The sequence below is a fragment of the Castanea sativa genome, chromosome 3, assembly GCF_040712315.1.
Source record: "Castanea sativa cultivar Marrone di Chiusa Pesio chromosome 3, ASM4071231v1".
NCBI classification, from domain to species: Eukaryota; Viridiplantae; Streptophyta; class Magnoliopsida; order Fagales; family Fagaceae; genus Castanea; species Castanea sativa.
Window position 1 is genome coordinate 27217924 of NC_134015.1, and position 144179 is coordinate 27362102.

The 144179-nt window shown below is 34.5% G+C and overlaps 3 protein-coding genes and 3 long non-coding RNA genes across 8 annotated transcripts; 4 read left to right on the forward strand and 2 right to left on the reverse strand.

Moving 5' to 3' along the window:
- The first annotated feature begins 13604 nt into the window (after window positions 1–13604).
- On the forward strand, window positions 13605–47193 carry LOC142627330 (protein transport protein SEC24 C-like). Of its 2 annotated transcripts, none has more exons than XM_075801170.1 (24): window positions 13605–14551; window positions 15072–15302; window positions 15526–15600; window positions 15744–15842; window positions 16511–16622; window positions 17222–17349; window positions 17805–17924; window positions 21625–21714; window positions 24622–24699; window positions 24859–24951; window positions 25926–25980; window positions 28524–28600; window positions 30212–30283; window positions 30424–30507; window positions 32037–32156; window positions 32285–32353; window positions 32996–33073; window positions 33216–33354; window positions 33923–34087; window positions 34719–34864; window positions 34952–35131; window positions 36031–36119; window positions 36268–36299; window positions 46714–47193. In XM_075801170.1, the coding sequence occupies exons 1-24, from the start codon at window positions 13937–13939 to the stop codon at window positions 46821–46823; spliced, it is 3057 nt and encodes a 1018-aa protein (XP_075657285.1). In that variant the 5' UTR covers window positions 13605–13936; the 3' UTR covers window positions 46824–47193. The 2 variants fall into 2 exon arrangements, with proteins under 2 accessions (XP_075657285.1, XP_075657286.1); XM_075801171.1 differs by having other exon boundaries at window positions 21625–21705.
- A 13277-nt stretch (window positions 47194–60470) lies between these two features.
- LOC142628765 (uncharacterized) lies at window positions 60471–61199 on the reverse strand. Its single transcript, XM_075802807.1, has one exon. The coding sequence runs from the start codon at window positions 61197–61199 to the stop codon at window positions 60471–60473; it is 729 nt and encodes a 242-aa protein (XP_075658922.1).
- Window positions 61200–66153: 4954 nt separating this feature from the next.
- LOC142626816 (uncharacterized) lies at window positions 66154–66922 on the forward strand. The gene is made up of 2 exons (XR_012842671.1): window positions 66154–66369; window positions 66789–66922. It is a non-coding gene; the product is annotated as an uncharacterized LOC142626816 (long non-coding RNA).
- Window positions 66923–67033: 111 nt separating this feature from the next.
- LOC142626817 (uncharacterized) lies at window positions 67034–67372 on the forward strand. Its single transcript, XR_012842672.1, has 2 exons — window positions 67034–67104; window positions 67187–67372. It is a non-coding gene; the product is annotated as an uncharacterized LOC142626817 (long non-coding RNA).
- A 20357-nt stretch (window positions 67373–87729) lies between these two features.
- On the forward strand, window positions 87730–92352 carry LOC142629602 (uncharacterized). Its single transcript, XR_012843083.1, has 3 exons — window positions 87730–87940; window positions 90401–90469; window positions 92005–92352. It is a non-coding gene; the product is annotated as an uncharacterized LOC142629602 (long non-coding RNA).
- A 34739-nt stretch (window positions 92353–127091) lies between these two features.
- LOC142626836 (subtilisin-like protease SBT4.4) lies at window positions 127092–140257 on the reverse strand. Of its 2 annotated transcripts, none has more exons than XM_075800545.1 (9): window positions 140104–140257; window positions 139514–140002; window positions 136442–136563; window positions 135827–136364; window positions 131922–132007; window positions 131642–131833; window positions 131436–131568; window positions 131130–131328; window positions 127092–129415 (listed from the first exon to the last, which is right to left on the reverse strand). In XM_075800545.1, the coding sequence occupies exons 2-9, from the start codon at window positions 139529–139531 to the stop codon at window positions 129384–129386; spliced, it is 1320 nt and encodes a 439-aa protein (XP_075656660.1). In that variant the 5' UTR covers window positions 139532–140002; window positions 140104–140257; the 3' UTR covers window positions 127092–129383. The 2 variants fall into 2 exon arrangements, with proteins under 2 accessions (XP_075656660.1, XP_075656659.1); XM_075800544.1 differs by having other exon boundaries at window positions 127092–130809.
- Window positions 140258–144179: the final 3922 nt, after the last annotated feature.

Consider the following 144179-nt stretch of genomic DNA (forward strand, 5'->3'; position numbering starts at 1 on the left):
GAAGAGAAATTTTAGCAAATTTGAGAGAGGAGAGTCATCTAGGTTCACAAGACAAAGACGCAATTTGAGTTCCCATAATACAAGAAAAGGTACGTAAAATCATTTAGAGGATATCCGTGACAAAACCCAAGAAGAGCATATTGGAAGGGACACATGAACGCGTCGTTATATGTAGTAATTATATTATTTCCTTTTAAATAGTGTGCCTATATATAAGTGTGTTTTATTTTACTTTTTAGTTTTATTTTCCAGTTTGGTGTGTTTATATTTGACAAAGACAATATAAGTATTTTTTTTTAGAGAATTTCAACCTATAGAGTCCGCTCTTAATAATAGCTCTTTATTATCAGACCAAGACACCAATCAGTTTTTGGTGTAGGCGGGAATTGTACTTAATTTGCTTATATATTAAAGATTTTGGTGTGTTTATTAGTTTTATTTTGTTATTACATTAAACACATTTTCAATATATTTCTTGGGTGCTATATTTACTTTGCCATGACAATAAAAACCTTATTGGATTCTAATCGTATTGAAATTCTTAATGACATTAATTTCCGATTATAAAAACGTCATATAAAATATGTATTGATGCATGAGAGGACTTTATATACATTGTCAACAACAAAACCCATACTAATAGATAAAAATGACAATGAGGGAATTAAACCCAAAGATAATTGGGAAGTGGATGACTCACTTGCTAAAGCTTCTATGTTGCACCATATGAAAGACAATATAATACCTTTATTTGAAGATAAAGAAACTGCTAAGGAATTGATAGAAGCATTAGGCTAAATATGGACCAAGATCTGACATGTGTACAATTATTGTTGGATAAATTTAATAGTACACAAATGAATGAAAGTGATTACATAGGTGATCATATTAATACCATGGAACTTTTAGCCAAAGAATTGGCCGATGCAGATAATCCTGTGTCAGACAAAATGCAAGTAACAACCAATGCAAGTAACAACCATATTAAATAGCCTTCCACCATCTTGGGATCATATAATTACCACACTCACACATAGTGGTAAAGAAGTCACTATAATATCATTACCTGTTTTGTTAGCATTTGAAGAAAAAATACTGAAAATCAAAATCACAATTTGTTAATGACTCAAACAGTTCCTAAATCTAAACCCCCTAAGCAACAATGGAAAAATACATCATTTCCATATAAGAAAAGAAAGTTTCAAAAACAATGGCCAAATAAGCAAAGAAATAATGGAAGACAATAATGCTTGTCATCATTGTGGAAGATTTGGTCATATTAGGAAAATTTGTCCTAATTATTATAATAGTAACAAAAACAATGGAACAAAGCAGATTGTACTGACCATTTATGAAGCAATGATAATTGAGCCATCATCAGACAATTGGTGGATCGATACAGCCGTGACTCGACATATAGCAAGAAGTAAGAATTGTTCGTTGATCTGAAGGAAAAGAAGATAGAAGAACATAAAGTCTATATGGGAAATAACACTTATAGTGATGTATTAGGTGAAGGAAACTGTAGATTATCTATTAATGGTATTGTTGTAATTTTAAGTAATGCATTATATGTACCAAATGTTCATAGGAATCTCATTTCTGTTTCTATATTAAATAAAAAAAGTTATGAAATTAAGTTAAAGTCTAGTTGTGTGACTATTTGTAAGGGTAATATAAAACTCAAAGGAGTGATAATTGATGATATGTATGCACTTAACAATAATATTTATAATAAAGATTCAGTTTGCTATTACTCAATTGTGTCAAATTCTTCTTATTTATGGCATCTTCGATTAGGACATATAAGTAAAAATAAAATAGAAAAAATGAGTAAAACTGGTATATTACCTAATTTAAACAGTGAAAATTTTGATGCTTGTGAATCATGCATCAAAGGAAAAATGATAACAAACCTTTCACTAAACAATGGCAGTCTTCAGAGTTATTAAAACCAATCCACTCAGGTATTTGTGGACCTTTGAGAACCAAAACACACAAAGGAATGAAAAGCTTTATCACCTTTATTGACAATTATTCTCGACATGGATATGTATATCTACTCAAACATAAATCTGAAGCACTCGATAAATTTAAAAATTATAAAATTGAAGTAGAAAAACAATTAGGACGACGAATTAAAAGTACAAATAATGATAGAGGTGGTGAATATGAAGCTTTAGATGAGTTTTGGAAGAGGGAAGGAATTAGGCATATTTACACTATGTCTCATAAACCTCAACAAAATGGTATTGTTGAAAGATGCAATAAAACTCTAATGGAGATGTCAAGATCAACGATGGCACATTCACAACTTCCACTTACTTTTTGGGGGGGAAGCTTTGACAACTGCCAATTATTTAATAAACAATTTAATACAAAATCCAAAGATCTTACACCTTATGAATATTGGACTGGTCACAAACCAGATTTATCAAACTTAAGGGCTTAGGGATGCAAAGCCCATGTTCTAATACCAAAACCATTAAGAGATACATTAAAAGGGAAGACATAGGAGTGCAAATTTATTGGATATGTTCAAAATGGTAGTGGTTATAGATTTTATAATCAAGAAATGGGATTAATAGAAAGCAGAGATGCTATTTTCCTTGAAAGCACCAATCAAATTACACCACTTGAAGAGATAAGGTTACAAGAAGACCTTGATAATGAAAATCAAAATCACTATAAGGATGCTTCTGAAAGTGGGAGCAAAAGAAAATTTGATAAATTGGCACCTGATCAACAAACCTTTGATCCTGAGAACAGTGAGTGTAAAAGGATTAGATGTGCGCCAACTGTGCCTAAAGATTATCATTTGTTTAACATAGAGGAAAATTTAAGTGAGGACCCAACTAATTATAGACAAGCAATGTCACGCAATGATTCAAAACAATGGCAAGATGTTATGATAGATGAATTAAAATCCATCAAGAAAAATAATATTTGGAAATTAACATCTTTACCAAATGGAAGAAAGACCATTGGCTGTAAATGGGTTCTAAGCAAGCAATTTAAGGCTGACGGTGGTTTAGATAAATATAAGGCAAGATTGGTGTTTAAAGGGTTTACTCAAAAACCCGGTGTAGATTTTGTTGATACATATTCACTAGTAGCTAAATTTGCTTCAAATAGAATAAATATGTTTTTTATGGCAAGAATGGATTTAGAGTTGCATCAATTAGATGTCAAGACAGCTTTTCTTAATGGTGATTAAAAGAAGACATATTCATGCTATAACCAAAAGGTTTTGAAATAAAAGGACATGAAGATAAAGTTTACAAACTAAAAGATCCCTGTATGGACTCAAACAATCTTCTAGACAATGGTATTTAATGTTCCACCAAGCAATATTAGAGATTGGTTTTGAGATGAATCTACTAGATCACTGTGTTTACATATGGAGATGCTACAATGAGTTAACAATACTATCATTATATGTTAATGATATATTATTAGCTGGAAATAGTCCAAATATGATGCCAAAGACAAAATCTTTCCTATCATCAAGATTTGATATAAAAGATATGGGCCTTGCTACATATGTATTAGGAATTAAAATAACTAGAGATAGAAATACAAAATTATTATATCTGGATCAAGAGAACTATTTGGAGAAAGTACTTAAGAAATTTAATATGACAGAATCTAAACCCTTGAGTACACCTATAAGTAAATGAACTATATTAAGTAAAAATATGCGCCCTAAGGATAAAGAAGAACAAGAATTTATGGAAAATGTCCCCTATGCCTAAGTTGTGGGCAATTTAATGTATGCAATGACAAGTATAAGGCCAGACATTTGTCATGCAGTAGGATTAGTAAGTAAATATCAATCTAATCCTAGAATGGCACATTGGCAGGTAGTCAAAAGAACTTTTAGATATCTTCAAAGCACCAAAGGTATAAAATTATGTTTTGGAAATAGTGGTCTAGAAGTAATAGAATATACATATGTTGATTTTGCAGAAGATGTAGATGATAGAAAATCTACTAGTGGTCATGTATTCCTATTTGGTGGAACAACTGTCTCTTGGTTAAGTAAGAAGCAAGGTTGTGTTGCAAAACATACCGTGGAGACAGAATGCATATCATGCAGCACAGTAGTAAGTGAAGCAATCTGGATTAAGAGATCTGCTAATAGTTTAAAATTAGGTATACCAAATAGACCAGTCGATGTGTTTTGTGACAATAAGTTCGCTATCTCGTTAATAAAAAGTGGAGCAAATAATGATGCAATCCATTTTAAAATCTATCTGTTACTAGCTTCTGTAGTATAATAAGTAATTTTTTGTTTTACTTTTAATAGCCTTTATCACTTGTAATAGAAAGTTAGTTAGCTGATAGGTTGTTAGTGATAATTGCAATAGCCTATTAATTAGTTAGAGAAGTTAGTTAGGCTTTGGCCAAATCACATGGCAGCCACATGGTGGGTTCTTGTAACTAACTTGGCAGCTTGCTTATGTAACTATAAATAAGCAAGGCTGCCTTCATTGCAAGCAATTGAATTTGAATCCAAGAAATCTACATATGAGGTATTATTCCAAGAGTGTGTCTCTTGAAGAGCTAGTTAATTCTTTCTTTCTCTAAACAACTTAGCTTTCTAAAACATCTTTCCTTTTCACCATTATTCCCTCCATCATAATTTGGTATCAGAGCTTGAGATCCTTAGGATTCAAGTTGGTTTGCAATCTGTTTCTTCATTTCTGTCATCAAGAACCTATTAAGATCCTATCTTGATTTCATTTTCTTACCCTCTACTAGTGAGCCTAAGAATATATGAAGATGGCACCAATATTTTACAACAAAAGGAATAAGAGAGGAGTTGTAGTACATGAACCTGAGATGCAGGTTCAACCCAGGCAGCAGCCGCGACCACACCAAGAAGGAGAACCCCAAGTGACATTAGAGCAGACTGTGGAGTTGCTAAGGGGGCAGCTTGCTGCCTTGACTGAGGAAGTGATAAGAGACCGGCGTTATCATCCTAGAAATGATGATGAACCTGCTGAAGATGCTGAAACTGACAGTCACAACAACTTTATTAACCCATTTGGTCAGCCTAGAGGAGGTGTTCCAAGGCAAGTGCCTAGTCCTCCAAGGAGAGAACCAAAATGGGAATCTAACGTCAAGATTGAGTTACCTGAGTTCTATGGTAGCTTGAATCATGAAGAATTCATGGATTGACTTTACCAAGTGGAAAGAATCTTTGATTTCCATGAGGTGCCAAATTCCAAGAAGGTGAAGTTGATCTCTATGAGGGGGAGAGCTTCTGCTTGGTGGAAACAGCTCCAAGTTCAAAGAGTTAGGAGAGGTAAAAGAAAGATCCAAGATTGGTGCAAGATGAAGAAGAAAATGAGAGACCAGTTTTTGCCTTTCAATTATATGCAATCCTTGTACAAACAACTACATAATTTGAGGCAACATGGCAGTGTGGAAGAGTTTACAGAGGCATTTTATCAACTGGTAGTTCGATTAGACTTGAATGAGAGTGAAGAACAGATGGTTGCAAGGTTCTTGAGTGGTCTTAAACCACCAATTCAAGATGCCTTATCCTTGCACCAACTATGGACTGTTTCTGAAGCTTACAATAGAGCCTTGATGTTTAAAAAGCAACTTGCAAGAAAAGCTTTTGTGCAGTTCCAAGCTTATGGTGGTAGTAGAAGCACCCAAGTCAACACTCAAGGAATGCCAACTACTAACAGTGCACAACCTTTCAAGATTGAGAGTGCAGGCCTACCTTCAATTTCTGGTGCAGCCAAACCAGTCCCTAAAGCAGCACTAAGTTTTATATTTAAGTGCTACAAGTGTGGAGAAGCTGGGCACAAGGCTGTAGATTGCAAGAAAGAGGGAGTTAGTGCTCAAGGCAAGGGTAAAGCTTTGATGATTGAAGGTTGTGAAGACCAGGAAGATGAAGAATTTCCAATGTATGAAGAAGAAATTGTTATAGGTGACTCAGATGAGGAAGAAGGCTTGGCTTTGGTAATGAAGAAGACCCTATTAGCACCAAAACAGGAGGAGTAGAAGAATTGGTTGAGGAGCAACATTTTTCACACCACTTGTAATATTGGTGGCAGGATTTGCAACTTTGTTATTGATGGGGGAAGCTGTGAAAATGTGGTTTTTGAAGAAGTTGTTGATAAACTTGGTTTAAAGACTAAATATTATCCTCACCCCTACAAATTGACATGGCTTGAGACAGGCAATGATATAAGAGTTTTCAAGAGATGCATAGTCACTTTTTCAATTAGGAAGAAGTTCCAAGATTCAGTTTTTTGTGATGTAGTGAAGATGGATGCATGCCATTTGCTGTTGGGAAGGCCTTGGCAGTATGATAGGCACACCAATCATGATGGAACGAAGAACACCTACAACCTATACAAAGATGGACAGCATTACACCCTACTACCCATGAAAGAAAAGGTGGTTCTTAAAACTCCTACTTCTGTACAGCCTAATTCTTTGCATATTGTCAAGAAATTTGTACAATAAACTCTAGCAACTAGTGTGGTTTACATGTTATTGACTGCATTAGAGTTAGATGTTATGATAGTGCCTCAATTTAAAAAGGAGTTGATCAAGTCATTTGAGGATGTCTTCCCTAATGAATTACCTACTGAATTGCCTCCTATGAGAGACATTCAACATGCCATTGATCTCATTCCAAGTTCTGCATTACCTAATAGGGCTGCCTATAGGATGACACCAATGGAAAATGATAAACTTAATAGGCAAGTGAAAGAACTATTGGACAAGGGATATATTAGGCCAAATATTAGTCCATGTGTTGTACCAACTCTCTTAACCCCTAAGAAGGATGGCAGTTGGAGAATGTGTGTTAACAGTAGAGCTATTAACAAAATTACAATCAAATATCGGTTTCCTATACCTAGGCTAGATGATATGCTTGATTGTCCAGCTGGTTCTAAAATCTTTTCCAAGATAGATCTTAGAAGTGGCTATCACCAAATTCGGATTAAGCTAGGGGGTGAGTGGAAGACTGCCTTTAAGACTCATAATGGGCTATATGAGTGGTTTGTCATGCCTTTTGGTCTTACTAATGCACCCGCTACTTTCATGAGAGTAATGACTCAAATGTTGTAGCCTTTGCTTGGTGTATGTGTTGTAGTTTACTTTGATGATATATTAGTATATAACAAGACTTTGAATGATCATGTGAATCATTTGCAATCTGTGTTTAAGTTACTAAGAAGGGATAAGTTCTATGCAAATACCAAGAAATGTACCTTTGCAGTAAGTAAGGTAGGTTTTCTTGGGTATGTGGTGACTGATAAGGGAATTGCAATGGATGAGGGGAAGGTTAAGGCCATTCTAGATTGGCTTGTTCCAAGATCTGTGGGTGAAGTAAGAAGCTTCCATGGGTTAGCAACATTTTACAGGAGATTCATCAAAGGGTTTAGCACAATTGCAGCACCACTCATTAATTGTCTCAAGCTGTCTACTTTTGCGTGGGATGAGGCTAAGCAGCAGAGTTTTGAGTCCTTGAAAGCTGTCCTTATTGCAGCACCAATATTGCAGGATCTTGACTTTGAAAAGATCTTTGAATTGGATTGTGATGCTTCTATAGTTGGCATAGGGGGTACTCTTAGTCAAAAGGGCAAGCCAGTGGCCTATTTCAATGAAAAACTCAATTCAGCCAAGCTCAACTACAACACCTATGATGTGGAATTTTATGCCATAGTACAAGCAATAAAACATTGGGAGTACTATTTGGCTTACAAAGAATTTATACTCCATATTGACCATGAGACTTTGAAACATCTCAACAGCCAAGCAACCCTCAACAAACGGCATGCCAAATGGGTTGTCTACCTACAACTGTTCAACTTTAGCTTAAGGCACAAAGCTGGAGTCCTTAATAGAGTGGCAGATGGTCTTAGTAGGAGATCTTCCTTATTAGTGCTGATGCACAACACAGTTGAGGGCTTTGAGGCATTTAGGGAGCAGTATAAGGAAGATTCCCAGTTGTTTCAGATTATTCAGAATTTGCAACAAGGCAATAGAGCTACCTGTCCTGGATTCAACTTGCAAGATGGCTACTTGTTCAAAGGCATGCTCCTTTGTATTCCAAAATGTTCTCTTAGGCACAAGATTCTGCTTGAAGTGCATAACTAAGGCCATTTTGGGAGAGAGAGGACACTGCAGTTTCTAAAAAAACAATTCTATTGACCAAGCATGCTTAAGGATGTGGGAAGACTAGTTCAAAGATGAATGATCTGTCAGCAAAGCAAAAGGATAACCACCAATGCTGGATTGTATCTCCCCCTTCCAATGCCTAACAAGCCTTGGACCAACATTAGCATGGACTTTGTGCTTGGATTACCCCCTACTACTAGAAGATCAGACTCTATTCTAGTGGTAGTGGACAGATTCTCCAAGATGGCCCATTTTGTAGCTTGCAAAAAGACAAATGACGCCTCCAATATTTCTGGTTTATTTTTCAGGGAGATCTATAAGTTACATGGAGTTCCAACTAGCATTGTGTCTGATAGGGACACCAAGTTTCTTGCCCATTTCTAGAGGACTTTGTGGAGGAAAATTGGTACTGACTTGCAGTACAACACCAGCTTCCATCCTCAAATGAATGGACAGACCGAGGTGGTCAATAGGAGCTTGGGCAACCTCCTAAGGTGTTTTGCAAGGGACAAACCTAAGGAATGGGAGAATGTTTTACCTATAACAAAGTTTGCCTACAACTCATCTACCAATAGAACAGCTCAACACTCTCCCTTTGAGATTGTTTATAGGATGCAACCAGCTAGTGTTCTTGACTTGTCAAGCTTACCATTACCCAAGAAGGAGCATCTGAAAGCCACTGAGTTTGCTAACTTCATACAACAACTACATGCAGATATTAAGAAGAAAATAGAGGCCAGCAATGCTAAGTACAAGGCATAAGCTGACAAGAAGAAAAGGCAAGTGATTTTCAAGGAAGGTGACCTAGTATGGGTGATCCTGACCAAGGAGAGAAACCCTGCTAGACCTAATACAAAGTTGCAGCAAAAGAAGATTGGTCATTGTCCTATACTACATAAGATCAATGACAATGCCTACCAAGTCAAGCTTCCTAATCATCTACGTATTTCTAACATGTTTAATGTACATCACTTGCTGCCCTATCATGAACCAAATCAGCTTACAACAAGCCACACTTGAGGACAAGTGTGTTCCAAAGAGGGACAGTCCTTATGCATTCCATTTTAAAATCTATCTGTTACTAGCTTCTGTTGTATAATAAGTAATTTCTGGTTTTACTTTAATAGCCTTTATCACTTGTAACAGAAATTTAGTTAGCTGATAGGTTGTTAGTGATAATTGCAATAGCCTATCAGTTAGTTAGAGAAGTTAGTTAGGCTTTGGCCAAATCACATGGCAGCCACATGGTGGGTTCTTGTAACTAACTTGGCAGCTTGCTTATGTAACTATAAATAAGCAAGGTTGCTTTCATTGTAAGCAATTGAATTTGAATCCAAAAAATTTACCCATGACGTATTATTCCAAGAGTGTGTCTCTCGAAGAGCTAGTTAATTTTTTCTTTCTCTAAATAACTTAGCTTTCTAAAACATCTTTCCTTTTCACCGTTTTTCCCTCCATCAAATAGCTCTAAAGGCAAACACATTGAAACAAATTATCACTATATTAAATATATAGTGGAAAGGGGCGAAATACAAGCCTGATTTATCTCCTTAAGCGAGATGGTGGCCAATCCTATGACCAAGGGATTGACTTTAGATAAATTTATAGTACATGTAGGAAATATGAGACTCGTGAATCCAAAAACCTAGGTCGGATACTACATGTATTTGCATAGATGGAAGAACTGGGAACGCCCAGAGAACATGACTATGCAACTTTTGCTTTGAGGACACAATCGTTTAGTATTAAGCAAAATAGCATTGTATAAGAAGTTAGTGTATGAATGTAAATTCCACTAATGTGCATTAACACAACTTGTACAATGAAAAGTCGTTGAAGTCGTATGAGAAAACCTTCAAGATATTGGCTTAGAAGAAGTATTAAGCGATTCAGTGCAGGTCAACACATGTTTGATATGTGTGGCTAAAGGACGTCGACTGGTAGTACTGGTGTGGACTAAGATTCCCGTCTATGGTTGGTAACAAACGTTTCACATGTTCAATGCCATTCATTTGAAATAATAGTGAATAATAAGACATCCAACGTATACTACAAGAGTGGTATATAATGAAGGGTGGGGTTAGTGGTGCATGACAAGATATGTACACAGTTTTGCCAGAGTTAAACACTGACATCAATCTATGAAAAGTACAAATGAAAATCAACATTGGGCAATACTGCGATGACATCATAGTATATGTTGATTGTAACTAACACCATTTATTATGGTGTGATCAAGTGAGAGATGTTAGTATATAATACTAATAGGCGATCACATCATAATATGGTGCACCCTCACCTATATAATAACACTCACTTGGTGGATGGTGTTGCTTCACCAACCAACAACAAAGAATTAATTAAGCATTAAAGTTATTTATTTATAAAAGTAGTGTGTTTTTTAGATAAGATACAACTTGTTGACACCCCATTTTGCAACTCGCATTTAACCTCACATGGGAGGTAAAAGGGTAATTTTGCCTTGAAAATATGCATCTTGATTCTAGTCATTAGATCGTTAATCTCATGTCATCAAAATGATCTTGATGTTGTAACGATCAAATCGACTGGTCATAAGCCCTAATCGGACCATCAGATTGAAAGTTATCATCAAATCAAGTTTTAATAGCCGAAGTGTACTATCACAAATTGAGTCCAACTAGATGTGATTATAAGCAATTGATTCCAATTGGTTATAATTATAATCAATTTGAGAATAATGATGTGTCATAATTTGATTGGTTATGACTACATTTCATAGTAAGGTTGCACACACTTAATTAATTAGATAGTTAAACATTAATTATTCAATGAGTAATTTGTGCAATTATCTTTTAATTAGAGTAAATTTAAAACCAATTAAGTCTAAAATGGGAGTGATTTGAGCCATTTAATGTTAATTGGGAGCTAATTTGGGACCTATTAAAGTTAATTGTGCTGAAACCATTTTTTTAACGAATGACCTCTACTCACTATTTCATCAATATCTCTCAGAATATTTTGAATCTATGAATGAGGTTAATTGTCCCAGAACCTAGACATCCGGAGCTTCAATTTGAGCACAAGAACTAGACAATTTTGATCAGAATTGAGTCAGATATGATTTTTTGAAGTTGGCTCTATAAGCTGTTATAGCAGTTACGGGAAAACTGAATTTTGGCTTCCTCCTCACTCTCACCAATCTTTACATTTAATGCTTCAGATTTCCCCCAAGGCTAAAATGAGGGTTAGGTTTATGATTCTTTGTCAACCCTCATTAATGGCCTTCTATTCATATTTTTTTCACAACTACTATATAAACCCCCTCTCTCCTTCATTCCAGGATACACAAAAATCCCCTCTCTTCTCCTCTCTTGAGTTCTAAGAAGTTGAGTAGTCTTGTTATATCTTGGTCTTCTTGAGACTCAAGGTATTGCGTGAGACTCACTCTTACTCTCCTAACTCTTTCTTTCCTCCATCCTTAGGACCTCCCTCAAGAGTGTCTTCATCCACCATATGGATCTTACATGAAGGTATAATCTCTTTCCCTAATTATTTTTTGCGTTGCCATGATGAGAATTTAGGATTTAAACATGATAGTAATTATTTAAATTCTCTTGAATATTTTTGAATGTTCTTAAATGTTCTTATGTGTTATTCACATGTTCTTGGTTGTTCATCACATGTTCATGCATAAACACTAGTTTTGATCTTAAATTCACATCAAAAATATGAAAAACGTGTTTGTTTCATAATTCTTTCAAATCCTTGAATCTAGGATATCACCATACACACACCTTCACTAGAATTTATTTTTCAATTCAAATAAAATTCTTAATAAATTGAATTAGGGTTTATCACATGCATACACATTAAATTCAACATGCAAATTGATTGATAACATATTAGATGATGTGATATGAATGTTGGTCACTATAGTCTAAAAGATCGGTTTCACCGGGCAAGGTGGGTGCCTAACACCTTCTCACCTTGTAACATAAACTCCGAACTTAGATCAAGAGTTAGTAGATCCAATGCTTATCAATGTAATTTTTCAATTTCTAGATTATAACTTGGAAACAAAGCCATGTACTTTATCTTAGATTGTACTTAGGACCAAAGTCATGTAATTTCCTACGGACAATGTAAATTCAATTTCAAATTAATAAAGTGAAGAATTTTTCAATTTTGGTTTTCTTATTTATTCCAATAATTAAATAAGTGGCGACTCCATTATAAAACCCTTAATCTAAAAGGGAAAATATAACTAGTTGAACCTCCATTTTGAGAGGCAATAACACGACTCCATCCATTCACGTGGGTTTGGGCTAACATTCCATATAAAAAACGGGTCGGGAGCACGGTCTCTCATGCAACTCTTGGTAAATAGACATATATCTTCCCAAGAAATATGAGGATTCTATAAATATTGAGACTCCTCATTCATTGTCACGTTACATAATTTTATTCTCTCTGTTTATGTTGGTGATTCCCAGTCTAACGACATCACCATACACAATAAGGGACTAACAAGCTCACCATCACTAGTGCAAAGAGATATGAACATTTATGCCAAGTTGCTAATCAGTGATGCAAACATATGGTAATAGGAAACTCACTTGTGATGCTTCTAATGTCGTTTCGAAAATCTCATGGACCAATAATATAGTAGATTGAACTCAGAGTTTTTGTATTTATGTTACATCTAGGTCAATAAACCTATTACGTAAGTCCTAGTACCATATTTTTTTTATTCCAAAAGAATATAACCAATTTTTTTTTGGAGAAGGAAGTATATAACCAATTTAATTCTCTAATGCATTCTAAAAAAAAAAACTCTAATGTTTTAACCTATGTTTGTGTTAATGATATTTGTGTGTCGTGTCAATGATATATCTGTACATAAGTGATGTTACTCTACTCGCAATTTATCAGTATTCATTAAAAAAAGGTTAAAATGTAAAACTGACCCTCTAATTTTTTTCAGATTTCATTTCAGTCTTCTAACTTTGCTTTCGTTCATTTCAGTCCTCTAAGTTTCAGATTTATTCAATTAAGGCCTCTTCGTTAAATTTTGTTAAGATTTTTAGGAAAAAAAATTTAGAAAATATTTTTCAATCATTAATTGAATTTTTTTAATTTAAAAAATTTGAAAAAAAAATTTATAAAATTGAAAAATTAACCCTAAAATATAACAAAAGTTGATGAAAAAGTCATAATTAAATAAACTTGAAAGTTAGAGGACTGAAATGAATAAAAACAAAATTAGAGGACTAAAATAAAATAAAAACTTAAAAAATTAATTTTGCATTTATTTTACTCAAAAAAAAAAAAATCAGTAGAAAGTAGAAAAGAAACGTTCCAAACGGCTCATTTTTAAAACGTTTCCATATGCATTTTGTAAGAATTTATGTTCATTTTGTCTAGTTGCACACGACAGTACGACATCACTGTAGTTACTACTTACTCCAAAGTCGAAAGTCCAAAGGTCTAAAGTCCAAATAGAATACTCTGTCTAATCAGAGACAGTCAACACAGTTCGCAGATTATACATACAATCCTACTATTCCAACCATCTCCGATCGCTGGTTTCACTCTAAAAAACTTCATTACCCATCACAACTTAAATTTATGCACTACACGTTTGCTTTCTTTCTCTAATCTTTGCTCCATTTCTGAAAGCTTAGTTTAGTTTTATCGTTGTTATTATTATCACTGTCATCACTGCTCAAATTTACACAAGGGTTTATTGAAGAAGAACAACAAAAAAGAAGGGGGTTCTGGGTTTTGTTTTGATTGATCAATGGCCTCTCATGTGCCTCCTGGGGCACCTAGACCTGCCAGCAAAGCCAATAATCCTCCATCATCACAACCACCCACTAATTTTCGGGCTAATCCCGATTCATTAGCCGATAATTTGCACAATTTGAATTTCAATTCTGCTCCCCCTAGAGCTCCCTCCCCTTTGCCAGGGACGCCATTTTCTAGACAGGCCACCCAACCACTACCTCCATCAGTGTCCCCATTTCCACCCACTTTTAGTCACCCTGCGCCTTTTGCCTCCAGACCTCCTCTTGTTTCGAGTGCATCAGGTGGTTTGGCGAGTACCGGGCAGCCGGTGTTTGCCTCAGGGGCATTGCCGGGTGGACAGCAGCGGTTTCCTCCACTTGGCAGTGCACCACAGCCCCCTGTCAGGCCTCCACCAACAATGGCAATGGCAACGGCAACGGCTCGTGCTCATCCTCAGCCTCAGCCTCAGCCTCCAACCACAACTTCTCGTCCCCTTATACGCAGTTCACCGATCAGAACTCCTCCAGTGCAACCAGCATCACCATTTTCAGTAGCGCCACAAGCCAGACAGCCACCTACTACTGCTTATACTTATGGCCAGCCAACATGGCCCTTGCAACCTGGGCAGGTGAGCTTTAAAAATTTCATCTCAGTGTGTTTTTTTTTCAAGATTCTTAGAAGTTTATTATGCTTGATGTCTTATAGTTTTTTTTTTTTGATTGGTAATAAGAATTTTATTAAAAGAAAAGAAGGGCAAAGCCCAAGAAGGCATGCAATGCCAAAATTTTTATGGCTAGGATTTCATTTTCAGGTGCTATTTTACTGCTTATTATTAATTAGGGAAGCAGGAGTTCATTTTTCATGTAAGATTGAACTTAAATGTACATTCAAGATAGTGCTATCTACTTAAAAGGCCTGCAATGCTAAAATTGTTAACTTGTGCTTATATTTGCTCTGTCAGGTGATTTGTGAGTTGGGTATATGGCTTGAGGTCCTTTTTCCTTGGCATAGGTAGTAAAGGCTTAGGGTTCAATTTTGTAGGCTTTAGGTTAAAAAATTATGGTTCTATTGAAGTAATATTTCATGAGATTTATATGTTCCTCAATAAACCTAATGATCTTGATTTAAATTTTTTTTAATTGCTTTAGGGGGCTCCACCTCCACCAATTACTGGTTCTCCACAACCGCCTAGAATGTATGGAATGCCCCCACCCCTACCAAATCAGTCTATGACTTCTGTATCACCTGCTGTGCGTCAAACTGGAGCACCTGTGCCGGGGGCTTCAAAGATTGATCCCAACCAAATTCCTCGGCCCATTCCAGGTTCCTCAGTGATCTTGCATGAAACTCGTCAAGGCAATCAGGCCAATCCTCCTCCGGTAATATTTTTGTTGGAGCATGAACTCTATTTCCTTCTTGCTTTTTGTATTTCTTAATTTTTTTTTTTTGTTCCTGTTATTTAACTTGTGTTGCTTCTATACATTCATCTTATAAGGTCATTTAAACTGACGTCTATAGGACTATACATTGTTTATTTTTTATTTTTTCTGACTTTTTGTTTCTATTCTAATTTCATGTTTTTCTTTTTGCTTTTTTGTAAAGCCTGCTACAAGCGATTACATTGTTAGAGACACTGGGAATTGCAGTCCACGTTACATGAGGTGTACCATCAATCAGGTTGTTACCAATCACTTAACGAGATAGATTGGCAATTGTGTTTTTTTTCATGAAGAAATATTTTAGCAGACTATTGGATGCCTATCTCATGGGCATTATTATTATTTTTGTATCATTATTGATTTTTTCTCCTGACATTTCAGATTCCATGCACTGCTGATCTTTTGACAACATCAGGGATGCAGTTGGCTCTGATGGTCCAACCATTGGCCATTCCTTGTCCATCTGAGGAGACTGTCCAAGTAATGCATGATTATCTCTATGTTAAACTTTCTGTACTTTTATCTTTTTCTTCTTCTTCGATAGGTACTTTTTTAATTAAGGAATACAAATAAAATGGGTGTATCCCTAGTAGACAGGAAGTATACAAGAAATTTCTTGGTAAGTACTTTTGTTGTATTTTTATGAATTTACTTTAGGTTTAATTGTTTGTGGAAAGCAGTTACTAAGGGACAAAGGAAGCCTGACTTGTTTGGTGAAGCTCGTGAATATTTTATACATTCTGCTGATGTAATCACTTGCACAAATTAATTATCAGGTGGTTCTTGTAGGTTTATGATGTCAATTTCTGTAGAGAAAATGTTGACCTGGTTCACTGTTTGCCAGCATGTTTGCTTTGAAATGTAGATCTGAGAACTTTGATGTAGGATAAAAGTGGACCTGACTACTTTACACAAATGTGTGTGTGTGCGCCAAGTGTTCATATTTTCTTTCTATTCCACTAATGTATTCTGTTTTCATACAAGGGAAATGAACATCATAATATTTTTCAAGTATCTGGAATCTCTCATATCCATGTAGTAGTGTTTGTAAACTATGCCACACTTCTGTCTAATTTGGGTATCATTAAATTCCAGCAAATAAAAGTCTAAACATTTATCTGGTTTTCAAAAACATGAAACTTTTATAGGTTGTGGATTTTGGGGAAAGTGGTCCTGTTCGGTGTTCTCGTTGCAAAGGCTATATAAATCCTTTCATGAAGTTCATTGATCAGGGAAGGCGGTTCATCTGCAATTTTTGTGGTCAGTATAAATTATTACTGTATTTTTTTGTTTTTTGTAGAGTGATAATTATTAATTCTGTTTGCTTGTTTATATCTTATATAATCTAGAATCTATCCTCAATACTGGGGAACATCTTCACCTTCTCCCCCCTATTACCAGCTTCTGGAAAAGGAAAATGAGAATTATGTTTTGTTTTTTCTTTTTTTAGTCAGTTTTTTTCTTCCTGACATAGCTCACATTGTTCCATGGAGAAACTGTCCTTTGCCTGTTTTAATTCTCTGTTAAAACTATGTGGAAGTTATTGGAATTGCTAGACATTATTTATATTATGAGTTATCATAATGTAACGGAGTCTTAATTATGGTCTATGCTAACCATGATAGCCTCATGGGTTTTCAGCAATTTGACATTGATTTAGTCTTTGACTTATTGAAAAAAAAAAAAAAAAAATTGATGTAGTCTTTAGCATCCAGAAAGACCCTATATAATCAAGTCAATCTCATTATTTATTGCTGTCGATGTCATATGATTTTGGCTGTAGTTTGCCTTCATCACATGATCAACAGTCAATATAGTCATATCTTTATGACATGTCACACGTGCCGTTTCTTTTGTAGGATTTACTGATGAAACTCCCCGTGAGTACCACTGCAATCTAGGTCCAGATGGTAGGCGTAGAGATGCTGATGAAAGGCCTGAACTGTGTAGAGGAACAGTTGAGTTTGTTGCTTCAAGGGAATACATGGTTAGTTAATATATATATGATCTGCTGAATTAACATGAAGTAGTAGCTGATTTTAACTTTCTCTATCCTGTTTATTTTTCTACTGTATGTTGAACATTCTGATCAGCATGTCAGGTGCTTGTAAGTGTGCCTGTTTTTATGTTTCACTTGCACACCACCTTAGTTTATAGTAAAAGGAGGATTTTATAAAGATGATCTATCATGGTTCTCTTCTCTTCCCTTTATTTATTGTTTTTCTTGGTATTGCACAATTTTTATCCACTGAGTCTTCTGTACATGCAAAAAGAACACTGGTTTATTTGTTCAAAATATCATATTAAAGAACACATGTAACAGATGTCCAATAATATGTGTAACAGTGCCTGTGTCTAGACCTTGGTGAATTTACATTGTAATTTTTTTTAATTGCAAGTAATTTCCATTATAACTTTATTTTTCCTTTTATTTGATTCCAGGTGCGTGATCCAATGCCAGCTGTGTATTTTTTTCTCATTGATGTATCCATGAATGCCATTCAAACTGGTGCAACTGCTGCCGCTTGTGGTGCAATCAATCAAGTTATTGCTGACCTTCCTGTGAGTTTTATGTCTATATTATTTTTCAAAGGAAAAAAAATCTGGAATAAAGTTTTTTGTCTATTTTCTGAATGTGTATTTGATTATAATAGTGCAATCAATCAATTAGTTTTTAACATAATATCCTTTCACATACATCTTACGTTTAGCGCATACCACTCTGGAACCGCTTCAATATATTTTTTTGATAAGTAAATATTTCATTAATTAAACGCAAAAGGGATGCCACCTATGTACACAGGATGTGTACAGCAGTGACACCAACATTAAGAACTAAAAGTAAACTCCCAAGCATCTCAGGCAGAATAGCAAAAAAGAACAAACCTGAAGCATTTTTCCACTCAAATAAAGTATTGAGGAATAAAAGCTTCAGATCATGTACACATTTTTCACATCCTTCAAATTCCTGGAATTCCTCTACCACCACTTGCCCCACATGAAACAATTGAGGATCTAGCTCCAAATCACGACATTTCTTTATCTACCAAACTTATCTTGCTAACTAGCTAAGAAAACCACTTCAATTTATTGTCAAGCATGTTCACAACGGCACTGTTGAAGCAAAGATAATGCTATTAAATTGTGATTTCGTATGCCAGGTCCTGTTTGAACTCCAATTCCCTTAAGCAATTGGGTCGTGAAAGCAGTGAATGTTCTCTTATATAGATTTTTGAACTTCTTTTACCTCACATTGTGCATGGTTGTCCAACATATAGTTTCTAAATCTCTATTTTGTAGTGGTACTTTGGGTTAAGTAATGTGTTTGAGCTTGGTGAGAGTGTAATTAAAGTGTGTGCGTGTGCGTGCGCGTGTGTTTAGCAATTAGTTTGTTTCTCAAAAAAAAAAAAAAGCTATGAAGAAAAAAAAAATACTTACCTTGGTACAAAACATTGGCGTAAATGTTAATTGACAACAATAAGTCTTGATGATTGACATTTATAAAATGAACCAACAGATTTTGCAGTTCTTTTTCTTTTTTACTTCAGATCTTCAATTATATGTTCGATAAATTTTCAATGTTGACAGTTATTTTATTTTAATTTCTCCAGCTGCAAAAAGTTGGCAAACCTACAAGCGTAAATTACAGAACAACTTTTGGTATTGACATGAAAGACAGAAAAACTTGGTTCATAGATAAAGTATGAAAAATGAATTAAAGTATATCATATACTTTACAAAGTGTATCTAGAAAATAAATAGGCAGTATATAGTGGTACTGTGGTAGCAAACAATAAGTTTTAAAAACAAACATATAAATAAGGAAAGAATGCTTCTGAGATTGAAAGTTTTAGGGTATTGATTATTTTGGTTTGCATACGGAATGAATGCTATTTGCTAACATCCTCCTCCATCACCATCAGCTGCAACCACAGCCTTGTGATTGGGAGCGGCGTCAAGTTGATTCCTTAGTACATGGGCACATGATTAATGCGCACAAGCTGATTAAATCTGAGACAGGTCTATAATGTGAGAGAAAGGGAGAGAACCAAATGTAGGATTTTTATTTATTTGTAATTTGTAAAAGAAAGGCTCCTCCTGGGTCTGCATTCATTGCCAATGGGTTCCTACAGGCTACAAAATGGCAAACTGAAATGGAAGAAGCACATGTCCTGAACAATGATGTATAGTATATAGTTGAGAATCCCAAACAATGAACGGAAGTATATAGCTGAAAATTTTAAATGATGCAAATGAAAAGTGTTTAATTCAATATAATATAGTTTAAAAATCTTTGAAAATTAAGATGTTAACTTGGAGAAGCTAGTTATTCTAAAGCTTCTGTGGTGGTAGTCATATAAAGAAAATCCAGAATAAGCCTATTGCTGCCATTTTACTATTACCAATAGGTCATTCTTGTCTTACTAGACGTTATAAGTATACAAGTACTTCTATCTTTTTTCTTGAGCTGAATACCTACCCTGCTTAAACTCAATAAAATCATTGCTTGCTTCTAGCCTTAAAATAATGTAATGTCGAATTTCCCTATGAGTCTTCATTTGCTAAAATTAGATCAGACTGTATATATCTTTCCTTAGTTGTCTTAGAGTTCCAAAATGATTTTAGAGGTGTACCAAGTCATTATTGTGGTGTTTCCATGTATTGAGGGTCCAGATAGATTGTGATGGTGTTTGAGAGGCATTTGGGTGTTTGATGTTCTATCTTCTATGGTTTGTTGTGAGGTGGCCCAAGGGAGACTTCTTTTCCCTGAATAGGAATTTGGTGTACCAAAACACTAAAGCAAGTAGCTCTTTTTTCTTATGTGGACTGCAGCATGGGGGACAATTCTAACCAATGATACCCTCAAAAAAAAGGGCATCACTTTGGTTGATTGGTGCTACATGCGTAGATGTAGTGAGGAGTTGGTGGATTTCTGTTACTGCACTGTGATTTTGCTTATGTATTGTGGGGCTATGTTTTTGGCATCTTTGGAGAAAACTGGGTGATGTTGCATAGACTGATTGATCTGCAAGTTCATTGGCGGAATTAGTTTGAAAAGCATTCTTCTGTTGTGTGGAATTTAGCTCCTTTGTGTCTGATGTGGCTTTTGTGGAGGGGGCAAAACTCTTGCCCTTATGAAGATGTAAAAATGTCAGAAGTGCAGTTGTAGCTTTCTTTTCTTAGATTACCCTGTTGATGGTCCACTGTCATGGGTCTCAATGACTGTGGTATCCTAATAGAATTTGCTAATTCAATTTCATTCTGCTTGTAATTCTTTGATAGCAATTCTTTTGGCTATTTTGTGCTTTGTATCAATCATGATGGGTTTCATTGCGGTGAAGTCTGTTTATTATAGAAACAAAAGTTTTGGGGGAAGATTTTGACTAATGATATTCTTAGAAAGAGAGGAATCACACTAGTAGATTGATGCTGTTTATGTGTAGTGGGGAGTTGGTGGATCATTTGTTGCTTCATTGTAATTTTCCTGTGTTGTGGGGCTGTGTATTTTGTCTTTTTTGGAGTTAATTGGGTGTTGCAACATAGAGTATTTGATTTACCGGTTGGGTGAAGGAATTGTTTTGGTAAGCACTTGTCTGCCCTGTGGAATTTAGCTTTTTTTTGCCGGGTGTAGCTTTTGTGGCGTGAGAGGAATTCTTGCACCTTCGAAGCTGTGGAATGTTTGGAAGCACAGTTGAGGCTTTCGTTTCTTAGATTACTTGGTGAATTGTAGATTGTCCTGGGTTTTAGCAACAATGGTTCCATCACTGAGTTCACTATCAGTATCCTTTAATTTATGAGATAATTTTTTTGAAATAAAACCATTTATATATATATATATATATATATATATATATTTGTTGAAGGGTCGTCTTTGCCTTAGTTGTATGTCCGTCGACTGTTTGTTATGTTTAATCAATTCTTGCACCGCATTTTGATTGTCTGATTGATACAGTCAATAAGGAAAATAATGGGAGCTTATCTCTGTAGCTTGTAATGTTCTCGTGTTACTATATAATATCATATACTATTGAAAATGTATCTTCTTGCTTGTGAGACTTTTCTCCCCCTTATTGGTGTAGTCTTGGCAGATATTGTTGAGTGTTATTTGTAGTCGTTTCAAGAATCTATTGTTCTTTTTTGGTTTGCTTTAATTGAAGTTTATTCACACAATTGTAAAATAGAAGAAATTTTTTGTGACTACTGTATTTGTTCATTTATTTATTGATTGATAATTGGTGTATTGATGATTTTCTTGTTGCAGGAAGGTCCGCGAACAATGGTGGGAATTGCAACATTTGACTCAACAATCCATTTTTACAATTTGAAGCGTGCATTACAGCAGGTTTATAATGTAGTTGCAAGCCTTCCAAAACTTCAGTTAATGGATTGAAAATTAATATTTTTGTGATATAAAATTATTTCTTTTGTTCTTATATAAAAGGCTTTATCTTTGTATTGGACTTAAATGATTTTATGAAGAGAAGAACGCACACTCATTATATCTGCTTGGTATCAAAAAAAAAAAAAAATTGTGGTTGCAATCAACTTTATATATATGCATGTGACTGCAATGAATAATTATTTTGCACCATAATCTGTATGCATTTATTTGATTTTTGGGACTGCGTTCGGGGGGAGGTGGGGGATGATACAAGATAGAAGCTTTAATGGGCTCCAGTACCAAAGTTGATACAGGATCTTTAGAAATTCAGCCCCAAAATTAGGATTCTTGATGACATGTTGAAGGGTTCTTGAATAGGGTTTGATTTTTAAGGGGGTTAGGTTGGTTTAGGCAATAAAGGGATTGGATTTTGAATGATTTTGATGGCTGTTGGTGTCAAACAGTAAATAGAACGAAAAGCAAAGAAAGATAAACCTTAGGCAATCACACCTAGGTTCCCTAAGCAATCACATTAAGGAAGTAGAAGGCAGCTGAATGTGGATGTGGTTCCAAATATAGGGGAGCTGGTTGATGTTCTAGGGTGTAAGCAAGGTTTGCTCCCAATCAAATATTAGGAGTTTGCGATGTTTTAATGAAGCCTGTTGGGAAAATGGTTGTGGAGATTTGGAATTGAGAAAGAGGTGTTGTGGACAAGGGTGATTTAAGTATGGCTGCGAGGGAGGTGGCTGGTGCTCTAATTCTGTTACAGGTCCTCATGGAGTGAGTCTGTGGAAGACTATACGATGTGGTTGGCCTACTTTTTCACAATACATTTAGTTTGAGGTTAGGGATGGGTTTGGAGTGAAGTTTTGGCATGACCTGTGGTGTAGGGAAGGCCCTTGAAGATGCATTTTCTAGAGTTATTCAGAATCAGTCGTGATAAAAAGGCTTATGTGGCAACTGTTATGAAGTTCCCCAAAGGTCCCATCTAGAGTTGTTTTCTTTCCAAAGGTATCTTAGTTTTTTATCTGGCTGCATGCATTTCTATAGAGTGCTGAAAAGTTAACATTAATTTTTTATTTCAAACATGGTCAAGACACAATGCAGACACATGGTCAAGATGCAGCAGAAGCATGTTCATGACATAGTATTAACGTGGCAACTAATGATTTTTTTTTTCAAGAGAGAGAGAGAGAGAGAGAGAGAGAGCGAACGGAAAATGGGTCAAAACTGATGATCAAGCAGTACGATGATTGCTCAAAGCTCATTGGTGCGCTCTCTCTCTGGTGATCTCTTGCTTCTCTGTGTTTTATGCGCTTTAGGTCCATGAGTGTTAGTTATGTACACCGTCACAGCCAACCACTTCAGTAATTGTGAAATTTGTTGTGAAAAAAGTTGTGTCCAAAGCATTACCAATTTTACCAGCCCTCCCAAATGGCTACTTAATTTTTTCTTTTATATTTTGAAATGTTATTATCCTTATTCTTTTGGCTACGATAATTTGTTTTAATTTCTTTTTTCTTTCTTCTTTTATCTTCAATACTGTCATTAAAATGTCATTGCTCTTTTCTTTTTCTTTATTTTAATTTCTCTTTATTAAAATGACATTATTATTGTTTTAAAATTAATTTCTGTTTTAAAACATTTTGATGGTTTTTAGAACCTAATTAAATTTAAATATGCATAAAAATATATTCAATATACATAAAAATAGATATTAAGTAATTAATATATATGTCCCTTGTCAGTGTTGGTGTCCTTGTTTGTACTTCTTTTTGTTATCCTTTTTTTAAATTTGTTGTGGCATAAAGTAATGTTGTTCAACATGTGCGTCACTAGGGCCTAGGTGAATCATTTTGAGATGTATTTGTTTTGTTTTTTTTGTTTTTTTTTTAATGAGTGGAGAGAGAAATAATTACACATTAAAGGGGAGGAGAGGAAGCCAGATAGTGACACTGTGAACCTTCTCTCAAATTGTAAAAGAATGACTGGCAAGTTAGAAAAAAGGTTCCAAAGTAGAATGGGCATGAAAGGAGGTGAAGCTGCTTAGTGACTCTATTGTACTATTGTTGCTTGTGAAGAGATTGGTTTGCAGTCTTTGAACTTAGACATCCTTCTGAACCTTTTTCTGCCCCACACCCCCCCTCTCCCTTCCCGGCCTTCCTGCCTCTGCTGCTAGCTAGATGAATCATTTAAGATCTATTTTTTTGTTTTTTATTTTTCATGAGTAGAGAGAGAAATCATCACATGTTATAGGGGAGGAGGTGAAGCCGCATAGTGACTAAAAACCTTCCCTCAAATTGTGAAAGAATGACTGGTAAGTTAGAGAAATGTTCTTACACACTTATTATTACCTTTTTTACCTATCAAAAAAAGTTAGAAAATGGTTCTAAAGTAGAATGAGCACAAAACAAGGTGAAGCTGCATAGTGACACTATTGTACTAGTGTTGCTTGTGAAGAAATTGGTTTGCAGTCTTTGAAATTAGAAAGCCTTCTGTTATATTGTATATTGGCAAGTGGCTAAGATTGAAAGAATGCTGATGCTTTGATGAGGCATATCTGGGTGTTGTTTGTGTCTGTTGGTTGGGCATCTTCTCTGCCTTTTGGATTATTATAATTTTAGTACCATGAGGGAGATTGATGGGCTTGAAGTGGGGGGACCTAGGCTTTATTTCAGTTTTTTATACGTATATAGTTAGCCCATATCATTATTTGCCATTGTGACAAAATTTAGCACATTTTTTATTTATTATCTCAAATGTATTTTGATTGGACTACTGTTTCTTATATGGTTTATTTACTAAAATTTTGTACTTATGGGTAGCTCTGACTGAAAAGGTTTGAGACAGATTTTTATGTTCAATATGTGTTTGCAGCCACTGATGCTCGTTGTTCCTGATGTACAAGATGTTTATACTCCTTTGCAAACCGACGTTGTTGTTCAGCTTTCTGAGGTTAGACTTTTATCTGTTAAGGTTTTTTTTTTAAAAAAAAAAAAAAAAAAAAAAATTTAAAATGCACTACGTTGATGTGAGGCAAGCTATTTACAATTACTGGTATGTCATTTTATTTCACGTTTTTACTAAGTTTGTTTGTTTATTTTGTGGATTCAGTGCCGCCAACATTTAGAGCTACTTCTAGAGAGCATTCCAACCATGTTTCTGGAAAATAGAACTGCTGAATCAGCCTTTGGTGCTGCCACCAAGGTATGTCAATTTATATGAGGCAAGTTTATATACAAATGAAGCATGGAGTATGCCATTCCCATTCAAACCATAATAAAGTCGGATATGAATATGCTACTGTGAAGCCTATTTTGGCTTTGAATAGCAATGAACAAGTATCCAGACATGCTCATCCAAGCCTCCTTTTGGCTCTTCTTGGGTCCATGATCCATTTATAGAAACTAATCTTCTTGCAAAGCATATGTGGCAAACAGTTGTACTCAAACACTTAGATATTGCAATATGCTAGTTTCTTAGATTATAACAGGAAATCAGTGTTTTCTGACTTTTATGTTTGCCAGTTTTAGTTGATTTATATTTGGAAAAAATAAATAAAGTAGAGATAATAAAATAATGAAATTGGAAATGATATAATAGAAAAATGGACAAGAATTTGAAAATGTTACATTGCAATCGTCAGTACATCTTAAGCTTTAAGAAAATATATACTTTATACAAATAACTAATTTAAAATATTGTAAATGTAACATTTAGCTCTATATTTGATGCAAGCTTCAGTGACTGTTTTTCTTTCGTTCTGGTCAACTTGGATTTAGAATAGCGTGCTTGCTATGTTAAACGGACATGCTATAGGTGCTAGTGTTAGACTCAAATATGGTGTTTAGGAAGGAAATCTTAGAAGTGAATGAGAAGAGATCTGGATGATAGTAATGAAACAGTGTCTGACACAGTTATTCAAGTGTTTTGTTACATTCTATGCTCGCTGCTTTCTGTTCTTATTTTATATACACAATGTGCTGAATGAAAAGTGCATTTTTTGACTGGTGCACATTTATACACAAGGAAAAATTTTCAAGTAATAAAACTTTTAGTGAAATGAAAAAGAGGATGCTCCCCATGTACACAGGCAGTGTACTGGAGGAAAGCGTTATGCTGATTTTGATGGCAAACATTGTAACAATTGTGTTATTTATACCAATTTCTTGCTCCTTTAGGCTGCTTTCATGGCAATGAAGAGTACTGGAGGAAGGCTTTTGGTATTTCAGTCAGGCAAGCTCAGAAACTCTTTTTTACACAAATTTTATTAAAAAGCACGATCTGGTGCAATACCGGTACACAGGAAGTATACAATAGGTACACCTACAATTAAGCACAGAAATTACAATGATTAATTAAATGTGAAAAACAAAATAGTCCTGACATTGTCATCCACTCAAAATTTTTATTTGAGGAATGAAATTTTCAGGTATGAATGGATCATTCACACCTCCGTTCAAATCTTATTATGTTCTCTCCCCAAATGCACCACTTGAGAGTTGAGACATTGAGGAATTCCCTTCCAGATTTCTACATTCCGATGTCATCCAAACCAGCCTTGTCAACAATCTAACAGCTCTATTACACCTTAAGTATGACTTATTGGAACCCCAAAAGAGGCTCAGAATCATAGTCCATAACTCTCTAGCTATAGAACAATTAAGAAGCAAATGATTAACAGTGTCCCCACTCATTTTTACACATACAACACCAATCTACAACCATGATATGGTGTTCCCTCAAATCATCTATTGCTAAAATTTCTCCAAAGCTGTTGTTCACAAGAAGAATGCCACTCTAGTTAGGACCTTAGGCTTCCAAATGCTTTTTACGGGGGAATGTTATGTCTCCATTAGGAGTTAAAATATTTAATCTCAAACCCCCTATGATTAGATGGAGTAGAAAAAGCTTATCCTCTCCACTACCACTCACTTTAGATTAAATCTATGAATGAAGATAGAGACTTCAGCTCCAAATCTTGCATTGTTCTAGTAAAATTTAGATCCCAGTGGATAGTGCCATTACGATATTGCAAATGATCTGCCACTGAAGCTTCACTATAACATGCAATACAAAATAGTTCGGGCAAAGCCTCCTTCATAGATTGATCTCCATACCACATATCATGCCAAAATTTGACACAAGTACTTTCACCCACCTGAAAACTAATAAATTGAGAAAAGCAAACACCATAAGGCCCATTAACTGTGTTAGAGAACCATTCTCCCCACATACTACTATACTTTCTCTACCGCTCTCCACAGACAGTCTTATCAAGATCTTCACCATAGACAATCTTATTAAGAGGGGATTCTCATTAGTTAATTGGTGGTGCATGTGTCGGCAGAGTGGGGAAACAGTAAATCACCTATTGCTACATTGCAATGCTGCTTATGCTTTATGGAGTGAAGTCTTTAAGGCATTTCAGGTTCATTTGGTAATGCCGTTGACTGTAGAATCTCTTTTATTTGGTTGGAGAAATGGGTTTGGGAGACACTCCTCAGATGTGTGGAATCTTGTACTGGCATGCATCATGTGGATAGTGTGGAAGGAAAGGAATCACCACACATTTGAGGATGTTGAGATATTGCTTGAGTATTTGCAGTCGCTATTGATTTGCACCCTGTTGAGTTGGTACCGGGCACGGGGTTTCTCACAGTATACTTCTATTATTGAGTTTCTATATTCTTGTAGACCTACTATCTGATTTATTGTAATGTTATTTTTAGACACTTTGTTTTCTTCATCGTTGACATAAAGTCTGTCTTTTCTTTAATACAAATCATTACTTATATAAAGAAATAATAATAATAATAATAATAATAAAGCCTCTCTCTCTCTCTCCCTCTCTCTCTCTCTCTCTCTCCATAACAAACCTCAAAAATAATTTCCCCAAGAACCACGGGCTTTGTTGTTGGGTGGTGTGTGGTTTGAGTCTACTCTTTTTGCCACACTCTGCCCCTTTGATCTCTGATTCATTCCCATGCTACTCCCCTACGACTTGGCAAATAGTTAAGATATAGCCCATGGAGGTAGGCGAACCTGCGATGGATAAGAGTGACTTCCTTGTTGACTGGTGCTTTGCTGTTTAACCTCCACTATATCATTTATCACCTAGCTGAAATCTTTCAACCCCCATCCTGAATATTGAACTTCTGGTTCTATCACCAAATCACAGTTGATCTTACCTCAATACTCCACTACATATAAGAGTCGGCCGCAACTGTATTTTTGGATCTGGTAAACCTTGCCTGATTCCATAAAGTTTCCGAGGAAGCTCTGTTTTGAAGGTGTAGTGACTAAATCTGATAGGTGTTGAACGAAGCCAGGTTGCTTCTCCTCCTAAGACTATTTCAAAGGATTTGGATTCAATATGAAAAATCTTTCAGCCTTCCTTAGGTTCTGATCAACTACCACTCCCACCATTTGGCCTCCCTGTTTTGCCGTTGGAGAAATAGCATAGGAGGTCTGGTGAGGTTCTGGTGTTCCCCAACGCAGGGGAAACTTTTCACTGGTTAAGAACCCAAGGCATGACGATTAACTTGAGTATATCAGCTTGTTCTCAAGAAACAGTTCATTACTAGGCAAGCTCAGAGACTTGAACATGATTTCATATTATTAACCTTTTAAAATATAATTGGTGTCATGTAATTGAAGCTGAAAAGTGCAATTAATTAGGCTGTACCCCATAGATATACTGCAAGTATTAATGTTGTATTATAATTATTAGAATTCATGTGTCAGTTATTTTGATGATTTTTATTTGTTGGATACAGTCTTGCCATCAATTGGCATTGGTGCCCTTTCTGCAAGAGAAGCTGAAGGAAGAACTCACATCTCTGCAGGGGAGAAGGTATTGATTTTTTTTTTTAGTTTTCTCCTCTTGTTTGCATGTTATTGTTGTTATTGTTTTTGTTTTTTTAAGTCAAAAATGCAAAACGCGCCCTCTAACTTTGACTAGAATTTATTTCAAGCCTCTAACTTTGTTTTTGTTCCATCGAGTCCTTTGAGTTTCAAATTTATTTGTCCCAAAAGCTTAAGCTATTAGGAAATAGTGAATTTAATCACTTAACTATAAGTCTAACACTCCCCCTCACTTGTGGGCCTAAACTTTCCATTTATAAGTGGGGACCCAACATGTGGGAATTTAATTTTTTTTAAATGGGAGGTAGAGTAAAGCCAGGAATCGAGCTTAGGATCTCTTGCTCTGATACCGTGTTATATTACCGATTGTCCAAAAAGCTTAAGCTATTAGGAAATGGTGAATTTAATCACTTAACCACAAATTTAACACAGTTAAAGCCTCCATTAGTAATGCTCTGTTAAGCACCCAAAAACGGCGCCATTTTTGCACTTAGGTTGATTTTCTGAATCCATAATTAATATTTTATTATTAGTTCAAAATAATAATAAAAACGGTTAATAAAGGGAAGAACACAGCTTTTTCCCAGCACTTTCCCATCAACCAAACAGGATAAGTTAATTTTCTTCTCACAATCCTGGCATCATCATCTTGAACGCACAATCACTACAACCCAAACTCAAACCCATCTTTTTCCCAAAGACCCAGCAAAAATGGATGAAAACCCAAATAGAACGATGCTTTTGTATTCTCTTCCTAATCAGCTCAGATTCAAAACAGAATACACTTCTTCCTCTTTGTCACAGATACAGCCGACCAGTCCTCTTCCTCTTCCCTCACACCTTTGCAGCTTGAACCGCCACTTGGGGCTGAACTTTGGATTTGGTGGAGGCTTGCTGTTGAACAGACAGAATGACAACACGTTGTTAGAGAAGTCAAAGAGAGAATCCAATGGGTTCTTTGGGTGGGTCCAGTTGAGGGAGAGATGGCTCTGGTGCTCTTGAAACCAATCTATCTAGTGTAATCCCATCACTGGGTTCAGCGGAGGCGGGTTTCAACATCGATCTATCGTTTTTCTTTTTGGGTTATTAACTTCTCTTGCTACTTTTGTTATTGTTCTTGTTGTTAGGTGGTATTTCTGAAATTTTCACTGGGCTTTAGAAGAGAATCAAATCTTTATGCATAGAAAATCAAATTGGCGTGACTTGGCCCAAACGAATGAGGCACAGCCAATGCTCTAAGAACAAACTTAAAATTCTATGTTTGTTCTTCTTTCTCTGTATTTCTTTGGTTTCAATTTCTTCATCTCTTTTTTTTTTTTTTTTGGTATCTTAAATAGTAAATTCTGTATTTTCAAGAAAATATTTTTTAACTAGTTTTATGGACATTTAATGGCAATCACTTAATAGAAAGTGACAGGAAGCCTTAATTGAATAAGTTTGAAAGTAAGAGGTCTCAATTGAACGAATGTAAAGTTAGAGGACTGAAATGAATTTTGGTCAAACTTAGAGGGTGTGTTTTGCATTTCTGCATTTTAGTTTTTATTTTTTTATTATTTTTTATATTATTATTATAATAAACAGCATTATCCTTGATTTTCAGGAGGCCCATAAATTACTTCAACCTGCTGACAAAACATTGAAGGCAATGGCAATTGAATTTGCTGAGTATCAGGTGAACTTTAAGTAATTACCTTTGAACTGGTGATGAATTAGCTGTAATTCTAAGTTCTGCTTGTATTGCTGACCAAAATATAACAAATGGTGTAGCTTTCAGATGTAATATGTATGTGCTAATTGTTCTTATCCTGATAGGTCTGTGTTGATGTATTTATCACTACCCAGACTTATGTGGACATTGCTTCTATTGCTGTCATCCCAAGAACCACTGGAGGGCAGGTATAAATAAATCTCTGGTTCCTAAATGCTGTTGTCCAACTTCTTGTTAACTGTTATTTCTTGAAGCTTCAAAAAGTAAATGAGATATCTTTATTGATTTACCATTCAAGATACCACTAAGAATCCGTTGAAAACCCCCTTTCCATCGCCTTTGATATTAGACGGCTTAGTGCTTCCATCACGAACAAATAGAAGTGGAGAGATGATCTCCCTGTCATAAACCTCCTGAGCTTCCAAAAAAGCCAATTGCCATTCCATTGACTAGAATTGAGAATCAAACTGTGGAAATATAATATGAAATCCAAGTTTCTTTATTTTTCCCCTAAACCTCATCTCTCCCACATGTATGGCAAGAAAACCCAATTTACTTGATCATATGTCTTTTTCAAATCCGACTTACCTATTAGACCTGGTATATCAGCTTTCAATCTACAATCCAAACATTCATTTGCTATTAAGGCAGAATCAGAATTGTCCTTCCACATATAAATATATTTTGTGTATCTGAAATCAATGCTCCCAATACTGTCTTCAGTCTACTGGCCAAAGCTTTTGCCACACTCTTGTTGACACTACTGATGAGGCTAATAGGTCTAAAATCTTTGAGACTTTGATGTCTACAGCCCCTGATTTTTTACTAATGAGTGAGACGAAAGTGGCATTTGGGCTTCTTTCAAACATGCCTCTGTCTCCCTTACCGGATAAGCGAATTAATGGGTCTTTTTTTTTTTTTTGTTGTCTTCGGTGGATAATCTAGGCAGGCAGGATAAGCCCCCAACTTAAGATTCCATTCATAAGGGTAATTTTCTGTTGTTGTGACGGTTCTCATTGAAATTTTGAAAAATCTTCATAATATCCTCTTTTACCACCCCCAACATTTTTGAAAAAAGGCAATAGTAACACCATCTGCCCTTGGCAATTTATCCCTATCCATATTTTTTTTAACTCTTGCAAGACTTCCTCTTCATCAAATGGTCTTTCCAATTTTTTTGCATCCACTAATGTAATTGTAAAATACGCATAAAGTTAAAGGGAAAATCTCTTAGAATTGATTTTAAAAAAATTATAAGGACATTTTATTGGAAAAAGAAAAGACTACTTCATCTGAAGAATACAAAGAAGTCTAAAGAATTACAAAGAATACGTAATCATGTACAGAAGTAATCATGTTGCGTCCATGCTTGATTCCAAAAGTTGGGTGCTTCCCTAGGCAAGGTTGTGCTTTTAAGATATGGTTATGATGAATTTGTTTTACTTATTTTTTGTGGAGAACATTGTGGCATTGTTGTTATAAAATGGATATGAAGCAGAAGCCAGAAATAATGGTTTCTATTTTGCAGAACACTTTTTTTTTTCCTCATACTTTCTCCACCATCGAAATGATTGCTGAAAGATGCAAACAATTGTGTATTCTCAGTTTTCAGGCTGTTTATGCATCTTATATATTGTTCTAGTAGACATCATGCATTTAAGTTTAATTCCTTGGATATTGGGCTGGCTTCAGATTTATCTGCTTTTCACTTTTTCAGGTATATTATTATTACCCCTTCTCAGCTGTTTCTGATCCTGCGAAACTTTACAATGATCTTAGATGGAATGTGACAAGGCCTCAAGGTTTTGAGGCAGTGATGCGCGTGAGATGCAGCCAGGTACTCTCTTTTGGGGTACTTATATTTTTTGTGGCCTCTTCTTCTCTTGCCTGGTATATGATGATTGCTTTTACAGTCTTATAATTTCCTCCATGCTAGTACATTAATTTTGTTTTCATCTTTTATAGGGTATCCAGGTTCTAGAATACGAAGGAAACTTCTGCAAACGCATTCCAACTGATGTTGACCTTCCTGGGGTTTGTATATCCTCTATATAAATATTTGTTATGTAACACACACATACATGCGTATCGTCTATGAATGTTGTCACGGACTGCAGTTTATGTGACTTAGACTGACTGAATTTTTTATTGAAGTTTTGATCTCGATTAGGAATAGCCAAGAGCCTTGTGCCTCAACTAGTCGGTCTCTCCTGATATTTCCAATGAAGACATCCAGCATTCAAATCTTCCTTCCCCCATTATAACTATCGAATTATAAAAAATAGATTGATTCCCATTGTATGTATAGGCTATTATACTGAGATTAGTTCTCTGTTGTTGATTCTTCAATTGTTTTTGTAATCTAAATTCTAGCAATGGACTTGAGTCGAATAACCATCACTTGGTAATGTGTTACTGCCAACAGGAGAGCCCAAAAAAACTCTTTCCTATCACAAGCATTTTTATCTTAATTTTTATTTATTGTGTTTCTTTATTTTGGTATTACTCTTGCTAAAACTGATTTTCATTGTTGCTATTTTACCCTTCCTTTTACTAGTTTTCTCTCTTATTGTGGGTTTTTTTTTTTTTTTGGGGGGGTTTAATTTTGACTGAACATATTTGGTTGCTATGGTATGGTTGTGCAAACTTCAACTGATCATCATTTTTGTTGTGCAGATTGACTGTGACAAAACCATTATGGTTACCTTAAAACATGATGATAAATTGAAGGATGGCTCAGAATGTGCTTTTCAGGTACTAACTAATTTTACATTGTCTGCCAGGGAGTTTATAATCTGCGTATTGCTTCACTATAGGTGATCCTTTTTGTATTCTATCAATTGGAAAATATACCTGTTCCTTTCCGTTTTGTTATGCTGTTCTTTTCCTTGTCCAGTGTGCCCTTCTTTACACCACCGTCTATGGACAAAGACGAATTCGAGTTACTACATTATCTCTGCCATGCACAAGTATACTAAGTAATCTTTTCCGCTCGGCTGACTTGGATACTCAATTTGCATGTTTTTTGAAGCAAGGTATTTTGATTGCATATGTACCAAATGTTTTGTATTCAGAAATCTGTTATGTGCTTTTGCCCATATTGCAACATCCAATTTTCTCATTCTTAATTGATGGATTTCAATTTCGAATTTATTTGCTATATTTGTTCCGCACTGCCTCCCATGGCATTCTCATTAATGGTTTGTTTGGATAAATGAATTTAAAGAGAAGGATTTGGATCTCAATCTTTAGTTTAAATAACTCGAATAGTGTATTAAACAACAATTTTGATCTTTTGATGAAATAGATGGATGAATTTAAGTTTTATTAATATGTGGATTTCAAATTATTTGGTGTAAGATGTCATTTCAAATCCATCATATCATGTGTTTTTTTAAGTAAAATCTCCAAAGTTGACATATTGTGTGTTAATAAATTTATATCAAGAAATTTATACGATTCTTGTTCTTCAACCCCTAGATTTTATATCCTCAAATCCAAACGCAACATTCTAGAATTTTTAGAATGCATGATATCAGTTTTGTAATTTTCTGTTTTTTGAATGAAGACTAACATTTTCTCATTTTATTTTGCTTTCTGAAGCGGCAAGTGAAATCCCTTTCAGCCCACTTTTGCTTGTCAAAGATCGAATGACAAACCTTTGCGTCAACATTCTGCTTTCTTATCGTAAATTTTGTGCTACAGTGACATCTTCTGGACAACTTATTCTTCCTGAGGCACTTAAGCTTCTGCCTCTGTACACCCTTGGTATTGTTCTTTCTGCTATAATTTGGAAGTGAATTATATGAATGTATAATACTATGTTGAAAGTGTAAACTTCTTTAACAGTTTTTTTTTTTTGATAAGTAACTTCTGTTAAACACTTCTTACAACTAACTGTGTTTATGACTTATGTAATTATTCTTTTTCCTGGTGTTGATACTAGATTCCTCAATCCTCAGTTATCAAGTTTTATATCATTAGAATGCTAGACACTTTCTTCGGAGCTAGTTACTTAAGATGACATGTTAGTTTTGAAAGCTCTGCCAGTTGGCAATGTTAAGTATCACATATTTTGTATAAGCAAATGGGTGCGAATGAAGTTTCTCATTGTTGCTTAGTCCAAACAAGGATTCACTTTGTTTCCCAGTGAAGAAAAAGACCGAAAGGATTAAAAAAAAAAATCACTTTTCTTATCTTTTCCAGATTTTCAAAGTTTAAGATAGATTTATTTGGTATAACTTGAAACTAATTTTCCTTTTCACTTGAGAGTTGAGATTTTTTGTATTTCCTGTTACTATTGGTCAATGTTGGCGTCTTGGGAAGTATATGGTTCATCTTTTTATAAAGAAGTTCAGTAAAATGAGTTAATGACTTTCTTTCTTTTGCTGCTTTGCAGCATTAATTAAGAGTAAGGGATTACAAACTGATGGGAGAATAGATGAACGATCGTTCTGGATCAACTATTTGTCATCCATTTCTATTCCATTGGCAATTCCTTTTGTGCACCCCAGGATGGTGGCTATCCATGACCTTAATTCAAAGGTTTGAACTCTGCCATAATTAATTTTCTGGTACTGAACCAAAAAAAAAAAAATTCAAAACAAGTGGTACCTTTTTACTAATTCACAGGAGGGTGATCAACCTCTTGTTCCTCCTGTGATTTCGCTTTCTACTGAACACGTGAATGATGGGGGAATTTATCTTCTTGAGAATGGTGTGGATTGTTTAATATATATTGGGAACTTAGTGGATTCAGATATCTTGCGACAGCTGTTTTGCATTTCCTCAGTTGATGAAATTCCCGCTCAGGTAATTATAATCTTCTTTTCCCCCTTAGTGGTGATTTTTGCCAAATATTATTATTTTGTTTATTCGAACTTCAACCTGATACCTGAACCTGAGGTTTTGAGCACCTGAACTTTACTTTGGCAACATAAATGGGTTTAATATCTACCAGTAGACAGGCCTAGTGGATGAATTTGTATATTTTGTTGGTTATTGGTGTGGACACAATGTACAAGCCCCCAATTATACGCATATATGGGAGGAAGAGCAAAAAGAAGACGGCCCAACTTGTGGCCTTATGGATGGAGCCTGTTAGTAATTGGGCTTGAGATTAAGCAAGCCCGAACATTTAATAATTAGGGTTTTTTTTTATGCATTTTATTGTTAGCTATTTAAGCACATTTTCTGATTATTGTAAGACAGTTTTGAGAATTATAAAAAAAAAACATGTGTTTCTTTTTTTCACTGGTGCCGACTTCAGTTTTGTTTGGTGCTGACTCCAAGGGTTTACTAATTCTATTGTTGTTTGTTTGTTCCATTGAAATAATGTGGTTGTCCTATGTCAGTTATCCTCGTTTACGTTTATTTGCCAAGAGAAATTTCCTATTTAAGGCAGAATAAGATGGTCCAGAGCACCTTAAAAAGATGGTATTTATTTTGGGTCTGGCTTCTTTTTTTATTTATTTATTATTTTTTAATAAATAGCCATGTGTAATATCTTAAAAGGTGCCTTGTAGAGGTCAAAGCATTATTATTTACTCTTTCTACAATCACTATCATTGGGAATTTTGGGTTACATGATTGCTGGTTGAAAAAGCAAAGACTACCTTGTAAGGAATGTGTAGAAAACTAGAAATTCATTTACGGTGATGTCTTTCCATTCATGCAACTCATTATTGTAACTGATACCTTCTCTTGACCAGTTTGTGCTGCAGCAATATGACAATCCATTATCAAAGAAGCTAAATGATTTGGTAAACGAGATACGGCGCCAAAGATGTTCCTACCTCCGGTATGACTGATGTTGGTTCCGTTAGTTTTTCTTGTCTTTAGAACAAATTGTAGCATGCTTGAAATTATTATTTGATACATATTTACCATTTCAATCTTTGATGCCTCAATTTAGTTAAAATGTTAAGAATCTTTTCCATTTCCTGCAGCTTGAAATTGTGCAAGAAAGGAGATCCATCAGGTCAGTACATTAGGATAACCCTTAAAACAAACAAGGGATCTAACTATTTGTGCTGCTAGACAAGTATTTCATATGAAACGAGTCAACCAAAACAGCACCAATTTTATTTCCTTCACGTCTCACATGATTCATATTTGATTTCTACATAAGTGTAAGCATATTTGTCCAATGTTTTATTTTCATCCTAATCTAATAGATACTTTCCTCTGGAGTTTAGAGAGGGAGATTATAAAGATACTTTAAATTCCTTTGAGCTTTTCAATTATTTATTTTTTGGGGGGAAACGATAGAAATTTCACTATCCGGTATACTTCCATTACACCTCACAAAATCTACACTTTTTTGGGGGAGTGCGGTTTCATACCTCAAACCTTTAAAAAGACAAATATCATTAGGCTGCAAAGCCATTTGTAATGAAAGAGATTATAAAGAAGATCCATCTGGTGGAAGTCTTAGGGATGCAATGTGGGCAAAATTGGATTTGATGAGGTCATGGTGGGCTGGGCCTGGTGTTTGTTTGGTGATTTCAAAGAATCAAGATTGGAAAAATCTTAATGGAAGCGTGAAATCAGGAAGGGAGTTAAGTTTGGAAAATCAGTTTCCAAATATTCCTAGGAATATAAATCAGAAGGAGAGTTTTGGGGGAATTCAAGTTTCAAATAAACTTTCTATTAATAGCCGCCCCTTGCATGGCCCTTCTGCCAGATGGACCCAGGCCCACTTTTCCTTGAAAGTTACTGTTGATTTAGAAAGGAATACTCACCGTAAGGTTTGTTGGAGTCACTTTGTTAAACCAAAAGAAGCTAAGTTGGGCCCTGTTCTATTAGAGCCCAGTTTGATTTTAAATCAAGCTCAAGGGACTAATCCCATCAAGGCCCACAATGAGTTCATTAACAATATGTTACGGCTGAATGACAGAAGGTCATGGGAGGTGGGAGAAGGTTCGGGGTCACATGCTTCAGCCAAGAAGACTCCGACGTTGTCTCTGAGCACCGGCGAGTTGGCTGAGGATCTCCCAAGGACCGATAAAGGGGTGGATGAGATAGTGACTCACGTTTCTTCGTCGGAAACCCAGATTGGTGATGGATCGGTCCCCCATGTCTCAGCCGAGAAGCCACTAATGGTGTTTCCGAGTACCGGCGAGACAGATGGTGTCCTTGCAAGGTCTGATGGGTGCGGTGGTGTGGTTGGGGATGTCGGTGGTCACCCGGTGGACCCTAAATCTAGCGGAGCTGAGGTGGGTTGTATGGGTTTTACTGAGGTGATTGCCGATGGTCCGGCGGAGGACTTCCCAAATTCTGGGGCTGTCCTTTACTCCGATGGGCTGTCTGTCATCGCTGAACCATCTGCTTCCCCTCCTCTATCGGTTTCTGGAATTTCCGATATGCTACATCACCAACAGATGCTGGGTAATAATTGTTTTTTCCCCCTTGCTGAGCTGGGTTCTGATTCTAAGGATGATGAAATCTTGCTACTGGACTGGGTCAACCCCATAGGGCCAGGTAGTGATGAGGATGGTGGGAATGCTTTAGAGTGTGTACCTTTGGCTAAGTGGGATCCTCAAGGGGGTATGGATTTAGTTTCAGAGGAGGCTGAATTAGATGATTTTCTTGTGGGGGAGGATCTGGAACCTTCAGTGTGGGTGAAGAGGAAGATCAAAGGCTTTAGTAAATTTGTGGGTTTCCCTATTGACTCATGTGAGCAGCAATGCATTGCCTTATTTCAAAAACTTGAGAAAGTGTGGGAAAAACAAGCCACGGTTGGCAGTGTGCGTCGCAATGCATCATCATCCAAAAAAGGTATGAGAGAATTGAGGAACTTAGTCTCTTCCATTAACTATGAGGGGCATTCTGGTCGACAAATCAGAGAGATTGTGAATTTCTGTGGGGTGGGCTCAGGTAGTTGTCCATGAATTTGAAACTCTTATCTTGGAATGTAGGAGGATTAAACAATCCTCAAAAGAGGGATACGATGAAGAATTTAATCAAGGAGTGGAAGTGTGATGAAGTGTGTTTCCAAGAAACCAAGTTGGATTCTGTCAATTCTGCTGTTGTGAAAAGTCTTTGGAGCAGCCCTTTTGTTGACTGGGAGGCTTTGGATGCTATTCATACAGCAGGGGGGGTTATTCTAGCTTGGGATACAAGGGTGTATAAAAAAATTGATTGTATGATTGGAGGCTTTTCTGTTTCTGTTTTGTTGAAGGGTGTGGCAGACGGTTTTGCTTGGATATGTACAGGGGTGTATGGTCCAAATGCTGATGGTCTTAGGGAGACTTTGTGGACTGAACTTGATAGTGTGAGAGGGAGGTGGAGTGCTGCTTGGTGTCTTTTTGGTGATTTTAATGTTATTAGATATCCAGCAGAGCGCCTCGGTTTTACTTCTTTCAGTCCAGCCATGCTCAAATTCTCGGAATTTATTGACAGAAATTTATTGGTTGATTTACCTTTGGTGGGTGGTGATTATACATGGTTCCGTGACTCAGAGAACCCTTCTATGTCTAGAATTGATAGAGTGCTGGTATCCACTGATTGGGAGGACCATTTTTTGGATGTGATTCAAAGGCCTCTTTCAAGAGTGATTTCGGACCACTGTCCTCTTCTTGTGGAGGCAGGTGGAATGTCGAGGGGAAAATCTTCCTTCAAATTTGAGAATATGTGGCTGAAGGTGGAGGGTTTTGTGGATCTTGTGAGAGGTTGGTGGAACGGATACCATTTTGTGGGGTCTCCTAGCTATGTTCTTGCTTGTAAATTAAAGGCTATTAAGGGATACTTGAAGCATTGGAATAAACATGTTTTTGGGGATATGGCTTTTAAGAAAAAATGCTTGCTGTCTGAACTTATGGAACTAGATTCGAGAGAAGGGATGCAAACTTTGTCACCGGCAGATAGTGCAAGAAGGGCTGAGATAAAGGCTGATATTGAGTATTTAGCTTCCTTGGAGGAAATTTCATGGAGGCAAAAATCGAAGGCTTTGTACTTAAAAGAAGGGGATAATAATACTAGATTTTTTCATAGGCTTGCTAATTCTCATAGACGTACAAATACTACGAGGGTTGTGGAGGTAGAGGGCATTTTGTATGAGGAAGAGTCGGCTATTCATGATCAAGTGGTGGTTTTTTATAAGTCCTTGTATCAAAAGATCGAATCATGGAGGCCCAATATTGATGGGTTAGAGTTTGCAAATCTGGATGAAACTGATCGGATTGCTTTAGAAAGGGAGTTTGAGAAGGAAGAGATCATTGCAGCCCTACGGGAGGCTAAGGGTGATAAGGCTCCCGGACCCGATGGCTTTACTATGGCTTTCTTTCAAAAATGCTAGTGTGTTCTTGAGAAGGAGATCTTGGCTTTTTTTGCAGACTTCCACAAAGAATGTATCTTTGAAAAATCTCTCAATGCCACTTTTTTGTGTTTGATTCCCAAGAAGCTTAGTGCAGTCAATATTAGAGATTTTCGCCCAATTAGCCTGGTGGGTAGTTTGTACAAGCTACTTTCAAAGGTTCTGGCACATAGACTTCGTTTTGTTTTGGATAAACTTATTTCCAACTCGCAAAATTCTTTTGTTGGGGGTAGACAGATACTGGACTCTGTTCTCGTTGCAAATGAATGCTTAGATAGTAGATTGAAGAGTGGTATTCCGGGTGTGATTGTTAAATTGGATATCGAGAAGGCTTATGATCATGTGAGTTGGAGTGCCTTATTTTATCTTATGGAGAGAATGGGTTTTGGGGAGAAGTGGAGGAGATGGATGAAGATGTTTATTTCTACTGCTTGTTTTTCAGTGCTTATTAATGGGTCTCTAGTTGGTTTTTTTGGTAGCTCTCGTGGTCTTCGCCAAGGGGATCCCTTATCTCCACTCCTATTCTTATTGGTAATGGAGGTATTGAGTAGGTTGTTGAAAAGGACAGAAGATGGAGGCTTTCTCAGTGGATTCCAAGCACATCCCAATGCCCGTGGAGATTTGCATATCTCTCATCTTTTGTTTGCTGATGATACTATTCTCTTTTGTGATGCTTCTGAGGAACAATTATTACATATTTGTATGGTTCTAATTTTCTTTAAAGCTATCACAGGATTGAAAGTTAATGTTGGTAAGAGTGAGATTGTGCCAGTTGGTGAGGTTGGGAACTTGGATGCCTTAGCTCGTATTTTATGTTGTAAGGTAGGCTGTTTACCCATGTCTTATTTGGGGATGCCCTTGGGGGCACATTATAAGGATTCCTCAATCTAGAACCCTATCATTGAAAGGATGGAAAAAAAGCTTGCAGGTTGGAAGCAGCTATATTTGTCAAAAGGAGGTAGACTTACTTTATTGAAGAGTACTTTATCAAATCTCCCTACTTATTATTTATCTTTGTTCACTATTCCAAAACATGTGGCAGACAGATTAGAGAAAATTCAGAGAAATTTCCTTTGGGGGAGATCTAATGATGTCTTTAAATTCTCACTTGTTGCTTAGGAGAAAGTTGTGTGGCCAGTGGAGTTTGGTGGCCTGGGGATCCGGAAAATTGGGCTGTTTAACCAAGCTTTGCTTAGAAAGTGGCTCTGGCGATTTGGGAAGGAGGTCACATGTTTATGGAGGCAGGTTATAGATTCCAAAATATGGGGAGGCTAGTGGGTTGGTGTACTAGAGTTGTTAGAGGGACACATGGTTGTGGTATGTGGAAGAACATTAGGAAGGGGGCTGAGAGTTTCTTTGGTCATGTGTTATATGTGGCGGGTGAGGGTTTTTGTATCAGATTCTGGCATGACCCTTGGAGTAGCCCCACTGCCTTGAAAGATTTATATCCGGCACTATTTGATATTGCTGTGAACAAGGAAGCTATGATTTCTAATATGGTTGATTATGCTCCAAATGGGGGTGGTAGAAGCTGGAACTTTCGTTTCCGTCGTGCATTTCAAGACTAGGAGACAGGGATCTTTGATGATTTCTTTGCGTATATCTCCTCCAAGTTACCTAGGGGGGGTGATGATACCATGATATGGCAATTGAATCGTAGTGGTGTTTTTGATGTGCGCTCTTTCTATACTTCTTTGCTAGCAGCCCCGTCTGTGTCTTTTCCTTGGAAGAGCATTTGGTGTGTTAAGGTACCTAAAAGGGTGGCTTTCTTCTTATGGACAGCTGCTAGGGGTGGGCTTCTTACTATAGACAACCTTGTTAAGAAGAAGTTACCTCTTGTGAATTGGTGCTGCCTGTGTCGATGTGAAGAGGAAACTGTGGATCATTTGTTGATCCATTATAAGTATGCTTATACCTTGTGGAGTGATGTCCTTCGTTTGTTTGGGGTTCAATGGGTGATGCCGAAGAATGTTGTTTCACTTCTTACTGCATGGTGGAATTGGTTGGGGAGTCACACTTCAAAAGTGTGGAATATGGTTCCAGCATATCTTATGTGGCTAATTTGGAAGGAACGCAATGCCCGTACTTTTGAGGAAACTGAGAGACTTGTAGACTGTGTGAAGTCTTTGCTACTTAGGACATTGTTTGAGTGGTCCCGGATTTGGGGGTTTATACATTGTCTTTCTTTGTTTGATTTTCTTAATTCTGTTAGTCTCTCTTTTTGATTGGTTTGTATTCTATTCAGTACAGTGAGTTTACTATCGTAAATTCATTGCGCTTTCATTATCAATAAAGCTGTTATTACCTATAAAAAAAAAAGTAATTCTTTTAGTCCAGCTATGTTTAAATTTTCAGATTTTATTGCCAAACATTCGCTGATTGATTTTCCTTTGGTGGGAGGTGAATATACTTGGTTTTGAGACTCTGATATTCCTTTTATGTCCATAATTGATAGAGTTTTGATATTAGCTGATTGGGAAGAGCATTTCTTAGATGTGACTCAAAGGACTCTCCCTAGGGTGGTGTCGGATCATTGTCCTCTGCTAGTGGAGGCAAGTGGTATGTCAAGGGGTAAGAGCCCTTTTCGATTTGAAAATATGTGGTTAAAGGTGGAGGGTTTTGTGGATAAGGTTCGTCATTAGTGGAATAGTTATCATTTCGTAGGACCTCCTAGTTATGTTCTAGCTTGTAAGTTGAAAGCCCTTAAAGGGCATTTGAAGCATTGGAACAAGCATGTTTTTGGAGATGTAGCTTTTAGAAAAAAGAGTCTATTGACGGAGCTTTTAGATGTTAACATGAGAGAAGAGATGCAAGTGTTGACTCAAGAGGACAAGGCTAGAAGGTTGGTGGTTAAATCTGATATAGATTTTTTGGCTTCTTTGGAAGAGATTTCTTGGAGGCAAAAGTCCAAGGCTCTTTTTATCAAAGAGGGTGATAACAACACACGGTTCTTTCATAGAATTGCCAATTCCCATAGGCGAACCAATCAGATTAGGGGCTAGGAAGTACGGGTGCGGCATTTGGGCCGCCATGCCCGCGTTCAACATGGCCTGACGCGGGGACGTGCAGGCGACGCCGCTGCCTGCGTGTCCGTGCTGCGTCAGGCATTAAAAAAATACTTTTTTCGGCGCAATTCGTGCCGATACGGCGCCGATTCGGGCCAACGCATGCGAAATCGGGCCGATTCAGCCCGAATCGGTACGTATCGGGTGCAAACCGGTACCGGCGAAATCGGCCGATACCGGCCGAAATATGCCAATACCGGCCGAAATTCAAAAAAAAAAAAAAAGTATTTCTCTTCAACTAGGCTCTCTCTCATTCTCTGTATTCTAGTTATTATTTACTATTGCTCATAAATTTGATATATATTTATATAATGTGAAAAAGTATGTTTAGCAATATATTAAAAATATAAATAAAAATATTTTTAATAATTTTTTAATCGCCGCACCCCGCCGCACCTGCACCCTACTTTTTCAAAAATTGCCGAGTCCTGCACCCGCTCTCGCACCCGCACCCGAATCTTGAAACGCACCCGTGCTTCATAGATTAGGGGAGTGGAGGTGGATGGCGTTCTCTTTGAGGATGAGTCAGAAGTTACGGATTAGGTAGTGGATTTTTATAAGAGATTATATCAAGAACCGGAAGCTTGGAGGCCTACTATTGATGGGTTAGAGTTTTCTTGTCTAGACGAAACTGAGAGGTCTATGTTGGAAAAAGAGTTTGAGAAGGAGGAGATTATTGAGGCTCTCAAGGAGGCGGAGGGTGATAAGGTCCTTGGGCCAGATGGATTTACTATGGCTTTCTATCAGAAATGCTAGAGTGTTTTAGAAGGGGATGTAATCGCTTTTTTCAAAGATTTTCATAGCCAATGCATTTTTGAGAAATCTCTTAATGCCACTTGTCTATGTTTGATCCCGAAGAAGACTAATGCAGTAAATATTAAAGATTTTTGTCCTATTAGTCTTGTGGGCAGCCTTTATAAACTTTTGGCTAAGGTGTTTACTCATAGGCTATGAGGGGTTTTGGATAAGTTGATATATGACTCTCTAAATTCTTTTGTGGGAGGGAGACAGATTCTTGATTCGGTTCTAATTGCCAATGAATGCTTAGACAACAAGCTGAAGAGTGGTATTCCTAGTGTTATAATTAAGCTGGACATTGAGAAGACTTATGATCATATGAATTGGAATGCATTATTTTACCTTATGGAAAGGATGGGCTTTGGGGCAAGGTGGAGTAAGTGGATTAAGGGATGCATCTCTACAGTTAAATTCTCAGTTTTGGTCAATGGATCTTCTGCTGGTTTTTTTGGTAGTTCACGTGGTATTCGCCAAGGTCTCAACTTTTATTTTTTCTGGTTATGGAAGTGTTGAGTAGACTGTTGAAGAGGACAGAAAATGGAGGCTTTCTTTGTGGCTTTCAAGCAGGGTCCAAATAGACATGGGGTATCCATATCTCTCACCTTCTTTTTGCTAATGATACTATTTTGTTTTGTGATGCCTCTAATTAACAGTTATTATACGTGCGGATGGTGCTGATCTTTTTTGAAGCTATTACGGGCTTGAAAGTTAATGTAGGCAAGAGTGAGATTGTTCCCGTTGGTGATGTTGGGAATTTGAATGGTTTGGCGCGTACCTTTGCTGCAAGGTGGGCACACTGCCTATGAGATATCTGGGCATGCCTCTCGGGGCACACTATAAGGATTCGTCAATTTGGAATCCTATTATAGAAATGATGGAGAAATGGCTGTTTGGATGGAAACGATTTTATTTGTCGAAAGATGGTAGGCTTACTTTGTTAAAAAGTACTCTATCAAGTCTTCCCGCCTACTTTCTATCATTGTTTACTGTCCCTCAAGTTGTGGTAGCTAGAATAGAAAGGATTTAGAGGAATTTCCTTTGGGCGACCTCATAGGATGTTTATAAGTATCCTTTAGTTGCTTGGGATAAGGTATGCTTGCTAGTTGAATGTGGTGGTTTGGGGATCCGGAGGGTTGGGTTGTTTAATAAGGCTTTGCTTGGGACGTGGTTGTGGCGTTTTGGGAAAGAAAATAATAGATTATGGCGTCATAGTAGCCAAATATGGGGAGGCGAGAGGAGGCTGGTGCATTAGAGGGGTAAGAGGTTCTCACGGGTGTGGGATGTGGAGGAGTATTAAAGAAGGAACAGAGAAGTTCTTTAGCTAGATTCTGTATAATGTGGGGGCGGGAAGCCGTGTTAGTTTTTGGCATGACCCATGGTGTGGGCCTACTACTTTGAAGGAACTCTTTCCTACTATGTACGTTTGCTCTCTGTCTAAAGAAGCATGGGTCTTTGACTTGGTTGTATCTACTTCAGAAGGAGGTACGAGTTGGAATTTGTTGTTCCGTCATGGTCCCTAGGATTGGCAGGCAGCCACTGTCTATTCCTTTTTTGAGTTCATTTATTCCTCTATGCCAAGGGGTGAGGGGGATGATCAATTGGTCTAGAGATTGACTAAGTATGGTGTTTTTGATGCGCTCTTTTTATAAGCTATTATCTAGTCCTAACATTGATGCCTTTCCTTGGGAGTGTATTTGGCGTATTAAGGTGCCTAAATGGTTGTCTTTCTTCTTATGGACAGCAGCTAATGATGAGATACTCACCATTGATAATCTTATTAAGAAAGATCAGTCTCTGGCTAATAGGTGTTGCTTATGTTGCTACAATGGGGAATCAGTGGACCACCTTCTTTATTGTAAGTTCTCTCACGCCTTATGGTGTGAAGTTTTTGCAGTGTTTGGGATCCAATGGGTAATGTCAAGGTCAGTCAGCTCTTTTTTCTTTATTTGGAGAAACTGGTTTGGAAAGTATCTTTCAACCATTTGGAATATGGTTCCAGCATGTTTATGTGGTTAGTTTGGCAGGAATGTAATGGCAGCATTTTTGAGGACAAGGCGAGAACATTAGATCATCTAAAATGTCTCATTTTTCGTACTCTGTTTCTTTGGGCTCATATTTGGGGGTGTACGAACTGTACTGCTGTATCTGATTTTTTAGTTTCTATTTCCTATATCTCTTGATCTTTGTGTATTTGTTTACTTGTTCAAAGTGTTCACCATTGTGAACATGAGGTTCAATTTTTTTTCACAATAAAAGTCTTATTACCTATTAAAAAAAAAAAAAAAACTGGTGTTTAGTCTAAAATGAGGGACTCCTGACATTTCACTTCAGATGTTATCATGTGTATACTCATGATAGCTGTTATGGAAATCAACCCCCCCCCCCCCCACAGTTCCTTTTCTCACAACACTTTGTCAAGAATTTCTGGCCTCACCAAAAATTAGGACTTGACTACAAAGCCTGCTAGAAGACAACTATACTGTGTTTTCAATTGTAATTTATCCAATATCACATCTATCGGAGAAAAATTATGTTTTGATTTTCTCAATTTTAGAGTGATATTATCATATTGTCATTTTAGCATTCATTGTTAATGGAACTTTTAGTCGTGATGATGACTTGTATGTATCCTTTTTCTATTTGTGCATTCTAGTGCCCATGCAAAGCAATAGTCTTTTATAGAGAGTAGATTTGGATTTGTCAAATTCCACATGGAATCTGGAACTGTGTACAAATATTTGCAAAAAGTTGAACTAAAAGAGCTGATATATCTTTTAGAAGTTAAACACACGTCACCATCAATCACTTATTCCTCATTGTATATGCACTTTCTCTGTCATGGACTGGGTTGTGCGACATTAACACGCAAATGAATTGCCAATAACCATCACTTGTCAATGGTGCCAATAGTCTTCTGACCTGTAGCATTTTCTCCTCATAGAAACAAGGGGTGGAAGGTGCAGTTTCTTCAGTTCCATCCCATAGGGTGTGTGAGTTCTGTTTGCCTATTAGGAGGAGAGAGAGAGAGAGAGAGAGAGAGAGAGAGAGAGAGAGGGAGAGATGATGAAAAATGAAGAGAACAGAAAAATAATGTTATCCCTTGATTATTTTCTCACTGTCTACTGGATGGTTGAGGGGAGAATTATCATTGCAGGAAATTTCATATAAAATAGTTTCAGTTGATTTTACTCAATCTGTACTTACCTGTTTTGTAGGTATGCAGTTCTTTTCATATATGATAGAAGACAAGAGCTCAAGTGGCCTCTCCTATGTTGAGTTTCTAGTACATGTCCACCGGCAAATTCAACTTAAAATGTCATCATGATCATATTTTGCACCTTTTAGTTTAATTTAGAAGTTTCAATCACCTTCCTCAAACACAGTACAGATAACATTCAACGAAATATCAGATCCTTGCTACACATACTGTCCAATGGCCCTGCCAAGCAAGCTGCACTGACGTTTTGCTTTTAGGGAGTGTTGAAGTGTACAGTTTTAATGGTGGTAATAAATTCCCCTTTATATATTTAGTTTTTATACTCTTTCTTAACTTTTGTTTTTTGGGTACTATAAGAGCCCTTCATAAATGGGGAAGATGTATGAACAGATAATTGAAAATGTAGAATCCCCTCAAGAAGAGGTGAAAGATGTATAAACAGTTGGTTAATTTAGAAATGGATAAGTTTAAGTTGATGATGGTGTCTCTACACAAAGTTAAACCCCATTGCATATCTAAATCCAACCTTGTAGTTCTACTTCTCGAAGATTTCTTCCACACCTCAAATAGCAGTTAGCTTTGCTATGATAGGCTCTCATGATGGGGCATGATATTGATTTTTGGAAGTGCCCTAGACTGCTGCATCGATGGAATTAATTGGGCAGCCTCTCAAATTTAAAATGAATGCACACATCTGACTTGTTTGGCCTTTAGAGGTCAAAGCTGCAGGCTTCTTGTGGTTGCTCAACTCTGTGATTTTAGGAAATTTTACTAACTTTCAAAAAAGGACGGGCATCTGTAAGAAATTTTATTCATTTGTATGGTTAACTAATTTTCAAGTAAGCAGCACACGTCCTTCCTCAATGACTGAAGTATGCCTGGGTCATACAGGATCAATGATCTTTTTATTTACGGTCCATAGTTTATCACACTCCATGAGATTGAGATTTTTAGATGCTCCCTGAAACAGAATAACACACAGATAATGGATAACCTTTTCAGGGAGACGAATTTAAGAATAACTGTCTTGTACAATAAATGAGTGCAAATCTATGAACAAAAAGTTTCACTGGCAAGAACTAACCAGAAACATTAGACCAATACTAGCCTCGTCACATGAGCGAAGCGTGTGTAATGAGGCTTTCTTTTTTAGTGGTCCAATTTTGTAAAAAAAAAAAAAAAACTGTATTTTTATTTTATCTATACTATTAGCTGCCCTTGTTTGAATCGGATTTTTTTTTTTTGTTCCAAAATACCCTTATACCCCTAAGTTTAAGTAGAGACAAAACTAAAGAATAGTTTGGTAACATACATGTCTAACTTGCACTAAAATATTGCCTACAAAATATGAATACTCTTTCACTAATCCACTTCTTCAAAGTAATTATATGTTTATTGCTTTTTTTTTTTTAAATAGAAAAATAAGTTAGACACTCCACATTTATCCAAAAACAAATCTAAATATCCTATAAAAAAAATTTAAATATATAAAAAAAAACTAAAGGACAATCCAAATTCTTTTTATGTTCTAAAATACCCTTACATTCCTATGTTTAAGTAGAGACAAAACTAAATGATAATTTGGTAAAAATATAACCCTAACTTCCACTAAAGCATTACCTAAAAAATATGGTCACTTTCCTATTGATTTTCAATTTTATTTATCCACTTATAAATTAGATTCTCAAAATAAAAATTACATATTTAATAAAAAACATAGATTTTTTTTTTCTACTACCACTAAAAAAAAAAAGCCTCATCTTACGCGCGAAGCGCGTGGGATGAGGCTAATATATATAATTGTTGTTTTGAAAATTTAATTGATAAATGGATAAAATAATTTGAAAGTTACCAAAAAGGTGGTCCTATTTTTTAGACAATGTTTTAGTGAGAGTTAGAATTGTATTTTTACCAGATTGTCCTTTAGTTTTATCTTTACTTAAACATAGGGGTATGGAGGTATTTTTGAACTAAAAAAATGAGGAATCCAAACCAAGGAAGCCCTTTAAATAATAGTATAGATATAGATAATTCCAAAAATTTTGTGCGTACATGAACCTTAGAGATAAAAGAATTAGAGTTAAACCAAGTATTTTCAAAAAAAAATTTAATCAACAAACCAAAGCTAGCGTGCGTGTTATTGAAGATAATAGTATAGGTTTGTTAGAGTTTGTGTTTGATTTAAATTTTGATGAGATAATATTTCCTGAACATCCTAATAAAATTGTTTAGAATAAAGATAAAGATTTTTTAGAGTTTTAACTCTATCCTGGAGTCTTTAAAATCTTGTCACCACATCATCAACTATTTAAATAAATAGCTAATTATTATACGTTTTATCTGAAATTGTTTTAAAAATGTTCATCACATGAAAATAATTAATCTACTGATTGAATCGATAGATTAGCAACTGTAATACAAAAAATAAATAAATAAATAAAATTGTTTATCTCGTTGTTCACTTAAAAAAAATGTAGCGTGTACAAAATATCATTCTAAAAAAAAACAAAAATTAATAATTTTGTTAAAAAATGTAGGGTAAAAAAAAGAAAAAGAAAAAACCCATATAAAATTTCAATCATAGAACTCATAAAACGAAAGCCCACCAGGTTAACACCCACCAGGCACCAGATTCATGTGTAATAATAAAAAATAAAAATTTAATTTAATATGAAAGCAGAGCCAATACCTGGAAATGGAAATATGCTGAAAATCAATAAGTCAATTGTAGAGATAGAAAGGGGTTGTGACAGTCTAGAGTAGACACAGAACAATTAGATAATCAAATAGATTGAGAGAGAGAGTAACATAAGGACAGTTCAAGCACAAACCTTCTTTGTTGAAATTTCAAAGTCAAACACCCTCAAACACCCTTCAATCCCTAATCACATTCACCCAAAAGTAAGTACTCCTCAAACTATGAATAGTTGAATACTTGGCAACTATGGAAGTATGAACTCAAAGAAAGTCAATGATAAAGAAAAGAAAAGAAAAAAAAAAACTTGCAAAAGATGGAACCTGAAAAGCCGTTAGAGCTTCTGACATTGTTTATAAATCAAATCTAAAAGTAGAAGAAGAAAGAAGGAGGATATAGAATGTCTTCAATTTGAATAAGAATGAGAGAAACTGACAAAGCATATGAATAATAGTATAGATAAAAGGTTTTGAATTTGAATTTGACACAAACAATTCTTTTTTTTTTTCTTTTTTTTTTTATAGAAATTGGGCTGGGTTTAACCTAACGCCAATGGATTACTAATATTGATATTAATTGTCAAGATTAGTAGTAAAGTAATTTAAATTTAGCAGTTGAGTAGTTTTAGGAACTACTTATCTAATAGTGGGTGAATCTGTAATTATCTGATAGTGGGTGAATATTTACTAGTATTTAAAGTACCTCAATGCACTGAATGAATATTTACTAGTATTTAAAGTACCTCAATGCACTGAATGTATAGTTTTTCAATGCTCTCAAAATAAGCCATCTCTATGAAGTCACCATATTCTAGTAGCCTCTCCGACAACTTGGAGATGTTCATGTTCCACAAAAGATAAGAGATCGTGAGGAGTTAGTAAAGAAAGCGAAGAACAAGATCCGACAATTTGATGATCCAATCCACTTATCACCAAAGGTATGCATCTGTATGACCGATAGTATTTTTTTTCAACATTGGTATGAGAGCCGTTTTATGCTTGTTACTTTTCACTCTTGAATGATGCTGTGATTTCTTATATATATAATCCTATATGCATGCTAAAATTAAAATTTTAAGTAATTAATCTGTATTTTAGAGGCATGCTAGAGAGAAATAAAAAACTGTAATTTTTTGGATGTTTACATGTAACCCATTAAATCTTGTTTAATGTCAAATATATATATATATATATATTTATGATTTGAAAGTACATTTCATAAGCTTTAAAACGACAGTTTACAGGTTTAATTTAGACTTAAGACGAGAAAGTTGTGGCCTTTGTATTTGATAAAATCTGGAAAAATTGATCTCAAGGTTGAAGAGATGAACCGCAAAAAGAAATACACGCATGTAAAATTGGTTTGTAGCATGCGTGTTTTAGCTAAAAACTTTTGTATTGTGCGTGTCCCACTCGCTTAGTGCGTGAGTGATTATCTACAAATTAAAGAAGAGTCCCACGTGTATTAGTTACACATAAACACAACTAATTATCCTTGTTTCCTTTAACAAGGATATTGCTTAAGTTTTTCTCAAAAAAGAAAAAAAAAGAAAGGATATTGCTTAAGTAATAAGCCGCGCATTGAGTGGCTGTGGGGTCTGTAATATTGCTTACGTAGTAGTAATGAGTTATAACACATATATTGAAAGATTATATGATAGTTCAATGTTATAACATGCACAGCAACGGTGGCTCTTATTTTAATTTAGGGCAAATAACACTCCCCTCTCTCGAGATTTGGAAAAATGACACTCACTCCTAAATTTGAAAGGAAAAAACATTTTTCCCCTTTGACATTCATTTAACTAAACTCTGTTAAATTGATGTTAAAAATGTTGTGTACTAACCTACCATTTAGTTAAGAACATATTTCCAAAATTGCCCTCAACTTATTTTTAAAAGTTTTACAAAACCCAAAATTTCGGCAATCATCCCTTCCTGTTCATCCTTTCCCGCTTCTTTGAAAACCTAGATTGATGTTAAGGACTTTTATTAACAAATTCACAATAACAAATACACTTCAACTGGTCCCCTACAACCTTCCATCCCATGGCTCAACAATGATTCCACAGTGAATACAATAAAAGCTGAATAATAAGGTAAATGTCGACAAAGCCCTCAAATTTTCTTGTATTTTAGCATAGCTAAGCTATGGATTTTTGGAATTTATGTGTAGATACATTGTTATGTGCACAATAGTATAATACTCACAAAACAATTTGTAAAGCTTTAATTTTTTTTTTTTTTTGAAAAAGCTCGATTTTTGTTGTTGTTAATGGGTTTACTTCAAAGTTCAAAGACATTTCCATTGTGGATTTTGTTTGAAAATGATTGATTTGTTTGTTACACAATGCTTTGGATATTTACTCATGCTTTATTATCTTATTTCTTCTGCATTTTTTTCCGAAGATTTTATATTCATTGAATGTCCTAAACCAAAATTTTGAAATTAATATAACTAAAAAAATTAGTTTTTGAGAAGTAGTTCTAGTATTTGGAAAAAGCCCAAACTATTTCCCTTGTGTCTATAATGCTTGAAAGGTAATTTGCAATTCAATAAGTGGATGCTACTTGTCAATAATTTAGCCAAAGAGACAATACTTGGTAGTAAAGAAGTAAATGTAAAAATGAGCTGGAAAGTAGAAACCAATAGCGATTGACACCTCACCTGACTTGCATGAAGAAAAATAATTGATTTGAACTTCTAGAGTTTCTCTTGTACTTTGAATAATTAAAACTAGCTTAATAATTCTATAAATAGATATCCTGTGTGATGAAAATGTGGTCTAACAAAATAAATTGCAATGAAATAAAAATAGAAACACAACAACACTTTGATAAACACACACACACACACACACACACACACACACACACACACACACACATATATATATATATATACATGCACTTATGTAAATTCTATCCAATTTACCCATGTCTGAAAGTTTTTTATATTGATAAGTGACTCTGAAAATTTCAAACTCATTTTTAAATAATAAAAGCTTGAAAGCTTCGAAAAATTGTTTTATTTCATAAATTTTGATCGAAAGTGTTGGAGAGAGGTGTGATTAAAAAATCTAAAATGATCATCAAACTTTAAAAAATCAATTGGAAAGGTGCTAGAAGCGACTAAAAATCCACTTAAGCAACATGTTTTATAATATGCTCTTTTCATTTTTTATTTTATTTTATGTGAATGCTCTTTTCACTAACCATGGTTAAACTTTGGTAAAGAGAATCTTTTAAAAAATTGAAATATTCCGTTACTAATATTAACAGAAGGGGGGGAGTGTTATTTTTTTCAAATCTCAAGGGAGGTGAGTATTTTTTCCTTTCAAGTTTGGGGGTAAGTGTCATTTCTCCAAACCTCAAGGGAGGGGAGTGTAATTTGCCCTTTAATTTATAGTAATATTAAAGATGTTCTTGTTTACATGACTTCAATTTTTCTAGTGTGACATATATTTAATATATTTAATTGTGGTGTTTATCAAAAAGTGTGTGTATATATATAAGTTATTGTGGTGGAATTTTTTTTAAAATGTGATGTTAAAATAAAACTATGAAAATATGAGAAAATTGTGAAATTAGTTTTTTAATTTTTTGTATAATCATATATGGAATTTAATCTTTCAACTAATTTATGATGTCATTTTAACATATTGTGAATGTGATATGATTAAATTGATATTAAATGAATGCATGAACATAATGCATTATGCGATGAATATGTGTCCTAGGGTTTCTGAGGTTCTTTGGCTCATCTCTATTGTTAGAGATTGTGGCGTATCTCTATCCAAAAGCCACCATATATTCTATTTGATGCATGTATGTTTTATAGAGAATTTGAATAGAGATTGTATCGGTAATATGTTATGCAACATGTATATTTTTATTTATTATTATTGTGGGTGGATAAGACAATTCTTGAAAATATTTGGTAACATGGCATCCCCAATTCTAAATTACAAATGGAATCTTTGTATTAGGGTTCTTGGAAATGTAATGTAATTTTTGGGCCAGTGTTTTTTGGCAATATAATTTTAAGGCTATGTAATTTAATTTTGGAAGCCATGTAAGGGGATGTGTTTCATGGTTACCAATAAGTCTCAAATTTTATCTTAGTAAGTTGTATCGAATTACCAATAGGGCTTGAAGTGGAGCCCATGTACAATGTGTTGTGCACAAAGATGTATGGACATGAGTTATATGTATGATTTGATATGTGGATGATGATATGTTTTATTCCTCACAAAATTTTATTCAAAATCAATTAAATGTGTTATTCTAATTTACATAGTGCGAGATGATTATGAACTTAGCAAATTTTTGATCTCACTATGCAAAAAGGAATATCATGCTCTAGTTGGATTTTTGGAAATAGAAGTTTTTTTTTTTTTTTTTATAAAAAGTGTCAGCTAATGTCAATTTATATAATGAATGTAGTGAATATTGCCACTAAGAATGTAGTTATTGATCTAACTAAGGAAGAGAAACTAGATTGAACCAACTATGATACGTGGCATAGAAAAATTCAATATCTTCTTAATGAACAAGAGGCTCTTGAAACCCTAACCAATTTGATCATGCAACCTGGAAATGGGAATATTGCCCAACATTGTCGTGACTTAAAGGCCTATGAGTCTTGAGTTAGGAAAGATCAATGTGCACACTTCACTATGCTAAGTAGCATGCATAATGATCTTATTTGGGAGTTTTAAGGACCATCCAAATGCCTAAGAGATGTGGAACTAGCTAAAGATTGCCTATGGAGGGACTTCAGCAACTAGGTGCGAGCTCTTACTTTGAAGTTTGAGCAATATGTTGTGGATTCAAAGCATAGCATTGTTGAACATCTAAGGACGGTGTTTATATTGATACATGACCTAAAGGCTGCTGACAATAATCTCTTTGATGAACAACAGGTTACAATAGTGATACGTTCACCACCAAAACCTACTTGTGGGCAAATGAAGTTTGTTCTGACACATAGTGAGAATGTCAGGACCATTGTCTAGACTCTTACTTTAGGCCATAAATGGAATACTTAAGGTAGCACACTTTGCGCCCTTTTTCATTGACCTCAAAGCCAATAGGCCGATCCATATAAATCTTTTCATCTAGTTCTCCATTGAGAAATATAGTCTTTATATCTATATGGATCAACCTATTGGCTTTGATGTCAAGGAACAAGGGCGCAAAGTATACCGCCTTAAGCATTCCATTTATGGCCTAAAGCAAGCGTTGAGACAATGGTATTTCAAATTTTATAAGGCTATTATTTTTTAATGATGGAGGAGGACCATTGTATGTATGTCAAACAAGCTAAAAAGAGTTTGCTTATCCTATCTTTGTATGTGGACGACATTTTGTTGGCTGGAAATGATATGCAAATGATTGTCACCACCAAAAGGTGGTTGTCCTCAATTTTTGAAATGAAGGACATGGGAGAGGCTAATTATGTGCTCAGAGTTATGATTTTGAGGGATCGCCCAAAGAAGCTTCTTGGTTTGTCTCAAGAAACTTACATAAAGATGATCTTAAAGCGATTCCATATGCACAATTCCAAACCCATAGATACTCCAATTGAGAAGGGACATACATTAAGCCTTGATGATTGCCCTAAATCAAAAAAGGAAAAGAGAGAAATGACAAGAGTTCCCTATGCAAGTGCAGTTGGAAGTTTGATGTATGTTATGTTGTGCACTTAACCAGACATCTATTTTATGGTTGATATGGTTGGTCATTATCAAAGTAATTCAAGACCTGTTAATTGGCAAGCAGTTAAGAGGATTTTTTGATACCTTCGCGGGACATTGGATCTTATTCTTTGCTATCAGGGTGGAGATTTAAGATTGAGAGGTTATTATGATGCTGATTGGACCAGTGATAGAGATGAAATCAGATGTCCCACGAAGGAAGAATCTTTCATATGAAATCCAATGTCCCATGATGAAATCCAATGAGGCACATATGAGAGATTCCTTCTCAATCTCAAAATGATGATGGGGAATAGTTCCATGTTCATTTCTACATACTTTGGATCCTTGTGTGTCATTATGTAGTGATTTGCTCCCACTAGGAGCCAAGTCATTCCCACTATCTTTGGCAGTTTCAGGATGAAGTTGTGATTCCCCACCCTCGCCCAAAGATGCCATGACACCTTCAAGTTCTTGTAGCTCATAAAGCTGAAGATTTTGTTTTGCTTCACTGATGCTTGGAAAATCATCTTCAATGAAGTTGACATCGTGAGACTCTATCTCAGTCATTCCACCTTCAGTATGTTCACCATACATTACAAACTCCTTTGAGCTTTCTGAATATCTTATAAAAGATTTTCTTTTTTGCTCTAGGGCCTAATTTCCCATACTTATGGGAAGAACTATGAACAAAACTTTTACAACCCCAAGGCCGTAAGTTCTCCAAATTGGGTTTCACACCATACCATAACTCATATGGTGTTGTGGAAACTAACTTAGAAGGCACACGATTAAGGATGTAGGAAGAAATCAACATGCATTCCCCCCAAAATAAAATTGGAAGATTAGATTACGCCATCATCAATCTAACCATCTCTAATAGAATATGGTTCCTTCTCTCTGCAACACCATTTTTTTGTGGAGTACTAGGAATCGTCAATTGCTTGAGTATCCCTTTTTCCTCAGACAATCCCTGAAATTGTTTACACATATATTCACGACCCCTATCAGTTCGAAAAACCTTTAGGTTCCTTTCTTTCTGATTCTCAACCTCTGCCACAAAGTGCTTAAGCTGGTAGGTTCTAACTCCTATAACTTCTTCTTGAGTTTCGTTACCCAAAATATTGTATTGTCTGCTTATTGGTATCTTTTTGTAATTCTCATACCCAACTCTATCTCTGGCTATATGTTTGGTTACGCCTGAATCTACAATCCACCCAGGAATAGTATGATCAACAAAAACATGTGTGCAAACATAAGTAATAGTAGAGTTGTTAAGAATGGATATCTTCTTTTGCTTAATGCACTCACGAAGTGGCCTTTCTTGCCTCAGTTATAGCACTTGAACTTTGCCTTGTCCTTTGTAGCACGCTTGCCTTTTTGGTGCTTTGCTATCTTGCCTTCTTTAGGCCCAAGGTTACCAACTCCTTTGGCATTCCTTCTTTGTCCTTTGTGTTTAGGCTTTATTACCTTCTGCTGCCCAGATTGGGCAACAAGAAGGGTGTTTTGGTGCACCCCTATGTACTCTGTCTTAAGCTCAAGATGACGAGAAATATCAGCAAATGTCTTGATATTCTCATTACGTTTCAAAATAAGTTTCATTTGCCCCTAAGTAGGGTCAGATAGTGAGTATCACTATTGAAATCTACTATTCATCAAAGAGATTATTGCCAGCAGCCTTTAGGTCACGGATCAATGCAGACATCGCCCTTAGATGTTCAGCCATGCTATGCTTTGAATCCATTTCATATTGCACAAACTTCAAAGTAAAAGCTCACAACCTAGTTGCTGAAATCCCTCCATAGGCAATCTTTAGCTGGTTCCACATCTCTTCAGCATTTAGGTAGTCCTTAAACTCCCCCAATAAGATCATTGTGCATGCTACTCAACATAGTGAAGCGTGCACATCGATCTTTCCTAACCCAAGATTCATAGGCCTCTAAGTCACGATGATGTTAAGTAGCATTCCCATTTTCAGGTTGCATCATCACATTGGTTAGGTTTTCAAGAGTCTCTTGTTCATTAAGAAGATACTTAATTTTTCTATGCCACATATCATAGTTGGTTCCATCTAGTTTCTCTCCCTTAGTTAGATTAGCAACCATATTCTTAGTAGTCATTTTCACTACATTCATTACACAAGTTAACATTAGCACACACATTGTTTTTTTTAAATTTTATTTCCATAAATCCAACTAGACCATGATATTCCTTTCTACATAGTGAGATCGAAAATTTGCTAAGTTCGTAATCATCTCCAACTATGTAAATTTAAATGACATGCTAAGACAAAATTTGAGACTTATTGGTAACTGTGAAATACATCCCCTTACATGACTTCCAAAATTAAATTAGATAGCCTTAAAATTACATTGCCAAAAACAATGGCCCAAAGATACATTGCCAAAAAACACTAGCCCAAAAATTACATTACATTTTCAAGAACCCTACTACAAAAATTCTATTTTAATTGAAAATTGGGGATACTAAGTTACCAAATATTTTCAAGAATTGTCTTATCCGTCCACAATAATAATAAATAGATAGAAGGATGAGTCCCGATTTGCGTTCTACACGTCGGAGCTATTTTTTAGAGTCTTCTGGCCTCTATAAATAGAGACTGCCTCTCATTATTCAGCATCTTTTTTGGACCTTTTTCTTACACTTTGAGGGGCAAATGTTTTAAGGCTCTAACTATTGGGGTCATCCAATTTTCTTCACCTTCTATCTGTTGTACCTCTGGAAGATCTATGCTTGGCATGTATTGGACTTCATCAAACTTTTCCACCATTCCATCTGCTGATGCTTCCTTAGCTAAGGTGCCTGCTTCCATGTTTTCTTCCCTTGGGACTTGAATAAAATTAGTTTCTTTAAATTTCTTAACAAGGCATCTCGCCTTATTAAGATATTTCTTCATCCGTCCTTCTTTAGCTTCACACGTTCCATTCACTTGACCTATGACCAACTGAAAGTCTCATTAGACGACTATTGACTCTGCCTCTAAGGACCTAGCTAATTCTAGCCCTTTAAGAAAAGCTTCATACTCAACTTCATTGTTGGTTGTTTGATACTGTAGACGAACCTTATACTTCAACTTATCTCCTTTTGAGGATTGCAAAACAACTCATATTCCTCCTGTATATAGTATAGACGACCCATCCGCGTGGACAACCCATGTTTTAACCTCTTCCACCCCTTCTAAACCATCATGACTTGGAGTGAATTTTGCAATGAAATCTGCTAGAGCTTGAGCCTATATTGCATTTCTTGGTTGGTACTTGATGTCAAACTCACTAAGCTCAACGACCCATTGGATTAGTCGTTTTGCGGCTTCCAACTTGTTCATCGCCTTCTTGAGTGGATGATCTATTATGACATTGATGACAGCCTGGAAGTAATGCCTCAGCTTTCTGGAAGCTATTATTAATGCAAAAGCCAATTTTTTCATCATTGGGTATCGTCCTTCTGCTCCCTTTAGTGTTCGGCTTGTATAATACACAAGCTCTGCACCTTCCCTTCTTCCTTGATTAATGCTGAACTTACCGCATGTGGGGACACTGCTAAGTATAAATATAACTCCTCACCTGGTATGGATGGACTTAGTAAGGGAGCAGTGGTAAGATAAACTTTAAGATCTTGGAAGGCCTTTTGGCACTCATCCATCCATTCGAATGCCTTCCTGAGAACTTTGAAAAAGGGTAAACATTTATCTGTGGCTTTTGAAACAAACCTGTTTAGAACTGCAACTCGTCCAATGAGGGATTGGACTTCCTTGATATTCTTTGGTGGTTCCATGCTCAGTATGGCTTGGATCTTATCTGGATTCACTTCAATTCCCCTTTGTGAAACTACGAATCCTAGAAACTTCCCTGACGAAACCCTAATGGCACAGTTACTTGGATTCAGCTTCATATTGTATCGTCTAAGTGTGTCAAAGGTCTCCTGTAGGTCATCCAGATGTTTCTCTTCATCCAATCTCTTCACCAGCATATCATCCACACACACCTTTACATTCTGTCCTATCTGTGGACGGAACATGTGATTGACTAACCTCTGATAAGTTGCCCCTGCATTCTTCAAACCAAAGGGCATCACCTTATAACAAAATAAACCTTGACTAGTAATGAAGGATATCTTCTCTTGATCTGCCTTGTCTATCTTTATTTAATTATACCCTGAGAATGCATCCATGAAGCTTAGCAACTGATAACCTATTGTTGAATCTACCAACTGATCAATGCATGACAAATGATAACTATCCTTAGGGCAAGCTTTGTTCAAATTAGTGAAGTATACACCTATCCTTCACTTGCCATTTGCCTTCTTGACCATCACCACGTTAGCTAACCAATCTGGGTAATAGACTTCTCGAATAAATTTCATTGTGGTTAACTTCTGGACCTCTTCCTTAATAGAATTGTCTCGCTCAGGAGCAAAGACCCTCTTCTTCTGATGGACAGACTTAGAAGATGGGTGCACATTCAACCGATGAGTAATAACATTTGGGTCAATTCTTGGCATGTCTTCATGACTCTATGTAAAAACATCAATACTTTTCCTTAAGAATTGGACGAGGTCTTGCTTCGTCTTCTCCTCCATATTTGTTCCAATTCTAGTAAAAATCTCGGGATTACCCTCTTCCAGAAGGATGCCTTCCAGTACTTCGGTGGGCTCTACAACAACCCTTCTCTCCTCGATGCTCATTGTCTGCACGTGCTCGTCCATAGCCAACATGGCTAGATAACACTCTCTAGCAGCTAACTGATCTCCTTACACTTGCCCTATCCTATACTTTGTTGGGAATTTGACTGATAGGTGGTAGGTAGATGTTATTGCCTTCTAACTATTTAAAGTTGGTCTTCTAATGATGGCGTTATAGGAAGACAAATAGTCCACCACCAGGAAATTCACTTCCTTGGTTATTTGTTATGGATACGCTCCCACTACTATAGGTAGTGTAATAATGCCCACAGGTTGCACTTTCATTCCTCCAAATCCTACCAAGGGTGAATTTACTAGTTGGAGTTGATCTCGTCCAAGCCTCATTTGTTGAAAGGCGAGGTAACATAAGATGTCTGTCGAACTCCCATTATCCACCAACACCATTCTAGTCGTATAACTTGCAATGAGAAAAGTGATGACGATCGCGCCGTCATGTAAGTGATGGACTCTTCCAGCATCCTCATATGTGAACGTAATGGCTTGTTCATCTACCCCCCTCGTCCTTGGTGGTTGTCTAGAGAGTTGAACATTTTGTACAACTTTCAGGTATGTCTTCCTTGACTTGGAAGATTGCCCTGTTGAAGTTCCTCCTATAATAACTCTTATCTCTCCAAGTGGAGGTCGTGATGGCTTTTCTACCCTATCTGATAAGATTCTCTATTTGCTGTTTTAAGGCATAACACTCGTCTGTGTCATGCCCATGATCTCTATGGAGGCGGCAATACTTGTTCTTATTGTGCTTATTAAGATCTCCCTTCATCTTTTCTGGCGATTTCAAGGATGGGTCATCCTTGATTTGCATAAGCACTTGATCAAGTGGTGTTTTTAGGGGCATGTAATGCTGATTCCTTCCTGAAGACGATCCTACCTTCCTGTTATCTTGATCTTTCTTCTCTCCCGTCCGGGCCTTCTTTGGATGAGGTCCTTGTTCAAGATGGCATGGGAGGTCCGCTTCCATTCGCTCTGCTCTCTTCCTCTTCTTAGCAATGATTGCATCTTCTGCATTCATGAAGTTTTGGGCTGAATGGACAAGTTCAGCCATGGTTTGTGGCTCTTGATCATAGAGCTTATGGATGAACAAATTGGAACTAACACTATTGTGGAAGGCTGCCAATAGCAACTTGTCATCCATCTTGTCTACCATTAAGGCCTCCCTATTGAAGCGAGTGATGAAGGACCGTAAGCTCTTGTTTTCTCCTTGCTTTATAGTCAACAAACTGGACAAGGAGCATTTGTGCCTTTGTCCTCTAATAAAATTATTGACAAACAACTTGCTCAACTCTTCAAAAGACCTAATAGTATTCGGAGGTATCTTGATAAACCACACTCGTGTTGGCCCCTTAAGTGTAGTTGGGAAGGCTTTGCACATTATCTCATCTAGAACTCCTTAAAAGTGCATCGTAGTCTTGAAAGTTGCTATGTGATCACACGGGTCATGCATTCCATTATATCAGTCCAAGGAAGGCATCTTGAACTTGGAAGGCAGGGGGTGACTATTGATGGAAGCCATGAAAGGGGAATTAGTTCGATGAACTTAATCATCTACGTGATTCATCCTTCTCATATTCTCCCTCATCTCATCCATGACCCTCCTCATTTGATCCATCTCCCTCTTCAAGTGTGGCACCCTTCGTGAAGCGATACCCCTTGACTGGTTCTCGTGCTTAGCATTTTCTCATTCTCTAACTTCTTGACTCTGAGCTTGCCCTTCCGTACATCGTTCATGACGTTGCCTCCTTTGGTTGATTTCTCAAGTCAGTTCTTGATTCTGACGGGTCAGCTCTGCCATGGCGGCTACCATAGACTATATTTGTTGGATAGAAGGCAGTTGCATGTCTGGTGTTGATTGATGAACGCGGTTGAGATGACTGAAAGCGTTCCCACTAACCTGTTGGCTAGGACTAGTGGCCATTGACCTTGTCCGGATCATACAGCCTTTTGTCTTAGGAAGATAAATTGCAAATCACAAATTTAAATTTCCCATAGACGGCGCCAACTGATGATGTAAAGAAAATCAGTAGGCTGAATGCTCCGTGCTTCAATGGGCTAGTGGTTGCTTGGAAGGTCTGTAAAGAAAAAGACACAAGATCAAAGGTGACCGGGGTGGACTGGCCAAGAACCCTTCGATACTTAAGTTAGTTTTTCTCTCTAGAACTCAAGAATTCCAACTTTAGCAGTAGTGAAAACTTACTTTCATTTGATGTGAATGAGTCCTTATATAGTGAGCTTTGGAGTGGTTACTTGTTTAGTAACTTCCTCAACGTGTGTGGAAGTTAGAATGTTTAGACTTAACTTCCACAACTGCTATAAAAGTTATTGTATTCAATCTTATCTTCTACAACTGCCATTGGAAGTTAAGTACTTAGTGGGAAGTTATAGCGATGAATAAGGATTTTGCTCATACTTCAGAATAGTAGAACGTGGTCCAAATTACAAGCTTTTGTATATAAATTCATCCTGAGAATTTTCTAAGTGTTGAGGGGTCGTCTAGGCGCTTTCCTGATGGACGACCCTTATGCCCACGGATGACCTTCTGATGATGGACAACCTTCTTATGTCGGGCTAACCTTTTTGGCTCTGAATGACTCTTATGAATGAATTGGAGATGACTTGATTTTTAGTTCACAATCATTAATAAATAAATATTAGACCCTAACTTAAAGTAATGTTTGTAATTGTATTGTGTTTTAGCCTTTAAGAACACATTTTTTTTATCATTAAAAAAACACATATTAATATTACACTGAAAAAATAATGAATTCAATAATTGAAACGGTTGAAAACAAAATTAAGCCAAAACCTCAATTCATTAATGAAAAAATATCCAAAATTTTGAACTTAAAAAAAAATAACGGAGTTAAGTAAAGATAGACTTACATAGAAATTTGGACGGATGGATTCTCTCATATCCAATTTCATGTTTGACAGCAAATTTTGCTTTTAATTAAAGAATATAGATTACATGGAACAAAGTACCAAACAAAAGCTATAACAAATTAAATCCATTATAAAATATTGATGTCAACAACAATTAATCATGTAATAAGAAATTAAAAACATACAAATATAATGCTTGCTATATTTACTTCTAAAAAAACAATAAAAGGTTTGATCAAACATAGAATTTCAGCTTATCTATAAAACTTGTTGACAAAAATCATATTATATATAATAAAAAGGCAACAAATTCACAAAATTTATTCAATTTGATGAAAGAAAAAAAAAATGACCTGCAAGGTTGTAGGTAGGGCAGAGAGGAGAAATGAAGAATATAGCAAATAATTGTAAAGTACATAGTAGAAATAATGAAACCCCAAAAAACTGTGTATATATAGTGGGAATTTTAGGTTGTGAAGAAAATGATATAAACAAAAAAAAAATTTAGGTGAAACTTAAATACACTTTTTTTTTTTACTTTATTATTTGGAAAAAGATGACATAAGATGCAAATTTATCCACCAAAAAAAAAAAGTAGGAAAAAAAGAGAGCAAATTCTATCTTTTTTTCCTTTTACATTTTATAAAGAAACATAGGAAAAAAAAAATGCAAATTTGATCTTTTTTTTTCTTTTACCTTTTTTTATCTCTCTTTTTTATTTAAATTCTATCCTTAGGTAATTTTATTCTATTGATTTTAGGCTTTGTTGATAACATTTTAGATAGACACAACTGTTATAGTTGTAAATCAAATACTACTTTCTTTAATTACTTGATTTGTCATATTTATCCAAAAAATATGTATATCTATTCTTAAAATTTAAAAATTTATTAAAATTTCTGCAATTTGGTGAAGCCATATGGCGTAATCACGGCGTCTAAGTCCAACTTTTTGTTATATATAACAATATAATAATATGATATGATGTATGAAGAGATTCAAAAAGTTAGTTATAACTTCAAAAAATCTCAAAAAAATCCATAATCTAATTAGATAATTATTATTATTTTAAAAAAAGGGTTAAAATTGTAGTTCAAAAAAAAAAAACTATTAGAGAAACTTTTTCCCTAAAAATTAGCACTCTCTATTTAAATATATTTCACGCATGTTTGATATATTTTTTCCTAAAAATTAGCACACACTAAACCTAGTAGTTTACTTCATTTCAAATCCTAAATTTTAGTTTCTTAAAAATCCATGTGTAACCTCACTAACAATATACAAATTCATATTGAAAAATTACATTAAACTCAAAATAAATAAAAAAAGAGCTCATCGCATGTACGGAGCACCTGTGATGAAGCTAGTTTTATTTAATTGAGTAGTTTTTCTCCATCTCTTATTTTTATATATTAAAAAGATTCAAAAAGTTAATTATGATTTTATAAAATGTCAAAAATACCCTTAATTTAATTAGATAATTCTTATTCCTTAAAAATAAAAAATGAGGTTAAAATTGTAATTCAACAAAATTAAAAAAAAAAACTACTAAGAGAAACGCTTTCCTACAAATTAGTACACTCTCTTAAATATAGAGCAGTGCTACGTTCACAATATTTTCATAACAAATCATAGGTGGTAAGTTTTTATTCGTTCTAATTTGAATTTACAACTTAAATTACTTTTTTGCCTACCCATAACAACCAATAACAACCCATCAATTAGAATTTGTTGTGAAAATATTGTAGACATAACATTTCTCTTAAATATATCTTACACACTTTTTTTTTTTGATACCATCACACACGTTTGATATATAGCACATTCTAAACCCACCAGTTTACTCCATTTCAAATCCTAAAATTTTAGGTTCTTAAAAATTCCTTCGTGTGTAACTTCACTAATAATAAATAAATCCAAATTGAAAAATTACATTAAACTCATCACACATGCTGAACATGTGTGATGGCACTAGTATTATATTATTTCAATGAGTTGTATGTTATAATAAAAAAGAAAATGTTAATGAATGTCCTTAAGACTCTATTTGGGAGTTCATAAGGAAATGAAATGGAATGATCATAAGGGAATAGAAAGGAATGGAATAGAATGTAATGTATTTAAGTAAGAGAAAAGAATAGAAAAGAATGAAATGGAATGAAATTAAGTAACTTTGATTGAATGTTCTAAAGTAAAGGAATGGAAAAGAATGAAAATGAATGGAATGTAAGTAATCTTGTTTGGGAGTAACATGGAGGGAATGAAATCGAATCGAATAATTTTATGACAATATTACTATTAGACCCCTATTTTAAAATAAAGGGTTGAATATATAGAGGTATTTTGGGAGTTTAGTATAAAAATCATTAAATTCAATTCTATTCCCTCTCATTCTTTCCAATTTCGAGGGGAATGAAAATTTGAGGTTTTAAGGGAATAGAGAAAAATGAGTGTTCCCTCTTACTCATTCCGTTCCCTCTTACTCATTCCATTCCCTCCTACTTAAACTCCTAAATAAGGAAATGAAATTTTCATTCCCTCTATTAAGGTCTTGTTTGGGAGGAGGGAATGGAATGAAATGAAAATGAATGAAAATAATAATTTTAGAATATTCTTCCATTCCTTTGTTTGGGAGTTTTAATAGAGGGAATGAAAAATCCATTCTTTTGTTTGAGAGTTCAAGTGGGAGGAAATGAAATGGGTAGAAGGGAACACCCATTCCTCTCTATTCCCTTAAAACCTCAAATTTTCATTCCCCCCGAAATTCGGAGGAATGGGACGGAATGAAATTAGATTTAATGAATTTTTTTACTAAAACTCCAAAAATACTCCTATATATTCAACTCTTTATTTTAAAATAAGGGTCTAATAGTAATATTGTCATAAAATGATTCAATTCCATTCCATTCCCTCAATGTTACTCCCAAACAAGATTACTTACATTCCATTTATTTTCATTCCTTTATTTTAAAACATCCAATCAACATTACTTAATTCCATTCCATTACCTTATGAACTCCCAAACGAAACCTAAAACTCTCAAACAAGGGAAGAGAAGAATATTTCTAAAATTATTCTTTTTATTCGTTTCCATTCCCTCATTCCAAACGGGCTTAAGGCAATGATTGACAATCTATTTAAAGAAAATTTTTATGAGAAAAGAAAAAAAATTAATTAATTTTTTGATAGCTCTTTTCATTTTTCAAAAAAATAATGTCAAAAATTTCTTAAAATAAATTGTTAACCATTGCTCTAAAAACACTTGTTAGCGTGACAAAAAAAAGTAATTGAATTATTTTATTATTATTATTATTATTATTAGTTTTTTTTTTAATTTGTAGAATCAAGTAATTGAATTATGTGAATGCATTGAGGAGGGCGTTAACATTTCTCTTTTATTTTTATAGAAAAACCACAAGGGTTAAATTGTAGTTTTAGCCAAAAAAAAAAAAATCGAAGATTGCTTCAACCAATAGGAATTAGAGTATTGAGTGCGATTCGCGTCATTACCCAAAAATACATCCTAGCCGTCCGATCCTCGAGACGCGCACACAAAATCTATATGATTTTCAACCTCTTCAAACATCTACTTTTCTTTGCCGAAAGAGAGACACACACACACAGAGGCGATGAAAGAGAGAGAGAGAAAGTGTCGAATGAAGGTAATAATAATTTGTTGCTTTTAGATTTTTATTATGAAATCAATTTATTTAGGGCAAAGTACGCTGGTTCGCTGTTATAATTTTCGTATTTTGTGGTGTTAGGGTTTTGAAATTTGATGGCTCTAATTGATCTGTTAGGGTTGGTGTGATTGTTTTGTTCTAGGCTTTTTAAAACCATGCTAATTTGTTTATTATCCTCTGCAACAACTAATTATTCGATTAATTTTTGAAGTTGCCGTTAGTAATAGCCACGTGCTTTTGGTTTAATCCGATATTGTTGATGGTTTCGTAATTAGATATGATCAAATTCTTACTTTCTTGTAATTAGTGACATAATAATACTTTTTGTTGTTGTTTGTTGTTTTGCATGTCTGATCATTATTGATTTTTCTGACTTTGTGGTACATAAAATGAATAAGGCGGGGATGAAGGTAGAGGTTGAAGAAACCATGGAGTTGGAGGTCCAACTTCACAAGCGATTCAAGCATGACCCATCTCTACTGGAGTCCATCACAATGGAGGCCGTCACAAAACCATCAATGACCATTTGGAAGTCCATGTAAAAATTGCTAATCCTTAAAACTACTTTCACTTCCTTTTTAATTTTTAATTTTTGGTCTCATCTCACCGTAACGTTAAATCACCACTTATTTTTGGTTTTTTGGTTTTTTTTTTTTTTGCTAAGACGTGATCGGGTATTGCGAAAATCGGATTTACCACTTGCTTCAGAGGAAGGTGTGAAGCCAAGTTAGCCAACTGAAAATTAGATCATATTTGTCAATCTCTTTCTCATCATCCTTTATTTAATTTTTTTCAGGGTATGACAATGTACATATCTTTTATCCTGCCTAGACCAACAGTGACCGTCTTCTAATAAAAATTGGTCAGTCTGGACTTGATCTAAAGGAGGTTGATAGGGAGTTTGCTAAACTGGTGCCACCACCACCACCAGAGGAGAAAACCAACCTTGTTCTTAGGATTTGCTTTTTTGACAAACGCCCAGTACGAACTATTTTCCACTTTGTCACATCACCACCTTCCTTCTTATGAATATACATTCAGCAAAGGGAATTTGATAATTCCTGCATTTTGGACATTAATTCTTGTGTATTGACATAGAGGCATTCATTTACATTATTGCTTTGCACAATTCTTCTAAAGATTTTAATGCCATAACATGATGAAATCTAACTTCTTCTTTTTTTCTTTTTTCCCTAGGAAAAAGACTATACCTTTGCTTGGGTTTGAGATTTCTCAAGTATGATTTAAATAAGGTTTGTTGGTTTTCCTCACTTTTTAATTGTTGTTATCGTAATTTCTAACTTAGCTCATATATTTTTGTTTCTTTGGTTGCCCCTCATTGAATATTTGTACCCTTTAGATTTTGATCTCTTGCATGATGATTATACTCTTCTTGACTTTGACGTGTGTCGGGTTTATTGTAGGTCGTTGGAATGCTGGAGAAGAAAGTTATGATTCTGGTGATGATGATTTGATTGATGATGAGGTTGAGGTTGATAAGGGTGAGGTTGATGAGGTTGATAAGGTTGAGGTTTATGAGGTTGAGGTTGAGGTTGAGGTTGATGAGTTTGATGAGATTGAGGTTGATGAGGATGAGGATGATGATTTTCTATATGCACTTAAATCTGATAGGGATGTTTTTGAGAGGGAAGATTATACTGTTGACAGATATTGCAACTTTCTCCGCACTTATGAGGGACGTTTAGCATTTTGCATCAGAAAAGAGATGTCGATGCGAACAGAGTGTAGGTATGTTTAGCAGAACAAGTCCAGGAAGGGGGGCTCTTTTGAAGGCTAAATTGCTAGGTTTACGACGGATAGATCATTGTCTTAGCTAACAGGAGGAGTATGGAGATTTTATGTATTAAATGGTAGCAGTGCAGATGTTCTAATATCTGAGCTTAAACATAATCTCTTGTCTCCCTAAATTTGTTTTGGACTGGGTAATTTAGCCTCAAAATTTCTGGGTATGTACATTCAACTTGCTTGAACAGTCGCTCTTTCTAGTTTGGTACGTGATAAATTATGAATAGTTTTCTTATCTGTTGTGAACGATGAATTGAGTTCTTTTATTAAGAGGCCATTACTGCCAAATGCATTCTGATTGAGAATCATTATAAGGATTGCAACCTTGTAACCCCACGCAGACACAGACATAACAAACACACACAGATTATAGCAAATTGGTTTATTCTACTATTGTGGTACTAAAGCAATAATTGAGGGAGAAAGAAGCAGTCCCAGAGGACTTGCTTTGAACTTTTTTACACAGTTCTTGCGGCATCTGTAACATGTCATTATGACACTTTAAAAGAGGAGTAAATACGCTGCTTATTGGAGGCAATTTTCCAACTAGCGCAGTGAGAGGAAACAATATAATAAGTTAGTATGCGGCGAAAACGAAACTGAAAAAATAGCATCTTGAGTGTTTGAAGCTCGTGTTTGGTGACAAATTCGAGTTTCAAACACTAGAGTTTTGGTGTAAAAGAATCGTCTGATCTGAAAGAAAATGGTGAAACTCAAGTTTGAAAAACTCGAGCTTCACAGAAAATGCTACCCTGCTCTAAAAGAAGATGGTGGAACTCGAGTCTTAAAAACTCAAGTTTTATTTTGGAACTCGAGTTTTAGATACTCGAGATGCTAGTTTCCCGCATTGTTTTGAAGCCTGACAACTAACTAAATTTTTTTATATTTAAAGTTATTTGGAAAGAAAATTCCTGCTTATTGCACACAAAGTTTGTGTATTTGTTTGTCTGCAATAAGCAATATCGTGATTGTTGAGTTTACTCAAACCATAGCAATGATGCCAATTACCACAAATGAAAATTCAAAAAGAAACTTAAGTTGAACCTACCATTGCAGAGATGCGGATTAAGTGGGCATTAGAATGAACTTTTTGTTGATTTGCTAAAAGTTGTAACAAGTACAATGATACCCAGAACCAGTAAAACTAAAAGAAAAAATTTAAAAATAAACTCTACAGGAATAAATTAAAAAATTAAAAATCTGAAATAAAAAAAAGTTAATCCAAACACATCTTATAATATGAATTTAAAAGGTACGTACCCATCTCCTTATGCATGGAGTCTAGTGTGTTTTTGGCCGAAAGGGGAATTTAGTTAATTAATGAACCAAAATTCTCAAATGCTTGATCAGGCAACAATACTCTTACAACTTTTGGGATTTATCTACTAAACAATGCAGTACACATAATGTCAAACATAAAATTTTTACCTTTTATACCAGTCTAATTGATAAATGGAAGCTGGCAAAGATCAGAGGACCCTCTTAAAAGACCATAGATGGTACATCAGCTCCCACTGTTTAGGAGATTTGTAACAAGATCAGGACCTTAGAAATTCTAAACCAAATATATGACACTGAAGGTTAAAATGACCTCATACTATGGTCAATACTACAAAGGGTACGTATGAACTACATGAATTCTTTGATGTCATTGCAAACAATATAACAATTATGAACAGTGTGCCAACAAATGCCTCCATTGCAATTCTGTTTTCCATTGCTGATCTTGAAGCCAGCACGACTGGCATTAGAATGAAGTATGACTAGCACGTGGATTAGAAGAGGAGCAAATATATGAATGAAAAAAATGGCTGCAGAAACAAGAAGATTTTAGAAACAGAGACTTTGTAGTGGAATATAAACAATTGGTTTTTTGGCATACCTCTCTTGACCTCAGCCATCCATTTTCAATTATGTGGTAGCATTGATTAATCACTAGTGAATTAGTATAGTACCTAAGGAACTATACCTAGGTTTTTCTTTTCTGTTATATCCATATTGCCTAATAATTCTCCAATATGTGTGGTGCTTTAGCTGTGTGGACATCTATGAGCCTTGGTGAGTTTTGTTATCATTCATTAGTCATTGAGGCTGCCTAGACTAGTCACTTGGGATTATTTGTTTGCTACAGGAAAATATTTTTGGCCAAAACTATAGAAAAATGAACTGTAGCTATCAGATTCTTCCATAGTCCTCAACTTGCTTGTAATAAAAGTCAGAAATTTACGAGAACTTGTTCATTGTATTTTGTGCTTTTCATAGTTTTTCTGAACTGGGGTACCATTTCTAGTTCATTGTATTTTGTGCCTTTCATAGTTTTTGGAGGATAAGATACGCATTTGTAGCTCATCTTAAGCCATGACTATTGTGACCGCAGAAACTGCTTGAATTGACAATAGGCTGCCTGGATCTGCGGCTCAAGAATCAAGATACTCTATCCAAAATCTTTGAACAAGCATCATTCTTTGCCACCGATTTGATGTCATTCAAGTATTACTACATTGCATGTGCAACTGCATTGTTTTTGTAATCTCTTGTTCTACAACGCGCACAGAAATAAATGTGAGGCAAAAAGAATAAAAGAAAATAAAAAGAGAGAGGCAGTTCTTGGCTAATTTAGTGATCTAAAATGCTATTAAGTAAGACCATCCATAAACATTGGCCATAACTACATGAACTTGAACAGTAATTTGCAAATTCTATATATTAAACTTTGTGCCTCAAGATTTTTCTTAGCATAATTTGCTTAGACAATCTTTTATTAATCAAAAGACGATAAAAGGAAACCAAAAGAACATAACAACTAACAGCAAGCATATGTTGCTCACGATTTTTATATGCTCAAGATTTTAAAACTCTGCAATACTTCTAAAAAATGACCGCAACCAACAAACCACCCCTTTCTTTCTCTCACTCACACATTCATTTGGGCTGAATTCATGATGAGACAGATTGAATGTACGAATACAAGTTATGTTCAACATGTTTTAGTTTTTGGAACTCAAATAGTATAATGTAGGATTAAACAACAACAGAGTTACAAACACCCCTCTTTAAACCTTAATACATCTGTACTAATTGGGGTAAAGATAGAGAAGGGAAAAAACCAAAAAAACCAAAAGAATTACATCGAAGAGATCATTCACCTAGAAGGTGAACTGCAGTGTTTACTTCCCCATTAGTCCAGCATAAGGAAACCTTCTCAAAATTCTTAGTTAGTTGCTAGACATTTCTTATTGAGGTCTTGAGCCCCCAAGGCAAGTTTGTTGATCTTTTTATTTCGAGGGACTCTATACACTCTTTAGAGTTAAAACTCCACAATGATCCTTTGGAGTTGTTGATGTTCTGCTAACCCTAGGGCCCACCTGACAGCTATGGCTTTATCAACAGCAGGGGAGTGTAAAGGATTTTTTTAGAAGCAGCTTTACGATGTCTTTCTTCCCAATTTCAAATAACTACCGCCGCCACAGTGTTGTTATGTTCAACTGCCGCATCACAAATAATCATATTGAGTCCTTCTGGTGGTCTTAACCATAGTAATGGTTGCTTGCTTCACTCCAAGGACAATTGGATCCATATCCCACCTCACTATGAAGAACATTAAATAGATTGATTTCTAACTATCATCTCTGTTACATTTACTTTCCCTTTTGAAAATAGCACTTTGTTTCTCAACTCCCACATTGATCTCAAATCTATCAGTCATAAGGATGAATTGATCTTTAGGAATGCTTTTGTCCAACATTCCTAGAGGTGCAATAAAAATCCCTCTAAATAACATGGCAATTGGCAAAATAGCCCCATAATTTTGGGAGAAGGGATGCCTCCACACAAAGGAGTCACAGTGACTAGGCTCGGGCAACTGTAATCGTCAAAAATGTTTTAAAAGAATACAATATTAATTCCATATGAGAATCAAAGTGAAAGTCATTCATAGGAAGGCCCCAATCTAAACCAAACAAAACTGCTTCAGCCATAGGACAGTAGTGGCAGAACGGCAAAGCTTGGATCATAGCCTAGAATAGCGGAAAATTCTTCAATTGTGGGACAGAGTTTAGTAGTTTTAAACCGAAACACGTGATCTTCAGGATCCTAGAATTTCACAGTAACATGCAAAAAGTCCCACTTGATTTTGACATTTCTCAAAGCCTTAATTCCCTCTAGTTTATAGGCTGTAAAATTGGTCTTGGTGTTGAAATCAAAGCTACGCACTCATCTGTTGATATCATGAATTGTTGAATGAGAAAATTTTGATTGTTAGCCATGGATGACTTTTGCTTGTGATTATTGAGTTTTACTAACCTTGATGCAGAGATTTGTTTGCAAGGAAGATGTTAAAGTAAGCTACTTCATTCATTAATCAGATTTAAATAGGTCTCAAAGAGTTTGTAGCTAAGTAGGAGAGTGTTTTATGGTCACACACGAAGAAAATATTTAAAAAAAAAAACTTGAAAACACAAAACACACGTTGGAAAAGCGTGAGAAGTCAGCCCACCACGGCCTAAGCCTTGTGGCGTGATAGAGTGCCATTTGACACTCTAAAAGTGCTGATCGGAACTTTCAAAGTTCCAAATGGCACTCAGCCCCACTGATCCTCATTTACATTGTTTTGCGTTTTCAGGCAATTTTTTTAAGGTCCATTTTTTATCTTGTTAAACACTCGAAAAGATTTTTTGGTTAAACTGGGGCATTCAGACATGCCTAACTTATTTGTTTTCAAAAAAATCATCACTTGCATCATTATTTTCAAAAATTGATCAAATCAAGATTTTTCAAAGCTCATGAATACATCTCTCAAACTAGGGGCATTCAACTATGCTTCATTCATTTAAAAAAAAAGGTGTGGGGGGGGGGGGGGGGAAGCAACCACCACCATCATCTTTTCCAAATCAAGATTCCAGGATTTCAAAAAAAAAAAAATCATGCATTCATTTTTAAACTAGGGGCATTCGGTTCTACCTCATTCAAGTAAGTGTAGATTCCTTCAGAGCCGATCAAGACAAGTTTAAATTGTTACTACAAGACCTTATTAGGTGAATTCTAAACTTGTTTCATTATAAAGTTTCTACATGATCAAAGGCAATTCCAAGGATAAAGAGCTAAACATGGAAACTAATACAAGATCGTCTAAGGAGCACTTCTTTCTACTTTGTAGGAAAACTTAACAATACAAATCAAACATCATTGGGACTCCGGGTCCACCTACTTGAAGACCTCCTCGGCCCATCTCGAGAAGAGCCACCTTCAGTATTTCCCTCTTGACTTGCATAGAATTGAGGATTATGTTGCCGGTTCTCAAGTTCAAGGTTTCTGATCCTTCCCTCCAAAGTTCTTCTAGTGGAATCAGCCATTGCCATTCGATTCACCTGAAAAGTCAGCAAAGTCAAGTGTTAGGTCCGTTATCAAGAAAAGTCCAAGCAAAAGACACTCAGAAACCATCATCACATACCCAACTTGCCTCATTAATCACATATTGGGAAGACTGAGTACGAGCCGACAATTGCAAGCCTCCGATCATCTGCATACTTTCCTGCACATGATCAACATCAACCTAAATCACAAATCTACCAGATCATAAGCCATTCAATAAACTAGGAAGAAATGAGGACAAAGAACTAAAAATTCAAGAACACACTGGATCGGACCAAGGGACGTTTGGGGTTTGCTCTGGCCCATCCAAAGGCATGGAACTATATGTTTTGTCAGGATTCATCACTTCATATTGCCATGCTGAAAAATGGGGATAAGTCTCCATGAAAGAACTAGAAGAGCCACCAACATGGTGATGAGAAGGAATCTCTTCATCCTCTTCCTCTTCCTCTTCTTCAAAAGATGAAGCCTGAAAGTTGAACATGCAAATATTGTCACAAAGCATAAATATGGGAAAGGAACATACAAGATGAAAATTTGACTTCATAAGAGAAGGGAAATACCGATCTCACAGAAATGCCGGCCAAACAACCTTGCAATTGAGTTTGAATAAATTCAGAATAAATCCCCAATATCCCTGGAACAACATGGCCAACACTAGCCCGAGCAATATCTTCATTAGTCAGAAGGTTGGCCAACCGAATAGAAGGACAAGGAGGAATCAAAATTGTTGTAGGAGGATACACATATTGAACCTGAGGCAACACCCGACCACCAAGATACTAGTACTTCCCATGCCCACATTCAAATAATACCTGACGGCTATTCAGCTCCAGAGCTCGCTTACACTCATCATACTCTTCACATCCAACCGAAGGATTTAAAAACATCTGAAAATCACAAAAGAACCCAAAATGAGAAGAAGACCAAACCATAATCAAACACCAAAGATCCCACACAAAAAGAGAAAAACTCACATCAGCAACAGTCAAATTGTCAATCACTGCACGCCAACCTCCTTTCGGACTTGAGGACCAACCCCAAAATACTCATACATCCAAACCTGAAAAAATTTCACAACACCATTACAACCTAGCCAAAATAACTTTCCAAAACCCACACAACCAAAAATTCTAAACCTCACCTGCCAGACAAATGGAGCACCACCGAAGCTTGAGAGACTATGCTTGGAAAGTTGAGTAATGAAGTGCAAAAGGGTAGCATAAGCCATACCACCCTAATCATAATTCTTGATCTGTTCAATATTGCTCAAGCTCCACAAATAGCACAAGTTCACAGTACTGCCTAAGTCTGGACATAAGAAAGTCCCAATGAAGAGGAACATGAACATGTGTGTACCCATTGCCATAGTTTTACAGGTCGCAATGTTCTCATACAGCCACATCAAAGGGACATTTTTACTCCTCATTTTTGAAGGCACTACGCCTAAAAGTCTCTTAATTTCCTTTCGAGTAAGGAAGTCATTGACCTTGATTCTTTCACCACCCAATCTCAAGCCGGTGATGACAGAGAAGTCGTAAGGTGTCAACATTACTTCACCAATGCCCGAAAAATGGAAAGTACACGTGGTGTCCCAAAAACGCTTTGACAAGGCAATGAGTAACTGGAGGTCCTTGTACTCATGAGTCTCTTAATTCAATAAAGCCTCAAAGAAAGTATGAAAGCCGCATCATTAATGATGTTCCCGATATCTGGAGACAATGCTTCCCACATGCCTTTCAACATTTGGAGGCTGCCTCGACTTTTGAGGTTCTGCAACACAAAAATTTAGCCCATCATTAGGATGCCAAAGTTCTCATGCCAACCAAAAAAAATCTCATTCTATGCCAAAATTTCCATGCCAACAAATTTTTTTTTCCATGACCAAAAATCATACGTCTAAAAAATCTGCCGCACCAAAAAAAAAAAAAAAATCAATGTCCCACCAAAATTTTTCTAATGACCATGACCAACGAAATTCTACATGTCCAAAATATCCACAAACAATTCCTACATGTCCAAAATAATCACAATATTTTTTTCTACATGTCCAAAATCACAACAAAAAATTCCTACATGTCCAAGATCATAACCACAAAAATTTTCCATGATCCAACGACAAATACCCAACAAAAATACTTCCATAGCCAAAATCTCATGCCCATAAAATTTTTCCATACCCACAACATTCTTCCATACTCATACCCACAAAATTTTGCCATGTTCATGTAAAACAATTTACACATTTCAACAAAATTTCCAACATGCATCATGAATATATTCATTGAAACATACACCAAATTTTTTTCAAAATGACAATGCCCCCCAAAATCCAAGTCAAAATTCATCCAACAATATCACAAATTACCAACATTGCCAAAATTCCATGAGCCACCAACATTGTCCAAATTACACCATGAACAAAAAAATACAACAATTCAAATATGCTCCAAAGCCAAAATTACAACATGATCAATCATACAATGCCCCAAATTCCAATAAGAGCACACAACAAAATGACAATGTCTCAGCATCAAACTTTCAATGAAGCATGGAAACAACATTTTTCCAAACAAAGAAACAAAGAAAAACTCACCTTGAAGTCCATGTGGGAATGTGGAGCATGGGTCTTGTGGTCTTGAAGGAGCCCCTCTTCATCATTCCATTCAAGTGATGGATGATATTTCTTCCCATGAAAAGTAAGAAAAGAGGGTCCATTGGAAGAGGATGACATTATTGTGCAAAGAAAAGAGGAGTTTGAAAATGGGTTTCACAAAAATGGGTGTGTAGCAAAAGTGGTCAAAAACACAAGGATCTAAAAAACTATTGAGGGAGATGAGTCAAGGAAGGTTGAGAAGCTTAGAAAAGTGTTTTTTTAGAGAAGAAATGGTGGGGTGAAGAAGAAAAATCAAGTAGAAGAAGAAGGTGAATAGTAACAATGGTGGAAAAAAGGTGGAGGAAGGAGAAAGCAAAAAAGAAAAAAAGGAAAAGATAAGAAAAATGAGGGTCAAAATTCGACCCCCTCCCCTCCACACTTAAAGCAACTGAGTTGCTGAGTCAACTCCCAAAAAAAAAATATGTTTCTTTTTCTTTTTCTTCTTTTCTTTTTTATTCTTCTTCTAAGAAAAAAGCATGAAAAAGAGAAAGGTTGTATCAATTTCCAAGAAATTCTTGGAGCGGATTAAGGATCAAAGATTCAATTTCAAATTCCAAATTTTCAAATCTCAAATCCCAGATTTTCAATTCATAATTTTCGTTTCCGAGTCTAAAATTCCACATTCTAAATCTCAATCCAAAATTTCAAGTTTCAAATTCCATGTTTCAAAATTTCAAGTTCCAAAATCTCAAGTTTCCAGTTTCAAAATCTCAAGTTTCAGTTTTCAAAATCTCAAATTCAAAATTTCCAGTTTCCAATTCCAAGCTTCAAGTTTCAAAAATCAAATCTTTTTCAAAAAACTACAAAAATCAATAAAAGTTTTCTTGATAAAAATGTAAAATCCAAATCAAAGAAGGAACAAGTGGAAATCACACATCTCAAAATAGTGGGACCAAAAAGCCCTCATCATTTAAAGTCTAATCCCAAATTTTGACTTTTTGCAGGCGACAGCCAAATCAAAGTAGAAAAGCCCTTTGATTGACATTTCAACAGTCCAGATCGAAGTAGAAAAGCCCTTTGATCGAAGTAGAAAAACCCTTTGATCGAAATTTAAACAGCCAGATCAAAATAGAAAAGACCTTTGATCGACATTTCAACAGTCCAAATCGAAGTAGAAAAGCCCTTTAATCGGCATTTCAACAGCCAGATCAAAGTAAAAAAGCCCTTTGATCGACATTTCAACAATCCAGATTGAGGTAGAAAAGCCCCTTGGTTACCTTTCTTCAAGATCGAGGTAGAAAAGCCCCTTGGTCGCCACAGCTCCAATTCCGAGGTAGAAAAACCCCTTAGTTACCTTTCTTCAAGATCGAGGTAGAAAAGCCCTTTGGTAGCCACAGCTTCGGTTCTGGGGTAAAAAAGCCCCTTGGTTACCTTTCTTCAAGATCAAGGTCGAAAAGCCCCTTGGTCGCCATAACTCCGGTTACGAGGTAGAAAAGCCCCTTGGTTGCCGCAGCTCCAATTCCAAGGTAGAAAAGCCCCTTGGTCGCCCCAGCTCTGGTTCCGAGGTAGAAAAGCCCTTTGGTTACATTTCATCAGGATTGAGGTAGAAAAGCCCCTTGGTTAATTTCCATTCAGATCGAGGTAGAAAAGCCCCTTGATCAACCTTCCATATTCAGTCACCTCAATTATCAAGAATCATTTCAAAATTCAGCTATCAAGTAGGTCAAGTATTTACAATTTTCATTTTTGTGAAAAGGCAAGGCACTAGTTCTATGTTCCAAAGTTTTAGATTCGAGGGCTAGGTAATCTTTGAAAATTCAACCTCAATTAAATCATGGTCGCTAAAATCAGTGTCTTTGTTTTACACTAACATTCGCTTTCCAAGCTCTGTCAATGAGAGGCATTCTGTAGACACTCAATTTTGCACCTATGATTTAATCAAGGAAGATGACTAGAGTGACCATCCATGTACTCCAAAATTCATGATCGCATTACATGCATTAATTTTTTCATTGCATATCATAAAAATGATCTTGAGATTTTAATGTTCACGACGGTATGCCCGGTTTTCAAATCAGACTATCGGATTAAAAGATATCGCATGATCAAGTTTGCACGGTTAGCATGCATTGTGTTTAGGTAGAATCAACCATGCATGATTAATTTGAATTAATTCTGATTGGCTAGACAATTAAAATTAATTAAATAATTTTGTGATTGGTTGTTAGTGAGTGTCAAAAATAGGATTGCTTGCATGGGAGTAAAGGGGATAATTGGATAACCATAAAATTGTGGATAATCTAGACTTTATTAAGATTTTTTAGAGTATTTATCTACAAGATGATTGTTACTGAAAAGACCTAAATTATCTAGAAAAGAGTTTAATTTTTAGAATATGGATTAAAAACATGTCGAAGTGCAAGTTCCGGCTCAAAAAATCTCAAAAAAGGAGTCCAAAACGGATTGAAACTCAAAAGCGGGTCTAGCACCAACACTTTTGGAGTGCCGATTGGCACTTTTGGAGTGCCGAATGGCACTCAAATTCGGGCCTTAGCCCGAGGGCCTTTGGATTAACCTGAAACACATCCTTTTCGATTTTTTTAGAGATAAGGATGTGTCCCAATTCGTATTCTGATCATCTAGCTATTTTTTCGAGCCTCCCAGCCTTTATAAATAGAGGCTGCATCTCAAAATTTAGCACACTTTTTCACCCTCTCAGATTTCCCCTCTTTTTGACTCTCCTTTCTATTATTTTCTCTTTTACATTAAAGACGTTCTGGAGGCTTTAGTCTTAAGAATTTCTTTTTTGTAAGCAAGGTATTTTAGGTTTCAAAGATAATTGCACAAATTTCTTTGAACCCTAAAATATTCCCTCAAGAAGAAGAGTGCGTCCATGCAAGAGGTTGTTTCTTCATTACCCTTTTTCTTCTGTTTCTCTTATTTTGATGATGCATGTTTAAATATTCTTTTAGTTTAATTTCTAAATGCTTATATCATGTGTGGTCAATATTTTGTTGAAATATGTTCTTGATGTCTTTATTGTCATGATCTATTTTTTTAGTTTCAAAAATCTGCTTATCATTACATCTTTTTTCAAAATAAAAACGGATTTGCATTTTCATTAGATGTAAATCTGAATTTATCAAAAACCTTAAAACTGATTTACATGTCATTAGATGTAAATCTGAACTTTTCAAAATAAAAACTGATTTGCATCTTCATTAGATGTAAATCTAAATTTTTCAAAAACCTTAAAACTGATTTACATCTTCATTACATGTAAATCTGAATTTTTCAAAATAAAAACTAATTTGCATCTTCATTAGATGCAAATCTGAATTTTTTCAAATAAAAAACATATTTGTATCTTCCTTAGATACCATTTGGATTTTTTTTAACACAAAAACAGATTTATATCTTCTTTAGATATAGATTTGAATTTTCTTAAACATAGCAGATTTTGAAATAAAAAAAGGTCATGAGTAATGATGTTTTGTTTGTTTTGTTTGATGCATGTAGCATAGGTTTATTTCATGAATATAGTCCTCTTCTAAAAAATCTTTTTCTTATTTTGTTTTAGATAAAAAATAGATCTGATTTTTCTAATTCTCTACAAATCTAAATTTTTTTGTTACAAAATAGATCTGATTTATTTTTCATACAAACCAAAACCAATTTTTCTAGTTCCCATAAAAAACAGATCTGATATTTTTTTATAACCAAAAGACTTTGTTTTATTTAATAAACACAGATCTAACTTTTCCTTACGAAAAACTATTTTTTTACATATACAATAACAGATCTGATTTTTTTATTTTTATTTTTTATTTTATGAATCAAATCAATTTTTTTTATCACAAGGTAGATCTGAATTTTAACAAAGAAGAGGACACATTCATTAATAGATTTATGTGACTTAGTTTAGTTAAGTGTTTCATGTGTGCAACATATCATTCATGTCATGCATAAAGGGGTACATTGGTCATGAGAGTCTAGAAGACCAGACTTTATCTGGACAGAATGGGTGCCTAACACCTTCCCATTCCGCAACCTAGCCTCCGAATTTAGTGTCTTTGGATAGGTAGATCTAGGCTTTATCTTTTTATTTTTGGTAGATTGTAACTAGGACAAAAAGCCATGTATTTTTGGTAGTTTGTAACTAGGACCCAAAGCCATGTAATACTCAATTTATCAAATATGTACTTTTTTATACTCAATCAATGAGAATGGAACAATTCAATCATGTATAGTTGTATTTAATTTTTTTTTTCTTATTTTCTTGTATAAAAAAATAAGTGGCAACTTCACACTATTTACCCAAAAAGAGAGATGCTCTTCAAAGCACCCAAAAATCTCTTTTTTGAGAGCACCGAAATTTCCCCGGTCTCTCACAAACTCAGCAGTAATTAAAAGCAAAGAGTAAGGGATAGAGAGAAGCAAACACAAGATAACATCTGCACATGTTATTGAAGAAGAAACTGAAGAACTCGGCGAAAAACGTCTTCATGAATAGGTAAAATGTTATCCAAGCAGTAAAATGATCCACTAGAAAATCAGTTGGGATACATGAATAGCAATAGACCCTCCAAGCCTAATCTACCCGATGCACCTAAGCCCTCCAAGTTTCTTGCTCCAACAAGGTTACACCTAACCGTGTCTTCTCTAGCTTACCAGATCCCGCAATTAGCCCATTGCATCAACCAATATGAGTTGGTTCGCTCTTGAACTACTTCCCAAACACCAAGAACCTTCTCATTGCTATGAATTTGGTGAGGTAAGGATTTGGCTTAAGATCCTCTCATGGGTATGACAATGGAGAGGGTGAGAGTAGAGGAATTTGGAGAATAAAATGTATAAGATTGTGGATGAATCACATTGAGATCCACTAGGAACAAAATTTGAGAGTCGAATGGTCTCAAGATAGATGATGTCGTGCAACTCTAGTCTTTCCGTGTGGACAAAGAAGCTTGCGATGATGCTTCCTCTTCTAATACAAACAAAGGACGGCTCTGTTTTGCGCTTGTTTGGGATGGTGTTTATGAATAGGTTGTGTCTGTTAGATATGGTGGCTCATAAGTTGTGAACATTAATTAAAATTGTCTTTTCTTTTATATTTATTTCTTCTTGAATATAAATCTGTCTTCTTGAAGTTGTCACTATGGGTATGCTTATCATCATATGCATGTAACAATTTAATTTTTGTTTGATAAGCAGTAAATATGTTAATCCTTTAATTCTGAGGCTCCTTTAAGTTCTTTCTATTTAGGATTTAGGCTTGCTTCTTCCTACTCAAGAAATGTAGCAAATCTTTAAATGACTTGATTTTTTTCCTCCTTTTGGCCAAGGATTCAATCAAATATGACAAAGCCAACTTGTTTTATCAGTTTATCTATTGTTGTACCAAAGATATTGTGAGTTTAGGGAATTTAGTTTTTTTTTTTTTGCAATTCTGTAAATTCAGCTTTTATTTCAAGGTTGTAATTCAATTCTTTTAGTGGAAAATTGAGTGAGAGCTTGTTAATTACATTTTACTTAAACGGGTTTGAAATATGTAGAGAGAGAACAAAAGCTATTTTGCAGGATTTTCTATATACAGACTGTAGCAAGATAATTTGAAGGAATTATTTTTCTTTTCTTTTTGGTTTCATATTAAAAAGCTGAATAATCAAAGTACGGATAAGTCTAATATCTATAATAACACTACGTGAGTCTTTTTGCAAAAAGCGTAAATTGCTATATTGAAATACCTAAAACTAAAAGCAATTGGCTTCTCTAAGAAGTTATTATATTCTTAGAATTTTTTTCCAACATTTCTTTTCCTTGATACAAACAGCATGAAAATGTATACAACTAATTTTGAATTTTATGTAGTCATTTGTATTAGTTTTTTTTTTTTTTTTTTTGAGAGAGTTTCAACTTATAGCGTTCACTCTTGATGATAGCTCTTCATTATCAGACCAAGACACCAATCATTTCTTTTCCTTGATACAAACAGCATGAAAATGTATACAACTAATTTTGAATTTTATGTAGTCGTTTGTATTAGTTTTTTTTTTTTTTTTTGAGAGAGTTTCAACTTATGGCGTCCGTTCCTGATGATAGCTCTTCATCATCAGATTAAGACACCAATCAGTTTTTTATGTAGGCGGAGATTGAACCCCAGATCTCTTATACAACCATCAGAGACTTTACAGTTGAGCTAATTGGAACCCACTGTATTAGTTAACCTATCATTGTTTGTTCTAACATTATATACGAAATTTTAATAATGTATCTTGACCATATATTGCTTCAATTTAATTCTAGAAAAATAAAATAGAGTTCAATTTTAATTTGATCCTCATTTGTGTTCAAAGCTGAACCCTATTTGGCACATCAATCAAAATTGATCAATTGGTTTTGATCCCTTCTGTCCATTCTTAGTGAACAACAAAAACGGTTAAGGGGTTTTAGTAGTTTTTACTCGAAAAAAATGTTTATAAAACTAGCTTTTAGGACTTGGAAGATTTAAAGATATTTTGAAATTTAATTTTAAAAAAAAACTCCAATTTGAAATCAATTTTCCTTTTAAAAAATAGATTTGAAAAACTATTTGGAAAGTTGCCTTTGAATCAAGCCTAAAGATTGATGGGATTTGCAATGCTAGATAAAGAGCTAGCATGCAAAGCCGTATTCAAATAAGAGAAAATTCATATGAACTCAAGCTTGTACATGTAGATTATAAACCAAACTTTGAACCCACAATCTTTGTAATCAATATTAAGACTCTAGCAATTCCATTTACTATATATACATGACGCATGGATATCAAATTTACTTCAATTCGATTTAACTCTAACCATACATGTATACATTCAAGCTCATGAAAATAGCTACATGTAAAAGGAATCAAATGATTTATTCATAACCATACCCATCCAAAAATACAAATCATTTGTACCACCTTTCGTGCAACACTTTATACTCAGTGATGACACCAAGAATTTTTTTTAGGAGGTCATTAAGAAACTAAAAAAAAAAATAGAACTTGAATATATCCAATTATCGACCAAAACACACACACAAATACATGAAGCTTTTCAATTTCCTTCTGTGGGTTTTCATATTTTGGAATCAATACAAAATAGTTCCTTATTAGTTTTCATGTTATCAATCAGGTTTTAGTTGCAAACAGGTTTGGGTAAAAAAAAAGGATCATTGAAGCAGGTTAGAAACATGTCGAGTCAATCAAATTGCAGGTGTATTTTTTCACATGAATTTTTTTCTTTTTCTTTTTTTAATATATTCGCCATTTGGTAAGTCATGCAGGAAATTACTTGGTGTAAAATGCATTACTTTGAATTCACCACTCATATCAAGAATGAGTCCAACTCAACAAATTAATACTTATCCAATAATCATAAAATTGTACAAATCCCAACATTGCTAACCAAAACAAATAGCACAAACACAAAGAGGTCTAATCTACCATTTGAAAATCTAATTAGAACAAACACATAAGTTTCACTTCTACACAATACCAACTTCCCAAAACATATAATGAAATTACAAATACCCTATTGGATAGCAAATTTAAAGAAGAATAAAAAAACATATAAGAAATTCACAATTTTGAAAACTAATTTCATAATTTAATATCAATTGTGCATGGTTAGCACTCTATTTCAATTTAAAAATATAGATCAAAATTTGATTGTTTACTTATGTACACATAGTCTCTTTTATGAGTATCATATCATTGTTAAATAAAAACACATACTCCAAGCCTAAGCATCCATAATTTATGCCAATTTCATTGATATATTTCGTCTTCTCTCTTTTCACACTTATAGATTTTTTCTTGTACATGTTTGTAATTTCAAATATATGTTTTTAACTCTTACCATGTACTTTGTTATTTGATCTCTAAAATTTTTTACTTATCGAGTTATTCAAGTTAGAAAATTCCTTAACCATTCATCTTTCAATTTAATTGCATGTAGTTAGATAAATGTCTCAATTGTTTTCTTGAGGCCATTGTATTTAAATGGCATTATAAATATTTGGCGTTATCCAAAATAATGTTCAAAATATGATTGATTTATTTTATAAAAATTAAAATAAAAACATGCATTATATTTGTCAAATTGAGTTTGAGTTATGCATTGTAAGGCACACAAAAAACAACTAAACTAATAATGTCTTAATTTTATTATATTTAATACAAATAAAGTTTTAAAATTAAAAAAGGATCAAGTCACGGGTTAGCTGTGTGGGACATGCCTAAGGATACGGGCAACACGATTTCAACATACGCCTTGAGATCCACTTGGAACTATGTCCAGAAGTCGAATGGTCTCAAGATAGATGATGTAGTGCAATTCTGGCCTTTCCGTGTGGACAAAGAAGCTTGTGATGATGTACAATCAAAGGATGACCCTGTTTTGCGCTTGAGTTGGTTGAGAAAGCAAAGGATGTACAATCAATCTCATGACGCTTCATTGTTCAAATTTTGCAGTGATTTTTATCTAGATTTTTGTAAAGTACATTGTGTTTCTCCAGTTTATTTGAGATATCCATTAGGCATGTGACCATTAAATCTATGTCTTCTTTAAGTTGTCACTATGAGTATGCTTATATAGAGCATCATGTGCATGTAAGAATTTTGATTGTGTATACAATCAAGAAAACTGATCTATTGCAGCGGGTACGAAAAGCGCCACTATATGTCACCTATTGCAACGTTTTTGCGAACCGCCGCTATACATCAACTCTATTGCGGCGTTCAAGTGGACCGCCGCTATAAATCTGGTCTTTTGTGGTGTACTACAATGGTGGGTTGATGGAGCGCCGCAATATGTATGTTTTAGCGGCGTTATACCTAGCTATAGTGGCACCCCATAAACCCGCTGCTATAGCTAAGATTTACCGGAGTTTGTTTCGGTCTATACCGGCGGTTTTGTGACCACCGCAATAGACCTTTGAATTACCCATAATTAGTACAATTTTTCCCCTTTTTCCCTGCCCACCTAAATCTATCAATTTAGACCCTAACCTTTTCATTTCTCATCTGGTTGTATCCCTCTAACACACACACACACACACACACACACACACCTCTCTCTCTCTCTCTCTCTCTCTCTCTCTCTCTCTCTCTCTCTCTCAAATTAAAATCTCACATCATTGATCTCAATACCCAAATATCGATCTTCCCACCACCACCATGCATTCTCACTCTCAAACCCTAGATTAGGCCTCTCTCTATTAGCACTCACCGCTGCCGCTAGCCGATTGAAGCCCCCAATGATTAGTATTTGAATATTAATTTCACCAAGTCTAGTGGTATCGGGATTATTTGTTAAGTTTGACTGGGTTTGACCAACTTAAACTAAACTTTGACCGCGCCATTCTCTAAATCAGACCGTTACATTGTGACCATAATTTACCAAAATTAACTTTTTGTTACACTTTTTAGATCCAACGGTTAGATTTCAAATCTAAGTCTGGCTTGTGATAGACATGTGCTGTGTACCTGTATGGTTATGTTTTCTCAATCTGACCATCCAATTGGTCTCAAATTTCACCAACACTAATATGTTACCATACTCTTCAATCCCAATTATCAATATTTGAATATGATTTTCACCAACTCTAGTGGTCTTGGGACCATCTATTAAGTTTGATTGGGTTTGACCAACTTTGACCACGTCTTTCTCTAAATCCAACTGTTTAATTGTGACCATAATTTACCAAAATTAACATTTCATTACACTCTTCAAATCTAATGGTTAGATTTCAAATCTAAGTATGGCGTGTGATGAATATGTGTTGTGTACCTATATAACTATGTTCTCTCAATCTGACCATCCAATTGGTCTCAAATTTTACCAACACTAATATGTTACCATACTCTTCAATCCCGATAATCAAGATTTGAATATAAATTTCACCAAATCCAGTAGCATCGGGACCATCTATTAAGTTTGATCGGGTTTGACAAACTTTGACTAAACTTTGACCACGTCTTTCTCTAAATCCAACCGTTTAATTGTGACTATAATTTACCATAACCTTTCATTACACTCTTCAAATCCAACGGTTAGATTTCAAATCTAAGAATGACATGTGATGGACATGTGTTGTGTACCTATATAGCTATATATATATATATATATATATATATATATATATATATACATATTCTCTCAATCTGACCATCCAATTGGTCTCTAATTTTACCAACACCAATATATCACCATACTCTTTAATCTTAATGATCAAGATTTGAATATGAATTTCACCAAGTCCAGCGGTATCAAGACCATTTATTAAGTTTGATCTGGTTTAACCAACTTTGATTGCGTCTTTCTTTAAATTTGACCGTTTAATTGTGACCATAATTTACTAGAATGAATCTTTCATTACACTCTTCAAGTCTAATGATTAGATTTCAAATCTAAGTATGGCATGTGATGGACATGTGTTATATACCTATATGGCTATATATATTCTCTCAATTTGACCATCCAATAGGTCTCAAATTTTACCAACATCAATATGTCACCATACTCTTCAATCCTAATGATCAAGATTTGAATATGAATTTCACCAAGTCCAGTGGTATCGGGACCATCTATTAAGTTTGATCGGGTTTGACCAACTTTGACTAAACTATGACCACGCATTTCTCTAAATCCAATCATTTGATTGTGACCATAATTTACTAGAATTAACCTTTAATTATACTTTTCAAATCTAACGGTTAGATTTCAAATCTAAGTACGGCGCTTGATGGACTTGTGCTGTGTACTTGTATGATTATGTTTACTCAATCTGACTATCCAATTGGTCTCAAATTTCACCAACACCAGTATGTCACCATACTCTTCAATCCTATTGATCAAGATTTGAATATGAATTTCACCAAGTCCAGTGGTATCGAGACCATCTATTAAGTTTGACCGGGTTTGACAAACTTTGACTAAACTCTGACCGCGCCTTTCTCTGAATCCACCCGTTTCATTGTGACCACAATTTACCATAATTAACCTTTCGTTGCACTCTTCAAATCCAGCAGTTAGATTTTAAATCTAAGTATGGTGCGTGATGGACATGTGTTGTGTACTTGTATGGTTATGTTCTCTCAATCTGATTATCCAATTAGTCATTACTTTTAAAAAAAAATTAAATGTATTTAGTCACATTAAAAATTCTTACATAAATTTACAAAAATTCTTAAAAATTCTTAAAAAAATTTTTTTTAATAAGATAGAACGTGTGATAATTTTTGTTGTGTGGTATTTTTTTTTTTGAGAAAGTTGTGTGGCGATTTTTATTGAGTATATGTGATTTTTTTAATTTTATTTCATAGCTCATTAATATTATTTTCTTAATATTTTGCGCTCATTAACTCACTTAGATATATAGATGTGTTTGATTCATGTACAATTATAAAATGCATGACAAAATGGTAATTGCTAGTAAAAAATGGTAATTAATTAAAATTGTCTTCTTTTATTTTTATTTTTTCCTTAAAACAAATCTGTCTTCTTTTATTTTTTCCACCCAAAATTTCCCAAAAATTTGTTCTCCTCCTAACGTGTTTCACTTAGCTTTTTCCCCCCCAAAGCCAAAATCTGACTTTTTACTTAGGTTTTGTTTCCCCCCAAAATTTGTTTCCCTCTCTAAGCCGTCACTCTTCTTCTCTCTTTCTCTCCATCCTCATCGGCCATCCTCACCAGCCATCGCCGCCGACTGCCACCATCTTTGTAATCACTTTTGCCTGCAGATTCACTACAGGTTCACTCTCTCTATAATCATTTTCTGTTTGGTTTCTAGGAAAATATGGAATCAACTATTGAATCTTGATTTCTTTTTTCGTTTCTAACTTCTGAGAAAACATTGATACTATTTTTTTTAATTAATTATATTGATTAGAAGTAGTGCAAAATATTGGGTATATAATTTTTTTTTTCTTTTGAATTTTTCATTTGGTTTTGTTGATCAGATTGTGTATAGGATTTGGGTGGTGTGAACTGTAGTCATATTTTACAATATTCTTGGCAGTGCTTGTCGATTGCCTTTTTTCTTCTCTTTCGGCCAATTTTAGATGGATGTTACTCAAGGTAGCTGAGTCACTTACCTTAAGTTTCCTTGTCATACTTTAATTATTTCATTGCAAGTATCTAATGGTATTATTATTAGTGGCTTTTCAAAGCACCTTTTCTTGTATAATAATTGGTTGCTCTTCTCTTTAACTAATATGGACAGATGGTGCTGGTGGTAAGGGCACATGGGGAAAACTCCTTGACACTAATGGGTGTTGGTCATTATGGATATGGGATGTCTAACATGCTTCTTAAAAACAAGAAGAGAAAAAAAGGGGGGAAGTAAAAAAGAAGAAAAAATGGTATATGGGGTGTTTAGCATGGAAGTTGGTCTTATTTTGTTGGATTATTGGTAGTGGCTGTCTGCTAGGTATATGTTAAGCTGCTTTCACTATTGGAAGTAAAAGAGGTTTAAATGAATATTTTTTGTAGTGTGTGTGTTATGTGGGCTCCTACTTTTTTTTGGGAGGGTGGGGGGATTGGGGGTTGATCAAAAAGGAGGAACAGTTGAGGTTGGAACTATTTCATGTTGAACTTTTAGATGTTAAATAATGTGTTTTTCTGTTGATTGGAAATTAATGCTTTAACTGCTCTCTTTTTTTTTTTTTCTTCAATGGAGATGATCTTTTTATTAAGATTTTTAGTTTCGGCATAGTGAAAGCATGTGAAAATATGCAATGGATCTAATATGCTTCATGCATCAATTCTTTATCTATTTAATACTTTCGGATTCAGATTGACCCTTGAAACTAGTTTGATTATCTTCTTTTAAGAATCTATCATACACAACCACAAGAGTATAGAGTAGTTCTTATTTTTGTTTCCCTTTTGATTGGTCTTTATCCACCCCTCTCCCCCTTCTTTTTTCTCTCCTTTTGCACTAATGTAGTCTTTGAAATAGCTAAAGATCATTGTTTTTCATGGATATTGGTGTGTAGTCTTGGTAAATTATTACCTGATAGATTTAATAACACTGTCTAGAATGCAGTTGATAGGCATTGTTTGGTAATTTCTTTATGATCTACTATGGCCTCCATCAATATTGACTTCAAATTTATAATGTTCTTCAGTTGCCACGACAATCTAATTGGTAGTTAAGAGTGGCTTGAACAATCTTTTCTAAAACTAATTAAAGAGGTGTTTGCTTTGTCTTATTTTACTTCTCTTAATGTGCTTTGTTGCTTTACATTTCCAATTCATGGTGGCTCTACTGTAGGTGCTTTGTCTATTATTCTTAGTTTTTTATTTTGGCAATTGTGATTAATCAAAAGAGGATAAAATTGCTTTAAATGTTCTTCATACTTTCATTCGATTTCTTTCTTTTATTCACCTTTATTTACTTTTGAATATTACAATCTAAGAGCCTAGCTAATTTTTGTTGGCTAGGAATTATATATAACTACTAGAAGAGTGATTTTTGGTTATAACTACTAGATGGAGGGTACTTGATTATTATACTATTCATATGGACGTGATAAATGAATTTTTGGTTTATTATTAATACTACTTATCTAATATTAAGGGTATGGTTCAGTTCTTGCAATCCTGGCATTGTATAATAGAAAAAGAGTACGGATATGAAGTTAATAATTATAAGAAGAGAGAAATTAAAGAATAAGAAAATAGCAATGGGGTCAATATAAAAATGGTGTTGAAGGTATAAAAAAATGTGACTTAGATGTGTATGACGGGTGGGAGCTATGTGGGTGAGAGAGAGAGAGAGAGAAAGCCATATTGCAAAGTGATTAGTGAAGAAGATGAATGGGTTTGGGGGTTTGGGGAAAACATGATTAGAAAATTGAAGTGTCGGGGATATGGGGAAGAGAGGGAGCGTGTGAAATAAAATTAAAATGTTTCCTGTGCTTACTGCAAGTGTGTCGACCAAGGGAGAGTGGATGAGGGTACAATTTGTCCTCTCTTTTTTTTTTTTTGCTTTATTTTGGTTCTTCAGTTATAATTTTCTGTCTCTAAATTAGAAGCTGCTTGCCAATGAGGCTAAGAGTAAACAAAAAGAGAAAATTAATAGATACTAATTAATTGGCTAATTTCCTATTATTTATTGTTAATTAATGGTTCTAGTTAATTTAGGGTTCTAGACAATGAAGTAACTAATTTAATTGTATGTTTATATATATTCTTTCCTTGTTGGCAGATTGCAAAAAGAAGAGGCATTACAAGTTCGTGTGAACAAAGCAAGTGAACTGTCTGTGTTAGACTTAAGGTACTCTCTCTCTCTCTCTGTTTGTGGTGGGTTATTGAATTGGGGCAAGCAGGTAGCTTGCATGGAGATATAAGGTGGTTTTAGATGATATTGGGAGTGTTGACTGTTTTGTGTAATATTGGATGATTCTTGTTGAGTTTTTTTTATTCGATTAATTCATTTTAGGGGCTTCTCTCTATCTTTTTCACACATGAGGAACACTAAAATGAAATGGGATACTTAAAGAGATGTCCATTCCTAAACAATATTGCTAGTAATGATGTTATAGTTACTAAATGTGTTGATAACTTTTGTATGCATTTAAATTCATTGTTTTCTTAGGAACATAGCTAGTTGTTGGTTTACTTGACTAGTCAATTAGGCCAGCATAGATATGATACTACTTTCCTTAGCCTACTTTGGAATGTGATGGACATACTTATAGTATGTTTACAGTTTTGGATGCTATTAAATGATAGTAGCAGTTTGTATTATGTTAGGTTCTTTACTTTTTTGTCTTTAGAACACCCTATTTTATTTTGATAAGTTACATTCCACCCTAATTATAGCAGCTAGCATGTAATGTCTTTTTTTTTTTTTTTTTTTTTTTTTTTTTTTTTTTTTTTTTTTTTCCAGTTTTAAATATGGTAGTTAGCACTATAACACTATTAGAAGTGTTCAAATATGTTTAATTCCTTTGATCATGCTATTTCCTTTCTGGGTTTGTCTTATAAGTTGTTTAAAAGAAAAGACTTTTTGTTTAATCGGGGTCTTGGAAAACAAGTGGGTTTTAACCTTCTTAATCTTGTTCTGGCCCTGTTTGAACTTGTAGTTCATGTTAAGAGCTTTTGGTTCTTTGTATCTTGTTAGTAAGTGTGGTACCCTTCTCGTTCTGGCCTTCTTAATCTTGTTCATTGGAAGTTGGAACTATAAAGGGATGTTAAAGTCTTAAAGATGATGTTTGGTTATTTTACTTATGGTTCAAACTAAAGTGGGAAAAAGTAGTATTAGTGACAATAGTTGAACCTTAGGAAAAACCCAAGTGAGAGAAAAGATATTTGGCAAGGCATTGGGTGAGATGCCTAGAGGGCCTACCGTGAAGATTGCACTTTTTACTCAAACTTTGGTTCTATGTATCTTGTTGATGGGTGTGGTACAACTTCTTAATCTAGTTTTTTTCACTAGTTCACTAGTTTTTTGGTTCTCAAACTTGCTCCTCTTTTTCTTTTTGATGATACAAAAAAGCTCATTCAAAATATTGTCTAGACCTAGCAAAATGGGTTGGGTTAATCCATGAAAGCATATGGTCATCTTAGGGAAGGGGAACTATGGAAGTGTGTGTCTTAAAATTGGGGTTTTGATTGCAAGTTTTAAAATTTGAGATGCAATGTTATAACACCAACCAGCTATCAACATATTCAAGATTCAATCTTGAATTTGATTGAATTGAGTCAACCAATAGAAGCTTATTGCTTGTTTTTGATGTTGCAAAGCAATTTTGGATTCCAATATTTGATAATGTTGTGTCCTAATTATTGCCTTTTTTTTGTATGTAGGACATTCCTCTGATACAACAATCTCCAGCTCTCCTACAATCACCAGCTCTCCAAAAATCATCAGCTACATCCCATCAACCAAGCAGCTTATAAGTTTTATGTTGGTGTTTGATGACCTTTTGTTTACAAAGAACCACATTTGAACAACACATTTTTTGCAAGTGTTGAAAAATATTTTGAAACACTTTGAAACTTTAATTATGGTATTAGCTTAATTTAAGTGTTGAAGGACTTTTTGTGTACGAAAGACCACGTCTTTTTTTTTTTTTGTTAATTTTATGATGATGGTTATAGACCATTGTATCTGATAATATATTTTTATGTTAATATAATGTTAGTTTCGAGACATTTGTGGTGTTATCTAGTTACATTTGTGGTATTGTCTTAGTGGAGCTAAAGTTTTTACAGGTTATTTGTAATAGATCTATGGTTTTAAAACCCAAGGAAAAAAAAATTAACCTATAGCGGCGGGCAAAAATCACCGCTAAAGGTCTAAAACTAAGTTTTAAATGCAGCCATATAGCAGCGTTTATAGACCACCACTAAAGCTTCAAACATATAGCGGCGGTCATAGCCGCCACTAAAAGGTGCATATGTTCTATTTTACATTAAGCCCTATAGCGGCGCTTATAGCCTGCCACTATGCTAAAGGTGGACACCTATAGTAGCGCACATTACCCGCCACTAAAGGTCAATTGACCCGAATTCTAACCTCATATGGCGGCGGTTTTCTGCCTGCCACAATAAACCAAAATTGTCGCTAAAAGGTGCATCTACAGCGACGCTTTTTGTTACCGCCGCAATAGTGGTGGGAAGAACCGCCAGCAATAGCACTTGCCGCTAAAGGTCAAATGTACCTTTAAAGGCGCTTTTTGGGGCTTCAGCGGCGCTTTTGGCCTGCCACAATAGGTCTTTTTTTTTTGGTAGTGTGTTAGGTTCTAAAGATTTAGGTTTAAATGTTTAAAATCATATTTTTATTGTGTTGGCAAATTGAGAACAAAACATGTCTAGTCTAAGTGTTAGGCAATGCTTAAAAGTGTTGGTTTTAAGGTTCATGTCCAGCTGACTGCAAAAAAAGGAAGTGAGTTTCTGCCTTACTCGACCGATCGAGAAATTAGGCTCAACCGATTGAAAATCGCAGGAACAAAAATTTTGTAGATTTTTAAATTAGGCCCTAGCTATGTTTTTCGAACTTTTGGAAGACTTATGTGTTACTCTTTGTGAGATTTGAGTGATTTTGTACCTTCTAACTACACAAGAATCTACCGGAGCAAGATCTACAATGAAGCATTGGGAGAACATAGTTGCTGCATCAAGATCATTACTGATGGTGATTTGAAACCTTTGAGTGGGATTTTAAAGTCACAAATATGGGTGCTTGTGTTGGTGTAAATCCAAGAAGAGAAGGAGTCCGTGGATTCGGAGCTTACACGTGGTCGTGTCAGTAAGTTACTACATGAGGTAGCAATAGATTTAGGGTTAAATATTTTGCAAAAACTTCAATTATCTTATAGTGGATTTACTTTACCTTAAGGATAGCTATGTCAAATCCCCCCTAGGTTTTTACCTTGAAACAGACCCTTTCATTGGTTTTCCTAGGTCATCATATCGTGGTGTTATTTATTTTCCGTTGCTTTGCATGATATGATATATGCTTGTTTAACCTAGATCTAAAATAATAAACCTAATAATCACTTGGTTAATATATTAGGTTAAACAATCTGATTTAAAGGGTCTTAATGAACAAACAAATGGTATCAGGGTGGGTTAGCTCTTGCTTATCGGTTCCTTAACCTAGAGTTAATCCTTGACCCCTGCTGTCATGGAACAAGGTCACTCTCTTGTGATCCTTCCACACTTTGATGGTAATAACTATGCTTATTGGAAGGTTTGGATTAAAACTTTCTTGAAATCTATTGATGAGAGAGTGTGGTTGTCTGTTGAAAACAGTTGGGAGAGACCAACCACTGCTATTAGTGAATGGACTATTGCCCCAAAAAAAGCAGCAAGCTTTAACAATAAGGCTATGAATGTGATATTCAATGCTGTTTCCAAGGAAGAATTTAAGAGGATCTCAAATGTGGAGATTGTTCACACTGCTTGGAACATCTTACAAATAGTACATGAAGGCACTAAGGTAGTAAAAATTAATAAATTGCAGCAGTTGACTTCTAGATTTGAAAGTAGTAGAATGTATGATGATGAATCTTTAGATGAAATCTATGCTAAGTTGAATAATATTGTCAATTTTGCTTTTAATTAGGGTGAAGTATATGATCAACCTAAAATTGTTAGGAAAATTCTTAGATCATTAACTGAGGATTTTAAACCCAAAGTGATTGTCATAACTGAAAGTAAAGATGTTGATTCCATACCTGTAGATGAACTTATAGGATCCCTCTAGTCCTATGAATCTAACTTACCAAAAACTAATAAATTCAAATCTATGACTTTAATATCTATTGATGATTGTGTATTTGATGATAAATTCTCATCTACTAAGATTGCTTATCTTGCCAAGAACTTTAGAATTTTTTTGAGGAATAATAATAGGAGGGCAAGAAATAGAAACAATGTTGACCCTAAGAATGTGAAGAAGAATGACACTGCCAAAAATCACAAATCTGAAAAATCAAAAGAAAAAGTACGTAAATCTTCCAATAGTTCTTTAGGACAACAGGGTTATGGTCATTTAAAATTTGAGTGTCCAACATTTTTGAGATCCAAAGGTAAAGTTATGGTTGTCACCCTGAGTGATGATGAAGTTTCTGATCATGAGTCTGAAAGTGATCAAGAGGGAAAATTTATGGCTTTCATTGCTATTGCTTTAGTAAGTAAAATTGAGACTGCTGATGAGAATCCTTTTGATGGGGAACTCTCTAAGAATGCTAACTTGCAAGAGGCTTATAACAAGCTATGCAAGATTGCAGTCAAAGATGCTATGAGTGTCGAGTTAGGGTTGAAAAAGATAAACACTCTTGAACAAGAAAAGAAGAATTTTTTGTTAAAGTTGTTTGATGCCAATGAACTCTGGAACTCTGTTAAGATTGAGAACATGACTTTGGTTGAAAAAGGTTAAAAGTTTAGACTTAGAATTATTTGTTGCTAGAGAATTAATAGATAGGTCTTCTGCTTCTAAACTACATGAGATGTTACATGCTCAAAAGTCAGTTTCTTATAAGACAAGTCTAGGGTTTGTTGAGAGTAGTTCTTCTTCGGTTGTTAATCCTCCCAAATTTGTACCTACATCATCCACTTCTGTTGTTCGTCCATCTATGTCTAAATTTAAGGTACATAGGAAGAAGTTCCAGTTTTAGAAGAATTAAAGGTAGATCTGAGTGAGTCTAAACTTGAGATTTCTAATCAATTTGGAAGCAAAAAACACCACAAACCTTAATGGTTTTGTCACTTTTGTGGTGGAGCTGGGCATACTAGGCCAAATTGCTTTAAGTTGCAAGCTTTAAAGCAAGCATCCAAACAAAGAGTGCCTATGTCAAAATCAAAAGATCTTGTGGCACTTATCCATGAACTGGTAAAGGTTCTTAACCTTTATACCAATAACAGAGCTAAAAGTAGGGCCAATTCAAATAGAAAACCCAACTCTAAGTTTGCCTCTAAAAGAGTCTGGATGCAAAAGGCTCAACTTCAGTGAGTCTATTTGACATGGTCCTTATGTTAATTCTTTCTATCTCTTGTGACCAAAATTGTTTTTCTTTAGGATTTGAATTTGCATAACATTCATACATTGCATTTGATAGGCTAAAAACGTATTAACCCCTTGTGATGGATTAGTTGATTAATTAGCCAAGTTTAATTAATTAATCAATTTAACATGCAATGTACGTGGCAGCACAAACAAATCACCAACTAAATAAATATGCAACGGAAAATAAATTGACAAGGTGATTTGTTTACAAATGGGGAAAACCTCCGAGGTAAAAACCCCACCGGGTGATTTTAAGGTCACCACTCCCGAGAATCCACTATTATCAAAACAAGCGATTACAAGTAAATAAATCCCAGTACCTTATACTAACCTACAGTTGAACTCTTACCCCAATACCCAATTGGACTTGTTTTATAGTGACAATCTCTCCTTTTAATGTATGACTCTCAGTACGTGACTAACCAATCGATACGCAGATCCCAGTACGCGGCTTACTCCTTTACACGAATCCAAGTACGTGATTAACTCCACAGCAACCCTTTGATTGTTGTAGTTGATTTGCAGCAGCCTCACATAGAAATACCAATAAGATCTTCAATGTTGGTGCAAGAGACTTTGCTTGGTTACAAAACCCAAAGGCATACAAGAAACACAGCAAGAGCTCTTTCTTCTGTAGGAGGAGGCTAGGGTTTCAAAAAGAAAACCTTATGAAGCTTTCTCAGGTTGTTTTTCTTTTTCCACCTCCTTTAAGTAGGAGCTTAATGGGCTCACCTATTCCAAATAGGTTTACACAAACCTTGGGCTTTCCTAGTCCAATAAGGATTATACAAACCCACAAACCTTGGGTTTTTCTAGTCCTATGAGGATTATACAAACCCATAAACAAATAGCCTTTTAGAGTAAAAATGTTGTTGGCTATAATCTGAATTCCATAAGCTCGATAGATTGAGACATTTGTCAAGCTTTAATGAATCTAGGCAGATAAAGCTTCTGTCGAGGAGGTATCGAGACCTGCCGATTGCACTTTTCTTGAACAGTTCTTGAGTAATCTTCATGTCTTCAATGTAACCACTTGTAATGGTCATCTTGAACCTATTTAGATTTACCCAAATACAAATAAAGTGCGTTTTGTCAAAGGATATGCCAATTACATAAAAATATGTCCCTAATAGCATTCTAGGTTTGTTTTGTTGTTTTTTTAATAAAAAAAAGAAAGAAAAATCAGAAAAAGGGTTTCGTATTATACATCTTCAAGATGGATAATTGAGGTTGGCCTATGAAATTTACATTTCATGACTGTGTACCTTGTTTTGCTTTGATGAACTTTATTTTTTTTGCACTTCGCTAGTTTGTGCTATGTAATGTTTATATGTCTGAGTTGTTTATGGTTTTTAATCACATGCTCTTGATTTTGAAGTCACATTCTTTTTATTGTAAGGACTAAAAAATCCAAGGAAAAAGGCATAAATAATCATCTCACCATTGTTACTTGCCAATCATGAACACTTGTGTGCAAATCATATAAGCCATGCTTGGTAAGGTGTAGCACTTGCACAGCAAAACACTTAATGTGTTACTATACAATAGATAAAAGAAGCAAAAAGCAAAATGAAAAATAAAGAAAAATATGCTTCAAAAGAACAAGAAAAAGCAAAATGAAAATAAAATTTTTTTTGCATGGTTGCAAGCGTGTTTTCTAGGAAATGGGGGAGTTATATGATGTAGCTCTTTAGGTGATAGTCTCTTTCAAAATTAAGTGATGAATAATGTAGAAAGTGTGCTTATTTTCTGTTTACACTTCACCTTGTGAGTATCTCATACACTTACTAGTTGCATACACCTCAAGCAAATCTTTGTTAAACTCTATACATATGATTGTGTGACAAGTTTTGTGGCATTCCAAAATTAAACTTCTTGATGTATTTAATACATTTTGGGGGAGTGGGGAAAGAAAAGATTGATGAAATTTATTAAAGTTTGAATTTTTCTTAGAAAAGTTTGATTTTGTAAAACATTTGAAATCATGAACATACATCTCATATCATAAAAATAGATTTTTAAATGTTTTCGTAGAAAAAGTTTTCCAAAATTTTCAAAATTTTTATTTCTTCAGAATTCGACCGATCGAAAAAGGAACAGGAAAATTTAGTTTTAAGCTTAAAGTCCCAGGCTTGCTCGATTCCTTCTCGATTCCTTTTAATCAGTCAAGCCTATTTTCATGTACATTTAGATTCCTTCCAGATTTCTCTCGACCGATCGGATTTCGAATTTTTAAAACACATAGGAATCAGATCAGACTTTTTAAACTATTCCTTGGCTTTCTCTACGATTCCTCTCTCGATTCATTCACATCAATTTTTTTTTGTTTTTGTTTTTCTTGGTCAAAGATTCAAAGGTTTTCTTCAAACTCTTAAAGTAAGACACTTTTGCCCTTTCTTTTTCATCAAACTACATGATTTCATGCATTTTTAATGCATTTTCTTAGGGATTTTGGCACTTTTAGAAATTTGGGGTTTTTGATGTTTTAGGGCATTTTGATCAAAACTGAATCATGGGTTATTCTTCATGCATCATTTAAACATGATTCCCACACTTAAATTTCAAAATTTTCATGGTTTGTAAATTTTTTGAAATTAGGGTTCTTAAATTCTTGAAAGATTTGGGGATCTTGCGAAATTGGGTAAAATTGATAGAAATTGACTTGTGTTATTGATAGATGGAGTGATTATAACATGATTTATGCTTGCTATGTTGTTCAATTGATCAAAATAAAGTTTTCTTTTAAAAAAAAAAATTTTGGGTTTTCCAAAATTGGAGATTTTAAAAAATTCTTAATTTTTTGGGTAAATTTTCAACATTGTGATGAAATTAGATTGTTTTAGAGCATTAGAGCATGCATCATGTGAATTCTAATGTCATGCATCATATAGTTTTTCAAAAATTGCATGTTACCTTGTCTCTAACCCTTCTTAATGCAGTTTGCCCTTGGTTTTGTTGTGTTGTTTTTGGTTTTGTCTTTAGTCATGGCTCCTAAGGTTTGTATGAAGTATAAGACTAGAGCAAATATCTGGGTCATCCTCCTCTGGTTCAGCCTTAGTTGATAGAGATATATTTTTGTTTACCAAATGTGAGGAGATTTACGAGACCTTGACTAGATATAGGTCCATATGGGGTGAAAGGGAAAATTTCTTGAGTGAGTTTGATCCCTCCATCTGTAGAAACTTTGTCTCTAGGAGCTGGGTGTCATTGTGTGAGGTGTCTGATCCTCCTCTTGCAGCTTTGGTTAGAGAGTTTTATTGTAACTGTTGGATAATCAGGCGTTTGTATCGCATACAAAACATACGCAATGAAAATTTAACGGATCTACTTCATATACAATCGATAACATGCACTATGTAAGTTTTAGAATTTAAGAACAAGAGAGTGTACCTTGGAGCGGTGAATTTCAAAACTGAAGATTAGAAGCACTTGAGAACACTTTCAATCTTCACTCCAATTTTACTAACGCCCAAGATGTGTGTTCTCTTAATCAGTTCCAAAGGGAGAATATCAAAGTGTCTAATACTTCTTACACCACTACACATAAAAAAAAATGTTCTTTCAATTCTCTACAGAAAATTTTGTATGTTTCTCCCTTTGTATCTAACTAATTATCTAATTGAGTTGGTCTTTTGGGCCTTTCCAATTGGGCTTAAGTGTGTGGTTTGGAGTGGGACCAAAAGGGACTAATAAGACACTAACTCCAATGGGCCTTGGGCTTTTCTGTCAACTCTTGACAAGTCCAAAGTTATCATTAACTATATTTAATACCACTATATAAATATAGTTGCACTCTAGGCCTTATTTCTAAATTATATCCCAAGACTTTATAGTACATGGAACTCCTTCATAAATAATTCGTAGTAATACAAAGTCATGAAAGAAGACTGCCACTTTGTAGATTACTACATCTTAATTCCTTGAGTACCCGATTTAATCCTTTAAAGTTATTCATCATATATTTATGAAATTCAATTTCATAAATATATACTTTAGTAACTCCTTACTAAAGTGATTAGACCTAACTCTCTAAATAACTAAACCTATTAAACTTATCTCAAGGGAATATTTTATATCTTCGTTAAGAGATTATGAATTCCATCTTGAGAATATATGTTCTATCAACACTAAATGTGGTTGCCCAACATACTGAGGTTTTGATCGTTACTCTAGATCTCATTCCTGATATATCAAAGCAACTTACACCTCATGATCAAGTCCATTATTCTCTCAGGATTAAGAGTTCATGCAAATATAAGTCGTGAGTTTATTATTCATTTGACAGTCGTTAGGAGAATAATAAATCTCAAACCGGTCCAATTCAATATATTTTAACTCTTAAAACATATCAACATACCAACTAGAAATCTCTATTTTCATGATCAAGACAAATCATCTTAGTTGATATGTTATAGTCTTCGCAGATGAAATGCCCAATTTCATCACTGACTACGAACTACATTTTGAGTTTAGAAGGAACTTGTGATTTACATCTTCTGTGACTAAATCACATAAATCACATACAATGCATCTCATGGACTATATGATAATGTCTCAATATTCATGTTACTATTATTTTAGATAATAATTAAACAACTTTATTAAACACAACATAATGTCATATATAATAACATACATAGCATCATACAATAGGATTTAAGGACACACATCCTAATAGTAACCTCTCTGTTTATTCTGAGGTTACAGGTAGTCATTACTTGACTTCTTGGATCCATGGTCAAGAGTTTACCATCACTAAACAAACTGTTTTTGAAGCTCTAGGAGTGCCCTTAGATCGTAAACCCACATACCCATACATTGAGTTTCCTTTTGTTGATAACATTATAACACTTCCTTGTGGAAGACTTGTTTCTTGGGGACTGAACCAAGAATAAATTCTTGTGAATTTACTAAACTTAATTATTTATATTTGAGGATTTCTTGTCATAACATCTATCCTCTATCTCATGTTCATATTGTTCCCATAGATAGATGTTTTTTTCTATATGCTTTTGTTACTAATGGTTCTATGTGTTTTCCTTCTTTGTTTATCCAAACCATTGTTGATATTTCTAGGAGCAAGAGTAAAGGTCAGAAATTGTTCTTTCCTATGTACATTTATAGGATTTTGAGGTTTTTAGGGTTGTTTGAGTTTCCTCCGTTAGAGTTAGTATACATTACTACCCCCATAGGAGCCACCTTTCTTAGACAGCGACAGGCACATATGAAGAGTGCTGAACCAAGCACTGGGACATCAAAGAGATCACGAGGAGAAGCTTCTACTACAGCTCCTGCCTCTGGTACTATGCCTGTTGTTGAGGAGACTTTTGTGGATCCAACTGTAGTTGTGAATCCTTCTACTGGTGTTGACGATGTAGACCCTACAGTTGCCCCTCCTCTCTCACTCTGCACCATGACAGAGTCTTTCATGACTACTCAGATAGCTCATGGACAACTTTTCGATGAGTTGTTGACGGAGGTTGCTTCCTTAAGAGCAGATTTTGAGGAGTATAGGAGTCCTTTTCCACTTCCTCCACCTTTTGATGACTAATCTTGCCTTTGGTAATTCGAAACAAAAAGGGGGAGTAGGTTATATTTCATTGTTTTTATCTGTTTAAGTATTTATGTACTTGATTCACAAACATTGATGTGCTTATTGATTATGTTAGTTATTGATGATAAGGTTATTCATTATTGATGTGTTTACTGTCTCTTCATATGTTTTGTGAATTAAAATTCAGATTTTTACTTAGATTATGGTACTTGTATTTTCCACACATGCATTTATGGTTTATTTTCAGTATTTGAAGAATTTACATGTTAATTCTTTCAATAGCTATTGTCTATACAAGCAACTAATAGTTAGTAGTTGTGTAAGAATTGTAATAGGGGAATATCTTGTATTTGGGTGGGTATTTAATTTAAGCATTACATTTTACATGTATGTTTTGTTATGGATTGTCAAAGGGGGAGATTGTTAGGTTCTAAAGATTTAGGTTTAAATGTTTAGAATCATATTTTTATTGTGTTGGCAAAACGAGAACAAAACATGTCTAGTCTAAGTGTTAGGAAATGCTTAAAAGTGTTGGTTTCAAAGTTCAAGTCTAGTTGACTGTAGAAAAAGGAAGTGAGTTTCTTCCTTGCTCGACTGATTGAGAAATTAGGCTCAACTGATTGAAAATCGCGGGAACAGAAATTTTGCAGATTTTTAAATCAGGCCTAAGCCCGCAAAAACATTTAAGGTTTCACTCTAACTTCTTTTCATATAAAAGGGAAACCCTAACTATGTTTTTCGGACTTTTGGAAGACTTGTATGTTACTCTTTGTGAGACTTGAGAGGTTTTGTACCTTCTAACTACACAAGAATCTACCGGAGCAACATCTACAATCAAGCATTAGTAGAACTAGGGGTGTGCAACCAACCTACCAAAACCGACCCGACCCGACCCAACTCATCGGGTTGGGTCGGTTTTTAGGGCTTGGTGGGTTGGGTTGGGTTACAAAATTTTTTTTGATAGCGAGTTGAGTTGGGTTCGGGTCATAAAATTTCAAACCCGCCAAACCCAACCCAACCTACCCATATATTTAAAATATATTATATATTTAATAAATTTTTTTAAAATAACTAGCTCTCCCTATCCTATATAAAAGCCAATTAGTTCACACAAACCCTAGTAAATTATTATTATTATTTAGTCATTAGTTTTATTTGCCTTTAAAGAGTTACATTGATACTAATATTTGGATTTTTTATAATATATTTATATTTATATTTTTTTCTTATCAATTTAATAATAATAATAATAGTAATAAATTGTCCAACCCATGGGTTCAACCCAACCCAACCCGACCCATGTGGATTGGGCTGGACTTATGTGATGGGTTAGTTTGGGTTGAATTTTTTTTAACCCACCATGGTGGGTTAAGTCAAAAAAATCTCCTTAACCTAACCCAACCCGACCCATGCACACCCCTAGGTAGAACATAGTTGCTGCATCAAGATCATTACTGATGGTGATCTGAAACCTTTGAGTGGGATCTCAAAGTCACAAGCAAGGGTGCTTGTATTGGAGTAAATCCAAGAAGAGGAGTCTGTGGATTTAGAGCTTGCACATAGTTGTGTCAGTATGTTACTACATGAGGTAGTAATAGATTTAAGGTTAAATCTTTTGTAAAAACTTCGATTCTCTTATAGTGGATTTACTTTACCTTAAGGATAGCTAGGTCAAATCGTCCTCAGGTTTTTACCTTCAAACGGTTCGTTTCATTGGTTTTCCTAGGTCATCATATCATGGTGTTATTTATTTTCTGCTGCTTTGCATGATATGATATATGCTTGTTTAACCTAAATCTGAATAATAAACCTAATAATCACTTGGTTAATATATTAGGTTAAACAATCTAGATTAAGAGGTCTAAATGAACAAACAAATTAATAAGCTAGAAAATAATTAAATATGTTAGTCCTTGAATTCTAAGGCCGCTTTAAGTTCTTTCTATATAAATGGTTACGAAGGCTCAAATATTTAGGCTTGTTTCTCCTGACTCTAGCAAAGTAGCAAATTTTTTAACGGACTTGATTTTTTTATTCTTCGCCTTTTGGCCAAGGACTCAATCAAATACGGTAAAATCAACTTAATTTTATCTATTGTTGTACCAACCATGATATGGGTTTAGGGAATTTAGTTGCAATTGATATTCTGTGGATTCAATTTTTATTTCAAGATTGTAATTCAATTCTGGCAAATTGAGTAAAAGCTCGTTAACATTTTAGTCAAATTGGTTTGAAATATGTAGAGAGAGCAAACAAAAACCATTTTGCTAAATTTTCTATATACAGACGTAGCATGATAATTTGAAGGAATTATTTTCTTCTCTTTTCAAATTTCATATTAAAAAGATGAATGTGAATTCTAGTTAACTCAATTGATAAAATTTCTAATGGTTGTATAAGATGAATGTGACTCCAGGATCATTTTCTAGAGGGGTCAATAGTGTTGGAACTAGAAATTTGTTGTGCTGAGTAAAAAATAAATTGATTATTATTATTTTTTCTGTATATACAACTTTCATATTATATAAAATAATCAAAAATAGTATTCTAAATATTATATACAATATTGTCTAAAAAAAATTATTAATAGTTTAAAGATTGGGAAGACAACTACCATTGAATGCATAAATAAATATAATTAACTAACTAATCATATATTTTTGTCAAATTAATAATAATTTATTATATTTAATATCAATTATATAAAAATATATGATAAAAAAGAATAGTAAAACACCTTGTAGTAGAATTGGGAGTAAACATGAAACTAAGAAAAATAATAATTGATATAAGTTTTTGCTTTTGAAGTGTATTTATTTATTTTCTAAAGAGAATGTTTATTTATTTTTAATGAATGAGAAATTTTAAGAGTAGTGTTACTAACACAACACTTTCACAGCAAAATATAGGTAGCAAGTTGTTAAAATATATAAAAAAGTGAGGTAAGTTGTGGATCTAGATAAAAACCAGTTTCAACTTGCCACTTAACCTTTATTGTAAATTTATTGCGAAAAATATTATGAAAGTAGTACTAAATTGATCATATTCAAGCTCATTCCAACAAGGTTTAAACAAAATTTAAAATCAAGGTGTTCAAATTTTTATTTTTGGAGGTAAAACAAAAAAAAAAATGGACAGTTCAGGGGGCTCCCTTGATGAATAATCAAAGTAAGGTTAAGTCTAAATATCTATATCATCTATAAAAGGATTCTCCTCTTTGGACTGAATTTTTATGTAGTTGAAAAATACCCCTAAACTTTAAGTTTAAGGAAAAAATACTTAAAAATAACCTGGTAAAAATATATTTTCAATTCCATTTAAAATACCTACAAAATAGAATACTCTTCTACTAATTCATGTCTTCAAAACAAACTTATCAAAAAAAAAAAATTTAAAAGAAAATTATGACACTAAAAAAAAAAGAGTATGTTGTTATATTAAAATACCTAAAAGCAAATGAATTCTCTAAGAAACTATTATGTTCGTAAATTTTTTTCGAACATTTCTTTTCCTCGGAGCAAACAGCATGAAAATGTCTACGCTGATTTTGAATTTTATGTAGTCATTGTATTAGTTAACCTATCATTTCTTGTCCTAAAATTAGATATGAATTTTTTTTTTTGAAGAAATAGATATGAAATTTTAATAATGTATCTTAACCATCTTTCGCTTCAATTTAATTCTTGAAAATAAAATAGAGTTCAATGTTAATTTGGTCCTCATTTGTGTTCAAAGCTGAACCCAATTCGGTACATCATCCCTTCTGTCCATTCTTAGTGAGCAACAGAAAAGTCCAAGCCCCCTCAAAAAAAAAAAAAGACAAAAAACAAAAAAGTCCAAGGGATCTTATTGGCAGTTTTTACTCGAAAAACATGTTCATAAAACTAGCTTTAAGACTTGGAAGATTTAAAGATATTTTGAAAGGTACTTTTAAAAACAAACTCCGATTTGAAATCAATTTTCCTTCTAAAAAATAGATTTGAAAAACCATTTGGAAAGTTGCCTTTGAATCAAGCCTAAAGCCTTATTGATGGGATTTGCAATAGCTAAAGAGCTAGCATGCAAAGCCGTATTCAAATTAGAGCGAATTAATATAACCTCAAGCTTGTACAAGTAGATCTATGAACCAAACTTTGAACCCTCAATCTATGTAATCAATATCAAGACTCTTGCAATTCACTTTCTCCCAAAAAAAAAAAAAAAAGAGACTCTTGCAATTCCATTTACTATATAAACTTCATGCATGCATGTCAAACATACGTCAATTCTTTTTTTCTTTTTTTGAGGAAACAACATACTTCAATTCTACTCTAACCATACATGTATAAATTCAATCTCATGAAAATAGTTACATATAAAAGGAAATCAAATGACTTATTCATAATCATACCCATCCAAAAATACAGATCATCTCTACCACCTTTTGTGTTCCACTTTATACTTGACAATTGTGATAAATCATGTGTCCTATATATATATATATATATCATTTTAGCAAAAATACCAGAAAGAAGAAGACCAACTGATGCTGCCAGAAATAAAGAAGAAAATATGTGTTTCTCTTTTACCCTTGATCGAAAACAAGAAGAAAAGAAAGAAGCTCTATGTTTCTCTCTCACCCTTGGCCGAAGACAAGAAAAGGAAGGAGAAAAGGCTCTGTTCTCTCTCAGCCTTGCCGAAAAGCTCTATTTCTCTCTCACCCCTAACCAAAAATAAGAAGAAGAAGAAAAATCTCTCTCTGACTTACTCTCTCCCTATTTTCGGCGTTTTTTCAGAAGTAACTAAAAAACTCAAACTATATCATTAGTAAGCAAAGGTTTGAAACAAATTTGGTTTCTAACAAATCGAGTCCAATGGACTCGATTTTGGGCTTATAAATCAAGTACATTGTTCACGATTTCTCCATCGCGGCACTGGCTGAGCTGGACAAGGAGTCCACGTAGGCACAAAAATCGAGTTCAATGAACTCAATTTTTGGTCACACAAATCGAGTTCAATGAACTCGATTTCCAATTTCCACATATGGTCACAGGCGCACGTGAGCACTTTAAAGTAAATCAAGTCTACTGGACTCGATTTTTGGTCCCCATGGTTTTCGGGCACGTGGACGTAACTCAAGTAAAGGAGACTCGATTTATTTGCTTCTAAAAATCGAGTCTCCTGAACTCGATTTCTGGGAATGGTCCCCAACCCATCCACGTGTCATGTGGGTCCCAACTGGGACCTTTTTCCCCCTTACGCGGCTCACACCCTCTCTTATGCTCTCATTTCTCTTCTACTCTCACAGCAGCACCACTCACACAACCCTCATCACTCACACAACTTACTTCATCACTCACACAACAATCACACTCAACTTTCATCAACTCTTAGGTAATGTTTTTTACAATAGTGGTAATATTTTTTGTTAGTTAAATATAGTGGTTATTTGCTAGGTTATTTTTTTAAGAAACAATTAGAACATATTAGGAAAATTTTTGTTTTTTTGTTTGTTAGTGTAAATATTGTGATTAATTTATTTGTTAGTATATTATGGGTAGTTTGTTAGTATATTGTGATTATTTATTAGTTTTTTTTAATTATTATTATGATTAATTATTGGAAATACTTAGTACTAAATATTGTGATTAATGTTATTACAACATATTTGGAAATTTTTTTTTTTTGTTAGTGTAAATATTGTGATTAAATTATTTGCTAAGTTTTTTTTAGGAAATTAATATTGTGATTGTAAATTGGGAATTTTTAGTACCAAATATTGTGATTAATTATGTTATTACAACATATTGGGAATATTTGCTTATTTTTTGTTAGTGTAAATATTGTGATTAAATTATTTTCTAGGTTTTTTTTTAAAAATTAATATTGTGATTAATTATTGGGAATATTTAGTATTGGGGAAATATTTAGTACCAAATATTGTGATTATGCTAGGTTTTTTTAAAAAATTAATATTGGGAATATTTAGTACTAAATATTGTGATCAATTGTTAGGAATATTTAGTACTTTTAGATTTTTGTCATTGGTATGAAATGGATTATGAGTTTGATACATAAGACACCCATTACAGTCTTTTTAGTATAAATTATTTCAAGATATAGTTGTTTCAAATTTGTAACAAAGATTTCAATGGGTAACTAGTTGCTATAATATTTTTGTTCATCATATCTTATTTGAATGGGTTTTGAAAGTCATGCCTCTAGAATGATTTGGATGTGAGTATATGCAAATTTGGTTGAGGTTAGTATTGTTGGCATGTCATACCCAAAGTTTTGTGATTGATGTTGATTGAGAGTTATAAATTTGTCACTAACACAATTGCACTTGATGATCTATAGGTTGATAATGATCTATATAAATATATACTACGGTGGATCCCTTAGCAATGCCAACCCTTATGACGGATTTCCATTTCAAGGTCCGGGTATCCAGTGCTGTTATATGATGATACACCATAAGTTAAAGACCTTGAGTGATTTGAAGATAAAAATTATGGAAGAGCTGCAACTAAATCCTGCTTTGCATGACATACATATTACTTTCCGTTCTCTACATGAAGTCCTCAATCAATGCATTAATTACAGATATATGGCGATAACAGAAGACAAACATGTGAAGTTCATGTTTCACAAGATGCGTCAATGGGAACAAGTAGCAAATTTTGAGTTGTACGTCAGTTTGGAGCCGTGTGCAGAAGTCGGCGCAGAAGATATTGTACAAACCACTACATCTCTACAGTTTGCAGTCCTAGATGATCAATGCACTATGTTGGGAGGCTATACACCCCCTTTTCAAACGACACCAAGAACAGTTGAAAGCGAACCTGGCAATAGATATGAAGATCAATTTTGTATACATCGAGGTGAATCCTCTACCGTTCTAGTAGTTGAAGATGAAGACGAACACTGTGTTGGGGAAGATCTTGACGATAGAGATGAGTACGAAGAGAGGATTGAGCGAGGTGACTTTGATAGGGGTGTTGATGACCATGAAATTACTCTCAATCCTAATGTTGATGATATGGATGAATGTGATGAAGATGATGCAAACCCTACTGTTAGAGTTCAGCATGTTACAAATGCAACCCCCATTTATGAACCTCCCGCCTTATCATTTTATGAAAATATTTGGGAAAATATGGTTGATCCTGAAGTTGGTGAGCAAGCATTTGCTTCTTCTTGGAATGCAGACATGAATTTTTGTACGGAGTTGATTTTTGCGAATAAAGAAGCGGTGAAACGTGCATTAACAATTTATGCCACAAAGCATAACAGAAACTTTCTGACTAGTAGGTCGACCAAAAGTAGACTGTATGTGAAATGCATGGATGGGTCATGCAAGTGGTACGTTGGAGCAGTCATGAAGCCTAAATAGGGAACATGGATGGTCACATCTTATGGGGGTCCTCACAGTTGTATGACCCTTGGCATGGCTCTTGATGGTAGAATGATGGATTGTAATTTTCTTGCAGCAGAATTTGTTCCAATGTTGCGAGAAAATCACACGGCAACAATTCAACACCTTAGAGATTACATCAAAGGGAAGTATTATGAACATAAGCTTTCTTACTATAAGATATGGAATGCGAAACAAAGGGCTATTGCAAAGATATTCGGCGATTGGGAAGAGTCTTACGAAAGGCTGAAAAAGTTGTTGTTGGCATACTTGGATCAAGAAGCTAGCACCCGGTACTGGTATCTCACTGAACAGAGGGAGGAAGGTGTTACAATATTGCGATATGTATTTTGGACTTTCGCTCCTTGCATTGAAGGATTCAGACATTGTAAGCCAGTAATCAATATTGATGGGACCCATTTGTATGGTAAATATCGAGGGGTGTTGATGATTGCAATGGCTACCGATGCCAACAACAAGGTTTTGCCTCTCGCCTTTGCTGTTGTGGACAAAGAGTCAGGGCCTAGTTGGAGGTGGTTTTTAGATTGCGTCAGGTTTGCACTGGGGGATGTGATAGCAAATAAGGACATATGCATAATTTCTGACCGACATAAGGGTATTCGAAACGCAATTGTAAACTGGCCTAGAGATGATCATGGACGAGTACGAGTATACCACAGATATTGCCTTCGACATGTTGCTAGCAACTTCAACACGCATTTTCAGGACGCCACTTTAAAGTCATTGGCCTTGAAAGCGGGGTATGCTACTCAGGAAGCTAAATTTGAGTTGTATATGAAACTTATCAAGGAAGCCGAGATCGAGGCCCTTAGGAAGAAATCAGCCACTGAACAACAGGTAAGTGAACCTGACCCATCCATCATGCCATACACATATCTAATGAAAGAGGATATAGAGAAGTGGACCCAGCTACGTGATGGTGGATACCGTTATGGGGCTATGACAACCAATGTCTCAGAGTGCTTCAATGGAGTACTCAAAGGTGCCCGTGGCCTGCCCATTGCTGCACTGGTTGAATTCACTTGGAGCAAACTTGTCTCGTATTTCCATGATCGACACAAAAAAATTACTCATGATCTCTTGGAGGGCAAGGTGTGGAGTAAATATACCTTAGAAATCTTTGATGCAAATTTGAAAAAATCTAAAACACACCAAGTAAGGCCGTTTAATAATGTCCATGGTGTATATCAAGTAATGACTGCGTACAACATCCATAGCTCTGGAGGGGGACAACATAGTCATGAAATAAACATATTGGTCAGAACATGTGGTTGTGGAAAGTGGCAAAATCGAAAGATCCCTTATTCACATGCGATTACAGTTCTTCAATACTTGGGGCAAGATGCAAGTGCATATATTGACCCATGTTATAGTTTGGACAACGCCATTCGCACCTACCCACACCAATTTGTGGTGCCAAAGTCAGAGTCATTGTGGAGGGATGTGGAAGGTCCAAAGTGGGTGCCTGACCCAGACTTGTTGCGGGCCAAAGGTCGACCTGTGAAGTCTAGGATACGGAATGAGATGGATGGGGTCCGGCGAAAACCGGGAAGCCGAATGCCAGACTCTGACTTGAGGGAGATTCAACAAAAGCAGAGCTGTGAACTGTGTCATCAACATGGGCATAACCGTAGAAGATGTCCGCTTTCCCGTGGGGCTTCGACAAGCAATATTGACCCAACCTAGGTAAGTGATGCTTTTATATAAAATGTCATGATTGTATCAATTATCCAAGTTACATAGATTAGTACTGTTGTTTTGGCTGTTGGTATCTAACGACAATATTTCAATTTTTCTCAGGTATGCAGATACTCGATTTTGGAATGCCATTATAGATGTAAATTGTGGTTCTCTTTATTGTGTATTCGAACTTACAACTGGGTTGTATCGGCACAATTATTATTTTCTTTTAGCACTGAATGCACTTGTAATTGAAGTATTCTGTATCCAATGTACCCATTTTCTTCCTCATCTGTATAGCTTTGGATTCTTTTACGACCTTATTTTCGTCAAGTCTTATCTTATTTTTACTCTGCATGACATTGTTCACTTATTTTTTATAGTTTTTAGTCTTGTTAAGTTGATGGTGGCATTACTTGTGAGGAAGGAAAATAACCAATAATGTGGTTTTCTAAAAGTTTTGCTTATTCTTCAGTTAACATACTGAATAGAGAGAGCAAAATATTGTGTTTCTGCACTACAGGGAAAAAAAAGTAAGAAAAATAAAGGAAGAAAAAAAAAAGGAAAAAAAAAGTAAGAAAAAAAAGGAAAAAAAAATAGTAAGCAAAAAAAAGGAAAAAAAAAAAGTAAGCAAAAAATAAGGTAAGAAAAAAAAAAGGAAAAAAAAAAAGGTAAGAAAAAAAAGTAAGCAAAAGAAAGGAAAAAAAAAGTAAGCAAAAAGAAAGGAAAAAAAAAAGGTAAGAAAAAAAAGTAAGCAAAAGAAAGGAAAAAAAAGTAAGAATATAAAAGGTAAGAAAAAAAAGTACGCAAAAGAAAGGAAAAAAAAAGTAAGCAAAAAGAAAGGACAAAAAAAGGTAAGAAAAAAAAGTAAGCAAAAGAAAGGAAAAAAAACAGCAAGAAAAAAAACGAAAAAAAAATCCAAGCAAAAAAATGATACGAAAAAAATTAAGAAGGAAAAAATAATACTAATAAATAATTAATAAAGTAATACTTTTGCACTGCCTCATTTTACTTATCAAAAAAAAATACAAAAAGTATATCCAAACAAACCTAAGCATTAAATTCAACTCTCCACGGTAGTCAAGCGCCAAAAATGGCAACATTTTTAATAAAGGCCAGCAAGATTCTAACCTCAATTTCCAAAAATAATTTCACATAAATTTTAAAAATTAAAAAAAAAACTAAAAAAATCCATAGAGCAACTTTATTACACGTAATGAAGAATGACAATTTCAGCAATAAAGAATTACAAAACTGAACACAATTGCATACTCTTCTATCCAATCAAACATATTCCAAACAATTCATTTGAGCATAAGAACCAGTAAATTAAAATTGACCCAGTCAACAGATTTACCATATACCCCATTACACCATATTGGCAAGCCATACCGAGAATTACAAAACTAGACACATTTGCATGTTCTTATATCCAATCAAATAAAATAAAATAAAAACCATTTATGCCATATTGGCAAGCCACACCAAGACTGACCCAGACTCCAAACTTCCAACAAATTTACCAAATACCCCATTATGCCATATTGGCAAGCCACACCAAGAATTACAAAACTAAACACATTTGCATGCTCTTATATCCAATCAAACATATATATTGGGAAAAAAAAATACAAAAAAAAAACCCCCATTTGAGCTTAAGAACTAAACAAACTAAGACCGACCTAGATAACAACTTTCAACAGATTTATCAAATAACCCTTCAAAATAAACAAATTTTTTTTTTTCTCTTGAACAAACATGAATCAGTGAAAGTACCCGCGAGAAAAATCGGTGGTGACGCCAACGTAGGTTTTGATAGGGGTGTTGGTGGAGAGAATGAGATAGACCGACCATGATCTTGAGCTCAATCTAACTTGTGATGTTTTTTGTGTTGTTGATGATGATGATGAGGAGGATGGGCATGGTTTTGAAGGATTAGGGTTAGGGATTTTGACAGAGCGAAATGTCTTGGATAGCAGCCTCACCATATTGGGCAATTTGTTTTCTTTGGAAAGTTTGTAAATTTTTGAATTTTCCCATTATATATATGTGTCCAGAGAGTCGTTAACAAAATGTAAGAAAGCTAAATTCAGTAACTCGAGTAAAGGAGACTCAATTTATTGGTCCCCATGGAAACTAAAATCCTAAAAATATTATACCTAAAGTTCACACTACAATGGCTCCTTTAGACCCCTTCTCTGGTACTGTTACCAAGTACCAACAATGCAATTTTATGCTTGCTTTAAATTTAAAACTTTGAAATTAAGATTTGGTTACACCAATCAATCAGTTCAAATAAGCTATATGTACAGAACCCTTTAAAAAAAAAAAAAAAAAAAACCAAGGATGAATCAATTACCTGAGAGTGAGAGAGAGACGGTGAATGACAGAGTGAGAGAGATGCTGGGCTCACAGAGATGGTGGGTCAGAGACCGATGACGAGCGGAGCCAACGACGACAGACCGAGCCACCAATGAGGCCGAGCTGCCGATGAGTTGATCGGAGAATGACAGACTGAGGGAAAGTCTCGTGCTTGAGTGGGTTTGAGCATCTGTGGTTTGAGAGTGAGAGATGAGGGAGATTTTGAGATTCTGTGATTTTGTGATGTTTGAGATTTTGAGAGTGAGATCTGCGAGGTGTTTGAGAGTGAGATTTTAAGTGATTTCGAATTTTGGGAGTTTTGAGTGTGATCTGCGCGCTGTTTGAGGGTGTTTTGGTGTGAGTGATCTGGGAGTTTAAGTGTTTGGGACACGTGGGCGGCTGAACACAAATCGAGTCTATTAGACTCGAGTTCTTAAAACGACTCCAATGCACTCGACTTTGTAATCTACGTGGACATTTTATCCAGCTCAGCCGGTGCTGCGATGGAGAAATCGAGTACAATGTACTCGATTTCTGAGCCCAAAATCGAGTCCACAAAACTCGATTTGTTAGAATCCAAATTTGTTTGAAACGTTGCCTAACTAATAATATTGTTTAGATTTTATAGTTATTTTAAAAAAATTTCCTATTTTCCGTCTAAGCAAACAAGAAGAGGGAAACAATCAAGGCCAGCACTTTTTTTATTGAAACATGTGAAAGCTACAGATGAAAAGACAAGGAGAAAAGACCAGCATTTATTGAAGGAAGCTTGTTGGAATAACTAAAGACCCATCAAGGTGCTGGATGTGGGAAGTTACAGAAACCCACTACCAAAAAATTGAAACTCGCACGTGTGATCTAGGACAAACTGCTCACATGTGACTCAGGGGCTAAATATTAAGGTAAAATTTTTTATGTCTTAATTTCTTTGCCCACTCGCCAAAAATATCCATACAAGCCCCATAAATTAATTTAGGCCTCACAAATATCTCTCATATTACTCAACTTGAGCCCTCACAAATATTTCTCATATTATTACCCAAATTGGGCCCACACAAATACTTCTCATACCATTACCAAAATTAGGTAACAAAATTATACTATCTCTATAAAAGCCCAAACTCATTTATCTTGTGGGAAAAACACATAAAGCTCAACAAAACTCTTTACAAAGCCCGTTGTTGCATGGCACCCCATTACAAAGTCCGCTGTTACATAACACTCTTTACAAAACCCATTGCTACACAACACCCTATTGCAAAGCTCATTGCTACACAGTACTCTTTACAAAGCTCGTTATTATACGACACTCTTCACAAAGCTTGTTGCTACTGACACGTTGCTACATGACACCCTATTACAAAGCTCATTGCTACACAGTACTCTTTACAAAGCTCGTTGTTACACGACACTCTTCACAAAGCTTGTTGCTACATGACACTCTCTACAAAGCTTGTTGCTACATGGCACCCTGTGGACACAAAGGAGGAGTTGCCACCTAGTTTTTGCAATAGTCTAGGAATCATATATATAGCGTCCTTTCAAGGAAAGACCATTGATTTTACTACCAGAAATATGGGTTTAGAGTTTAGGTATGTTCTTGGGAAGGTGTTAGGTATCCAAGATCATCTAACCCTAAGGTTGGTCTCCCATCATTGTGTCTTACGTCTTAACCTCGATAAAATCATGTTCAATACTTGTATTCTAACTCACACACATACTAGCATACATTTAAGCATACAACATGGCATCATTATCCCAAAATGCATACATATCCATCCATAAAGCATAAGAAACCAGACCACAAATATTCTAACACGGCATCACATCATATTCAAGGTAGTAACATGTATAATCAAGTCAAGGCAGAAGCATGAACATAAAGGAAGATCCAAGTAACATGTGATTCATCCAAACATTCGCATTCATCTCTAACACCAAAACAAAATCATATCACAAATGCATGAACACTTCCAATGCATGACTTAACTTTTACTTACCTTGCAACAACTCACCACCTATGGCATTTATGCGTAAGCATGTGAATGCATGTTCATTTCATCAAAACAAGGAAAACACTAAACAAACCCTAACTTTAACATGTGATAGCAAACTAAGCAATTAAACATATGAAACATAGGTATAGAAAGCATAAAAGCATGGAAAAGAGGCTAAACAAACAAACATGTGAAAGCATAAACAAAATAAAAGAAATAAAAATTAGGGTTTCTAGGCAACGACTTGCTCACGTAAGAACAAACCTGCATAGGCATAATCAAGCCTGCATACACGACCAAGATTATGTGCACGTGGGTTTCAGCCCAAAAACCCTAGCCACGAACATAGCAACACAAAAAACAGGGTAAAAATCTAACAATCTATCATGCTTAAAACATAAAAAGTACACAACTTAAAGTAAGAACAAATATATCAAAGATACGCAAAACAAAAACTATTCCTAATCATGCATTGGATCTAACTACAAACGAAAGCAACACTTAACACTTCAAAACATATTCATCAAAATATCAAATTATTTAACTCTCCAAACAAAACATAGTGAGACACAACAAATCAAAACATATCTCTAAGAACATATAATATAAAAATTAACAAAGAACAACAAAAACACAAATTATAAAAGAACCAAATCAAGGAAAAGTCATGAAGAGAGACTCACCTTGCTATGGAATACAAACTTAATTGATATTTAACCAGTCCCTCAGTGCCTACACAACAAGATTCAAAGGGATATCAAGATAAAAAAAGATTTAAATAGTTTATAGGTAATCACAACTCAAAAACAAGATTAGTTTTGAAAAAGGGTTTTAAGAAATCAAATTGGTAAAATAGAAAAGAGAATTAGGGTTTTAAAGAAGATGGAGGCTAAACAATGGCTCTCTCTAGCTAGGGTTTTGATTGGAGGCATAAGGTGAGTATTTATAAGTGAAAATTCGGGTTTTGGGGCTGTTTAATGATCTCTGGACGTGCTCAAGGGTCTATGGGCCAGCCCACATCAATTAATGATGTTTTGGGCCCCTTAAAATGATGTTTTAAAACCCAGAAAATCGGACTTCCCAGTTGGCCCAACTTCAAACAGTCATAACTCACTCAATTTAAGTTCAAATTAGGCAAAATTTGTGTTTAAATTAAAGCCCAGAATGTCTACTTTCCAATGAGATAACTATCACTCAAACATTCTTTGTCGATCAAAAGTTATAGTCGAAATAGTGAGCATTTTTCAGTATCGATTTCAAAGTAATTTGAGCACTTTTGAGTTGTGATTACTTCCAAACTATCAAAATAACTTCAATTACCTTTTGTAGACATGTCAAACTCATCATTGGGACCGGGGATAAAGTTTATTAACCGGGTACAAAATGAAATGTCTACACACCTTATTACAATACTCGTTACTACAAGGCAATATTTTACAAAATCTCAAAATATCTTATTAAAAGCCCAATACTATTTTAGCAAAACTTTACAAAAAGCCCAAATACTATTTTAGCAACATTTAAAAAAAAAAAACCCAAATACTATTTGGAAGCATTTTAATAAGAGCCCAATACTACTTTGACAACATTTTATCAAAAACCTAATACTATTAATTTTTTGGTAAACAATTATTCTATAAAAGTCCAAGTATTAATTGGCAAAAATATTATATTATGCTCAAAGCCCAAAGTTAATAATCTTTGGCAACAACATATTTTGACATGCTAAATCCCCTAGCAAATATGATAACTCATGGGAAAAATAAAATATTTATGACATGGTACCCATCTCATAAAGCTATTCATTCTAAAAAATCTATAAGAATTATATTTATTTTTCCATAAGAAATTACAACTACAAAAGCCCATGTATAGTACAAACCCATGGCAAGACTATTTATTTTTTAGGGAAATGCAAGCCCAAGAAGCTCGATGGCAAGGCCCAGCCAAAACAATCCAGCCCATGTGCCAAATCTCAGCAACTAAAGCTCATGTGGGTGACTAAAATGGTTAGGCTAATCACAATTCAAGTTTTAGCACAACTAGCTGACAATTGGGGCCCACTACAATCACTTTTAGCTTGTCAAGTTAGGTCAGAGGGGGACATGTGTCAAGCTAAGCTTAAACCCTTCCTTAGCAAGCTGATTTTTTTATGATGATTGACAAGACATAAAGCCTTGCTGATGTGTGAAAGCTGAAGTCAGCCACTCTCCATCTCTTCTCCAATAGGCTTAATTTAGAATTAAAATGAGGAAGTTATGGCCTTTTAAAGATTATGGTTGTATTTGATAAAATCTAGAAAAATTGATATCTAAGGTTGAAGACGATGAACAATAAAAATAAAAATAAAAACGTTTTCCATGCATGTAAGATTGGTTTGTAGTAGTGTACTGTGTGTGTCCCATTCACTGTGTGCATGAGTGGTTATCTATAAAATTAAAAAGGAGTCCCATGGTTGTTGGTGTATAATCATGCATGGAATTTAATCTTTGAATTATGTCTTTTAAACATATTTCAATATGATTGAATTGATATTATGTGAATGCATTATGTGATAAATATGCGTCCTAGGGTTTGTGAGACTCTTTTACTCATCTCTATAGTTAGAGATTGTGGCATATCTCTATCCAAAAGCCACCATATATTCTATTCTATTTGATGCAAGTATGTGAGAATTTGAATAGAGTTGTATTAGTAATTTGTTATGCAAGTGCACATATTTGCTAATCCTCTCTATATTTACTGCTAAAATTAGGGATTTTAGGTTTCAAAGATAATTTAATAAATTTCTTTGAACCCTAAAACATCATCTCAAGAACAAGAAGTGCTCCATGCAAGAGTTTGTTTTCAATCACCCTTTCTTTCTCTTTATGTCTTTCTCTTTTATGATGATGCATGTTTTTCTTTATCCATAACACGAATTGTTAATCATTGTCTTGTTAAAGAATGATCTTGATTTTTTATATATAATTGTTATGATCTCTTTCTTAATTCTAATAATATTGATATGGTCAATGTTTTTTCTTAAAATAAAACCAGATCTGCATCTTTCTTAAATGTAGATCTGAATTTTTCCTCAAACAAAAACAGATCTGCATCTTTATTAGATGTAGATCTGAATTTTTCGTAATCAAAAATGGATCTGCATCTTCCTTAGATGCAAATCTGAATTTTTCTCAAATTAAAAACTGATTTGTATCTTTCTTAGATACAGATCTGATTTTTTTTAATATATGCTGATTTTGAAACAAAGACAAAGATTATGCATGATTGTGTTTATGTTTGTTTTGTTTGGTTCATATAGCATAAATTTATGTTATGAATGAAATTCTCTTCAAAAAAATCATTTTCATATATTTTTTGAACATATAAAAAACAGATCTGATTTTTTTTTGTTATCAAAAACCATTTTTCTTATCATCACAAAACAAATTTGATCTTTTACAGAACTCCAAATCATTTTTTTATTTCTTAAAAACAAATATGAATTTTTTAACAAACCAAATGACTTTGTTTTATTAAATAAAAACAAATCTAAATTTTCTATTCAAAAACCCTTTTTTTTACACATACAATAACAAATATGACTTTTTAACAAACCAAAATCAAATTTATTTTCATCACAACAACAAATCTGAATTCTTTAAACCAAGAAGAGGATTCATTCATAAATAAATTTGTATGATTTATTTTTGTTCATATATACAACATGTCATTCATAACATGCATAAAAAAGTTATATTGGTCACAAAAATCTAGAAGACCAAACTCTGTCTAGGCAGAATGGGGGCCTAGCACCTTCCCATTCCGTAACCTAGCCTCTGAATTTAGGTCTTTGGATAAGTAGATCTAAGCCTTGACTTTATTTTTTATTTTGGGTAGAATGTAACTATGACAAAATAATTATTTGGTAGTTTGTAACTTGGACCCAAAGCCATGTAATTTTCAATTTTTTTCAAACATGTATTTTTTTTATTCAATCAATGAGAAGGATACTATCCAGTCATGTATTTTATATTTATTTTTTCTTATTTTTTTGTATAAAAAATAAGTGGCGACTTCACACCACTTACCCAAAAAGAGAGTTTCCCTAAAAAAGTACCAAAATCTCTTTTCTAAGAGACACCCCCAACTTTCGCGGTCTCTCACACCCTTACAGGCAAATTTTTTTTTTTCTATTTTCTTTTTAAAATTAGGGACTTAAATATGGTTTAGGTTTAGGTAATTTGGTTAGATAGTTTTTATTTTGGGTATATAAGTAGAGAGAATATTTAGTGTGCTATGTAAAACCATATTCTACCATGATAAAATTTTAAAGCATCTATAAAACACATGCATACACATTTGCCCACATCATGTTTTAATGTCACACTATTGATGAGTAGAAGATGGTGAGAGAGTTGAACATACTTTTTTTTCATAGTATGAAATATGTGAATACAACACAAATTAGTTTATTTTCATAGTTTCGTTACTCTTTTGCATTTACCTTTGGTTTCATGATTTTTTTTAAAAAATTAATATTACCTTGAGAAGGCTACAAATATGTAGTGAAACTACTAAACTAAATTGTAATATCTCAAAATGTATATGTTTATTTTTTTTTTTGATACAAAATAGAATTCTACTATAGTCTAATCTAAGTGTATATGTGTGTGAAGCTCCCCCCTGGAGACTTGAATCCCAGCCCTTGCCCTCCACACTCCACAAGCACTTATACTTGTGGAGTGACCATCGCACTAATGTATATGTTTCTAAAAGCTCAATTAGTGTGAAAATACTAATGCTTGTTTAGACTCTCAATTTTAAATTACGGCTTAATTGCTTTTACTCTAACTTATCTAACTGCGAAACAAAAATAAGGCACGCGCAATAAACCGATAACACTACTCTAAGTAATAAGCAAATACAATATGCAATAAATGCAAAGCTTAAAGAGTAGGGAAGAGAGATGCAAACTCAATATAACACGACCACCGCACACCCTTGGTGCGATGGTCACTCTATAAGTATAAGTGCTTGTGGGGTGTGGGGGGCAAGGGCCGAGGTTCAAGTCTCCAAGAGGGAGCTTCACACACATATACACTTAGATTAGGCTAGAGTAGAATTCTATCTTGTATAAAAAATAAAAATTAAAAAAAAAACACGGAAACGTGTGATTGAAGAGGAACCTGAAGTACTCGGCAAAGAACCTCTCCTCGCCTATCAAAATGACCTTCTAAGCCTAATCTACCCAATGAAATTGAGCCCTCCAAGCTCTTGCTACCAACGGACTTCTTAGAGTCTTGTCTTCACTAGTTATCCGGATCCCGCAATTCTACCCGATTGCATCCACCACTCAATGACTTTTTCCAATTCTTCCCAAAGACACCAAAACTTCTCTCAACACTCAGAATGAGTGAGGTAAGTTTTTGGGATAAGAACCTCTCAAGGATGTGTAAATAGAGAGGTGGAAGTAGATGGAAACTCTCAAGAGTTTGGCTAGGATTTCTCTCTCAAAAGTTTGGCTAGAGTTTATCGCTCAAAAGTTTCTTAAAAAAATACTCATTCTTCTTCTTACATTTCATGGGTAATGAGGGTTTATATAGTGTTATTAAAGAATAGGAAAAGTTACACTCCAAAAAGCAACAAGCAATGGGTTTCACGGGTCACTCGTGACTTGGCCTAAGTTGCAAGTCACTCACGAAAATCAGCCTGTCAATAACTCTTCAAATTCCAGCATGTGCTTCTCACGTGATTTGTTTCGCGGGTCATCAGTTGTAAGTTAGTCGTGAAAACCACTTCTTCACAGATTCTTCACCAAACTCTCACACACAGCCCTTACATTAAATCCCACAAAAATACAGGGAAATGATTGAACAAAATTACAATAAAATTTGGCAAGGAATTAAAGCTAACAAAATATATAGTTGTAAATCACAACTTTATAGTTTCTTTATTCTAATTTAGTTTATTTTTTTTTTTTTATAATATATGTACAACATAATCCAAAACCATCTTAAATAAAATATCAAAAAATTATCCGCATCACACAAACAACGTACTAGGCTATATATATCTAAAAGCTTAAGCGTAGCATTTATTGTTGCTACGTTCCAGTTGAGCCACGTCATTATCCATGTCATCTTTTTATTATTTTATTTTTCCTTTTTTTTTGTTAATTTACTTACCCTTTTTAAAAGAATGCAAAATATATGATGACTTTACATATTCTCATGACTTTACACATTCTAAATAGTCTTAATTCTTTTGCTTTGCTACATATTCTCATGAATTTTTTTGCATTAAATTATGCTCTCCTCCTATTACCCAAAGCTTCTTTAAAAAAAAAAAAAAAAAAAAAAAAAACCCCAACTATCCGTTGAGTGTTTTCCTTCTTTTCAATTTCCCCTTTTTTTTGGGATAGATTATGTGGAATCCTCTCTATAATGTCCTCTTTGGTCTCTCTCTCCATCAAACAAAGGGATAACATCACCCTATTTTTCCACCACCCTATTAAATCCATTTTAACTTCAATTCTTTGATTTAAACTCCTATTCTCTCCTTATTGATTTATATATATATATATATATATATATATATATATATATATATATATATATATATATATATATATTTTGTAGTTGCCCCCTCTCTACTTTTGTAGAAGCTGCTGAAACACCTTCGAACTTGGAAATGCTACGGTCTTTTTTGATCTTTTTCAATCAACCAGGTAACCAATTTGTCTCTCCTAATTTCTGTCTCATGCTCTTAGTTCCTCTGATCTCCATCTAATTTAATCTATTGAGAAAACTAGAGAACTAGACAATGTAAAAGCAAAAAGAGATATATTGAAAAAGAGATCAATCTTTAGACCTGATTTTTTGTCAATTATTTTTCTCCTTTCTATCAATAAAAACGTTTTAATTGTCACCCATTCATTTTTTTTTTATCCCATGTGGAATGTCTCTCATGTGCAATGTTGATATATTGGCAGAGCTAAGGGGGGGCGAGGGGGGGCAATGCCCCCCCTGACTTTTCAAAAAAATTTCTAATCTTCTATTAAAAGTAGTATAAAAATTATAAATCACATAAAATTTTGCCTACTGGACCCCTCAGATTTTGAATTTGTTATCTCAAAATTTAAATTTGACCCTCAAATTTAGGAACAAATCCAATAAAAGCAAAACCCAACAGAATCAATTAGGTAAAAAAATAATAATTTTGATATAAGAAAACCCAGAAAGAAAAACCCCATCTGGCCTATTCATTCCTCAGCCCACCCACCAAATACTAACAAAAAACCCCATTCTCCTCCATCAAATTCCAAATCACCAATGAAAAAAATAATACTAATAAATGAACAAAAAAGCAAAAGAAATCTCCTCTTACATTTACTGGGAGTATAATGCCCCCATCACGCCGCCTCTCCATGATGGTCCTCCACACCACCAGTCGCCCATCTATGAATCACTGGTATCTTTCTCATTTTTTATCTCACTCTCTCGTTGTGTGTTTGTTACCTTCTTTTTCTTTTTCTTTTTTTTTTCTCTATAACTATGTGTTTTGTATAACTCTGTGTGCTGTGTTACTGTTGTACAGCACTTCAAAATACGGTGTCTGAGTGTGGGAATGACGTTTTTGTGGATGTAAATTTGACAAGTGTGGATTTCGGTCTTTCACTTTAATTATATAATATTTTATAATATTTTTGAGTTTCTGTTATATAATAATATATAAGATTATAAAATATCGTTATATGTAATTTTTTTTCTTTGAGCAAAATCGTTATATGTAATTAGTTATTACAATGTATTGTTATTTGCATTTATATTTTGGCTTGAGTGGTTAAATTATAAATGAGTTTTATACAATAAAAAAATGTAGGACACAACATTATTAAGCTAAAATATTAATTCATAAAATAAAAATTTTTATTGGGTCTTGATTTTTTTTAATTCAATAATTTTGTTATATTTAATTTGCCCTCCTAGAAAAACTTCCTGACTCTGCCATATATATATATATATATATATATATATATATATATTTTTTTTTTTTGGTTATTGTTGCATGACATATACTTGATGAAATTTCTCTTAGACGCGTCGTAGCCGGTTATCATTGGGGAGAATACTTTTGAACACTATTTCTAAACTTGGGCACCCTATTCTCTTTTGAGCTTCAAATGTTTTTGTGGCTCGTAATGATTGGGAGAAATTTCTTAAGTTTATGTCCATAAATGCCATCTACATATTGCATGAATTACAGCTCCTTACGGTGAGGGCTTTGGTTTTAATATTTTTGTTTCTATTGCTTTAGTTTCTATTGGTCACATTTGCACATGCAATCTCTTTTTGTAATTGATTGCAAGCATAATATTGAAGGGGAAAAAGACCTGCTTTGTTGTGGTAGAAATAAGATGTTCGATGTGGGTACGTGGGTTTACAACGTTTGATAGTTGTAAACTATATTTTATACTTTTTGTATAATTTTATAGACATGACTTGAAAAGCTAAAAACCTATAAAAGTTCCTAATTATAAAAAAAAAAAATGACCAAAAAAAAAAAAAGTGTTTAATACAGAATCCAATGTTTTTTTTTTTTTTTTTATGAATTGCAAAATTTTATTGAAGGAAAAAAGCAACAAAAAAAAAACACACACACACAACATGGGGACAATTGCCAACATCAAAAGAACCAAAAAAATCTTATTTGAAGCGACCAATGTTCCTTTTAAACTAACTTATAAATTTTTTGTTGTTGAAGACAATCAAGCTCAATTAGTTATTGAAGCTTACAAATTTTTGTTGGCACTTATTATTATTATTCTAATTATCCTTATATCTAGCCCCTTAGATTAATTTTTGGGGTTAATTTCAAGACTTCAAGTGATAGCCTACCAGTAATGACATCCTTTGTGGTGTCCCATTATTTACTTAAATATTTCATATATGCAATGCTTATTTCATTTAAAAAATTTTGAATTAATATTTTGTTTTTCATTTTCCCATTTTAGTCTCTTTGAAAGTTTTGAAATTGCATAACTTATATTACAACATTTAGCTCCAGCTAAAGCACTGCACTACATAAGCTTCTCAATAGTGTTGTTTTCTATGATGAAGTCATTGGTATTTGTAATGCAAGCCTAAGTGGAGAATAAACTTTGAGATTCCATAATTATATGTACAACACATGGAACAAGAGGTTGCATTTATCTGTACAAAGTTTTGAAAAATAATGTATTAAACAGTTTTGCATAACTACTCTATAATCGTCGTAGTATGTATGTGTCAATGCCATTTTTGTTCTGAAAAGTGAGAAACTAGGAAAATCAAAGAGAAAACTCACATGGTTGATAGTGATTAAATATTCCTTGATTAATTCCTCTTGGTTGAACATGTACACTCTCTAGGAAAAAAAATATCTTGATCTCAATGTTAAGGGTTGTCTGCTAGAATTCTCTGTCATAAATTACATTTTGAAGATCTTATCAGCTATATAGATGAGACTTTTGGTTTATAAGACAAGATCCACAAAATTGTAGTTTTATATGATTATAATTAGATGACTTTACAATGCCGTGAAGGATGGATTGGTCTTATTTTACCATATAATGCAAGTAATCATGTAATTTATGAATTTAAAGGGCAATATATAGTGGGATTTTTTCATATTTTGTAATTTAAAACACAATTTTAAATAACACATATTGACTTTCAAAAAATATATATTCTATATTATATTAATTCAATAATATTCGAATAAAAAGTAATTATATCAAATTTTCCTGTGCAAAGCACAAGTCTACGACTAGTCTATATCTATATATATCTAAAAGCTGAAGTATAACATTTATTGTTGCTATACTTCAGTTGAGTCACATCAGCATCCACATCATTATCATTTTTCTTTCCGATTTTCCTATAATTTTTTAAAAACATTTACTCATTTTTTTTATAAAATATTTACACTTTCTCTAACCTTTGTTCTATGAAGTTCATTTTAGACTTGATACGTTATTTTTTCATTATATTATTTTTTTCTCTCCTTATGTGCAATGATTGACTTCTAACAAAAACTATTCTATTTATATATTTAGAAATATATTTCTTCTTAATTCCAACAATTTAAATTTTGTATGGGCCATAAGGAACAAAGGGGTCCATAATGCATTCATGTTCTCCTCATATCGTGATAAATCTGAGTAGTTAAGCGTATTGTTGTTTAATTTACCACTAGTACGTATTTTTTTCCTGAAAGCTACATACCATCGATCGTGACACCAAATGGATATTTCAAATTTCATTTGCATGATTACTTTGCTGTGTGGTGAGTTGAAATATTGTTGAGTAATGATGTACGTTAGATTGTATGTGTAGCCTCTTGACTTACAAAGAGTAAGTACTGATTTATGCTAAGTTTTTGTTACTGGTATTCTTTAGAGCTATAATGGTTGACAGGTTTAATGAGGCTCCATTAATTTATGCGAGGCTTCAATCTCACCTCAATGACAAACAATAAAACAAGACAATTCATGTTCAGCTTTCAAGTTTATTCTTTTTATATAAAAAAAAAATGCGTAGCTTTCTGGTAACTACAAATTCGTTTTGTTAACTCAACATCATAAAGTAACTTTAATTTAGTTATATGGATAGGGTTTATCATTTTTCATGTTGCAATATATATTCGATCTAACCTTTATATCATTAAATTATTAATATTTTCTCTCATTTTTTAAATTTTTAAAAATTAAACATATAATGTGTTTGTGGGGAGTGAAAATATCTTAATAGGGATATGGGCCATTGGGCCTTGCTAAGGAAGGCCGACCTACTCTTGAGTTTAGGGCTTGTTGATAGTTTAGGTCGGCCCATACGCCGAGGATCCGAGGACCTAGCTGAGGATGTTTTTCCCCTCGGACTGACATCAGAGAATCTGAGACTTCATGGTAAAGGTTAGGGAATGACACGGTCAAGACCAATGGTTAAGGGGGGTGAACCCCAGAATGTCCCAGAAGCACCGGTGTTGAAGAAATGTCAAAAATAAAGGCTGCTACCTCTACATTAAAGACCCTGCACCTACCACCCTGGCCGCATTAATGGGGAGGTGACACTTGAACAGTGGAAGGGAAACTTCTAGTTACTGTTCAAAGGCACTAAGAAAAGAAATATCTAGGTTAAGGGAGGAATTGGGGCAACACGTGTATAAAGTACTAAAAAGAAGGGTATTTAAAGGGGGATCTGGAACAGAAATAGGGACGAAACGTTTTGTAACCTAAAAAGACAGGAGACTAAGGGTGAGATATAATATAAGAACAGCTCTCGGCTTACGTCCGAGGAGGCCCAGTTACAATATTCCTTGTTGTTTTCAATTACTTGCAATCCTTAGTTTGTCATTTAATCCTCATATACTTCCAACCTGGGTTTCAAGCCCACACTCTACAAATTCTTATTGTTTAAGGCTCATTGGGCCTGAGCCCATAACTGTTCTTGGGTCCAGGTGCAATTGTGCACTTACAGTGTTAATTAAATACAAATAAATAAAAATTTCCTTATAAAATCGTACTCATTTTTTTTTTTAACATTTACACTTTCTTTAACATTTTTCATTCCTTTCACATTTCATCTTCCCACTACCATCTACTTTAATATCACTCTTCATCTTTCTCTTTATCTTCATTTATTTTGTTTCTTCTTCTTCTTCTTATCCTCCTATTATAAAATTTTCATTATCTTTTCTATCCTATATTTCTATTGATAATTTTCCCTCACAAAAAAGGTTATTTCTCTCTCAATTTTTTAGTGGATTTTTTTTTCTTGCATCTCTGCTTTAGGTTATTAATTTTTTTTGTATTTTTAAGAACTTTACTTTGAGTTGATGCAATTTAATTTTGTGTTTTGAGTTTTTTTTTCTTTTTTGTTCTCTTTGATTGTTAAATATTATCCTATTGCATTATAAATAATATAATATTATTCTATTACATAGCATGATTTGGATAATTTTATCATATAAGAATTTTATATAAGTTACATAGACAATAATAATAATAATAATAATATAATTATGAGATAACTCTAAAAAAAATTATCATTACGCCCCTTAAAAATTATCACGCCCCTTAAAAACTTGCCATGTTTACAATTAAAATTCCAACAGTTACAGTATTTCGCTAAAACGCGTCTAAAAAGTGAAAAGTGAAACCTAAAACACTACATTAGAATAAAAAGAAGAGAAAGCATCCTTAACCTTCTGCCACATTTACAGCTAAACCCAACCAAAAGCCCGATCAATACATCGTTTGAAAGCCCAATCGTTACACCTGTATAAGGGGAAAAAAAAAACATAAAAACCCAAAAAATGGTTCAGGGAGGGAGACATGTAACGCTAAATTATTGAACAGAGGGGAGAAAGAGAACGATAGAGAGAGAGAGATTCGGTCAGGCATAAAGAGTGGAGAGAGAAAATCTGAGAAGGCAGTCAGGCCTCTGCTACCATCAAATCCCGTATCCTGCACCGGTTAGTCTCTGTTTTTTGGTTCTTTAAATTTGGGTTTAAATATGATTTAGGTCTAGGTATTTAGATTGGATTGTATTGGATTGCATTCAAGTTCTGGCTTAGATTCAGTTTTGAGTAAGGAATTTGGGTTAGAATGGTTTTTAATATCAGTTATCCGTGTTAGATTTGGTTTTCTTTTGGATATTTGGGTTAAATTCGTTTTGAGTATATGTCTTCACTCTAAATAGAAATCTCTGGAGATCTTCATGTATCGATATGGTGCTAAAGAACATAGATTTATGTGTTGTCAAAAAAATAAAGCTTTGTCATTTCATTTATGATATTTTTAATTTTTTGTTGAAATATTTTCCCCTCTTTATATTTTCGTTTCCCATGTTTCTTTTCTACCATTGTTGTCAACGTTCTTGCAGTATATATTTAAAGTTTTTCATTTGCAATTGCTCTGATTTGAAAAAATAAAACCCTAGAACACATAGAATAAGAAGGTGTTTAACCCGTGACGCTCTAATTTTGCGTTTAGCCTTTTTTTTACCTCTCTCATTAAATTTTTATTTTTTTTATTTTACTGTTATCTAAAATTTCACATTAACTTATTTTACTATTATTTCATTAATTATCTAAGCTTACACCACACGTTTTTCTATTCTTCATGTCTTTTAGCAAATAAAAGACCTAAGACTAATAAAAAATTTGAAAAAAAGAGAAAGATGAATATGAGGGGTCACCACCTCTATTATACTGGTCTCCCACCAAAATCAAGATGCTGAAACCTTTACAAGTAATTTTTGTTTATTTTTTCTTTTTAAATTAGCAGCTTAAATATGACTTAGGTTTAGGTAATTTGGTTGGCTAGTTTTTGTTTTGGATATACAAATAGAAAGAATATTTGGTGCGCAATGTAAATAGATATTTTACCATGATTTAATTTTAAATCATCTATAAAGACACATGCATACACAATTGTGCACGCTATGTCTTAATGTCACACCATCGATGAGTAGAAGACTGTCAGAGAGTTGGGTATACTTGTATTTCATGGTATGAAATATGTGAACACAATAAAAATTAGTTGATTTTCATGATCCCGTTACTCTTTTGCATTTATTTTTGGATTCATGATTTAAAAAAAAAATAATAATAATCTTACCTTAAGAATGCAACAAATATGTAGTGAAACTATTAAACTAATTTTTAATACCTCAAAATGTATATGTTTCTTTACTTTAATTTAGTGTAATTTTTCTTTATAATATATGTACATTATTTTAAGCCATCTTACATTAAATATCACAAAATTATTCGTACATCACCCATACAACTTACTACTTGCAGTAAGTTCAGTCTCTGTACTTTTCCGTTGAGCTTAGCAATTAAAAAATATTATTAAACATCTGCTCCAAGGTCCATTGGTATTATGCAAGAATAGATATATATTTTGCATCTAGATTAGTCTAAACTTCCTCTTGAAATTATAGTATCAAGAGTTTAAGAATGTCGTAAAGCAAGAACATCAAGGAAATGCTTGACATATATATATATATATATATATATGCAAACGCAGAAGCAAGGGAGCAATGGCCGTGAAAAGCTTAAATCCCACTAAAGCACTTCTATCACTGATTATATTGGACCAAGAGAACTCAATTGTGTAGTTCACAACTTCCATAATGTTAGAAGGTTGGTAGGAACATCCACAAAAAAATTATTAAGACTTATTATCTTTTACACCATTCGAATCCAATCTTATTAGAAGTTAAGAAGCAATACAAGAAATAAAGATCCACGAGTTTACAAAGCACCTGGAATAGTTTTCACTACTAAATTGAAAATTTTCATCTTCAAATTATTCTATGGATTTTTCAATAAGCCAATAATCCATAAAAAAATCAATAAAAGGCTGGTTAATATATTTTCATCCATAATCAATAATTGGAGAAATAAAACTCAAAATAATTCTTTCATTCGGACCCAAAGAACTCCAACTTGTACTTCACAACTTCTATAATGTTAGGAGGCTTCACTAGAAGCATTGGTATTGCCCGCTCCATGGCTGCCGAGTTATGGAGCCTTCGATGGCGTTACTCTTGCAAAGAATCTCAACATGAAAACTTTATGTAGATTCTTCTCACCCTTACAGCGCTTTAATCTCTTACTGCAAGTACTCCTCTAGCTTTTGAAATAGCACACCTCCAACACACCTATAACAATAGAATCAATGCGTGAACCTTTTGGCAAAGGAAGGAAACATTTCTAGCAATAGCTTTGTTTTGTATTCTACTTCATGTATTTTGCTATATTTTGTTGCTGATGCTGGGTGTTTCTTATCCTAAATTTTGTATTTTTAGTTTCTTTTAATGCATTTCCTTTGCACAAAAAAAGAAGAAAAAAAACATCCACAATGATGCTTAGACTAATTATCTTTCACTGTGTTTCACACCAAGCAAATTTATCATCCATGCATATTAGAAGCTAAGAAGTAACTCAATAAATAAAAGATTTGTCTAGCTAACAAACACCTAGCGTAGTTTTCACTACCTTTTTTCTTCAAATTTTGTTAACCATTCTTTGATAAGCCTAAAAATCAATAAAAGGATAGATCATGTATTTTCATCCATCCATAACCAATGATCAAAGAAATAAAACTTACATTACAGGTGCCATCTATTGTAGGCTTATCGCTACCTTTTGACCTCAAGTAATTTGTTTAAATAATAAGTCTCCCTCTTAAATAATGATGAATTCTTTTAATCAGTCGAATCTAATGAGATCAATGAAAGCATTGCTTAATGTTGTATTTAAATTCTTTCCCATGAAACAACTCTTTTCATTCACATAATGGAAACATCTGTCTATGTCCATTTGAAGTGATCAACAGTTCAAATGATTTTACAGTGTTTCGATATAGCCATCCACAAATAGTCACCGTACATCAGTATTCCTAAATATCCTCAAAAGTCATATACCAAAATACATGTAGAAGATCCTCCAAATTAGCCCCAAAATAAGCTAAACTTACAACCAAACAAGTTATAACTATTTTCCTTTCAGCGTTTAGCTTCTAAACTAGAAAGTGAAACTTCGCTAATTATTACAACCGGGATTGTTACTGTATGATGATTGCTTTCCCATACTAAATGCGTGACAAATTCATCATGCCTCAACCATCCTATTTCAACAATGAAATTCACCAAAAATTTTTGCACAGGATTCTCACGAGTGAACTTTAGTTGAGTTGGTTCGATTTTGATATCAACATCGATAGATTTGTCTTCTACTTTGGCAGTGTAGCTATCAAATGTAGGCCCAATACATGTGAGCTCACGAGTAATGCTCTGCTTGTATGGCAAACAATCTGTTGAGACCACAACCATAATTGATGGGTAATTTAATTCTTCCGATGCTATTGGATTTAGGCCATCGGCATCATATTCATATTTCTCCTTAAGCCTCCCTTCAACTTCTAGCCCACACAAAAGCCTAACATAGTCTGTGAAACTACAGTCATAGACTAACCCTGGATCTAGAGCTTTAACAAAGTCCACAAAACCTGCTCCTTTACCAAAAATTGAAATCTCTCGCTGAGGATTAAATGCTGAAAGATAGCAAGCAAAGTAATTAAAAAAATTGCATTTTCAAAAAATTTAAGGAAAATCAAGATACGCTCAAGTTCTAGAGTTGCAGTACAATGACAAGTAGTTTAGTGTGATGTTGTATATAAGTTACAAGTGGTTTTAGTAATAGACAGATGCTATGTTTTTATTGGTAAGATACCCTCTGCTCCACTATATAAGAGACAGGCATTGTAATCTTATTCATATAATGGAAAGCATTTCTTCAAAAAAAATTCCATTGTAGATTTTTGAGCTCTCCACAGCAAAATTAGGAGGAAAAATCACTAAAAAATTCTATTACCTGTGGTCATGAAAGCGGATCTAATACAAGCTGGTGATGGCTTTAATCCCTTCTTCTCAAATTCCCGTTTGATAAGTGCTACCTTTCCAGCAACATAGGGACAGGCGAAAGAAGTTCCAGTAGAGATACTGTATTGATCGAATTTTCTAGAAGGAGTCTTAGCTGCAAAAATTTCAACTCCAGGTGCGCAAACATCGGGCTGCATAAGATTGAGATAAAATAAATAAATAAATAAATAACAAATAAACAAATCTTATTACCATTTGCAAAGTAAAAACCACTAGAAATTAATAAGGACTCAAATACCTTAAGAATCTTCAACCCAGAGGGGCCTGGCCCTCTACCTGAAAATTTAGCCACTTTGTAGGGGTCTGAGTTTTCCACCAATTTACTTTTATAAATTTTTGCCATGGGTTTAGCCTTTTTAGCAAAATTTTGGCTGTAAAAAAAAAAAAATTAAGCATTAATATATCTTTAACTTTAGTCAATTTTAAATTTAAAGATATTTATACCTTAAGTAATCACGAATTTCTTGAACCACTTCATGGGTGAACCAAACTGATGGCAGTGCTCTATTTCCCCTGCTGAATGGTGAATAGTCCTCATCTCGATACAAAACACCTGCTGCACCAAGTTTAACTGCCATCTTCTTCTGATCTTCATTATCACACAGCACAATACGTTGTTCTAAAAATTTTTTTAGGCTGCACAGATAATTAGGTCATTAGTCATTATTGAGGGATTATGAGGGATTAAAAACTATATATATATATATAAAAGTTCCTTGCATACCGATTGGATTCTAAAGGTGCCCTTTCTTCAGAGGGAAAAACAACTAAGGGAAGCAAATCAGTGTCTTTCAAGTTGATACAAGACCCCTGCATTTTGAGAATATTAGGGCAAAAAATTAAAATACGTCAAGAGTTCTAAACCAGAAGTTAAGAAGAAAGAACGAAAGAAGCAGTCAAAGCCTAAGACTTAAACGACAAATGTGTAAATACAAAGCTATTGTAAATTAGTATTTTAATTATTCTCACATATATAACACGTTTTTATTGCACGTGGCTGTAACTGATGCAGCTGATAGTTTGGGAGAGCGGGAAAGTTAATTATAGAGGCAATTATTCTGTTTCTCAATGTATATAACTGGGTTGTATATACAGGTTCATTCATTCTAATACAATACAGTGAATTTCCCACAATTCTATCTAGATAAGAAAATTGATATGGTATCAGAGCTCGACCTCTAATGGCATCAAATAGAAACACAGATCCAAATCCAAGCACAAATTTATCCTCTTTTCGTGTACTCTCACCAATGGAAGATCCTACTACTCCTTTCTTCCTACATCATGGTGAAATACCATCATGGTTAAACACCAGGAGCCATACTTGTTTCTCAGTCTCTGAACAGTGAAAACTATCCTTCGTGGGCTAGAGCAATGAAAATGGCATTGGATGCTAAAAATAAGCTTGGTTTTGTGGATGGTAGTATCACTGCATCAATGGCTACTACTCCAATTCAGGAGCAGGCTTGGTCAAGATGCAATAACATGATTTCATCTTGGATCTTGAATTCAGTTTCTCTATTTCTGCTAGTGTAATCTACAGAGACACAACCTTTGAGGTTTGGAAAGTTCTCAAAGATCGTTTTTCACAAGAAAATGGTCCATGAATTTCACAATAGCAGAAGCAGATTTCTGGTATTACACAAAGGATATTCAACAGCGACTTCACTGATCTACAAACTCTATGGGATCAATTGCTAAATTTCAACCCCATGACATGTTGCTCATGTGGTAAGTGCACTTGTAGCGTGAATGAGAAGTAACAATCTACAACAACAAGATTCTATTATGCAATTTCTGAATGGATTGAAATGAGTAAAATTTCCAAGTTAGAACTCAGATTCTCATGATGGAACCTGCACCTCCAATTGATAAAGCTTTTTCTTTGGTTATCCAAGAAGAGAGGCAAAGGTCTCTAGGCTTCAACATGAGTCCTTCAGTTGAATCTACAGCTCTTGCTGTTAAGAACCAGGGTTCTAACTATAATGGGAATCAAAGCCCTAATTTTCCTGGACATCAAAATTTTAATTCCAATGGAAAGAATTTCAAGGGAAACACAGGGAAAGGAAGGTCTACTTGCAGCCACTGTGGCAAACTTGGTCACATAATGGAGAAGTGTTACAAACTTGTATGCTATCCTTCTGGGTAGAAGCAAAAAGGAAGACCTTCCATGGCCAATCAGGTCTCTATTGAAGGAGAACAGTACCGACTGAAATTGCACAGAGCAACAGCAACAATTCGTTCAGCAACAACTGCAATTCTTTTCCTTTCAATTCAGAACAGTATCACCAATTGCTTTCTTTGCTGGATTCTCAGTTTCCAGCTCATGCTTCTACATCTGACACTTAAGATGGCATGCATTCAGTCAACTCTGCTATAAACCCCCATGCTCTTTCAGGTAATATATTTTCTTGTGATCCATTTCAAGAGAATATGTGCTTGAATATGCAACATTCCATATTTGCTGTTAAACCTACCAATAGGACTGCATTTGGTAATGAAACTTAGGTTTTGGACACTGGAGCGAAAGACCATATTATCCATTCCATTAATTTGTTTACCAAAATCACTAGCTCTACCTCTACTTTTGTTCAATTACCTAGTGGTGAAAAAGGCTATTGTTACTCACATAGGCACAATTCAAGTAACATCTAGTTTGGCTCTTGAAAATGTTCTATATGTGCCTTCTTTCACCTTCAATTTGATAACTGCTAGCAAATTGACCAAAACAATGTCTTGTTACTTTGTTTTCCTTTCAACATTTTGTTTTATACAGGACCTTACATGTTGGAAAAAGATTGGAGTAGGTAAGCTGCACAATGATCTTTACTTACTACAAGAATCAACAAATTGTAAATCCATTCTTGATGTATCTCATATTTTTCAATCAGTTTTTACTTCCCTTGTAAATTCAATTGCTGTTTCAACTACTCCAGTCGTTTATAAGCTATACTTACGGCATTTAAGACTAGGTCACGGATCAGATAATAAATTTTCTGCCTTACAATCTGTCATTCCTGATGTAACCTCATTTCACAGTAATAAAGATTGTCTTGTTTGTCCAATTGCTAAGCAAAAGAGACTTCCTTTTCCTTTCTTGAATCATATGTGTTCTCATGCTTTTGATCTTATCCATTGTGATGTTGGGGACCATTTGTCAAACCTACACAAGAAGGGTTTAGATTCTTTCTTGCTATAGTGGATGATGCCACTAGATTCACATGGTTATATCTCATGAAAACCAAATCTGAAACTAGAGCTTTCTTAAAATCTTTCATGACATGATATACACTCAAGTTAATACTAAAATCAAGGCCATAAGAACTGATAATGCTTCAGAATTCTTCATGAAAGATTTATATGCTGCACATGGCATATCTCATTCTTTTGTTGCCACTCCACAACAAAATTCAGTTGTGGAGAGGAAACACCAACGTATTTTGAGTATAGCTAGAGCACTCAAATTTCAGTCCAATGTACCTTTGTCTTTATGGGGTGTGTACTCACTGCAGTGTATATCACTAATAGACTCCCTTCTCCACTTTTGCAAAACAAAAATCCTTTTGGGAAACTATACAATCAAATTCCGACCTATGACCATCTCAAAGTCTTTGGATGATTTTGTTTTGCATCAACCTTAGCTCATGACAGATCTAAATTTGCTCCTAGATCTAATCCTTGTACTTACATAGGATATCCCTTTGGTGTTAAAGGCTATAAACTTTTAGATCTTACTACAAGAAAAAATTTGGTTTCTAGAGATGTACTCTTTCATGAAACTACCTTTCCTTTCATTTCATCTCCTTATTTTTCTCCCTCACATCCTTCTATTCCTTTACCTCATCTTTTCCCTCTCATTACTCATTCTTCCAACATAGATCCTTTCCTGCTTCATGAACGTATTTCAGATCCTGTTTTGGTTCCAGAATTTCCTTTTTCTGATACTGCAGAAACCAGACCAGTTATGGTTCCTGATTCTGCAGTACATCAAGGGCAGTCCAGGACAAGGCATTTTTCTTTCGTCAAATTCAGATTTACAGAGGGTTTCACATATACTGATTGGGCAGCTTGTCTAGATACAAGGTCTACAACTGGGTAATTTTCTTGGGACAGATCTTCTCACAAAGGCATTAAATTCTCAACAAATTTCTTCTTTACTTTCCAAGATGAGTATTGTAAATATTCACCATTCTAATTCTCATCTTGAGGAGTGTCAGAGTTCTAAACCAGAAGTTAAGGAGAAAGAACGAAAGAAGCAGTCAAAGCCTAAGACTTAAACCACAGATGTGTAAATTCAAAGCTATTGTAGTTTAGTGTTTTAATTATTCCACATGCAAAACACGTGTAAGTTAGTTATAGAGGCAATGTATATAACAGGGTTGTATGTACAGGTTCATTCATCATAAACAATACAGTGAATTTCCCACAATTCTGTCTAGATAAGAAAATTGATAAAGAAATAAAATAAAAAATAAAAAAACAAAGAAAGAGTAAGTTTTTGTTTCAGCAAAGTGGAAAGCATATATGTGGACACAATTTTAACTATCATAACATGGTGATATAAAAAATAAAAAAAAATAAAAAACTGTCATATCATGTACCTACTAATATTTTGGAGTAAGCAATTACCTTAAACAACCTCCTGCCTATAAGAACAGAAGTTGTAAATTTTTTATCTGATTCAGAGGCACCAATTGTCAATATCCAAGGTGGAGTATTTAAAACTGTGCTATGCATGGGACCAGTATTGCCCGCAGCAGCTACTGTCAAAATGTTAGACTTCATGGCCATATAGGATCCCACCGCAATTGCATTTTCAAGAAGATAAGATTCATCAAGAGATAATGATATAGAGATTACGTCCACTTCTTTCGCAATCGCAGCCTTAAAAGCATCAATAAGGTCTTCAAACTCAGTATGACCATCACTACCATCAGCCATTTCTTCAGCATGTAACCATGAAGCTTTATACACATTGATATCTGCTCCAGGAGCTGAGCCTGTAACGGTTACTGGATAAGTATTAAACACCTTTGTTTTAGTACTTATACCCGCTGCCACTGAGGCACATTTGGTACCATGACCCATCACGTCAAATACTGATGTATCTCTTTTATCGTGATTGTGATGTCCAAGCTTACAAAAATGCCTAGCATCTTTAATTATGCTGCATAAGATTAAATGAAATTAGCATCTGATTCAAATTGTCAACATAAAAACAAATTAATTAATATTAAATCTTACGTATCTTGCTGCGATATAGTATTCCAGTCAATCCCTCCTTCAGTATCTTTTCCTTTGATTAAAAACACTGAAAACTTTAGATTAATTCCGGAGTCTATTACAGCAATTTTGATATTGTTGATCTGTTGGACAAGTCAAAAGAAGAACAAAGAATGAAGAATAAAAAAAGTATGCATAATGATTAAATAAAGTTGTAATTACAAAACTTTAAACAAGCCCAAATATGACACGCCCTCCAACAAAAGTTTGGAAAGGGAAGAAAAATAAATTGGCAAAACAAAACTAAACTGGATTTATGTTTGCAATACGTAATAGGGCGGAACATGCATGTGATATAAATAAGACCTAAGTCTAAGCTAGGTCCATATCTAAATATTTCAAGGGATATAAGTACCAATAGAGGTATAAGAGCATTCTCATCAGGTGTGCCAAATGCCAAACACACCAAACATAAAAAACAAAGCATAATGAGGTGTGTCAAATATCTCAAAATTTTAAGACATGCTATAGTACAATTCTAAAGATAGAACGGTATGGATTGAAATGCTAAAAAAAATATAATTTTTTATTCTTTTTCTCTTTCTTCCTTTATGACTCTCTCTCTTTCTTTTTCTTTTTCTTCTTTCTTTCACCACCACTCTTTCATCTTTGTCACTTTCTTTTCCCATTTTCTTCTTCCTTTTTTCTCCTTCTTTCTCCAAAAGCTTCACCTCTCTGTTTTTTCTTTTTTTCCTTTTTTTCTATCACTTTCTCTGCACCTCTCTCTCTCTCTTTCTTCTTTTTTCTTCGCCTAGACCTTTGCCATTGAGATCGGCCGTTGCCGTGGAGTTTGGCCTCACGATCGCATGTAAGTTTGGGCGTTTTTTTTTTGGTTGTGGGTTTCAAGTGATTGTGGAGTTGTTTTTTGGGTTGTTGTGGATTTTTTTTTCTTTTTCTAGTTGTGTGTGTTTTTTTATTTTATTTTATATAAGGTGTTGTTGGTGGATGTGGGTTTGTGTCGGTGGTGGCTGTCGGTGTTGTTGTGGCAATGGTTGTTGGTGGTCATTGTTGCAGCAGTGGTGGTTGTGGGTTTGTTTGATTTTGGATGAGTTTTGAGGTTTGTGAATGTGGTGGGTTGTTGTGGGTTTTTTTTTCTAGTTTTTTTTTCTCTAAAGGTGGCGTTGATGGATGCGGGTTTGTGCCGGTGGTGGTTGTCTTGTTGTGGCAGTGGTTGTTGGTGTTATTGCGGTAATGGTGATTGTGCCGTTGTTGATGATGATGATGATGGAAGTAGGGAGGAGTTAATATATTATTTTAATGCATAGAATTGAAGGATAAAATATCTGATGAATGGAATATTGTAAAATGATGTAGTAAAATAATAAAGTAGGCTTTTGACGTGTTAAAATGACATTTTTTATGAAACAGCTGATGTAAATGCTCTAAGTACTGGCTTTCCAGGGAAATATTTGGCATAGCTAGGCTAGATAGCGTGGCATGCATTACCCCATGTCGGCATAGGTCGATTGGGTGGGTCACTGAGGCATAGGTCTCGATAGTGGTGCCATAGTATACTAAAGAGACCAAGTTTTCAGCAAAGGATACATGGCATGCATATTATCCTCGTTAAAAAGTAAACTTGGATGGTAGTCCTACTAGTCGGAAAGGGTTATGAGAGGCATAGGCCTTGATGATTAATCCGGAAAACTTGGTTTATCTTGAGGCATAGGTCTTAATGTTGGATACCATAGAAGTCCCGCGTTTACAGAATGGTTAATATGACTAAGATCCAAAGAGTTCTCCAAACAGTTCTACAATATGGTTTCTAATTCATGAGTTTTACAGTTTATGTACAGTTATGAGATAAGAGATATGCACAGGCATTTTACAGAATGAAAGTTATGATTCCCATGAAAAGTTTATGAAGCCTCAGTTATATGTTAATATGTTATGCTTTCAAAACTCATGATAACAAGTTATTGTTTTATGAAATAAGTTCCTCAAAGGAGGTAGTACAGTATATTATGAAGCATGTGATAAATAGTTATGTTTCAAGAAATAGATTTATAAATGGATTTCGCTTCCTAAAAGTTATATATGTTTATGCAAATCCAGGAAATCATTTTTGCATGAAATCGTTTACAAGCAAGGCTTATCCACATGTGATGGTGGAATTATAACATGATTAAAGAAAGGATATTCTCTTTGGAAGCCAAAGGCTAAGACAAAGCCCAAGAATAAGTTTCCATGGTAGTTAATTAAGTTTTTATATTTTGTTTGGTTATTTTTGAGTCAAGGTATTTTAGTAATTTACTAATTTTACAATTGTTGGGCATGGGCCATGAGTTTTATTAATTAGTCTTATTTACTTATGAGTCTCTATGTATGGGCTTTGATTTAATTTATTAGGTTTAAATAGTAGTCTCAGTACTACTAATACAAGTAAGAGTCTTTATATATATATTATGCTCAATCTATTCAAGGAATAGAATGAGTTGATTAATAAAATTGAGTGTTTTAAGCAATAGACACGTTAGCCTTTTTTGTCTCTTTCTCCTTCTCTCTTCTCTTTGTTTTCTCTTTTTTCTTTCTAAAATTAGTGTTCACAGATTCTGTTCACACAATCCCTAAAAAACCCTAACTTCTCTCTAATTCTTCTTATTTCCTAACCATAAACCCACCACAACTAAACATTAGACAAATCCTAATTTGTTCTACATGAACATGACAAAATATTTTACTTATCATGCATTCCATGCATGTTGTATAAGAATATGTGTGACATAAGGATATACAATTACTAATAGTTATACTAGAAACTAAAATCATTAGTTGTTTAATTTGAGATCAACGGTAAAGTTAAAATAAATAAATAAAAGAACAAAAAAGATCAAAAAATTAAATGTAAACAAGAATAAAGAAACCATGCATCATGATTACATATAAAGATGTAATTAGAAAACTTCTAAAAAAGCCAAACTTTGGAAAGAGAAGAAAGATAAATGGACTAAAACAATACTGAACCAGAATTACGTGTGCGATAGGGGATGGGGTGGAGCATAAAAAGGACCAATAATTAAGTTTGTACATTACCTGCTCTTTCTCAGACATCGTGAAGATGTGGCATGGATCTTCTTTAATGCTTTGGAACTCTTACTAGTATAAGGCTATAACTGTTTTCAAACCGAAAATTGGATAAATTCTGATATTTACTCCCATGTCCAAGATATAATTACAGATAAATGTATTAACCATAAAGTTGCAATTGGACAATTAAATTTATAGCCAATTTCAATTTAAAAAAGAAAAAGAAAAAAAGATATACATGCTTTTTTTTCATAGATGTGGTTTGAAGCTTTGATACTTCGATAACTTGAAGATGTGAAAGTTAGTATCATGTTGTGTGCAGCACAGATTAATTATAAAAAAAAATATAAGTAAACTAATCAAGAAAACTATTTCAATAATATATAGCAGAAATTGAATAATAGAATAAATAATGAAAATAAAAGAACACCGGTTGAAGCGAAAAGCGCATTGTATTCCGCATCCACCACTCCAGTCCACAATAGATGAGGGAACCTTCATCAGTTCATCTAGATGTGAGTACCAATAAAAACTACTCTCACCGGTTCCACAAAACAAAGGAAAGAAAGCAACAGAATATAGACAAGACTACGTACTTGAAGAGTGGAGAGCCTTCAGTGAAGGTGGCGGTGGAAGCCTTCAGTCCGGTTCTGCGATCCTCTCCAACTTTGTACAAAAAGCTATGTTCCCTAATGAAGTGGGAAAAAGAGTGTCCAAAATGCTGTTTTTTTCTGACGATGTAATAACCAAATCTTAGGCGCCAAGATTTGTGTAAATGGGCTCTGTGGTCTGAATTTCATGTGCTTTACTTTTTGGTAGCTTTCTAGCTAGGGAGAGGCCCTTCAACCTTTTTGTATGTATATATTTTTTATAACAACATTTTTGTATTATGTTTCTTTCTTTGGTTTTTTATTTTTTATTTTTTTTTAATTTTATCTTTGATGAGCTTCTTTCTTTGGTTGTTATATCATATAGATTAGGCCTTATTTATTAGACCCCACTTATAATTTCAAGTAGAGAATGGATCAATCATCTATTTCAAACATGACAACTCGCATCCTGCGAGTCTTCATCACTAGAAGGGTGAATTTTTGGTTTATATGTGTATGTATTATTCTCATAAATAAATAAAAATAGAAAGAAAAATTTTCCTATTTTATCATCGTTACTTAAAGTTCAAAAATAGAAAAAGAAAGAATTTTATTTAATTGAAGGGAAAAAAATATAGTGAAGTGTTATATCCACAATATTTTCATAACACTTTCACAATAAATCTTAAGTGGTAGGTTGTTATTAATTCTAATTTGAACTCATAACTAAAATTGTTTTTTTTTTTACCAACCAATAAAAGTAAGTAAGATTTGTTGTGAAAGTAGGGTTGTTTGTGATGTGGTTTTGGACTATTTTTAGCACCTCAATTTGCGGTGCAATTTGGCCAAAACTATTACCGCATTGCATCTTAGTTTTGTAGTCATATGTGCGGTTTGGTGCAGTACACAAGATGAAGTTTGGTCAGTTTTGTGTTGGTTTATTTTTCAAATTATCATGAATAATATTATTAGTTTACTATTAATAACCATGACGATATGACAATAAGTTTAAAAAATATATAACATATGTAACAAAAAAAGTAATACAGATATATATAATAAAAAATCCATGGCAAATTGAAAGTAAACTAAAAGTACCCAAATGTATACAAAAGGAAAAAAATTAATTCATGACAATAAACCATACACAATTATACATGTTAAACAAATATAACATATAACACAAAAATACTTGAAACTACTAGTTTCAAGTTTCAATAATTACAATTATATTGGAATAAGTCTAAACAAGCATGGAGTAAATTACTAACCCAAAACATGTATTAAATTACAAACCCAACAAAAAAATTATTTAATAAATATGAATGTAACAAAAAAGGTCCATCCATCCAATACTATGATGAGTGGGTGAGACTTGAGAGAGATTAAGAGTGAAAGGCTATTGGGAGAGAAGAGTGAGAGTGTGAGATGGAAAAGTGAATGAGGTTTAGAACTTTTGATTTTGTTTTTAACCAAAATGAAGTTGTTTTTAAACGTGAAATTGGAATGCATTAAAACTGCACATTTCACCAGTTTAGTGCAATGCAATGCAATTACTCCATTTTGCAAGCGGTTTTGGTTGATTTGGTTGCGATCATGCAGTTTGGTGAACACACCTATGTAAAAGTGTTAAAGACATAGTATTTGTTACATATATGTATATTTAATCTCACATGGGAGGACAAAAGGGTAATTTCACACCCCAAGTGTAGCATTTTAATTCTAACCGTTACTTTATATTTGCAAAGACTTGTTTCTTTTCCGGCCCAATTAAGGTGGTAGCCTCGAGTACTTGTCAATAATTGATGGGGGGTGCCTCCATTGCTTCGAACTTCTAAGATTACTTTCCTAGTAGCACAGGAGGTGTTTTGACCAAAACAAAAAATAGGGTTTTTATGTTTGTGGGTTATTTGATCAAGTCTGAATTTGGTAAGGATGTGGTATAAAACTCTTGGTTTATACCTTCCAATACCAACAACCAAAAGTTACATCCAAGCTACTCCATGGCCTCAGCTTTGGCAGCTAGCAGCCCATCCCGCCATCTTCATCTGCAGTAAGTTCTTCAATTGTATCAAGACCACATGGCTTGCCAAGAATACAAAAGTTGAGTCTGAGATTAGAAAGCTTCATTGATACCAATTTCCTAGTAAATAAAAGAACACCTTGACCATCCCTGCCAAGAACCCTTTAAACCCATTGGCCATTTCTCTTGTGAAGAATACAAAAGAAATTTTTATGAAACAAACCCATTAAAAAACATTCACACAATAGCTAACTTTACCACTCTTTATTGCAAATTGGAAAATAAAAACTCACACTTTAAAATAGGCATATAGAAAATAACGAGAAAGGCTATGAGGATGAAGAAAGAGACAAGCCACAATTAGAGATCAGCCATGTTCCTCCGCTCCTCCTCCTCCACCTCTTTCTCCTTGTGCTCCATTCAATCAAATAAAATCAAAGATCTGGTGCCTCTCCTCAATCACCATCATGGCCATAATGGTCTCAATGCGACCCAAAAACTCGACATCGACGAAGATGATCGGATGGGCTGCTGCTGGTTGGATCAGAGAGGCCTTAGAGGACTGTCTAGATTTGAGTTTGCATTGCTAAGTTTTGATTTTCTGATTAATGTGAGGATTGATTGTGTTTGGCACACTCTATTTAATTATTTGTGAAACAATGATAGGCATATTGTGATTGAAAGATATAAAACAAGGATTTTACACATCCTTATTTAATTTCATCTCTATTTGATTGTGCTTGAATTGAATTCCTTAAAAAAAATTAAATTGTTTAATTAGGGGTTTGTATTTGATTATGGTTAAGTATGAATTCTTAAAAAAAATTTAAATTGTTTAATTGGGGTTTGTTAATTAATGTTGCAGCTTTTCATGCACATATTGGGGTTTATTAACTGCATTTTGTGCTCCTTATAATAGCAAGTACACTCTTATAGTCAATCTTTTACCCTTAAAAAAAATGATAAATAATAATAGCAAGTACACACGTTTCCTATTTGTGTTATACTGTCCTAAGGAAATTTAGTTATCTCAACTTTTAAAGTTAAATAATTCATTTACACCAAAAACTAATAGGTATCACAATAAAAACTAATCATTATAGAGCAATCGTCATAAGTTTGAAATACTATCCCATCTATCAAATAAATAAATAAATAAATTTATACATGAGAAAATTCATTTTTTGTTATCATCCTAGTGAAAAATAGTTAAATAAACAAAATGCATTGTACAATTTTTTGAAATAACAAAATTTAGAGAAATGTCATATTCACAAAATTTTCACAACACTTTTACAATAAATCCTAAGCGGCAAGTTGTTACTAGTTATTGCGGATAGGTAAAAAAGTAATTAACGTGGTGAATTAAAATCAAAATTAAAATTAATAACAACTTACCATATATGATTTGTTGTGAAAATGTTGTGGAGGTAGAATTTCTCCAAAATTTGACTCCAAACATGTTTGGAGCCTTAGCTCTAACCACCTATTGAGGTCTAAAAAATCACAATGTTGCACCAAGACCCAAAATAACACAAAGGGTTGAAATCTAGGAAAATAAAATATTTAGGCCTTTAATAAAGAAAAGGGGGGAGAGGCCCATACCCATCAAGGGTCATAAGGAGGAACCCAAATCTATGAATGGGCAAGTTTTGAACCTCATGAAACAAAGGGAAGGAAGAAGCCCAGCCCTCAAAGGTCAGAAAAATCGTTAGGAGCCCAGGAAGAGGACTGGGCCAGGATACCTAGGGATTCCCAGGGGCCCGAGATCCTCGGGACATGCAGCAAGGCCAAAATGGGAGTAAGACAAGTCAAGGGGGTATGCCAAGAAGAACAAAGAACAAGAACAGATATGTCCTTATCAGCCGTCCAATGATGCAGAAAAGGGATCAGAAGGCTTGGGGAACCAACAGCTCATGAGCAAGGGTCTCGTACCTCAGGGAACCCAAGAAGAAGAACCATGAAGGAAGGTGGCTGAGGATCTTTAAGCTTGGCAGGAAGCAATCAGCCCACTTGGGAAAATGACAAAGGGGAAGGCAGCCAAAAGATGAGTCTGAAA

Coding starts and splice junctions, on each gene's coding strand:
- LOC142626836 (XM_075800544.1), bottom strand. Junction 132,008..135,826: donor TAGGCAGGAGGTTGTTTAAG/GTAATTGCTTAC, acceptor CTCAAAATGCAG/GGGTCTTGTATCAACTTGAA. Junction 131,329..131,435: donor CTGGGTTGAAGATTCTTAAG/GTATTTGAGTCC, acceptor AATCTTATGCAG/CCCGATGTTTGCGCACCTGG.
- LOC142628765 (XM_075802807.1), bottom strand. CDS start 61,199: ATGTGCAAAGCCTTCCCAACTACACTTAAGGGGCCAACACGAGTGTGG.
- LOC142627330 (XM_075801170.1), top strand. CDS start 13,937: ATGGCCTCTCATGTGCCTCCTGGGGCACCTAGACCTGCCAGCAAAGCC. Junction 35,132..36,030: donor TTGATGAAATTCCCGCTCAG/GTAATTATAATC, acceptor TCTCTTGACCAG/TTTGTGCTGCAGCAATATGA. Junction 36,300..46,713: donor CAAGAAAGGAGATCCATCAG/GTCAGTACATTA, acceptor CCTGTTTTGTAG/GTATGCAGTTCTTTTCATAT.